This window comes from Amblyomma americanum, chromosome 1, assembly GCF_052857255.1.
Source record: "Amblyomma americanum isolate KBUSLIRL-KWMA chromosome 1, ASM5285725v1, whole genome shotgun sequence".
Classification (NCBI taxonomy): domain Eukaryota; kingdom Metazoa; phylum Arthropoda; class Arachnida; order Ixodida; family Ixodidae; genus Amblyomma; species Amblyomma americanum.
In genome coordinates this window covers 127,792,768-127,924,733 of record NC_135497.1, presented here as the reverse complement: position 1 = coordinate 127,924,733, position 131,966 = coordinate 127,792,768, and the positions used below count along the sequence as shown (strand labels likewise).

The window sequence follows — 131,966 nt, the reverse complement described above, 5'->3', positions numbered from 1 at the left end:
ACATATTTGAACTTGCTTCACTTCTTCCAGAGCAATAATAATGCATTTAGCTTTAAGTATGTTACTGCTTACAACACAACCTTGCAAAATTGACGGCTTTCACAAAACAGTTTTCTCGGTGGCAGATGGTCCAGTCTAGTGTCCATAAATATTGGCTTGCAACTCGGCTATGCACCTGTGCGTAGCGCGTGAGTTTGTGTTGAAGTGGTATAGAAAAATAGACTGCTAGAGGACATCACAACTCAGACTGTTTTTGTGGCGAGAGACTAGAGGCCATGCTGTGTTGCTGTTTTAGCAGCGTTGTGCACGGATGCTTCCCTGCTGTGGTGGTCACTGAGCAAGGCAACCAGACTGGGAACACATGCAAAAACTGGTTTAGCCTTCATACTGACATAGCTGCTTATTAGCCACAGAACGATGTACAGAAAAGAACCCTTATGGAGGACTAGAAGTAAACTTCTGAAGGTAGTACATTTTATTCCCACTGGCAGCTCTAGCAAGTGGCAAGCAACAAAAAAAATGTTCCCTTTAACACGTTGTACAAAGGTTTGTGGCATGCACACTAAGCTGTCATCAAGACTTTCTTTTTTTGCTTACCTTGTTCTGCATACTCGAGGATTTTCTCCTGCAGCCTCATCAGTGGTTCCGAAACTGTGCCATAATGTGTCTCCCGCCAGGCCTCGTACATATAATAAACAGTCCTTTTCGTTGGGTTTAGTGCACCACTGGCAAGTTTCAGCAGGCTTCTAGTGTCGCCTTCAACACACAAAGACCCTTCGTGCAGGCGTATCGCATCAGCCGGAGGAAGTCCATCAGCGAAGTACTGATGAAAAAGTTTTGTTTCCTCACTGCATTGCAGAAGGCGGAGAGCGGCTGCACTCTCCGTTGCATGGTTGTGCTGGGTGTGCAACTTGATCGATGCACACAGCGGAGGGTTTCTTTGGAGATACGCATCATTCTTTTGGGTGTTGTAGTTGACTTTTTTTATCTTTATATCGATCATTGCATTGCAGCTTGTTGTGCGTTTGGTGTTTTTTTTTTGTTGAGGCAGTGGAGGTGGCACCTCCAAACTTTGTGACACACCATTTGTGACACACCCCGAACTGCCTTGTCAGAGCCGACGACCTTTTCTCGCTGAAGAAATTCCTTTTGCTGTCAGCGGAGACGGCAAAGCCTATGCGTGGAAGCTTCTATGGGGCATCAATGGAATGCACATGCAGCGAGCTGCGTACGCGGAACCACGTACGCGCCCGGCACGCTCCAGGAGGTGCTGGGTCCACAGTGTTCAGGCCGGTGAGCCCTGGGCTCCGTCCACTTGTACATACGGTGCCATTGCACTGCTATTAGTTCAAATTGGGCAATAGCTGGTTTAGTAAAGCTCTGCCCAATTATCGAATGGGTTAAAACCCGCTGCAAACAAAGACTTAGGAGGAGCGCGCCTAGTCTCAGTCTCGACCGCTTTTAAACCGCGTTTTCGTTAAACTGCATTATTCTCACTGCCTTGTATTTCAATCGCGTCTTAAATAAATAAGTTTTGTCTTGAGAAGTTGGAATTGCTGCCCCAACCGGCAACGTGCCGCCAGACGAGCGGACGAAGGCCTGAAGGCTCTTCGTACTGCTAACCGCCGAGTATATTCGATCACCGGCCAGCGTGCCGCCATCATTCACCGCTCGCGACGTGCAACCGATCGACCAGCCCAATCCGGCCATCCCATCGAAGAAGGATTCAGAAAGTTTAACTGGTGCCGTGACCACGATTGATTGGAACTTCTCAACTCATCCCATACGTGAAAGGCGTGACATGGCCGCTTGATGCAAAGCGCGATTTTCTTTGCTTCAAGCGGTCGTCTAACCCGCGCAGGAGGCTTCTACTCGAGTCGTGGCGCATCCAACAGACATGGAAGAATGTGAATCGCTCCCTGGAGACACTTCCCTCTTCCTAAATCCATGGTTTGCGGCCACTTACCCGAGGTCTTCCACACAAGCGCAAAGACGGGTTCGATCCCGGCCGCGGCGGTCGAATTTCGATGGAGGCGAAATTCTAGAGGCCCGTGTGCTGTGCGATGTCAGTGCACGTTAAAGAACCCCAGGTGGTCGAAATTATTCCGGAGCCCTCCAATGCGGCGTCCCTCATAGCCGGAGTCGCTTTGGGACGCTAAACCCCCGTAAACCATAACCTTTTCAGGCTCATTTCTGCATAAAAAGAAAAATTTCGTCTTCATTGTGTATGTGTAGGAATCCAGTGGTTGGCTTATTGCAACCCAACACGCATAGGTCATTTATGCTAAATTTCTGTTATGGTTGGAGAGAGAGAGAGAGAGAGAAAGACAGAAAGGCAGTGAGGTTTACTAGGCAGCGCCCAGTATGCTACCCTACACGTGGGAAGGGGAACGGAGGGAGAGGGGGATGGTTGGAAATTCTCATCTGTCAGGTGGGCTCTACCTGAGGGATCAGGGGATCTCATTAACACATAAATGTAGATATTATGGGCAATGAGCCTGCAGCCTTCACGAGTGCATCGAAAACGTGCTACAAGGCACGTAATGCTTTCGGAAATGGAAGCACACGAACGTGAAAATATGAAACGTTATTTTCATTGACATTAAAAACAGCGATACCTGGCAGTCAGCTTTGGCAGGGGCTACCGGGCGGCGCGTTTCAACAAAAATTGCCGGAAAATTTTTCTCGTTTTACACCGTAACTATCAAGGCAGTCGTTCGTTAACAGTTGGGAAGTGCTTTAGAGAAAAAAATTACAAAGTATGCTGCGTCATTTCGACGCTATCGCTTTTAAAACGTCACAATAAATGTGTGTTGCGAATGCGGGCATGCTCCCGAAAGGCGCTCCAACAGCAGGGTGTTGCACCAAGTTCTCGAGGAGTCCGATGTGCTGCAGCGTGTACTACATTTACTCGTTAATGTTAGCAATCGTTCAAATTAGTCAACACACCCATACGTGAAAAGTTCAGAAACGGCGCGACCGAAAGCGAAACGCACTCGACAGCGTAGAGAACTCTAAAACGCCCCGTATGTTTGTAAGTAAACACTGATTTCTTGCTGTTTTCACGTTTGTTTTGAAAAAAAAATGCCCTAGCAATAGTAAAAGTAGCTTATTTGTCAACAGCAAGTGCCTATAATGCAGACGTGCACACGCGGCACAAGCAAAAGCGGTAGATGACGCGTTATGCGCAGCCGATGTAGGCGGCGGATTGCTGTTGAGAAGTTTTAATTCAGCAGACCATTTTATTAACAGTGAATTTCAGTTTGTGCAATATGTGGTATGCTCTAACAAACGTAAGCGGCGTAATCGTTTTGTTTTGCTTGTGTTTTTGTGTTTAGTGGCGTCACCGGAACTTCCGCTGCTGTATCTTCGGGTCTTTGGAAACACGCATCGCCGCCACTAGAGTGTACTAGAATGTTTTGAGTGGCGCGGCCAGCCGCCGCGGAGAGGGCCGGTGAGCGTGGAAGTTGGCGGTGGCGCTGCAGTCAACCGCACTTGAATGCGTCTTCGCTGTCAGCCTGCCGTTTGCTGCCGCGCACGGAAGTCGCTGCGTAATGCCCGCGTGATGTTCAAATTAATGCATCGATCCTCTTTAGTAAAATTAATTATGTAAATGCTCTATGACCTCACGCACCCCATAAAAAACTCCAAAACAATGCATAGCAGTAAGTGAAATTTACACAGGAGCTCCCTCCCCCGTCTATATCCACGATCTTGTTTAGTTTGCACGACGGTCCGACACGGAATTCCGTAAGAGCCTATAGCGGAATGCAGTGACTGCGATGTTGTTGCGTTAATGATATGGCACACACCCACGACGGGGAATAAGCCAGGGTTGGGCGAGGAGCGTGCCGCGGTTACATGAAACACTTTCGTTGTCGTCGTTTAAAGCACGTAGTTTTTTAGAAGGGCGAGCTAGTGGACTTACTCGCAGCATCAGTGCAAGTAAAGCCTTTGTAAAAAATTTAGAGCCGACGGAGTTCACTTCCGAGCCACACTGCATAGCTCGTAATTAATGCATTTCCAGCGTTCCATATCTCCGGAAGGTAAGATTTTTGTCCCGTTACCTCCAATGGGCTGAACGCCCAAATGTGCTACAGGAGCCCCACTATACACACCCTAGAAGCAAACCCCGTGAGCTCTGAGCTCTTGACAAAGGCTGTACCAAGTAAAAGTGCAGTTCAATTTTATGTATCTAAATCCAACTTTCCAGGAACTTGAAAGAAGCGCCAAAAATGTTTCCGGAACTCTTTGTGCACGGCGACCCAGTCTTACGGCAACAGTAGCCGCACCCCCCACTTAGAAAAAAAATACACGAATATGCATGACACAACTAATTTTATTTACATATACTGTGCCCCACTCAGTCCTCAACAAAATCTTCCATCTCAATTTGCTACACACGGTTAAACTTTATAAATGCTGCTGTGCTTTCCTTCGGGCGAAGTCACAAGACATGTTGAGACCTTTGACAAAAAAAATGTATTCTGGTTACAATATAAAACCCAGTCACATTTGAGGCGAGCTCCTTGAAGTGCTGATCGCATTCAATACGGTTCATGCCCGTCGTGTTCAGAAGAGCAAGCACAATCATGATGCTGTCGTGATGCAGTTCTCCATAGCTAAAACAACCTGTGAAAACGTCCTCAAGCTGACTCATGAACTTGAACAGGCTCAGTGCGGGTTTAGCAAGCCACCAAAATCGCATGCTTTTGTAAATGTGGCAGCATTCAAATTTTTGCCACCGGGAGCTGGTAAAAGAAGCTGATCCATGCACACACGACATTTTGTTTTCAAGATACACCTTCTTTCAACACACCCCGCAATGTAGTAAGTGAGCCTTGGGTCACTCCTCTGATTGTTATAAGAATTTTCTGTCATAGCTTCTGTGTTGTTAAGAGCTCTTTCTGCTTCATCAAGATTACCCGTGTGGATCAGCATATCAAGAAGTTTCTGCTGCTTGTGAGAACCTGCCGCCGGGTCCTTGCATGATAGAAGCGAGCTAACCACGACCTCAGGAACATTTGACACAGCCAGGCTCTTTACCAGATTGTAATAATTGAGGAACTTGAAGTTATTAGGAATTGCTGTGGGCTTGGGTGGGCCAGTTCGAGCATATCCCGTCTTGCACCCTGGCGCGTAGCAGTGATTAAGCCGTCGCTTGGCAGGCATCACAGGCGAAGAGCAGGCCAGCAGAGATTTCAAGGTGAAAAACGTAGCGCAAAGAAGCGAGGACACAGAAAGACGGACAACACACGGCGCTTACACATAAAAGGGCCCGTTGTACTAGAAATATATTTCAGAAGGGTATATGCTTGGGCTTGTTGGTTCATAACTTCAAGGTGAAAAACGTAGCGCAAAGAAGCGAGGACACAGAAAGACGGACAACACACAAGCGCCGTGTGTTGTCCGTCTTTCTGTGTCCTCGCTTCTTTGCGCTACGTTTTTCACCTTGAAGTTATGAACCAACAAGCCCAAGCATATACCCTTCTGCAGCAGAGATTTCTCGATAGCAAGAACTTCCAGAAGAAAGCACGACGACCGTTCCCAGCAAGCAAGGCTCTTCAAGTGCGGGCGACGACAGCGCCGCCGCAACTTTCTACACAAGCGGGGCCGCGGCTAACAATAGAACCGGTCTCCGCTCCTTCCACTCAAAACATTCTAGTACACTCTACCGCCACAGGCCAAACTCGCAAGTACAAGCGTGGTGACGTCGTAGGACAAGAGCCGCCACCTTGGAGAAATTTTCCTTCCTACATGTTGCGGGAATCTCTGAGGCTGACAAAGGAAGATTGCGCGGTTCAATATTGAAGTATATTTTGTTTTAAAACCGATAGTGCACTTTTATCACATAAAGAAGGCAGACAAAAGGCAACCTGAATGTTGGAAGCAAAGAAAACCGATGCTTGGCAGCACCACAGGCGGCTAGGACGCTCCTCGATTTACAAGCGCCGAACAGCAAGAGGAACTCCAGGTGCCGGTTCAAGTGCTAGTTAACCTTTGAAGGAGCCTGTTAAGGCTTGTCAGATGATCGCCACGGTCGATGAAAAACTATGATGGCACGATGGTCGGTAATCGTACAAGGCAGCACTTGTGTCTTCGCACGCTCGCCCGGCGAAACATTCCCGGCTGTGCCGGTCAACTTCAAACTACTTAACGGAAATCGTTTATTAGGGACGGGAGACAAGGTACAAGGCAGTTCAGAAAAATTGCTGATGGCCTAGCTCTGTTAGGCCAGGATATACGTAGCGAAAGCGCGGAGATTTCTGCATAAGAGTGCATTCACTAGATGCGCCTTTATTGATAATTGCTGCTTGAGCCGTTGTGGCGGAGTGGTAGCGTGTCCGCCTCGAAACATCACAGCTGGTTCGATTCCGAGCCTCGGCATAGGATTTTTTTTTTATTCAGTGAGTGGGCGGGGGGTTTCAGTGGCTCCCATAGATGCCGCCACCGAATACGTTGGTTAGCGGTTAAGCGCAGGCTCTGTTAAGGCGCGTTTATGCTCCGGCGTAACAAGCGCGCGCGAGCGCGCTGCACGGCGCCGTCACGTCGGCCAAAGCGCAACCCTACACTGCGCTTGACCGCCGACGCGTTCGGCGGCTTCGCGGCTCCTTCCCCCGGCCTGGTGCTTGCACACTACCCCAGTGCACCAGGTCTCTCCCCCTTCCCCCGCCGGTGCTTGCACACACCCCCCAGTGCACCGCGGTTTTCCCCTCCCAGGTGCGAGCTGGAGCTGCTGCTGCGGCGACGTGATGGCAGAACCAAAAGTTCCTCCTGACGGACCCCAGGCCACGGCTTCCCCCAGACACGACGGCACCCACCTTCCCCCTCCCCTCCCCCCCCCCCCCCTACATCCCCCTAACCCCTACCCCTGGTCCCCACGAGTGGTGCCCTAAGGGCCAACATACGTCGGGACCAGTACCCCCTCCCCAGAATATCCTATAGCACCTACAACAACACTGACCGCACTGGCGGGGATACTTGGAGCATGTCTATATGGAGCATGTCTATTTCGCGCCGAGTGCGCCAGCCGCCGCCGGCCCGGCCAGACTGATTCGGCTCCGCGGCGAGGTGTGCGTTGTGTGGTAATTCAATAACTTCGGCAGTTGGGCGGAACTTTTCTTTTCGAGCTCTCGGCTCATTTGATCCATTCACGGTACACATCTGAAGGTACATGCAAGTGGGCGAGAGAGCCCGATCCAGTGGACCCGTTGGATCTAGCGGAAGCCGTTGAAGCGTCGCGCGTTGGCTTTAGTTTCAAGGCGCCCACTTTAAACGCGATCGCCCTTGAGCACCTATCCGTTTTTTGTGGCAATAAAATAAATAACTTGGCCCTTGCAACCGTGGGCCTCGACGCCGCCTACTGCCCCGTGCAACCGCGCCGTTCGAGGAATCCCAATCCGTTGGCCCCAAAGCCCCGGCCAGCCTCCGATGGGCGCAACGCGCCGACCTTGTCCCGGCGCCTCGCGACTCCCCGTACTGGGATTATGATATTTATTTTGCAACGGCTGCTCAGTGAGGAAGGGGGAAACGACCCGCCGGCGCCTAACCTAGCCGTGCTCCCTCAAAAGCATCGCACGCTCTGTGGGGCTGAGGTCGCTGAAATGCAGGCCGGAGATTTTGCGAGAACTACGTCGTTGGGTTCGGGAACGGGATCCATCGCAACGCTGGCAAGACGCCGGTGCAAACGTAAACAGAGCGACGGTAGCGACCCCCGATAGATGCCTTCAACGTGCGGCGGCGGTAGCTTTCATTTCGGCAGCTGCTAGACCGCACCGCTAGCCGCCAGAAATCACGGAGTCTCTGTTTAAGTCACGTTTCACATCACTCCGTCCTGTGACGTCATAAGAGTTCTCCGTGTCGTCATAAGAGTTCTCGAGTTTGAATCGGAGCGGTGGGAAAAACTTTTGCAACTACGAATCCAAATTTCTTTGAAATAAATGCATCTTTCGCTGCCGGACAAGCGGCAACAAAGCCATGAAATGCCGATCTATCAGATTTTGCTAACGAAAAAAATTTCATAGGGTTCTCCTCAGTGTCCCTTTAAGAATGTGTTTGATTTTGTCCGCGTCGCTCATGGATGGATTCAGACGCTTGCATAATTCAACGACATCCTCGATATATAGCTTGTGAAATTCCCGCCGCTCTGCTGGGCCCGACTGCGCAACCGTTGTTCGGCACGAAGTTTTCGGACAGCGGGGCGGCCGAAGACATCGGTAAGGTTGGTTTTGAGGGCCGCCCAGGTAGAAAAATCGGCTTCGTGGTTGCCAAACCACAAGTTGGCGACGTCGGTCAGATAAAAGATGACGTTTGTCAGCTTGACGCTGTCGTCCCATTTATTATAGGCGCTTACGTGTTCATAGGAGGCGAGCCAGTCTTCGACGTCGGTGTCGTCCGTGCCGCTGAAGATCGCAGGGTCGCACTGACGCACGGGACCGGAACAGACGACGGCGGCGGGAACAGTGGAGCCAGGCTGGGGCTGGGTGTCAGTCATCGTGGTAGAGGCTGGCAAGGGGTGTAGATCTTCAGGTCCGTAGATCCGTAAGGTCTGTAGCTCCAGGGTGGGAACAAGCAGCACCTCCACCAAATGTAAAGACGCAAATCAGATGCACAAGAAATGTGGACATGCAAAATCTTTGTCGACACAGCGTAGCTCCAAGCCAAGAGTTCGAGAGCGTCCGCTTTGTCTTCTTCGCCAACTGAACTGCGTAAGCTTCGTCTTCTTCAGCTTTCTCTCCTTCAGCGGCACTGGCCGCTGGAGCAGCAAACCCCAATTGTATGTCTTACATAATATACAAGTGCAATCAGTCAGTGGTAAAAGCATGCACGACAAATAAAATAGAAGAATATCCCTATACAGTAACTAAAATTCATCAACAAAGGCCTTCGGAAAGTCAACAGCAGATATCACACTCTCAGGGAGAGCATTCCAGTCAGTAACCATCCTTGAAAAAAAAAGAAAACTTAGAACCGTTAGTTTTCGAAAAATATAGCGCTAAACTATAATCATGGTGATGAGGAGTTCCACGCATTTCTGAAAATTGTACATAGCAACGTTACTTTATAAGTGCCTCCAGCAGTCACGGGTACACCAGCCGCGACGGCTCCTCATGTGTATATATTCTGACGCATGGATGTGATGCAGCTGGCGATGAGTTTCATCATCAGCCTGACTACGCCCACTGCAGGGCAAAGGGCTCTGCCACGTTTCTCTAATTACCTGTCCTTTGCCAGCTGCTGCACCCACTGTATGCCCAAAAACTGCTTAATCTAATCCACTCACCTAAATTTCTGTCGCCCCTGCTACGCTTGCCTTCTCTTAGAATCCACTCCATTCCTCTTAAGGGCCAGAGCAGTTGTCTTGCTTTCACATCACATGCCCTGCCCAAGCCCATTTCTTCCTCTTGATTTCGACTAGGATGTCATTAACCCGCGTTTGTTCCCTCACCCACTCTGCCCGCTTCCGGACTCTTAAAAATACACCTATCATTTTTTCTTCCATAGCTCAATGCGTTGTCCTTCACTTAAGCTACCCTTTTCGTTAGCCTCCACGTTTCTGCCCCATGGGTGAATTGGTAAGATACATCTGTTGTATACTTTTCTCTTGAGGGATCAGTGTTGTAGGCGTTACTGAAAAAAAAAGTAACTAAATACGTTACTCGTTACGATAAACAAAGGAACGCGTTACCGCCCTACATTTGCTACACAAAAAAAGGTAATGTGTTACCATTACAGAAAAAAAGTACCGTACATTAATTGCTGTTACTCCATGGCTATAAATTTTAATCAGTGCATCTTCACTGCAAAAATTCACGATAAAAATTTTATAAAGCTCATATTCCGCATAAAACTTCTAACCCAAACAATGATTTTAGCTTAAATCCTGATTTAAGAAGAATAATTAGCACAAATGTGCAGGACCTTAGCAATGTTATATTGGCCTAAAGTAGCCTGTAGAGCTAAATGTGATGGCTTCTAACTCTGGTACATGGTGAAGCCACTTTCTGAATGTGACATTAAACACAATATGACACTTCATCATCAATTTTCACTTCGCAAAAGAAGCATATCACTGAACTCTCAACAAATTTACAATTCTGAAAAATGAGATTCTCAAAAATGCTTGACATGCTTCTTCTCTTTAGAGAATTGTGTGTGAGTAGTTTGGGACGGGAAGGTTGGCAAAGGCAAGTGTGTGAATGCGTGTCCGTGCACGTGTTTCGTGCTTTATGGCCCTTCTGTTTCTTTTAGTTTGGTGCGTCGTCAAGAGCAGGTGTTTCCTGGCATGCATGCGAGCCCTCAACGAGGGTCTTCGAGAGCACCTGTACATTTTGTTTATTTGCAACATCACTTTAGGTGCTCTGCATTTCTTTTTAAAAGGGGTGAAGAGGGGAGACAACTGGAATAAAAAGTAACTAGTAACACGACACCAAACGTTGCCGAAAAATGTTAACGCAAGTATGTCACCCATTACAGTTCGAAAATGGTAACGAGTACGTTACTAAGTTACAGGAAAAAGTAACGCTTTACCAATAATTCCGTTACTTGTAACACATTACTTCCAACACTGTGAGCAATAGTGTTGGTAAACTGCCATTCATGATCTGAGAGAACCTGCCATATGCGCTCCACCCTATTCTTATTCTCGTTTTCTTCTCATGATCCAGGTTCGCTGTCACTACCTGCCATAACTAGATATATTCCTTTACTGCTTCCAGCCACCCACTGCCAATTGTGAACTGTTGTTCCCTTGCTAGACTGTTGAACATTACTTTGGTTTTCTGCATGTTAACTCTTAGACCCAGCGTTCTACTCTGCCAGGTTAACCCATTCATCATGATTTGCAGCTCACCCCCTGAGTGACTCACCAAGGCAATGTCATCAGCCAATCACAGATTATTTAGGTATTCTCTATTTACTCTTATCCCCAACTTTTCCCAATTCAGGGCTCGAAATACCTCCTGTAAACAGGAGGTCAATAGCAATGGCGAGATTGTATCTCCTTGCCTGACGGTCTTCCTTATTGGAATTTTATTGCTGACTTTATAGAGTACTATTGTAGCTGTGCAGTTGCTATATATATCTCCCTGTATTTTCACATAAGGCTCTTTTACACCCTGATTCCGCGATGCCTGCATGACTGCCGAGGTTTCCACCGAGTCAAATGCTTTTTCGTAATTAATAAAGCATATATAAAGTGGTTGGTTATAATTATGCATTTCTCTATCATCTGATTGATAGTGTGAATATGATCTATTGAGGAATATCCTTTATGAAAGCCTGCCTGATCATTTGGTAGATTGAAGTCTAAGGTCGCCCTGACTCTATTAGCGATCGATTACCTTAGTAAATACCTTGTATGTAACGAACAGTGACCTGATTGGCCTGTAATTTTTTAAGTCCTTGGCATCTCCTTTCTTATGAATTAAGATAACGTTAGCATTCTTCCAAGTTTCTCGTACGGTCGAGGTCATAAAGCATTGTGTATACAGGGTGGCTAATTTTTCTACTCCCCTCCATCCTTCAACAGATCTGTTATTAACTGATCCTCACCAGCTGCTTTTCCCTTTTGGATTGAACACTTTCTTTACTTCCTCTCTTGTTACCTACAAGATGGTGCATTGCTGTTCGCTACTGTCTCTCTCATTAACGTTCTGATTACATTGGCTACTGTATATATTTGCGTAGAACTCTTAAGCTACGTTAACTATCTTATCCATATTGCTAATGACATTGCCCTCGATCCTTGTCTCTTAATGCATACATCTGGTTTTTACCTATGCCAATTTTTCTGTTCGCCCCTTTTAGGCTGACTCTGTACATCAGAGCATGCTTGATTCTCTCCATATTAAACTTCCTTAGGTCGGCTACCTTGCGCTTATTTATGAATTTCAATAGCTCTGTCAGTTCTATGTTGTCTCTATGGCTAGACGCTCTCATGCTTTGGCGTTTCGTAATCAGATCTTTCGTCTCTTGAGATAGCCTGCTGGTTTACTTGAATACAATGAACTCCGCTTGCCATCATTGTGGGCATGCTTTCAGTGTATATGTGGCATTTGGCTGAACCCCGATGTAGCAGAGTCGGATCTGCACTGGTTCGGCCGCATTTCGATATCAGCATCAGCCTGACAATGCCCACTGTACAGGACAAAAGCCTCTCCCATATCTCTCCAATTAACCCTGCCTTATGCTAGCTGTGGCCACCGTGTCTAAAAACGTTGACCCTATCCCTGCAAACTTCTTGACCTCATCCGCCCACCTAACTTTCTGCCGCCCCCTGCTATGCGTCCCTTCCTTTGGAATCCACTCCATTACCCTTAAAGACCATCTTGCTTTCGCACTACATGGCATGCCCCTTCTTTGATTCGACTAGGATGTCAATAAACCCGTGTTTGATCCCTGATGCTCTGCCCTTTTCCTGTCTCTCAATGTCACACTTGTCATTTTTCTTTCTATAGCTCGCTACGCTGCCCTCAAGTCGAACCTTTTTTGTTAGCCTCCATATGTTTTTGCCCCATAGGCGAGTACCGGTTTCAGTGTTGAAACGCAAAAGGGTCTATGAGCAAGGAACCCACAACTGGTCGAAATTAACATGAAGCACTCCTCTACGGCATCCCTCAAGACATCTTGCATGCAACCTCGGTACGTTGAACTCTCTATAACCACCTAAACCGTATAGTCGTCACAACTTGAGCAGCTGTGGCGACGACTGGGTGCTGTTCAGATATCCAGCTTACATTTTTTTCTAGATAAGCTGAAGAAAAGGTATCACCATACTGGCATAATGTTTTTTTTCTCAGCGTTGTAAAAATGAGCACTGAAGTTTTCAGATTCAAGAATGCGGTTTGATAGAGTGCCCAGTCTGCATACTCCACTCTTCTAACCTAGCACTTTTGCCTTTGTCGAACACGGCAGTTATGCTTAGCAAGTTTATTACTATTCCTCCGCTTTGTTGCCGTGTTTCCTCGTCAAAGCATCGGCCTGACTGGCGCAGTTTCGCCTCGATTTGGCTTTTGCATGAGACTTTTTCAGAGAAGGAGAGCAGCCCTTGCTACCCATGCGTTTTTGCTGGCGGCAACATTGGCCCCACCGCAGCCTTGCGGGGAAGATTTGGGCTAGGCCAAGTCAATGCAGATCCACCACTTAATTTGGTTCGCCTCTATACTTACGATCCAAGTGGACGGAGGCAAAGTCACTGCAGGAGGCAGGGAGCCAGGAATATGGGGGGAGGGCACAGATATCCAAACTTTCCTTCTTGAATCTAGTGGGGAAGGGAGGCCGTAGCCTCCCACTTGGATATGTGGATGCTGAGGATAGTGCTGTGGGCATTGTTAAGATGTGTCTTACTCAGAGCAGCACCATAAACATGCACAATGTGGTTTCTTGTTTCAGGGAAGAGGGCTCTATTCTCACAAGCACCCCAACCCATCTTGAATATGTGCCTTCCGCTGTGAAGCAAGCACAAATGATCCAATGACGCGAAAACGAAACAATGCCGTGCACACGCGATGGCGTGCGAGCAGCGCAGTGTGAGATGTAGTTGCGTGGGTCATCTCCAAAGCTTTTGTTTTTTTGAGATCCGCTTTTTTCCTCTTCCGTGCAGCTTAAAAGACACAATTTGTAGACTCCAATACAGGAGGATTGTGTAAGACCCAAGAGGCCACCGCTGCCAAAATAGTGCAGAAGTGTACGCGTACCGCAACTCGCCCCCTCCTCGTTGCTGCCTCCCTTCTGCCAACAAATGCGGATACGCCATCGCGGCCGTTCAGGATGAGGTTCCGCGCATTTAGTGCTATCACGAGGGCCACAAAACCTTGGAAAGTCCCAGCGAAGCATGTCGTGCTTAGCTTAGTCAGTATAGTTTATAGGTGTTTAACGTCCCAAAGCAGCTCAGGTTATGAGGTATGCCATAGTGAAGGGAAATGTAAAAAAGTGGTAGGGTTTTAACGCAGTTAAACCGAGTAGATGTGCGAAAGCATGTGTTTAGTCTGACTGGCTCATTGTTTTGCTTTGCTGGGTCGTTGGCACGTCTGGCGACGATATTACTCGGGTTAAGGTCTGATCGAGGTTAAGCTGATCTGATCTGAAAGCAGGTGTGAACATAAAAGTCGCATCGAATGACACAAGTTATAAGCATAAAGCTTAAAAATATTAACTGCTTTCAGCACAAGCAGAACTGAGCTTAACTACAGACAGGCTTAATGCTCAAGACACCGTAACTAAAGGCAATTGGAAAAAGTAGAAATGGCTCGATATCACTTCAACTTGAACGATCATGCACAAGATGCTGAAACATGATCTTGAATGCAAAATGAATAAAACCACACACAGCCCACATCTCATAGCAGCATACTTTGCATAATGTATTCATCGAAATTTTTTTCAAGAAAAAGAGGAAAAGAATGACGCACACCTTAGTGCAGACAAAATAAAAAAGGATTCAAGTAAGCGATGCTCCCATGGGCATTTGGTGCACTCAGAATTCTTTAATGAGGCACAACTTGAAACCATGAAAAGATAAATCGGGGCTACTATGAGTCATAGAGACTCAAGCTTGAGCTGACCGATCCGTGCTCCTTTGGGGACGATGCACCTGCCGGCATTCCAGTTCAACTTCAGTCCCCTTTCTTCTCCAGCTTTGGTTTTTTGGACGATGCCGGAACTGCAGATCCCTGCAAGAAATCATTAAGCCGATGTAAAACAGCAGCACTGAGGCTAACCTAACAACAATATGAAAGTAGCATGTATACATTTAAATCCAACACTTAAAGTGTACCTGAAATAGCTTACACTAAGGTTAAGAAAAGTGAAAGCCAGGTGAAAATCTTAGCTAGTCAAACTGGTTTAAGGACTTCAGTGGCAGCGCAGGTAGAAATAAGAGACAGCATAGGACACAAGAGTAAAGAGCGCTGACTATGCGCCACTCTTCATCAATCTGTATCAATCTTGGCTTAAGGAACAAATTCCCAGTAGATTCCAAATGGAACAAGTCGAAAACCAGCCAGATATCAACTGGTTTTGTTGGAATTAAGTCGCAACTATTTCTTTAAACCAGTTTGACGACTTAAGATTCCTGCAGGAGACGGGTAATTCAACATCCATCAGTACTGATAGATACTGAATTGCCCATCATCCTCCTGCAAAAAATTTAGATCTAGCTTATGTAGCACCACAGATATCAGCAATTAAAAATGAACCCCTTCCTTTTCTTTTCCACTCGTACACCAGAGCGAGCCAGAAAAAAAAATTTACAGGCCGGTACTACACTCCACCATCTTGGCTCAGTTTACTTTTATTTTTGGCTGCTCACTCCCCTGCCCCTGCACTATAGACTGAATCTTCTTCAGCTGGTCATGCCCCCACCTCCATCATTTACAAATATCCTTCGGATTTTTGGCGAGCAAATTACAGTCTCCTCATAACTGATGTCATGCGGGCCACATGCCATTGCATTGCAAGATTTTGACGACTTGTATGCGGCATGAATGCTCAATAGAATTTATTCTAAATACTGTAAAATTCCGAGCAAGTGCCCCCACCCCCGCAAGTCTCGAAATTACTGGCAAAGTAGGGGGCGGTGCTACCCCGTAACAAGGCCGAAATTCAAGATTGTGGCGACATTTTCCTGCCAGAAAAAAAAGGTGCACTGCACATGGATTTAAAACATCCTGCCACTCTTTCCCACTTTAAGAACTCTAAGAGCGCATCGTCCACGTATTCACTAAACACCCGAGCGCCGTTACTGAACTTTCTTCGAAGTTTTGCTTTCTCGTAGGTTTGCTGTAGCACTGCGGGCCTCCGGTCTGCATGGAGAGCTCTCAGTAAAGCTCTGAGCTCCCCCCTACTCGCGTGCCCCCTCCCGCAAACAGCGGCAGGAGTCACTCGCCGCTTGACAACACAGCTGTGACAGCCAAAGGCTCCTGGCTTTGTTAAGTGCCCCAAGACAGCATGCGAGGCGCACACAACGAGCACGTGGTGCCGCTTGGTCTTAGGCCGCATTCCCATGGTGGCAGATCCCCATATTGCCCGTCTGCGGAAATATGTGAACTGCCTCACATTCCGCGATGGGCCCCCTTTTTTTGGCATTCTCGATGGCACCGAAGCGTCGCGGGTCTCCGCCGTCTGACATTCCTGCGGCGAGCCAGTGGATTAGTTGTCCCACCAATTAGCTGAAAAAAAACTTTTAATCCTTCGAGAGGTGACGCGTGGGTGCAGCAGGGAAGGGGAAAGCATCAAGCAATAAGGGTGAGAACTCCACCTGGGTTTTCAGAATGTTTTCGATATGTGTTTCTTTTTCTTTTTAGTCAAGCCCCGGGCTCGAAGTTGGGCCCAACCTTCCGGGGCTGTGGCTACTACCTACATTGGTTATCGGAGCTTAGGGCAGGCCTCAAAATGTGACCACCCTAACTTCTTTGTTAGCAAGAGCTTTAAAACTGCATGTAAAATCACTGAAGAGCAGTCTTGTCTAGTTGAGCTAGAGGCTCCGTGCAGTGGCACGTAATTCTACAGACCTAGACTCTTAACCTCGGGTTGATGAGTAAGGTCTTGTCGAGCTTTTCTGTGTGGTATTTTTTCTTTTAAGTCACAGTTTGACTGTCTGTGTGATTCAACTTGTCACACAGTTTGCTCTTGTACATCCTGTAAATATATTTTCTCTTTGTCTCCATCATCTGGCATCAATCATCGTCTGCTCCTTCAACACCGTCGAATTCACGTTTGGAGAGGTCCTGTGCCCCTCCGAAGAAACGCAAAGAACCATTTTGAATTTACTGTGCATGTTCCTTTTATGATACAAGGTATTTATGATAAAAGGTTCCTTTTATGATACAAGGTAGTAATCTGCTTGAAACCAGGAGGGCGGCTTTATAGTAGGCTTAATTTTCAGGTACAGAAAAGTCATACTGGAAAACATTTGAAACTGACTACCAAATATAATGCTGTAAGAAATTTATAACTAGTGGCAGGAATGTCATTCCAAGAGAACAGGGCTGTACTAAAACAGCAGCTGTAAGCACAGTTCATTCAAAACTTGAGTAAAAAGCTCAGTTCAATAACCCCATGCTCAATATGGAAATACTAAAGAGAAAACACTGGATTATTTTTGATCACCTTCTCAAGTGCAGCTGCATAGCTTCATGCTTAGCCTTTTAAAACTTGTAAAAGGTATGCAAGTCACTAATCCCAAAAAAATATATATTGTAAGACTGGCCTTCGGCTTTCGAATATTCAGAGGATGGCACTTAACGAATAAAACGACGAGAAGTGCCGAACGCTCCGTCCCTCGTGCGTGCTCTAGACTGACCACTGCCTCTGGTCTGCACCTGGACTGCACTGCTGGTTGTTCTCAATGCTGTGCTTTGCAAGACGTTCTTTATTACAAGTGGTGGAGGTGCCAACGATCCCCTCACCCTGAAGCTTCGCACCCGCACATTGCCTACAGCCTCTGCAATGCCTGAGGCTGTCATCCAAACCGCTTCACCGCTTACGTCGACTGTCTTCTGTTCCGGCGCCACGCGGCAGCGTGACCCAGCCATCTTCAGCGGCACAGATGACACGGATGTGGAGGATTGCTTGGCCTCCTATGAACATGCAACCACATACAATAAGTGGGACAATAGCGTCAAGCTCACCAATGTTATCTTTTATTTGAGCGGCGTAGGCAATCTCTGGTTTCGAAACTATGAGGCTGACATCTCAAGCTGGGCAGCTTTAAAACCTAGTCCGACAGAAGTCTTTGGCTGCCCCGCAGTGCGAAAGCTTCATGTCGAGCGACGCTTGCGAAGTCGGGCCCAGCAAACCAGTGAAAATTTCACCAGTTATAGAAAATGTCGTCGACCTCTGCAAGCGTGTCAACCGTTCTATGAGCGAGGCTGACAAGATCAGACATATTATGAAAGACATTGAGGATGATGCCTTCCAGATGCTCATCGCTAAAGATCCCCAGACTGTCTCCGGTGTCATCGGCTACTGCCAAATCTTTGATGAGCTGCGCAAACAGTGCCTTTCTACCCGGCATGCAGGCTTTCAGGAGGCCACTTTCCAGCTTGGCTTTCCCAGGGAGCGGTTCTCTGGACCAACAGTCGCTGCTCCAGAAAATTCCGGCAGTTTGTACGTGAGGAAGTCGCACGCCAGCTATCTTTGTCTACCTGACCGCCTACACATGCGCCGTCGCTCACTCCCAACCTACAGCATGTTATTGAGGAGTAGATGGCTGAAGTCCTGCCAACTCCTCCTCAGCCACCCCTGATCGTGGCTCCTCTGACGTACGCCAATGCCGTGGTGCAGTCACAGCCTTCACCTGCTGCCCCTGTCTACAGGCCACCTACCCAGCAGTTAGAACCTCAGCGACCTGAAACCCCACCTTACCGTCCAGTTGCCCGCCCCGAATCGCAGCCGCAGCCACTCAACCCCTGGCGTACACAAGACAACCACTCTATTTGCCATGCCTGTAGCATCGCTGGTCCCGTGGCTCGTTTGTGTCGCAGTCGTGACCACCGTCCCTACGATTGTAGGCATGAACCGACGTATGACCTTCCGTCGTCCTCGCCTGCGTCACACGAGCCGCCTCCGGTCTCTTTCTCCTAGTTACCATCGCCGCTCCCACCGCTCGCCGTCTCCTGGCCGCCATTCCCGTTCTCCAATGCTCCGCCGCCTACCCGCCTTCCACGCGGAAAACTAATGGCCGCAGGTCTGAAGGCAAGAACTGCATCACCAGCGACTCACTCAAGACCTGTTTCTGTGCCTGCCAATATTATTACTGTGTTCGTTGAGGGAGTTGCCGTCGAAGCACTTGTTGACACTGGCACAGCCGCTTCCGTTCTCAGTCACACCCTCTGTCACAGACTCAAAAAAGTGACGACGCCCCTCCCTGCCGTTTCTCTCTGCACCGCCAGTGCTCAGGACATTCGACCATAAGCCGCCTGCACCGTCCGCCTGCTCATCGAGAACGTTCCCTACACAATCGAGTTCATCGTCCTCGTCCTCTCCTCTCACAACATTATCTTTGGTTGGGACTTCCTCTCCTCACATTATTGACTGCGCCCGTCCTCAGCATGACTTGTTGCCCTACCGTGACGCTCCCTTGGACGTACCCGGTGCTGCTGCAGCTACTGTGGTCATCTCAGAGGACACAGGCATTCCACCTTTCTTTTCAGTGCTGGTGGCTCTTTCTTGTGATGTTCTCTCAGATGCAACTGTCACTTGTACCCACTCTTTACAATGCGCTGACCAAAAGTCTGTTTTGCTGCCTCATGCCGTGCTGACAATTGTTCATGGCCCCAGCACTATTTATGTGGCCAACCCATACTCCTGCCCTACCACTTAACTCCGTGGCCAATCATTTGGTAGTGTTGCCTTTCTCGATCCCGCCTCAGCATACCCCCTCGTACCCCGGCAAGCCTTCACGTCAGCGCCATTACGCCTGTTCCCATCACCAATCAGTCTTCTGTCGATATTTTTCAGCGTTCCGTCGACGCTGCCACGACGCCTATTGAACAAGACCAACTTGTCGCCATTCTGCACCGTTTTCAAGCTTCGTTTGACTACCAGCAACTTTCTTTGGGCCGCATTACCATACCACTGTATTGACACTGGAACCCATGACCCTTTGTGCCAGCGTCCGTACCGCGTGTCAGCCACTGAGCGCCGCCTCATTGACGAGCACGTGACCGACATGTTTAAGCGCCACGTGATACAGCCGTCGCACAGCCCTTGGGACTCGATCGCCAGTGGTCCTGGTCAAGAAAAAAAACTTCCATCCGGTTCTGCGTGGACTACCATCGTCTGAACAAGATTACACGCAAGGACGTTTCCCCTCTGCCATGCAGCGACGATGTCCTCAACTGCCTGCAGGGCGCTGAGTTCTTTTCTTCATTGGACTTGCGCTCCGGTTACTGGCAGGTGCCGATGGCAGAGGACGATCGCCCAAAAACTGCACTTATCACACCCGATGGGCTCTATGAATTTAATGTCGTGCCCTTTGGCCTCTGCAATGCACCCGCCACATTCGAGCGCATGATGGACAACATATACTCCGAGGGCTCAAATGGCACACATGCCTTTGTTACCATAGATGACGTTGTGATCTTTTCCCCGAAGTTTTCGTCTCACCTCCAGTGCCTTGAGACTGTTCTTTGCTGCCTAGCCAATCCTAGCCTCCAACTCAATTTGAAAAAGTGCCCTTCGGAGCTCGGCAGCTAACTATTCTCGGACATGTGTGGAAGGATGGCGTTCTCCCGGACCCGGCCAAGTTGCGAGCTGTGGCCGAGTTTCCGAAGCCCACTTCTGTAAAAGACATCTGCAGCTTCGTCGGCCTCTGCTCCTACTTCCGCCGCTTTGTCCTCAATTTCGCCACTATCATCGACCCCCTGACCAAGCTCCTTTCCAGCCACGACCTTTTCGGCCTGGTCACCAGCTTGTGATGAAGCGTTTATGACACTCTTTCGCCTCCTGACCACTCCACCAATTCTGCGTCACTTTGACCCTCGTTCTCCGAGGGAACTCCACACCGATGCCAGCAGCGTCGGCCTCGGTGCAGTACTCGCTCAGCGCAAGCAAGGCTTTGACAAATACATTGGCGCTTACGCTAGCTGGACACTCAGAAAAGCTGAAGGAGTGTTAAGCCATCCTTTGGGCGATCATCAAATTTCGCCCTACCTGTACGGGCACCTTTTTGACATTGTCACTTGCCTCTTAGATCTCTTATTTGGCCAATCGCCTCGGCCTCTTTCCCATGCTCTCCGTCGTCAGTCCCACCATTTCGCCATCTGAGACGAGCTCCTTTACCGCCGCAACTACTTCCCAGGCGGTCGCAAGTGGCTTCTCGTCATTCTGACACATCTGCGCTCCTTCATTTGCTTGTTCTTCCTACCACGATGACCCCCAGTGTGCCTATGCCGAATTTCTGAAGGTCTTCACCCATCTATGACAGTGGTACTACTGGCGTGGGATGGCCCGTTATGTCCGCCAGTTCGTTTAGTCCTGCACCGCATACCAGTGACGAAAACATCCACCTCGTGGACCCGCCGCTTCTATGCAGCCGCTGCCTTGCCCAGTGCAGCCCTTCGAGCATGCTGGCATCGATCTCTACGGCCCTCTTCCCAGCACATCAACTGGGAACCGCTGGATCATCGTTGCCATCGACCACCTTACACGCTACGCTGAAACGTCACCTTTACCATCCGCTACAGCCCATGACATTGCATCCTTCATTCTCCATCACATCATTCTTTGCCATGATGCGCCCAAAGAGCTGCTCAGTGATAGAGGTCCGGCCTTCCTCTCTGAAGTTGTAGATGCTCTGCTGCAGAAATGCAACATCGTTCCCCGCACCAGCTCTGCCTACCATCCCCAGACAAATGGCATGGTTGAGCATTTTGACCACACCCTTGGCAACATGCTGGCCATGTATGTTGCTTCCGACTACTGTCACATACGCTTATAACTCCGCTGCTCAAGCCACCAGCGGATTCTCTCCATAATTTCTCCTGTATGGTCGTGAGCCTTCTTGCCCAATGGATACCATTCTACCTTACTGCCCTGATGCTTCCGAATTTACAACTCCTTCTCAAGCCGCAACTTATGTCGAAGGTTGTTGACAGCTTGACCGGTCCTTCACTTCTCACACCCAGCAGCAGAAAAGCACCCATGATCCCCCTCCACTTACTCCTGCTTACCTTCCTGACTCTTTGGTCTGGCTCTGGGTACCCTCCTCAGGTCCCGGCCTTTCCTCCAAACTTGTTAGCAAGTACCAGGGACCCTACCGTATTCTTCAACAGACATCCCCTGTCAATTACCTCACTGGACCCCTTACGCCATCCCCTGATCGTCGCCGAGGCCACGCCATTGTCCACACGACCCGCCTAAAACCATAATACAACCCCGCCATCGTCACATCCCCCTAGGCCACCAGGATGGCTCCCTTTCGCCCAGGGGGAATTGTAAGGCTGGCCTTCGGCTTTCGAATCTTCAGAGGCTGGCGCTTAACGAAGAAGACAACTTAAGAAGCGTCGAACGCTCAGAAGCTCGAGCGCCAAATGCTCCGTCCCTCGTGCGTGCTCTGGACTGACCGCTGCCTCTGGTCGGTGCCTGGACTGTACTGCTGGTTGTTCTCGACGCTGTGCTTTGCAAGACGTTCCTTATTACAATATATATACATGCCGTTTCACACACTTTTTTGGTCGACTGGTTTCAGATTAACCTTTATATGTCTCCTAATGCTAAATAAACACTGGAGGGCAGAGATATATCTCAAACTTCTTACGGCTAAAGACCCTCTATTGGCCCCACCGCGGTGGCTCAGTGGTTACGGCACTCGGCTCTGATGACCCAAAAGACACGGGTTCGATCCTGGCTGTAGTGGCCGAATTTTGATGGAGGTGAAATTCTAGAGGCCCGTGTACTGTGCAATGACAGTGCACATTAAAAAATTCCAGGTGGTCGAAATTTCCAGAGCCCTTCACTGTGGCATCCCTCATAGTCTGAGTCGCTTTGGGACGTTAAACCCCAATAAACCAAAGACCCTCTATTTTTTTCATAGTGTGGCATGCACCTTAAATATATTTATATTTCTTAAAGGTACTTAGAACTGAATTTTGAGCCCCCAATTTTTATCAGTGCAATGGAAAACTTATTGCCTAATGGTACTCCCACAGCAGTTTTGTTAAAAACAGTGTAGAAGAATTTTATAAAAAAATTTTCAATCAGAACATGTGCCCACTTTATTTATTTATTGGTACTATCAGCCCAACTAGGGCCTGGGTAGGAGTGGTTATATACAACAGGATGCAAGAATGAAAGGAAAAAACTGTGCAAAACAGTGCAAACAGCAACTATCATCAACAAGCCCGATGGTGATTCAATGTTGGCAGAAGTGATGGTCCAAAAGAGTATAAACCTACACCAGAAACAGCAATTACAGAGATTAGCACGAGTAGCATCCGTTTGAGCTTCTACACCCAAAGCTGTTACGGCACAGTGATCTATGCCTCGTCGACAAAAACTTTAGTAAACTGTGGTTATGGTTTTTCCGAGAAATGCAAGGCACTATGATGCCACCTAGTGACAAAAGCTAAAAGCAGCTCATCGGCAATGCAAGAAGGGCATTGATTTTCATCAAAGGGTGCACTAGAAAGGATGTAAACAAGAGTAGAATATGACGAACACTACTAAAAGGAAGAGAAACTGCACTTAACAGCAAATAAGCAAAATTTTATCGAAACGTTTATCGAAATCACAATACACCGATAATGGCAAGGTTTCGCTGCAAGATGACTTTTCAGGTGTTTTATGCAATTTTCAGTGCCAAATTATATTTATAATGTTTCTTCAATACTGCAGCGCTAAACTGTTGCAGTCATCATTTTTTATCCTAATTTCGCAACATGTTTCGGTCGGCTGTCGGTCTCTTAATAATGCAACACACAAGGCATGTTCAGAAAGCATTCAACCAGTTCCCTGAAACCTGCTGCTTCTCTTCCACCTCCCTAAGGTGCTTGCGAGAGGGACACCCTATGCATGCGCTGGTCAGCTCTCTTGTTTTGAGTCACTAAGCCAACTAACAGCGATGCCACTAAATGACAGAATGATTTGATCAGTACATTTGCAGCAGCACTGCTGCAGCTGCCCTTGTACAGGCATTAAGGGAATGTCATCTGATACACTCATGGCATAATTCTTGAAAGCTTTATGAATAAAATGAACAGCTTTCAGGGATGAATGTCCAAGATGGAAGCAGCACATGATGAAAGTGTGCTGATCAAGTCGATATGCGATGCTGCTATTGCTCAGTATGCAATTTAAAAGCCTCTGTCAGTAAAGTAATTATGGCTTGCGCATGCACAGTGGGGTCCCCCAAACTGATGGCTGAATTCAGCATTGTTGGGCCACCAACATAGCATGAAAAACATGACAGAGCATGACAAGAAATACATTTGTAATAGTAAACATGTGCTTAGACATCTCACCAAGAAATACTAAATTTATCAATGACAATGTGTTTAGTTATCATGCGCTCATTCACTCTACATCTTTTTGAAGAAGTTTTCAATTTATCCATCATGCGCTCATTCAGTCCACATTTTTTTGAAGAAGTTTTCACTTTGAATAAATGACACATGACGAAGTTATGTTTGCCAGTTGAAATGTAATTTGCTTCTATGTTTCACCGCATTGCATACTAAGTATAAAACAATGTAGCTATGTGTGTCATGCCTCCCCTTTGCTGGAAAAACTTGACCAGTTAAAAGTGCCCAAAAAAAGCCGCACAGCTGCACCACAAGGTTTTCGCTAGACTCTGTTTAAAACTTGAACAAAGTAATAACATAAAAATTCAGATTTTTTTGCAAAGCAAACATTATTAATAAAAAAATGACCTCTTACATTACTTTTTAAGTTGCCAGATAAAGTAACAATCTAGAGTACATCTATAGTTTACTTAAGTTAGATCAAGAAAAAAAAACTTGTGGCATTCTGCAGAGATCAGAAGCTTCACGTCACTTCACAGGCTAAGAAATAAGAAAATACAATAGTTTTCAACTGTTAAAAGGAGCCACTTACACTGCCAGGATGCTTTTCCTTGCGTGGTGAAGCCTTTACTGGCGTTTTCTGCAAGAAAGCTTACTTGTCAGATCAGTGATAGTTTGTCTAGTGATATATGCACAAAATATGCCTTTATGTCACGAAAAGAAATAAGTTGCAACCGGAAGCATGCTCTCCCAGTTGCTCTAAAAGTGAGGGTGCAAGAGAAACGAATGGGCAGTAATGCGGCAACATGATGAGGACCTCGAAATCCTGCTCACAGATTGCTTTGAGTTTAGCACCTTGCCAGACTTCCCTGTGGCATGGCATGTAAACAATTGTAGTAACAATAACTGACATGATAACTTTGTCCTCAGGCCAGCCCCTTCCACGTAAAAAATTGAGTTTGTATTCTTAATAAGCTTTCAATGTAAGGAAGCAGTATTAAATGCTCTCATGTGTCAAAGACGAGGAAATGTTGAGTTCCAAAGAAATATTTTATTGTGGCTAAATAACGCCTTCGTCGCCAAGCCAAAGCGGATATTCGCGAATGTAGCCCGTGCAAAGAAACTGACGCCCGATGTTTGTTGAGCAGTTCTGAGAGTTGTGGGCGGAGCGGTTTCGAGCGCTATCATGAAGGTTAAGCGTCCCAAAGGCGAGCAAAGATCACGCAAAAATTATTTGCCCTCTATTAAACAGCGATTCGTTTACCGCTAATCACATGTTTGGCCGCCGACCACTGTCAACCTGTCGGACGGTAGGATCCTAACAATTAATCTTTGCATATACTACACAAAAACAAATATGCCATTAGGCTGCTATATTTCTTGAACAAAGTAACTATCACCCTCTGTCTAGAATGTTGTGTTGCTCCATGGGGAAAACAGCCAGCTGAGAGGATGAAAAGAGAGAATGAAATGAATAAAGAACTTACCACCAGCAGTGCTTCCTTGTCAGTGTTGACTGCTTTCAGCTGCACAAAAATGACAGAGCTTCAAGTAATGAAGAAAGCTGGACGAGTTGGTGATTCATGCTATAACCTTGGCACAAAAGTACAGGATGAAGTCATATGGAGTGGTTCATCCATTGTGCTTCTTCTATGTCTCGTTCTTTTTGCTGCTGCCAAGTTTATATCATGATAGTGCTCCATTAGGCTACACAGAGGCTGCATTTTTCCTCAAGTGATGAGAACAGCCTTCAAAGGTAAGGCTCCCATGACGTTTACATTAAGATACTGAGTTTTTGCCAGCAGGAGAACTATTGGAACCAACAAGGAAGAACTGACGCCACTAGCTGTTTTTGAGAATTACAGTCAAATCCCTGACACAGCAATAAAGCAGCAGTGCACATTTAAGTAAGCAGGTGATAGAATTTTTTTTTCAACCATGTCATGCAATAAGAATATTCAACACATTAAAGCAATCATGTTCAATTACACATAACATTGAACAAGTCATGCAAGAGCATTTGAAGACAATTAGCTGTCAAAAATAGCACACCTCTTCAGCAAGCCTTTTCAACTGGTCTTCCAAGGCATGGCAAATCTCACTGGCTTTAGTCAACTCGCCCCGACATTCCTGCACAATGGCAAGGCAGAAGGCAAGAACATCACTATAGGCAGAGCAGATGTTTATGGTGTCACTGTGGCTCTCAGCCACTCCTTTCCTTCGCTAACCACACGGTGGATAATTTTTTTTTTGTTATGGATATAAGCGTGCACTAGGCAAAGGAAATAGTAAGGTCTGAAACTATTCACTGACCTTGTACATACTGCTGAGGGCCGCATTATCACAGCAGATGCGATGTATCGAGGATTTCAGCAAATTCACCTCGTGCTCAGAGCTTTCCAGCTGTAAATTAAAGCACAAATACTGCTGAGAAAAAGCCTGTATAGCCAGATTTGCAAAAAACATTCCCTTCTGTGTGCAAGGCTTTAAATTGTGGAAATGCACTATAGACAACTGAGAGACTGAAATGGAGAAAAAAAACTTTGCTACTATGCAAACGTTCTTGCAATTAGGTGCCTATCTTACTTTTGAGGCAATCGTGTTCACAGAACGATTGCTGGCTACACCGCTTCCAAGGTGATAAGGATAAAGTTAATTCAGGCAAACTTGGCACCCACCTCTGCTTACTGATAAAAGCACAAGTTTAAACCACCCCTCATTGACGAACTGTGGGCAGACAATCATCACAAAATTTGCAAATCATAGTGGTTGAATAAGTCAACAGAGCAGTTTTGCAGGCAATAAGAGAGATTTTTCAGCCCTTGGGTCATTAACCCTACATGTATTTCAGGCCTTTGCTTCTGAGGCAATATTAAAAGCACCAGGGCAAAAGCATCCAGTAAATCAAATGCACTCTCACAAAAGCTTGGCATCCAAGAGTGACTTACCTTCAACAGAAGCTCATCATAATTGCCGGATGTCTGCACCTCACAATCAGCCTGCAAGTGAATACACTTTCTATGCTTGGAATGCTCGCTAAAACTGGCAGCTATATCATATCTCAAAATGCTAGTGCAAAGCTAACAGTCACGTCAGTGAACCAGAGATGTTAGCATTCAAACGCAGTGTCTCTATCCATAGTGTCTGAGAAACACAGTGTGTAGATAGCATGAATACATGTACAGATTTGGTCATAAGCCCCTATATACCCAGAATGCAACAGAGCATCCATGCCTATACTGCTTGAATGTGTTTAATCAGCATATTTGAAAGGCAAGCACTGCTGCTGCATATCATCATCAGCCTGACTATGCCTACTGCAGGACAAAGGCCACTTCCATGCCTCTCTAATTAACCCTGACCTTTGCCAGCTGTGGCCCCCTTATACCTGCAAACTTATTAATCTCATCTGCCCACTTAACCTTCTGCTGTCCCCCGCTATGTTTGGGTTCTCTTGGAATCTATTCCGTTACTCTTAAGGATCAGCAGTTATGTTTCCTTCGCATTACATGCCCTGCCCAAGTGCATTTCCTCCTCTTAATTCAATTCGACTAGGATTTTACTGACAAGTGAAAGGAACACCAATGGGAGCATCTATCTCTGTCGTCATGGCCAATTTAACAATGGAACACGTTGAACAACGAGCCCTCAACTCATTCCACCCGAAACCAAAGATTTTCCTCGGGTATGTCGACGACTGCTTCGCCGTCATCAAAAAATCTGAGACTCAAAATTTCCTTCGTCATTTAAACTCCGTAGAACCTGACATTCAGTTCACGCAAGAGGTGGAACAAGAAAACTCTCTGCCGTTTTTGGACGTCCTCGTGTCCCGAAATGACAAAACCCTTCAATTCTCCGTATACCGCAAACCAACCCACTCAGGCCGGTATCTGCACTTCTCTTCGAACCACCTGACAGTCCATAAAGCATCAGTGGTGAAGACACTGTTCAGAAGAGTTTAGACACACTGCAGCACAGAACTTTACAGAAAAAAAGAACAACGCACTATATTCAAAGAACTCCTCATGAATGGCTACCCAAAAGACTTTAATCATAAAACCATCTGACATCAAAAACACAACATTCTTCAAGAAATCAATGCACAAAGACCAACGCCACCACCAAAATACGTTACTTTGCCTTATGTCGGAGGTGTCAGCGAAACCATCACCCGAATCCTGAAAAAATTGGGTCGCCAGGTTGCGCACAAGCCCACAAACACGGTTGCGCTTTGCCTACTTGTTCCCAAAGACCGGCCGCCGAGAGAAAGAGCCCAAGGCATCGTCTACCAAATTCCATGCGCCGACTGCGACGCAAGCTACATCGGCGAAACCGAAAATTTCAAAGAAAGAATTCGGCAACATAAGAACGACGCCCGCAAATTCGCAAGAGAGCGCAATCCAGTAGCTGAACATTCCGAGGACTCCGACCATAGAATCAACTTTGAAGAAACCCGCATCCTCGGAACCGAAACAAATTACCACAAAAGGCTCCTTCTGGAATCATGGCATATCCAAACCACCCCGAACAATATCAACCGCACAAAAGAAAACCAGCCCCCAGTATATGCCCAGAGACTTCGCTCTTAAACGCAACGAAAAAAAGTCGCCATTTAGCACCTCCCTGCAGTGCGCCAGCGTGACTAACAGCCTACACCTCCCCCCCCCCCCCCCCCCCCCCCCCCCGCACCTTTCGCGTCACAGCTGTCGTTCTTTTCACCCCCTGTCGTTTGCCCTCCCCTTCATACATAAAAGACGCTAGCTGCTGCCTTCAGTCACCCCTGATGAAGGAGCCGAGTCGGCTTCGAAACGTTGGGTTAAATTTAAAATTTTTGTTGGAGATGTGCAGTTTATTATAAACGATGTCGTTTACCCACATTTGTTCCCTCATCCACCCTACCCTCTTCCTCTCTCTTAATGTTACCCTTATCAATTTCCTTTCATTAGCGCGCTGCACTGTCCTTGACTTAAGCTGAACCCTTTTCGTTAGCCACCTTTCTGCCCCATAGGTGACTACCAGTAAGATACAGGTGTTGTACACTTTTCTCTCTAGGAATATTGGTAAATTTTCATTCATGATCTGAGGGATCCTGCCGCATATGCGCCATCCCATTTTTATTCCCTAAGTAGACGTATTCCCTTACCACTTCCAGCCCTTTGCTACCAGATCACTACAACTTATTGCACATGTTCCAGTGCTCAGACACTCCACACAGCATTCAGTTTCTACAGCATTGCACGGAGTTGGAGAGATGGAGTACGGTGCATGCAATCTCAGGGTAGTACGTGTCCAAGTCTGCCAACCTACCTAAACAAGTGGCACAGAACATCTGTGGTCTTGACCTTTATTGTTGTGTAACGCTAGCAACAAGCAAGAGAGAGCCTTACCTTGGGCACCAGGCAGCCATCGGTCTGCACTGCATCAGTGACCTGAAAATATAACCCAAGTGTGTGATTGCAGTTTAGCACACTGACAAAATGAGCCCACAGCAAAAGCTTTGTGAATTCAAGCTAAAGAAATGCAATTTAATATTCGATAACAAACATAATTTAATTTTCTTTGTTGAGTGTACCATTTTTATCCTGCGATTATTTCTCTGTTTTTGTGACAACAGGGTATGCACTGTTCACCACTGGCATGTGTTTCAAAATCAACTTCAGTGGCAATGGAAACACGTGTTTCTATTGCGACAACTAGCAAGCCGGGCAGGTATCTGCCCTCTTTGCAACCTTCTTTCTCACGACTTGTTTGTTATACTTCCTTAGCTTGAACTTGAGTAGCCAAATTTCCCATGCATCTACAGCCTCATGAAAAAAATCTCCACGCCAGAAAGTAAATTAAAACTTTAACTTAAAATTAAAAGCACAAAATTTGTGCAAGAGGCAGTCCTGCCATGCCAGCTATTTCAAGACTGAATTAACCCAGAAACAGCCAAAGGTGTACCAAGGTTGTTTTAAATTAATGATGGAAAGACGGTCTAATGAATATAATTGTTTTTAATGAAATTGTGCAAAAAAGCGAAAGGAGCCCCACAACTAAAAAAGAAGTTACCTTTACTTTGATTGAAACAGCGGCCCTTCCATCAACTATCAAAGCTCCCTTGAGTGCTGAGCGTGCATTTGAAAGTAAAAAGAAAACTTGTTGGACGCTTGAGCTTCCCGTAGTTGCGTTATTGGGTCGCCGCCGCATATCAGCAATCGTAGTCAGCAGCCATGTGTGGGGCGCCAGTTTGCTGCTTACCGATAGCAGCCATCGGCCGCCGCCCGCGCGCGCGGGGAGGGGATGCCAGATTGGCGCATTGACATAGCAGCTGCTCAAGGCCAGCACCAAGAGCGATGCGATGGAGCCATACAGCAAAAATGCAACCACGCTGTAGCATGCCTGATATCTCGTTTGTCTCGCATTTACTTATCGTGTGATGTTTTCGTTTCAATTGTAAGTTGACCCCAATGCTTCGGATTTTCAAAATTTAAAAATAGGTCGACTTACAATCGTGTAAATATGGTATATCTTGCCATAAAGAACCAGAAAAGCAAAAATAACAAAAATAATTTGTCTGCACATCAAGAGTAGCATTTGAATCCACCTGTGTGCAAACACACATAAAAAGAAAATCTGTACCTCAGCGAATGTTGCCCTTTTCATGACCAAACATTTCCAGCTGAAGACCAAGATGTCCTTGGCATTCAGACTTCTTTATTATTACAAATTTGCAATTATTTTTCCTCTCAATGTTTTTCAGTTTTTATTTGATTTCAAGAACGCAGAGTTATACATCCTGCACAGGACCACAAAGATCTCACTTCGAAGAACCACCACTGCAGAAGGCATGCACAGATAAAAATGCAACATACCATGCTCTCCCGCCGGTTCTGTTCTTGCTCAAGCTGTTTGGAAAGGCTGAATACAATTTCTTTCAAGTTTTGATTGACCTCCCTGCAATGTGATGAAGATGTTTATATTTAATGCTGCAATCTTTCCTTGAGGGTTTAGAAATAGTTGCATAGCATCAATCAGACTTCTCTTTAGTTTTAACAAATGAGCTGGCAAGAAGACCAGCCTGCAGCGTATTCAACATGTGTTGCAGTTCGTATCACGCAGACAATGAAATGATTACAATGTCTATTTCACTCATTTGGGATTCCCTGTGATGACACCCATCATGGCTTTTGCTATGAGCAGGCTACTGTAAGCATAGACTACTTTTATTCAGATAGTGCAGTACACTGCTGGCACACATTACTGAGGTCATAACCAATGTGCAGACATAGCCTCAGTGTCACCTTTAGCAGTTGTGTACAGGCAACAAAACTGACTTATGCTTGCTATACAAAAAAATGACGGATGATTTAGTTTGGCTAGGCCAAATGCCAATTAGGTGTGCTAGCACTTCAGTCTCAAGCTGAGGCTCGGTTTCCAAGCTCAAGCAGGCTTCAAAGATTGGCAAAATCGGCAAGTGGGGTTTTTAGTGCTAGTGCACTGAGCTCCACTTTAAGGGTGTATGCAGAATTGGTCATTCTCTACTTTAGATTCATAGATAACTGGGAGTGGCGCAACGGTAAAGTGATGTGCCACTGCCCTTTTTTACTAGAACTAAAGAATATTACGGCAGGAAACAATGTATCATTTTTTCCCACATATTTCTCGGTTATTGTCCTAATTGGTACACTTTTTAAGCGGTCCCATGAAAAACGTAACTGTAGGGTTCTACTGTAGGCCTTTTTTTTCTGTTAAAGAGGGAATGTAACTGAGCAGTCATTTTATGTAGAAGATGATTTCACAAAGTAGAAGAAAAGACACCATGCTGCCAGTGGACAATGACCTAAACCAGTCATGTCCCGACAGCAGAACTTTGTCTATTCTTTTATCTTTTACATGCCACTCTCACTTGGGATTTCTCTATGTGCCAATGACATTTACTTCAGTGCTCTGGAAATACGACGCACACCACGTGCTCATGTGCAACTATGGAAGGTAATCAACCTGTCAGAGGCATTTCACAGCAAATAAAGCTTTGTGATGCCTTCCAATATGCATGCTGCAATCACATTCACCAATCGCAATCTTTTGTATTACGTACTGAAACAGCCTCATACCACAAGCGAAAACCCGCAAATGCCAAATTACAGCAGAAAAATCATCTGTCATGGTCACTACATGCTCGTGATTTATTCAGCAAACACTTATTTTTATGTTTTTACCATCTAAGCAGCCTCCAGTGGCATATGTCAATACTCCATTGACTCTTTCATGCAACTGTGTGCAATGCTCTACAAGAAAAGTCTGCAGCAGTCTCCGCTATCTGCAGGGCTTCTCATAGGGTCCTATCACATGGAAAATATCTCAGTGCTCATTGACTCACTGCCTCAATTTGAATAAGCTGGTGCCACATAATGGGTTTGAAAATGATCCTTACAATCATAAGGACCACATACTATGAGAGCAGACTTGCATTGACCCCGTGTAAAAACAGAAATCACAATAACTTAAAAAAAGATTACTGCTTCCCATGATACTCTTTGAAGGCCACACTGCTTTCATAAATTCATTTTTAATCCTTAAGTTGAAATGGCAACTCCACAGTGTCAGATGTTAAACGAGTGGTGCCATTTTTGTTGTGTACCAGAGCCATGTATGTGTTTTTCACAAGTCTTTGCCTCTTAGTACATTTTGCAGCGACCAAGAACCAAAATTGCCCCATTAGAGTTGCAGTAGCATCTATTGACAGGGCTCAGATGGTCACTCATTTGCGGCAGTTTCACTGGAAAAAAAATGGCTATGGTTTAGCTCTGGTTAAATTTGGAGTGATGCGATGGCTACAGCTGGCCAGGTGGAACTCGTTAAGTCGAATTGCAAAGTGTTTTTCGCCGCTCCGTTTCACTGGGCGTTCCTTCTTCATCTTTGTCCGTGGACCTGGAATCACTCCCCACGGCCCCCTAACTCGGCTTCGCTGGCACGCCTGCAGCTGCTCCGCAGCACATGACCAGCCACGGTGCCGCCACAGAGCTCAAGGGTGCCACGCTGATGGCTTGAAATGCTAGTGTAAGGTAGCTATCGCTAAAAAACAATGAGAATACCTAAGCTCTGCGTTAAGGGTTTGACGTGATAGCTCAAGGGGTTTACGCTCATAAATGCCAAATTAGTCATTCTCTACTTTATATTCATAAATGCCTGGAAGTCTTCATACCACTCCTGGCACAGTGGTGTAGTGGTTAAGTGATGCGGAACTGCTCTGTGAAGCAGGTGCTGCTACTGGTGGGTCTTGCGCGTCCTAGACTGCTCTTCCTGAGCAGCCAGTCATTAACGACCACCTGCTATGGTGGGCAGTTTGCTCACAACCCGGTGGGTAGGTAGTGATGGTGCTGCAATATCACATTACCTAGGTGGCCTGTTTGCATCCTAGTTAGCTTCCCTGGGGATTTTTTGTTCACGATCAAAAACACCATCGTTGCCGACGCCGGATTTTCTGCAACACGAGCGCCTTAACACTATCACATTAAAAAGCGTACTACGAATCCTTTTCAAGAAAAGTGCACAGCACTACCTATCATCACCGTATCATTGTGATTTGTGAGTTGTGCATACGCAGAAGATATTTTCTGCCTGCTAACTTTTACCCGCTAAATTCAGATCTAATATCACACTGTATCACATGCTTTCTGTGATCAGCATGCGTATGATAGTGTGCATCACTTCATGTTTCACCACTTCCTTTGGAGTAGCCTGCAAACTATGTTATCAGACAAGCATACTGGGCTACCATTAGAGAGTGCCTCCTCCCTCTTTTCTACTAATGGCCAGGGGCTGTTCTAACAAAACTTGCACAGAAAAATGTTTTCAGCAGTAAAGAATGCCACATAATATCACAGCAACCGAAATAAATGTATAAACATGCAATCCTGTTCAGTTTCAGTGTCTGCAAACTTCGTAGAGCAAACAGATTTATTTGCAAAGAAGTCAAGTGATCTACAAAAGGGCTGAGTAAACAAACAAGATGTACAAAACAACTTCTGCCACACACCTGAACCTCTCTGACTCATCCACTGCTGCTACTTTTTCCTGGACAAGACTGGCAAGCTCCTCTCTCTTTTCCTGATAGTTTTTCAAGAAAAGACAAGGAAGCATTTAGTGCTGTGCACAATCACAATCAACAATTTTGAGCATCAGTGAAATAAACAAAAACATTCAACTTCACAAAAACGAAGTAGTTCAGAGTGAACGAACTCCTCAATATAGCAACGGCAATCTAAGCACTCACAAGGCTGCAAGACAGGTCTCTGGAAAACATGGCAAGTGAAGCATGCACAAAAGTGATAACTGGTTTCATAAACAAAGCCTAAAGAGTTAACCTTTTATACTTCAAGGGCTAACACAAAGTGTGCTACCGTAAGCTAGCCACAACCATGCTAAGGTGCAAACAAAACACCCTGTAGAGACATGAAAACAATACCCCGCCACTGTACATATATGTGAATGGTAAACACTGAGAAGTATGCCCTGCAAGATTATTCTTCAAGGTAACTGAAAGCATTACTGTTATGAAAGCCACTTTTGGTGATTTCGAGGCTAAAAAAAAGTAATGGTTAAAGTATCTTGCAATCCAACATCGACATTGGTTTCCCATGTGCAGCTGTCAATTATGCTCACACATTTTATACACTTGAGTGATGCAACAAGTGACAACCCAGGTGCAAAAGATTTGATTCTCCACTCAGCAGTGAAAACTGAAAATGCAAAGGTGGTCACAGTAAAATAATTGTAGCCTGACAGAAGGCTCAGTGCACATACACTAAAACCTCAATATCTCAGTCACAAAACCAAAGAAAAATTGAAATAAACAGAGCCTTGAGGTCAACAAAGCACAAAACTTTCAAATGTACTGACCATGTATTTTATAACTGTAAGCCTGGATCTATCTATATCTAGCAGTGCCAATTCCCTTCTGAAGAATAAGCACTTGACCATTTACTAGAAGAGTCTGGCGAGCGGCACAGCAGTGCAAGAAACCCAGCCGACAAAGACCAGTGTGCTAGCTTGAACCTGTTATCGTGCTCATAATGTGGATCAAGGCAGTAAGGGCCACCACCATCTCTGCCATGTCTCAAATGATACTGCTGCTCATGGGAAAAAAGATTCAGAGAATCACCCACATGTACCCGCTTCCTGCCTGCCCTACCGTCATTGTCCTAGGAAGCAGACTCTGTACATGCCTCGTGTGAAGTCAAAATTGCACAAAATCATGCAGGGAAACAGAGCGGCAGTAATGGGCGCACACTCCAGCCCACTAGTAGTGCAGACCAACCTGTTCGTCAGTAGCATGACCTGTAGGCTGCAACAACCACCGGCCAACAGCCCTCCTTTCCTTTACCAAGTTCTCACAAATCATATTCCAAGATATCCAAACTTTGTCATGAAAAGCTTCCAAGATACTAATATATACAGTACCTAATACTCTCCACTGCATGACATGGAAAAACTTGTTCAACTTCGATCACAGATATAATTAAAGATATGCGAGTTGGAGTTAGTGGAGATTTACTGTAATTGCACTGATAAGACGAAACAGGAACAACCACAGAAATAGCAGCCAACTGCTTTGCAAGACAGTCTTCAGAAGAAATGGTCGAAACGCGCTGTTTACTTTCTTACCAAGCAAAATGCTGAGAAAAGTATACACCACAAACTTGCTGAATTTTTAATCTATATGAAGCATGAATTCCGCCCACTGATGCTCACAATAACACACCCACCCACTCCCCCAGTAAGGCTACACATTGAGCCAATCATTTAAAATCAGGGCTGAGATACTGATCAATTAAATGCACAAATCAGCAAGACTTCATCACGATCAAACTTATTAACCAATTGTTCTACAGGAATGATGTCAGCCAAAGTGGCAAACAGAAAGTGCACTGTTTGCTGACCAAGTCAGAATGTTGGTTGATGTTTGGAGGTAATATCTTGTCAAACAATGGATGGCCAAAATGCACAAAGTGTGCCTTATCAAAGTTATGCAAGTACATGCTTGAAGTGAATTTATGCATTCAAGTAGTCAACCCTTCACTGCAAAAGGATATGCCAGGCACAGTTACAATCTCTTTCCTAGCAACGATTTTATGTTTAGAAAATGCAACGAATGCAGGCTTGCACTTCTAGCAAAGACAGACAAGAAGGTGGCTGCTGTAAGCATGCAGTTCCAGAGAAGATTCAGAACGCTTGATATGCCAGCAAGCAAGCCAAAAAAAAAAACTTTCTGCTACAGAAGTGTGTGCGATCTGTGCCCACACAACAATATGCTCGGTTATTAAGGTATCAAAGGTTATTAAATTATTTGAGTTAAAACTGCGCCCACTCCTGCTTGATAGGCACAGATAGCAAGCCAAGCCTGCAGGTTCTATGCCTCATTGTTACACAACTGCATGCCATCAAATGCATGCAAGCAATTCAGACAGCCTCTAGAATACCTGCAGCTTTCCTTCCAGTTGGGCAATCTGTGTGTCCTTTTTGAGAAGCAGCAGGGCAGCCTCCTCTCGTTCTTCAGCCTCCATCTGGGCTGCAGCCAGGGACTCCCTGGTGGCGTGAGCACAGTGCGATGTACTCAAAAATCATTCACACCGCTAGCAGAACTACAGCATTCAGTCACAGAGCAGTGAGTTGCAGTAACCGCTTCAGGTTCCCCGTGAAGTTATGCCTTCCACTAATTAACATGCGAGCACACCATAGTGAGTACCTGTGGTTATGGCTAAGGATAATCAAAGTTGGGCAGACTGAGATATATTTGCAAAAGGTCCTACAGCCAAGCTATGCGAGATCCAAACACAACAAAAAGCTTCAACTGTGCCACTCTCAGTTATGTGCAGCTAAGTGCACATTGCAATTAAGGGACTATTCTGGTAACTGTGGAAAAAAAGATCACAAATAAAATCTCAAAATCTCACTTGAGGGACTCGGCTTCAGCCTGCACTCGTGCTAGGTCACCAGCACTATCTGCAGCAAGCTGCTCAAAGTTGGTGATACCACTGCAGAGGCCTTCAATTTCAGCCTGCACGGAACAAACCAGAGACAATCAGTGGAATCCATACATCATATGAACGTCCCGCCTCTAAGAAGCGGTGTGGTGACATTGGCTCCGGTTTGCTGTGCGATATCAAAGCACATAAAAGAATTCTATGTGACTAATAATAATAATAATAATTGGTTTTTTGGGGAAAAGAAATGGCACAGTATCTGTCTCATATATCGTTCCATACCTGAACCGCGCTGTAAGGAAAGGAATAACGGAGGCAATGAAAGAAGAAAGGAAGAAGAGGTGCCGTAGTGGAGGGCTCCGGAATAATTTCGACCACCTGGGGATCTTTAACGTGCACTGACATCGCACAGCACACGGGTGCCTTAGCGTTTTTCCTCCATAAAAACGCAGCCACCGCGGTCGGGTTCGAACCCGGGAACTCCGGATTAGTAGTCGAGCGCCCTAACCACTGAGCCACGCGCGTGACTGGAAATAATTTTCTGTTCATGCACTACGGCATCCCTCACAGCTCACATGCAGCTTCGGGACACTGAAACTTCACTTATAAAACACAACCGTCAATCCTAAGCTCTCATGCCCAAAGGAAGCATGGAAAACAGCCTACCATCTGCTCCCTGATGACAGAGTCCATTCTTGCGCACTCCGCAGAGAGTCTCTGAACTTCTTCTTTCTTCCTGGCCAATTCGTCACTCATGTCAGAGGTCACTCTCTCGGAGTGGCTCCAGTGATCATAGAATAAGGCTGTTTGGGAACAAAAATGCCCCACCTCTCATTGAGAATAGATGTTTCTGCACAAAAATGCTCCAGACTTAAAATCAACAAGCCCCCTGCACAATAACAGCATCTCCCTACTTTTGGAGAAATTCTATTTGAATAACAAAGAAAATACTATTCTGCATAGAGCTCTAGTCTACATCACCTTGATGTCATCTTCCTGAGAGAAGATTGGTGTATTTTTTACTTCTTTCCTTATGTAGCTGCTTTGTTTTCCAACTATTTACAACTTGCATTCTGATTTGTCACACAGCAAAGGCAAAGATATTAGTACAATGAGGCCCACCATGCACATTCGGAGGTTGCAGACATCCATTATTTGTCACTCTACTTGACACAAAAAAAGGCTATTAGAATACATTTGTCTAAACAATAATGCTTAGAGCGCCGTTGGGAGGAATGACCCGAACCAGTTGGCTGCAGACTCAAGAACAAGTTTTTTTTAATCCCTTGTCATTGCCCAAGTGCCATCTCGAAGCTCGAGCATTCTAGCATGTGGCTCGTGTCACTTGGTCATTTTCAGTCACTCCAATCGTCCAGAGAGGAAGCTGCTAGAACCTAACCCAGGTGAAAATCTTCAACTGGAAATTCAACTGGGAGTCACTGACAGCAGTCGGAAACCAACTGGTCCAACCAACTGATGTCCAACCAGTTAGACATCAACTGGTCCCAGTTGGAAGCCAACTGGTTCCACTTTCAAACCCAGTTGGGGACCAAGTGAGAGGCAAATGGTCAAGTTCGCCATGAACTCAGAAACATCAATTCCCAGTCGAGAGCCAAACAGTAGGAACTGGGGACCAACTGGGAAGTAAGTGGTTCCATTTGTGGGTCAAGTGGGGAGCAAAAATTCCCAACTGAGGGCCAACTGGGCAGAATTGGTCGTGGGTAAAAACCAAATGGGAAGCTTTTTACTGCTTGGAGGGACGCTGAGAAGGAAATAAATGCTGCTGCGGCTCCGCACATCGTACGGTCATTAGGCACAGAAGTAAATGTACTGTGAAATTAGATGAAAGCTGGCTTATTGGCGAGCATCATTCCGATCGCACTGTGTGCACTGCATGAAAAAATGCCCGTAGACACTCTCCTTGCGAATAGCACCACTTCCCTCGTAACTCTGCACTGTTAGCATGGGTCAACACGCACATGCTGGGAATGTATCGTGTGAGTGCGTTATAGCTAATTTTTTCTTTGTTTTTATTAAGCCCATTCTCTTTGTGTCTTCAACCCGTTGTGACAGAGACGTTTCGGACAGTCTAACGTTATATTTATTGATTTATAATTGCCCAACCACCCAAACGAGCCTCCATTTCGGAGACCGTGACTACCGTGACCAACCGTAACTCCAGCCTGGGTGCGGGTGTCATTCTCTATACCCCCATCGTTGAAGTTCGCAGCGTATTTTATCAATAATAGCACAAACAATGCGCAAACAATTACAGCTATGAGAAAAATAACATGTTAGAGTTTTAAATTATTAAGTTATTCTTCATGCTAGAGAAAACAGAGTACTAAGCATAAAAGGTTGCCGATACAAAACAAGTGCCAGTTTCACGCACACCGCCCTTCCTAGGGTAGCCATAGCAGCAATGGTCGTGCAGATTGAATGCGCAATTTCTCATCGTGTTCCGCATTGTGGTTGAAGAACCTCAACATAGAATTAATTTTTCGCATACTATTGTTGGTGAGATTGTTCAACAGATCTTTCCATGATGGGGCTGAAGGAAGACAGTTTGCTTGCTTTTACAATTTAGCCAAGTGGAACCGTCAATACGAATTAGGACTACAAGTCGTTTTCAGTGGTGGGAATCCTGCCCTTTGAAGGTGCATACTCAGTTTGCTCATTTCAGTGTATTTTATGCTATTTTTGCATACGTACTGAAAAAATTCCAACGCATTTAGCGGCACGTTATATTTTTGCGCTCACTCGTTTGGCTGTCTTGCCAAATTCGCTGTGCATTGAAACAAAGGCTGGTGATGTATGCAACTGACCTCTACTATACGAGAAGTGGGCATGCATTCGAATCGTGTGCCCAAGTGCATGTGGAAGCAAACTCCGCTCAGCACAACTGCGTTTTAATGCTGCAGAGAGCACCCCTTGATGCCTCATAGACTTGCCTCGGTAAAGACAGCGTAAATTACTGGGCTTGTTTGCAGTTGCTGTGTGCTATTCTCTTGTTTGTCACCTATAAAAATGAGCTATAATGTTTTGTACTGCAGCAACCCTGACCTTTTAGACTCGGCAGAAGAGTATTAATGCCACCGCAGCTGTCTAAAACATGAACGTACCCAGCGAGAAGATTCAAGATTTAGTGAAGGCACAAAGGGCAATAAACATTGGCGCACTCAAAATCATCCTCAGTGTTTCGGGCTTCCATGACGGCCATGTATACTCGCTTACTCAAATGTATTTGAGCTAGCTAGTGCAAGGACGTCCAGACGCTCCCGTAGAGATGTCTGTGACTGGGTCGCAGTAGGCCCCCGTTGCACCTGGGATTGCAACAGGTCTCAGATGCATCTGGGATTGCAACTGGTTCCAGATGCAACTGGTCCCAGATGCAACTGGTCGCAGTTGCAACTGGAAATTTGTTCCTTAAACCAGATGGACTGGGACCAGTTGGAAACCAGTTAGAAACCCATTACAAATTTTCACCTCGGATTAAAGTGAGTCATCTTTGGGGGGCCAAGACAAAGAAGAAAGTTCCGGAAAGTGTTACAACTACCAATAGTAACACAGCCTCGACTTTCGGCATCAGTTTAGCTAATCTGATGCGGCTGACTTAAATTTTCCATTATGGAATACGAGAACCTGTTGACAGGTGCATTTAAAAATGCCATCCACCAAGAAGTGGTGATGTTTCCAAAAGCTGGCAGCGCTGAGAGCCAAACTGCAAAAAAATATCACAACGGGCTATTCTCAGCTGCCATACACAGCACACCGTCACAGTTACCTCCATGTACAAAATAACAGGTTATTAGGTATGCATTTCCGACAACTCTAACAGCAGTCCAAATAGCACTAAATATAAAGTGTAGCACAAGTGTTTTCAAAAGTGCAGGCATCTTCCTGCAGCGAAGAAAGTCAGTGCACCTAGCCTAGAAATTGAAAATTGGTTTTTGGGGAAAGGAAATGGTGCAGTATCTGTCTCATATATTAGCAAACCCTGAAAGGAGGGACTAAGAGAAGAAACGAAGAAAGAGGTGCCATAGTGGAGGGCTCCGACCACCTGGGGATCTTTAACGTGCACTACACATTGCACAGCACACAGGGCGCCTTAGTGTTTTGCCTTCATCGAAACGCAGCCGCCGCAGTTGGGTTCGAACCCAGGTACTCCAGATCAGTAACCGAGCGCCCTAACCACTGAACCACCGTGGCGGGTGGTACCTCGCTTAAAATTAATACTTAGCACCTGCTTATACAGAGAGAAAATTTAGTGCAATGACTAATGCATGGTTTCTAAAGTGAATGAAACCATACAAAACCACTCTGCCATAGTGCAAAAAATTTACCCAAAAAAAGATAGAACCAAATAAGGTGATGCACGGAACAAACTTGAAAGTTTTCCTGCTTATAAAAGTGCAGCCCCAAGACTGAGAGATCTCCAGCACAAAATGCACATCATATGCACATCATTCTGAGCACAACTAGACACTAACACTGAGATGTGCCAGTTATCCAAGAACGTTGCAACACCGTCTTTGCCTGCAACATGCACAAAAAGAAAACAGAAATGTGGAACTCACAGATCTGTGTGCGCAGCCTCACCGCTTCCCTCTCAACACTGCAGCCAAGAGGAAGGTGAGCAAGCAATGCAGTCAAATACATACGCAATCTCTATTCACACATGTGAGCTGGAAATCAGGCTGAAATGACCACTTACGTCTGCAAAGTGGCCTCAAAAGGACCTTCAGCAATTGTGCTTTCCTGTATCACTTGCTTCAAGGTACCCATGGCACTGGTCAGTTGATGATGTACTTCCCGAGTTATGTTTTTGGCAACATCTTTATAAATCGTGAGGTGATCTTCAAGACTTTCTTTTGCTTGCTATAGAAATAGAAGTGGATGCCATGCTCAAAGCAGCTATCTCCATGAGAAACAATGCTAGCTAGTGTGGGAATTTGTGTATGGAAACAACACGCAGTTGGACTGCAACATTTCTGAGCAGGCAAAAAAGAAGAAAAAAAATGTAACACATGCTGTTGGGAAATGGCATTAATAAACTGACCTGAAGCTCATTGTAGTCCTTCTGTTTTTCTGCAAGGACTCTGTTTTCAGCCATTAGGGCATCTGGAAACAGTGCAAAATGGTCACCATTATTTGTCAACGTATTATGGTGCAAATGCAGGACTATATTACACAGTAGTAAAGGTAATGCAGCTACACTGCAAAAGGAAATGGCATGGCAGCACATTGCAGCTCCATTGCAAAGGTATTAAAGACTATACACTCCAATAGCAATTCCAGTCTATGCACAAGTCAAAATAACTTCATGGCATTAAACACCACGCGAATATTTATGAAAAATCTGTATTTAGTGTGCATGCACTTATATCTGTATGCTTCCCAAGAGCACCCTTGTTTCAGAGTGCACTGTTCTTAGTACAGTTTGCATGAGTTAATATATTTATGTGAATATGGATATCATACAATTTAAAACATATTGACAGAAACAGAGAAATCAAAACTTCGACATTAGATGTTAAAACAAAATGAGGATAAATTTTTAAGTATACCTCTCTCTCCAGTCAGAGCTTCTATAGTGGTCTTTGCCGCTCTTTCTCTGCAAAACAGAAGCAAGACTGTCAGATGCGTCGATAAATTTGTTGGGAAAAGATGAAAGCTGTAATTAAAATAGATCTTCAACATAGCTACAGCCAGCCACCAGAATATATCCTAAGCTTCATATGAAAAGATAATCTCCACACCCTTATCACACACCGCCCCCAGGCAACAGTGGCCTGCCCTATCCAATCGAATCCTGCTTTTCAAGCCATTCGCAATTTCACAAGCTTGTTCGCCATGCACCACTTGTTGACTTGTTTTGGCATTGCCAGGTTGGCAATGCATTCGTAAAAGTGGCGAAGAAAATTGAAGTCATACAATGGCATCGGGAATACGGAAGGAACGTGCCCCAAATGGCTCGAGACTTCGAGCACGACCGGAAATGGATATGAGACTGGGACAAAAATTTCAAGAACTTGCTACGGGAAACCAAAACTTCAAAGAAAGTTGAGTAAAGAAGCGTTGCTGTTTAGTGAATACGTGGAAGATGCGCTCCTTGACCGGGGAAGAAAGGCAGGACGTTTTAAGTACATGTGCACTGTGCTTTTTTTTTTCCTGGCAGGAAAATGTCGCCACCATCTTGAATTTCGGCGCCATTCCGGGATAGCGACCCCTCACCACTTTGCCAGTAATTTTGACTTGCGGTGGTGGGGGCGCTTGCTCGGAATTTTACGGTAGGTATTCAGAAATTTGCATGCATGGGAACAAACATCATCTGAAATTCTTTGCAGAGGCACTTGTCATAAGAGTGCAAAAAGAAAAAGGCTAAAAAGAAGTTGCCCCTTCAAACAGCAGAGCAATGCACCCAACATATGTGCTTCCTACTTTCAGTGGTGCTGGCCTGTTGTTCTCAGGTGATCTTTATTTCTTTTCCTGCCCATTCTACTCTGTCAGTAGTGCCTGAGCTAGTGCCTTTATCCTAATTTGGTAAAACCCTCTCTCATTTATATGTTACGGCCATTAAAAGTAAACATAATGTAGGTTTCTATCACAACCTTATAAGAATTAACTTTTGTTGTATTAGTAGACTCGGCCCACGTCCACATCCCGGCTGAAGGGATACAGGAGACAACTGCTAAGACAGATAAACAAATATACTTTGGGTGTACATCTTGGCCACACTAAATGCTGAACACCCATGCTGAAAAACTTCCAAGTGCCTTAAATAATGCCTGTCCTCACAATGAGCTTAAACATACCATCAGCAAGCAAAATATAACTCAGACATATTGGTAGTACAACACTTCGTTTTCCCTAATGGCAGCCACACACAGAAAATCAAGAAATGTTGAAGATTATTGGTAACAATCTTTATCCTGCAGTGGAGTCCTCACTGAAGGTGAAAACAACAACATATCAGGGGTGAAATGACAAGCTTGTGGCTGCACTGAACCCTGCCCAGCTTTTACCTGTCATTCAAGGAGGTGCGCTCATCTCTGAGCTGCTGCACGGCACTGCCTAAGGCCTCAATAAGTTTCAGGGCCGACCTATCGTCCAAGTCAGACAGGTCGCACAGCTTGCTGGCCAGCATTCGCAGTTGTGCAATGAGCTGGTCCTTCTCCTCCTGGGGTCAGGCGTGACAAAAACAAAAGGTATTTCATTTGCAACCACATCTGAGCGAACAACAGTATAGAGATTACTCATGCATATGATGTCAGTAGCACGGAGAACCTATATGCAGGTAACTATGACTGCAAAACATGGCATTCAAACACATAGCCAGTCACAGCTCATATCATCACATGGCAGCCTCAAGAGTGTCACAATGTTTGGAATAATCTGATCAGGAGGCCCACCTCGCTGTAGGCTACAAGCATATTACAGCACTGCTGCGCAAAAGCAGAAAACCTGCTCCTGCTGCTCAAATACTGGCTTCTATGTTGGAGCTTCTAGAGGGAACACTCTACTCCATGCAAAATTTGATCTCAGAGTCAGTGTCTCCAGATGACCTTGAAATAACCTTGTGATGCCTACCACAGGAAAAGTGTGTAAACTGCATAAAGTGCACCATGTCTACAGGGTTCACCATGACCACTCTGGTCCATTACGGTGACATGGTCTTTGATCTTGACCTCTATCCACCCCCAAAAATTGACCCACCCAACCCCGAAATTTGACCTTGGCAAATTTGAACCAAAATCGATGCCTAGCTATAACTTACCGCACATAACACTATGGTGACCTCCAAATTTGGCCTGGGCCACCTCAAAAATTCGGTCCACCAACCCCCAAAATTTGACCTTCGCATATTCGGACGAAAATCAATGTCTAGTCATAACTAACCACGCCAAACACAATGGCGACCTCCAAATTTGTCCTGGGCCACCACCAAAATTTTACCTTGGCCGATTTGGATGAAAATTGATGTCCAAATATAACTGAGCAAGCCTGGCACGATGAGGACCTCCAAATTTGGGCCACGTCAATGCAAAAATTTGACCTTGGAAATTTGGAAATCCTTTCGCACTGCAGTACATTTAACCAAGTTGAAACCTTGACAATTTTTTTATTCAATACTTGCTAGCGGTGTGCCTGCAAGTACACAGAGTTGCCACGTGCCAACTTCCAGCTGCCTGCCAAACCTGAGAACGAATACAGTCTCTATAGGTTTAATTACTCAGCTAGAATCATGATGAACAAACCTTTTCAGTTCTATGCTGGAGTACCAGACTTTCGTTGTCCGCAAGCACATTTGAATGCTCTTCAACAAGGCGCTGCATATTCAGGTGGCACTGAGCTGTACAAGTGAGAGAGTATGAACAGCAGTTAGTCACTTTATTGAGCAACAACATGAGTGAGGCTGCCGTTATGTGCAGTGTCCAGATAGCGAGGAATGCCGGCACTTCAAGCTGCCGCATACCCACAATACACTGTACCACACAGTTCTCAACCTTATCAGCACCCAGGGCTCAGCAAGACAAGCAAAATTCAATGCAGCCATGAGACAGATGTGCTGAACCTGGTTCCTCAAGAACACGTTTTTGGGGTCTGGAGTTTGGGTAGTGCATGTCATTCAGAGGGCGATGAAACATCGCCCAAAGTGCAATATCAACAGGTAATTATAGGTGGTCATGCTATTACTTACGTCAGTAGAGAGCTATTGTACATTAAGAGCAATAGGCAGATATGGCAATGTCTAGTCGTGCATATTTAGGCAGGCAAGTTAATGTCTACTTCTGTCAGTGGTACTCAGCCTAAAACCAATGAAAGGACTCTTAAAGCTCTCATAGTAGGGACCAGAAAATTAATTGTGTGAGTGAAATCAAGCATCACCATTGTCAGCCATTAGTTCAACAATCCGCTGCTGAGGGTCATTGAGGCGGCCTCCCAGAACTTGGTTCGAAGCCTCTGCATTCTCGCAAACCTGCAACTGCATGTAGAAACTGGTCATTGCATTCAGTTCCCAATCTTCATGCAATGAGTATACAGCGCACAAAAAAACATCTTGTAATCTTGATGAAACAAAAATATGATTCCTAAGTACAAATAACTTTTATAGTCCACAGAATACCCTCCTAGTTTTCTGAACATGACAAGTAGCCATAGTAACCCTATTTTTGCCTAAACCTCAATGCACAGAAGCAAAAGTAAACAACTAATTTCATTTGGTATGTTAAGTCTAGTGCCAAAATTGCAACAAAAAAATTGGTGAAAGTAAATTTAAATAGTGCATGGTTTTAATCAATTAGCCCAGCACCAACTAGGTTCACCATTATTCGCCAAGAAGCAATGCGGTTTTGTGTCCTACAGGTTGCATGCTCGCCTCGCAATCTGAAGTTCCTGGGTTCAATTCCACACACCTTTGGAAGAAATCTTTTACTTTGCTGACGACGTTATAAAGGGGGTAGAGTTACTGTATAAGTTCCTAGAGTTGCGCATTAGTGTTCCCTGTGCTGCTCGGACCTCTATCGGCTAAACCCGATTACATGATTGAAAAGCATGCATGGATTGTGGAGAAGCCAGCTGCTGCATGTCGTTTAGCACTAGACGGTTGCTAACAGTCCATTCGTACACCTACTGTTCTCGTGCTTTGCGGTGTTTAAACTTATCCGAGTGCACATGTTTAAATCGATGATTTTTTATCAATAACAAGCAATTTTATCGCAAGTGTATGCAGATTGTTAAAAAGAAAACGTTTAGATTTGTGGTGCTACAACAAACAGTGCCACTCATCCACCACATGGCAAGTATTTTGTTAATAACTCATTGAGATATGCCTAATTAGTGCAGCTGATGCATTACTAACAAGTTGTTTCATTCAATGCAACAGTAATCTGCCTAGAATAGAGCAAGTTCGGCAGCCAGAATTAAGCGGATTGAGCCTGCACTCACTCTTACCACTATGTACATCAAGTTCACCTCCTGTATGCAGGAGTTGCGGCTTTTCCTCATAATATGGTTACTTTGGATAGCAATACGATAGACCTACGTGCAACTCTAGGTACTATACAGCAACTCTAATTGGTGATTTTCTGGACCACTTTTCCTGGACACTGACGTCGTTTCATTGCTAATGGGTCAAATAAGGCTCTTGCCTTAAAACTGCATACTCTTCACACTGCTTGTGAATGATTGTGCCGGCGACAGCCTGGCTAATACTTTTTGAAATCTTTATCAAAGTGCTCTTACTGTGTACTGTGAATGTGCCTGTCAGATATAACACTCAATGAGACCATATTCTGCAAGAATAATACCAATAATTTGTGCCAAATTTTAGTGCAAATACAGCCAGCAGCTCAACAACTGAGGTATCATTTAAGCATATCTATCTTTGTTAGTGATGAGAAAACTGATGCACAAAACAGCAAAGTTCTTACCTTAAATATGAGCTTCAATGTCAATGTGATTAACTTGTCATGTATCTTTCTTATGGAATCCAACAAATCCGAGTAACAAGGTCTTTGCTGACTCGAAGTCATGACTGCACCTGCATAAGAAAAGAATGCCATGTGCATACAAAAATCTATAAACAGTGGTTTCCTACATAAACTGTGACTTTAGCTGAACAATCAATGGTCAGCTAACAGCCATAATTGTGGGCAGTAGCAGTCAGCTAACTGGAATAAGTGCAAAAAAAGGACAGGATAAAGAACTCAAATCAGTGTCACAGTGACGTAATTAAGCAAAAAAAGCACCAATATTCAATAGTACAGCTTCTGTGCCAGTAGACTTGTATGTAAATTAGATGACTTAAGTGAGCCGAAAATATCTGCAAGATAGTTTAAACTGTCCTGAAGCTACAGCTTCAAACCTTAGAGCTCAACTCACTAACAACGCCTAATCCTTCCGTCTCACCAGGTTGCCCCTCAGCAGCATTGGCGGATCCGACAGTTGCAACCTGTGTTGTTGGCATCCGTTTATGGTGGTCTTGGCCCTCACTCATTGTCTTTCCTGTGCAGAGGGCTAGTTGTCTTCTACGAAAAAGAAAAAAATACAAGCATTCAAAAAACCAAAAGGGGAACAAATTAAGTTCCAAAAAGCATGGTGTACCACCTAAATGCTAAGAAAAATTTGCGTCTGCTAAGGATGGTAAAAAAAGCAAGGAGACATCAGATGGTAGAAGCAGCACAACGAAAGCATGTCATACATAATAAAAGCATCATTTTAGAAGAATTAAAGAGGCAGACTTAATTGTCCATATATCTAACGTATTATAACCTTGAATCCAAGTGAGCGATGACCACTGACTACTTGTCGTGCCATGCAGCTACAAGAAAACGAACCATAACAAGATAAACAAAAGAGTGCAGACAAATGCACCTGCATCAGCCCATTCAGTGTTAGGTGAGCTGAAGGCTGAGGCTTTGTTGCCCATTGTTGTATCGTTCATATGGTTCACTTCTGCATGAGTGCCTTAATTCCAATACCAAATTTTTATCATTTTTAGCTATCAATGCTTAGTTAAACACATCGGGCTTCACAAGTGCCAATTTTACTCCGAGGGAGTACATGCAGGCAGCACTATCAAGCATGTTATTTATCTTGGCATCAGTACGGATTTTCGCGGCTGCACAGTACAATTCCGTAGATTTTGGTCATCTCTTCACCACTGCAGGTAACGCAGTCCAAGACAAAATGCCACATATTCCAGCTACCGAATCCAACAGTCACTATCGAAAGCCAGCTCTTTCCTGAGGTCTTTCCAAAAGCCCAACTGGGAAGAATGCAGTGAATTAACTCCAGTGCTTGGTGCAATGAAGCTGAAAAGCTGCACATTTTTAAACTTCTCAGACAGTATATCACAGCAGAAGCACAGAAACTCGCACAGAAACTAAACTATTCAGCAGCAACACTTCTTTCAGTGCATTTTTTCAAGTAAATTTAATTCTGCAGCTAAGCCAGCTACAAGACCACATGCTATAGCTCCTTCTCTGTGCAAATCTGCATGCTCATCAGAGTTGTAATATGTATCGTTAAACAAGCTTATTACAAATTCTTATATGCATCTGTAATCTCTATAGAGAACTGAAATGAAATTTGCTTAATGACCATGCATATGTAAACAAGTTAATTACATGGTGATGTTAAAGTTCCACTGCAAAAATGGAGGAGCAATTAGACAGTGCAGTACTTTGGAACTAAGCCAGGAATTCGACTATTAAATGTCTATTAATTGGAACGGTTGCAAGAAGCACAAAATTCAGACATAATTGTTAGGCACATGGCTCATTCTGCGGTAGCCGAAAAACCGAGAGCCAAAGCTGCAGATCCCCACAGCAGCGAAAAAGCGACAAGGCTGCGCGAAATGGTGTCAGTATATATGCGCCCCCTCTTTACGTCCAAGCAGCAGAACATATATACATTGTTGGCCGCGGGCGAATCATAATTACGGCGATTCGATTATGGACCTACGTACGTAATTATTTACATGGCGCATTGCACAGCTGCAGTTTTTTAGATTGGCTACTAAAGACTCAAGATGGCGGCGAATAACTACCCCACCACACGGTCAGTCGAGGGTGCCACAGCGACAAAAATGGCGACTACATGGCGAGTAGGCCTAGCGGGGCCAGACACTCACAATTTGCATGATAAAATACGACACACTCTCGACAGCTGCTATTTTTTATGACAGCTAGTGAATAAAAATTTAACATTTTCCTTGCTTTCACCGCCTGCACCTTTTTTATTGACATCGGGATGCCCAAAGAACCGCGTTGCAATGCTAAACGCGCCCCAGCTGCGCGAAAGCTGCTTCTTATGGGTCGCCAATGCAAAACTATTACAATTCTGATCACATCAGGAAAGTACATCATCCAAAATTGGTATACTGAGAAAGCAAGACTGTCGTATGCCATCTCTGCGTCAAATTCCTGCGCAAATAAGCGAGCGGTTTAACCATGCTTCTCAAGTGAGAAGCATTTTACGGTGCGCGTGAAGCGTTTTATACGTATGTATGTACATGGAGCATCCACTTCTCATTACAGCATAAAAAAGCAATCTTAACATATTGCTGGGGGAAAAAAGCTCGATCAATAATAAATACGGCGCACTAGCAATGTAGTACGCTGGCTCTCCAATGCATGCACTCGACCAAAAAAAAAATGCTTTTCAGTCACGAGCTGTTGCGGACTATATATACACGACTATCGCATATATATTCTGCACCTTTGTCGTCTACACTGAGAGCGAAATGACAAAGGTTACAAAGTTTACGAACTACTAACAGACCGAAACTGCACACACGGTTCTACACGTCGTTTGCAGCTAGAATTATACTACATGAATACTCACGCGATACCTAGGACTTGCCGTCGTTAATGCGGCGAGGATGTCGCGACTTGCGACGCTCTGCGAAGTCCGGCGATGTTTTCACCTGGTTTTCACTCTTGTTCAATGCGCTGACGCCACAAAAGCAGCCAATGAAATATGCAGCGAACCAATTAATGCTGTCCACTGGGCATACCAGACGGCTTGGAGACAATGGCCGTTATAATTTGAAAATTAAAAGTTATAAGTTCAGCTACGGACATGTAGTTAGACAAAGTGACAACATAAAAAAAATATTTTTTTTCGCAAGTCACAAAAGATACTTGTTTCTTTCTAATTGTTACTGGCAAAATTTGAAAACCCGGAATTGCTACGGCCAGCTGTGGCCGGTGCGCTCAGATGCAGATCTAAACTCTGTCCATTTCCTTTTCACTCACAATCATCTTATTTGATAAGCCGGTTGAGATTCACTTGGATTAGACATTCCCTGTTTGGACCTGCACCAAACCCTGGCCAATCCCCCACCGTGGGTATGTGCCATCATCTTTTCAGGCAACAACACTGCTGCCGCCACTGTTGTCTCGCGAAGTGGAGCAGCGATGGTTCGTAGCAACAGGACTTGTCGGGCTAGTTGGTTGATCAAAATGCAAAAAAGACGAACTGCGCAACAAGAACACGGACGAAAGGGAGGCAGACACACACTAACGCACACTGCGTTAGTGTGTGTTAACGCACACTGCGTTAGTGTGTGTGTCTGCCTCCCTTTTGTCCGTGTTCTTGTTGCGCAGTTCGTCTTTTTTGCATTATGGTTCGTAGGACGCGACTAACTTCTGCGGAACATAGGCACACCAGCCCCCTTAGATAAATCTGCGATCCAGATGTGCGCGGTGGGATTTATTTTCAGCGTCCTAAGTTTATTCACTTTCGGCCAAAGTTCGCCGCTCTCGTGCTTTTGTTGCTTTCGTGTTCGGTCGATCGTCGGTCCTCGAAGTGTTTAGCAAGTAATTTCCGAAGGTAGTTGTTCAGCGCGTTTATTGCCTTTTGGTGTGACGGGACTGTCCAGATTGCACTTCGTGGCGTAAGCTTCGTTTTGTTATTTGTTGTTTATATTAATGATATTTTTCCCTGCATGACGCCATATCATGGGTTGGTTACGCAGATGATACTGCTGTTTTTCAGAGGGGAAAATATTGATGATTTAATTTACTCTGCTAACCATGCACTGTCATTTGTTAGCGACTGGTCGCAAAGAAATCATTTACGGTTGAACGCTGAAAAGACACAGGCTATTCTTTTCCGCTCTAAGAACAAATGTTAACCCCGAAGGTAAGATACTTTTAGACGGTGTGGAAGTAAGTATTGTTAACGAAATTAAGACCCTTGGCGTAACATTTTCTGATACCCTTACGTGAAATAAACATGTTGAAGTACTCTGCAACAAACATAACAAGGTTTTCGGGATACTAAACAGACACCGCCACTTCCTACCAACCGCAGACGCACTATTTCTGTCTACACTAAACTACTGCCATCTAATCTGGTCAACTACATCTAAGGAAACATAGGGAAACTTAAAATCGGTCAGAAACATGCCTTGCGTGCAGTTGCTAATATTCCGTCATGCGCGTACTTCTGATTACTTTCATCACTTTAAACTTCTTCCTATAGAATCCATCTATCTTTTTCGTCTCACGTCTGCATATCGCTCGTCCGTTTTGGCGTGTAATCACAGCTTCCTGGACTTAATAAATCTTCGACCCCACAATACTCGTCGAAATGACTCATGGGTTGTGCCTTTCTGTCGTACAGATTATGGTCGCCAGTCCATTTCTTATCACGCAGCTGTTCTTTTAAATAACCTTGCGGCCATCGATGTCTGCCCGGAAAAGATGTCCAAACGAGCAGTTTATGCACATTTTCTTGCAGCCAACGCCTGATAAATTTTGTATGCTTGTGTGTGTACATTTTGGTGCTCTTGATGTTTGTTACTTGTTGCTTATTTTATTGTATCCTGTGTTTTTGACTGCCATGAAGTGTTCTGTACTGCTGCAGATTCTTTTTATGAATGGTGTTGAAAGGTTCTTTTATAAGCATTGTGTTTAAGCTGAAGTGTATTTAACGAAATTTGTTTCTAACTAACTTTTTGAAGCTAAATGTGTTTTTTTTCAAACTGCTGCCGAATTGTACATGAGGGGGCCGGGCTTCGTCAAGCCGCAATCATGCGGCTTTTACCCGCCACCCCCTCTTTCTCCTTGAGAGAGAAAATAAAGATTTGATTTGATTTAACATGACGGCTATCATGCCTGATTTGAGGCTGGAAGCTGCGTTCACTGTGGAGACTGAACCACAGCTGGTGTCTCCAGTAGAAGCAGAGATCTTCATATATGGGTGGCAAGTTAAATTTCGGGTAGGCATATGAAGTCTCTGTTGCACTGCTGCTTACACTAAAATAACTAAAATTAACAAACTGCTGCGGCAACAGCCATACTGCGTACTGACCGGGGAGGTCGTAGTTGTTATGCTCATACAGTGCCAAATGCCCACTTATGGGATCGGCCAAAAATTGGGATGTACAGAGTTTTTCAGATAAATTTTTTGCATGGATGAAAATAAAACGATTGCTGGGGAAGCGAGAAGTGAACAAAAAAAAAGAAACACGGAAATAGAACGGGAAATGCATAACGCACGCAGGAGTTGGGCATCGGGGAGGTCTCTTATAGAGGCAGCATTACCAAGTTACGTGCTCGTGAAAGCCTCAAGCAAGTGGATAATTTTTTTTTATGTAGGCGCTACCTCTCGCTTCCCCTTGGCGCCGTCACTGGTTGGCTTTGCTGCCTGTTCATAGTTCTCCGCCTCTGCAGCGGTATGAGGCCACCGCATCTTGCAAAGCTCGTACCCTTTTTTTTTGCAGCGCAGCGGTTAAAGGCCCATTCCTTGGGTTGAACGAAGGGACAGCGGGAGTGACGATGTCAAAGCAGTTCGCATGCTCTTCGGGGTAGATCGTGTGAGGCAATTCCTTCTACACAATGAACGATGCAGCCGGTACAAGTGTTTCGTTTGGCGGGGCTGCTGGACGCGTCACTTGCACAGAGACACATACAGCACCTCCGGCGCAAGGATCCAGCGGTGTGCGCTGCCCGAACAGAGGCTCAGCGCTGCCAGCGCCAGGATCGCGTGGAGTCTGCCGCTGAAAAACCGTGGTGGCAGTGCCGAGAGGACCCAGGAGAGCCCACCTCAGTAGAAGCTTGGCCTAGCTGCTGAGAGGACCGAGGGCAGCCCGCCGCAGAAGCAGAAGCTCAGCACCACCGCCGAGAAGAGCCGGCCATTCGCGCGGCCGAGGCCGAAATGCAGAGACATTAAGGTTCGTAAAAAAGTGTGTGTGCAATGGAAGACTTTCCAGCAGCAGCTGAGAGACAACAGTGTGTGTTCAGAGTGTGGTGGCTGTGGTCTCAAACCACATGGAATCGCTACCGAACAGACAAGTAGGGCACATTTCCCAACTCGTACCTGTCCAGAGCAACGATTACAATTGTGTCTCAAAGCCAGCCCACGTCTCACCTGAAAACACTGTGTGGGAGATTCGTAACTCTGTGAATCCCATTCATGCAGCTCCAATGCCATGTACTGGCCGGCTTATGTCTGCGGTATTCACGGAATTCTTTATCACATTATATGAAGTTGGTGAACTGTGTGCTGCAAAGTATGACAGTGGCTTGCTAGTGATGGCTCTGTAGCATTCACCAAAGTTGTCGTGGATTTTCTGCACGTCACATTAACAACACACATGTTAGTAGTGGGGGACTCAGTGTAGACAAAAAGTCAAAAAAGAACTTCGTGCTAGTCATGTACAAAATCATTCCATTCCTGTGCCTTGTAACTCTTCTCACTGCTGTGACACTCTCCCAAAAGACATGCAAATGTCAGAATCAGACCTTGGTCCAACACCTCAAACACATCTCCAGTCACTTCTCGGATCCCAAGGCTTCCATCATGACTGCCAAAGACGGGGAGAGAAGTACTTGTAGAAGAGCGAGTATGTCTGGGAGAGAAAAAAGAGTGGTCTTTAAGTGTATCTACGTACATGCCTTTCTCAAATTCTTTACCTCAGACTATTGCGATATGAAAGTACCTCAACAGCTGTGCCAAAAATTTGCATTATTAAGTATCCTAATTGTCCAGTAAGTTTTTTTTTTTTTTGACAGTGTGTTCTGCTGGCAGCCAGGAGAACTTCCAGGCTGAAATTCTGACAGAACTCACTTCTGATTGGCTTCAGTCATCCACGCAGTATTTTCCTATGGAAGCAGGAACCAATTTTGGTCTGACAAATTATATCTGTAGGTTGCAGTTTTTAATAGGATGTATACATATAAGGGGACCAAGTTGTCAGGTGCCTCTTAGCCAGGTGCCGTGCCTGCATATTTTGACTTGAATCCCTTCATATGCTTGTGCTTCCATATCTGCATGCTGTTCAAATGGTTTTACATGACATTCTACCAGGTGTTCGGTTTTCTTATACGCAGTTGTGTTTTGAGAAAAACAATGAGAATATCGAAAACTAGTATTTGCACTGACTCCCTAAGCGTACTCGCATCAGTTTGCTCAGGAAATGCAGTCACACCATTACTTGGAGATATCGTACGCAATACAACCGCAATGCAAGGACATAAATTTATGCTCGATTCTGAGTCTTGTCAAAATCTGTAGCAGTGAGAGGGTGGATTCAAATGCCACACAGCTATCAAAGGGAACATTAAGAACGGAAATATGCTCTAGTATAAAGACTGCATGAAGTTTGTGCAGTGTGAACTGAGAGGTAAGTGGTAGGTTGCATGGAATAATAAACTGCACCTGGGTTAAGCCCATTTTTAGAGAACATAAATCATGCACACACCAAGATTTTTTCAACACAATGAAATTTTTGCATTGGGCACTCACTTTACGCACAGGTTTAGTCGCATAAAACAAAGGAAACGCATATGGAAACAGCAGAGAAGTGGTCAGGATAAATCGTTTTATTGTCGTGCATAAAGCTCTTGAGAAACTAAAGAAGCACCATGTCTCACAATTTTGGGACATTCCTTTCTACCATACCTTGCTCCTGCACAAAAATGCGCTCAATGACTGTTCTCGTGTTTGTTCTTGTGAGAAGCAAAGCTGCTGAACAAGGATTAACCTTTCATAGAATTATTTCTTTTTTATAAAAGCAGACATATTTAACCTTGTCTGCAAATGATAGTGTTAGTTGCTTATGTGCCATAAAACCCAACACAACACACAGTAGGGCCTTGCAGGGACTGCGGCCATCGTGGACTACCTGAGTGCAGTGGATGCATAATGGATAACAATGAATCCCGGCTTTTCTTTGTCCTGAATAAGTGATAGCACTAGAGTACACCTCAAATTGCAATTTTAATTTTCTGCATCACCTAGCTGGAACTGGACATGCCAGAGTTTCTCATCTATCTGGAACAGGACTAAGCCTGGTGTCAACATATGACAGAATGGTGGGGTACTGTTTCGTGTTCCCATCTTTTCATATGCTATCCTGGCAAGTTTTTTGAGGCTGCTTTTTGTCTGTTCTGTGATGAGTGCAGGCCACTTCATAGCTGTGACAACTTGTGCTCAAGCAAATCATAACTACGTGGGTTAACTGGACAGACATGGGAGAGGCCTTTGCCCAGCAGTGGGTGCAGTCAGGTTGATGATGATGATGAGTCATAGCATTCTTACAACCATGCTATCACACCCATTCTATGCCTAGGTACTTCTGGTGTCCCTCCTGCAGCTCCTATGAAGGTTTTGACCCCCGGAGTGTGCTCCTGCTCTACGGAGTGTGCCAGTACCTTTCTCGGCAAGCTTCGACTGGGATGTTGATGATAGTCTGGTGTTCCTGTTTCATCACTTCCCTGCATTTCCACACTGGCACCCAGGTCTGGCTGCAGCAGTGAATCTAATCTGGCAACAAGGACTCACTGGGGGCATATTATCTGAGGGGCAGATACTTAAGCGGCCTCTGCAAGACGTCCGGGGCACAACATTTTGGTCACGTGATTGCACCTGCTCTATGCCCAGGTTAGTTTTCTACAACGTGCTAAATGTTACCATAGTTCTAATAATAATAAATGTGTAATAGTGCCATGCACTCCAGTGACTTGTTCATGGGAAAGTATCTTGCCCAGTTGACTTCTGCTGTTACTGCCTTGTCAAAGGTTTTGTTGATGCTATCCAGAGCACTACCAGCTTTATAAGGAGTGACCTGCTAATGAGTAGCTGCACCAGTGCCCTGGATTAATTTTTTTTTTGCTGTTGTGCTTTAGTTCACTTAACTGCCAGTGCCGCCACTAGCTCTGGAACTTACTCCCACGCTGCTGTCGTGCATTCTGTTAATATCCCTTGGTGGCCGTGTTTACCAGTGTTTTATCAATTGTAGTTGGCTGTGGGTGCATGCTTAGCATGTTTTAATGCTATGTGCTGTGGTGACCATGTTCTGAACTTGTGATATTACTAGCAATTTTGTCAGCTACATAGTGAAAAAATCGCGTGCATTTTTATACTGCTGTGTTACTCTTTGCAAATGAAGCACCCGCACGATGATTCGAATTTCTTTTGATGAGTTTCATACAACTGTTGTGCGGAACTGTTTGCTCAGCAGGATCTGTTGGCAAACAGAAAGTAAACTATTTACCGAATATAAATAGTTATGAGGTGCGAGAGAAAAATGTGCCGAAAACGGCAGCACTTGATTCAGGTTGATAAGTACTTCCTTAGTTGCTGCCCGCAGTTTTTCTGTGAGCTCAAAACACTTTACAGAACTAGTAAAAAACGTCATCTATTCCGGGTGGCTACAGTAAAGTTGGGAGCCTTGATTTCAAGGAAGATGACATTACGGCCAAATCCAACAGATTTTCCTGATATTTGCCGAGATTTTCCAGACAATCATTTCCAGATTTTTCTGATTTCAACAGGATGGCAAGAAACTTGCAAAGGTCTGTAGACAGATATCGCTCTTGAACAAAGTGGCAAATGTCCCTCAGAGGAGACCCTCCAACCAGTGGTGGCTGCCTATTGCCGTGACATTGCTGTCAGCTGCCTTGACCTAGCTGGCAACTTATCGCAGGTGGCTAGCAGGTAGAAAGCTACTGACAGCAACTTTATGACAGTGGGTAGCTGCCAATGAATGGAGGATCTCCTTTGACAGACGTTTGCTGCTTCTTTCTTGAGATTTCTTGAGAACAAAAAAAATTGTGGTACATAAATAACATATAAACAGCAACAATAAGAAAATAGTCAAATCAAGGTATCAACAGCTACAATGGAAACAGTTTGGTTTGTGGGGGTTTAACGTCTCAATATGACTCAGGCTATGAGGGGTGCCAGAGTGAAAGGCTCCGGAAATTTTGACCACCTGGGGTTCTTTAACGAGCACTGACATCGCACAGTATACGGGAGTATAGATTTTCACCTCCGTCAAAATTCAACCACCGTGGCCAGGATCGAACCCGTGTCTTTCGGGTCAGCAGCCAAGCGCCATAACCACTGAGCCACTGCAGCGGCTACAATGAAAACAAACATACCTATAAGAACAGCTTCACACACTTCAAATTTTCCACAAGCACTGGAAATATCAGCAGTGTGCTTTGGTAATGCATTCCACTCACAGTATTCAGAAAAAAAATTGCATTTAAAAGTATTGTTTACTGTTACATATTCTCAGATAATTTTCCTGGTATCAAAATGTGAGTTTGTACTCAAGGCATGAAGGGCAATTAGGTTGTGACTGTTAATCCTATCATTTGTTACTCATTGGGAACAAGTTCATTTTCACCTGTTAAACAAATCTAACTGCTTATCTTTCTAGATTGTCAAAACTTTCTTTGAGTAAACTATAGAGTTTTAAAAGGTTCGATGTAGACGTTAATATGGTCATGCCAACTCAATGTCTGTAATAGTGACCCTGAGATATTTAAGAGCCTTCTGTTCCCTAATTACAATGTAATCTACAGAATCAAAATGTTGCAAAATGTTTGTTCTTGCACATACAGAGACACTAAGTACTTATCAGCATATTGGAACGTGTTCCATTTCTTGCACTTCTACACCTTTTTCGCAGTCATCTGTGAAAAACTTTATCTTAATATCAGTATCTGATATTTTCAATATCAATAACATAAATAAGGAATAAAGTTGACCCCTAAATTGAACTTTGTGTTACTCCCGATGTACCCTGCAATCTCTATGAGCAGTACTCGTCAAATTGAACATCCCGATAGCGGTTTTCTTGGCAGGCCATCCTAAAGTAGATTATTTTACTGTTTATTCAAATGGCGTGATGTTTCTGTAATAATTTAATATGAGGCACTCTGTCAAAACCTTGGCATAGTCCAATAAAATGTTTTTTTTTTGTTATTGTTGGCGAGAAGTCATGACGTGGTATGCAGCTGTGTTTCAGTTGACAAACCCTGCCGAAAGCCATTGTGGGCCTCTGATAACAGTTTGCTTTCTTCCAGTAATATGGTGAAGTTCCGGCAGATTATCTGGTCTTAATGCTTTGCAGCTTATTGATGTCAAGGAAATCGGGCGGTAGTTGGAAACACATGAGTGATCAGTTGAGCTGAATATAACGCATGATGCAAGCAGTCCTCTAGAGTGATGGAAGAGAACATTGTGTAAGCGAAGTGCTATAAATGACAATCAAGTAGTGCCATTCTGTATAACGTCAGGAATGTTTTCGTAAGGCCACCGGCTTATTTGGTGTCAAGGGGAAGCAGCAAATTAAAAATACCTACCTGGCACATGACTTCTGGCGTAGAAAAAGGAAACCCTACCATGTCAGTAACGAAGCAATTATATTTTCCTGGGTATGCACATTGGAGATATTTTTAAATTCACAAGCAACTTCTTTAACATCTGCAACTGTTCAGCTGTCAGCTATTAACAGAATACTGTTAGATTTGTTTCTGTTTATGTACCTCCAAAATTTACCTGCTGCTCCTTTGAGTTGTGTAGGCATGCAGAAAAAGAAAACTCCAGTAACACTTCAGTAGCAGCCCAAGAAAACTTTATTGATGCATTTAAACAAGCACTAGTACTACGTGTTTAGAATAATGAAGGGCATGATACAATATACATTAATTACACAAAGAAGGGGAGCATCTGTGGAGTGATCACGTGGCCACTGCCGGACACCAGATTGTGCTCGGTATGTTTGCGGCAGAGCGCCACAAGTTACTCCCCCTGAGGGCCGCCCATCGCCGCTGGGACCGGGGTCCGATCTTTTCGCACTTCTGTTCGCCTCCTGCTTGTCGACGCTTAATTCCCATGTGATGCTTGAAGTAAATCGTCACTCGGTGCATCTAATGTCGTCGGGCACCGGCACGTGCACCCCTGCCGCCGCAGTATCGTCATAGATAAAAGAAACCGAAACCAGTTTCTCTTCCAGCCGCTTGTGCGCTACAGTCAATCAGGCTGCTGGGTTCTATGGGGGTGTCTACTCCACCGTGGTCTACTCTAACGTTTTAGCAGTTCTTTTCTCTATGCTGTCGTGTTGAGCCACGACACAGCAAATGTCACATCACGCGCAGCTGGCCCTGCCCCTGTCAGCGATATCCCCAGCCTACGAGACACCGACGTCTCGTTCACCTCGAGGCCGCTGCCAGCTAGGTACGTCCAGCTGGCCATTGTTGGATGTGGGGCTCTCGACGGAACCACGGGTCATGGAATGACGCCTGCTCCGAACTCCGCCACCACCAGGACAGGCCGGACTGCCGACGAGTTAAACGAGTTGGGGGATGGGAGGAAGATTACGAGAGGGTTTATTTACATTGTAAATATGCAAATCAGATGCACAAGAATTGTGGACAGGCAAAATCTTTGTCGACACAGTATAGCTCCAAGCCAAGAGTTCGAGAGCGTCAGCTTCGTCTTCTTCACAAACTGAACTGCGTAAGCTTCGTCTTCTTCAGCTTTCTCTCCTTCGGCGGCACTGACCACTGGAGCAGCAAACCCCAATTGTATGTCTTACAATACCCCCGGGGTGAAAAGGCGCCATACTGGCGGCCTAAGGGCACAAGATGATAGCAGGGTTGTAGTAGGGTTTCAGGCGGTCGAAGTGGACGATTTCGCGGCCGTGGCGTCGATGATCAGGCGAAGGCGTGAGGGGCTCAACGAGGTAGTTAACTGGAGATGTCTGCTGAACTACGCGATAGGGGCCGTGGTATTTGCTTAGCAGTTTTGGCGAGAGGCCCGGGCTCGAGGAGGGCACCAAAAGCCAAACTAAGGAGTCAGGAAGGTAAGCCGGTCGGGTGAGGTCTGATCGGTTGCGACGATGGGAGGAGTGAGGGCATTGATGTCATACGCGGGAGGTTCATCCGGAACAGGTGAAGCATCGTTGAGATCGATGACATCAACCGTGCCAAGCGATTCTCCCAGAAATAAAGTGGTCGGGATAGGCAACGGGTTCGCAAAGTACAGGGCGCTACGACGACTAGAAATTGAGCACAGCATGTGGGAGAATGACAGATTTGCAGTGCGCACAAAGGGGTGAGGGTGAAAAAAGGACAGTAGCGTCAGAGAGTGCAGCACAAGTAAGGGGCACAAGAACAGAAGAGAAAGCCGGCACGTCAGTGTCGTCAGTGGCGAGAATATGCGCGGCAGTAGCAGGGGAGGCTTCCACAAGAGTATCACACAGCGGCGACAAATGAATTTGAGCACATGCACAGTCGATGATTGCGTGATGCGCGGACAGAAAGTCCCAACCGAGGATGTCGTGAGAGGAGCGGGCAAGAACGAAGAACTCAATGGTGTAGGTGAGGCCTTGGATGATGAGGCAAGCGGTGCACGCTGCGAGAGGTCGAATGGGGTCAGCGCTGGCGGTTCGAAGGGAAATTTCAGAAAGCGGCGTCATCACTTTTTTAGTTTGCGGCACAAGTTGCGGCTAATGATGGACACGGCAGCACCAGTGTCAATTAGCGCATGAACAGGAACACCTTCAACCAGCACTTCAAGAATGTTCACAGGAGCTGCAATAGGGCTTGAGACGGTCGGTGACTGTGCAGTTCTTGCCTCCGGAACTGCGGCGCCTAGTTTTCTGCTTGGAGGGGTGGCGACCGGTGGCGCATAGGAGAGACCGAACGGCGGCGAGGAGACAGTGACCGGGGGGTTCGATGGTAGGAGTCGGAGCGATAGGTAGAGGGATGCTCGGGCAGATGAGAAGAGTCAGGTGCGGAGGGCACGGGAACGTCGTACGTCGGCGCTTGCCCGTAGTCGTGAGGACGGGATCCGCGGGTGCGGCACCAACGGGCCACATGACCAGCGAGGCTGCAAGTATAGCAAATCGGGCGGCTATCTTGCGTGCGCCACGGATTCAGAGGGTGTGGAGCGGTGCGAGGCAAAGGCTGGTGAGGGTGAGGCATTGTAGGAGCGAGCGGCGGGTCAGGAAAGACGGTGCAAGGTGGCGCATAGGCAGGAACAACCGGCTGAGGTCGTGGCCGGACGACAGCTTCAGCATAGCTCAGCGGTGCAGTGACTACAGGAGGTGGATTAGCAGGCGTCAGGACCTCTGCAACCTGCTCCTGGATGACATGCTGAATGGAAGGCGACAGCGTTGGCGTTGGAGCGGGTGGGCAGGTAACCAGCGATAGCTGGCTGGCAACCTCCTCCCACACAAACTGCTGGATCTGCTGAAGAACGGTCGACTGATCGTGAGCAGGACCGCCGACAGCCAAGCTCGAAAGGGTGTCGTCCGGGCAAATGGTACGGCGGGCGACAAGACGCTGTTTCCGGAGCTCGTCTTAGTTCTGACACAAAGAAACGACGTCGGAGATGGTTTGAGGATTTTTGGACACTAACATCTGAAATGCGTCATCCTCAATCCCTTTAAGAATGTGTTTTTGTCCGCGTCGCTCATGGATGGATTCAGATGCTTGCATAAATCAACGACATCCTCGATATAGCTTGTGAAATTCTCACTGCTCTGCTGGGCCCGACTGCGCAACCGTTGTTCGGCACGAAGCTTTTGGACAGCGGGGCGGCCGAAGACGTCGGTAAGGCTGGTTTTGAGGGCCGCCCAGGTAGAAAAATGGCTTCGTGGTTGCAAAACCACAAGTTGGCGACATCGGTCAGATAAAAGATGATGTTTGTCAGCTTGACGCTGTCGCCCCACTTGTTATAGGCGCTTACGCGTTCATAGGAGGCAAGCCAGTCTTCGACGTCAGTGTCGTACGTGCCGCTGTAATCGCAGGGTCGCGCTGACGCAGGGGACCGGAACAGACGACGGCGGCGGGAACAGTGGAGCCAGGCTGGGGCTGGGTGTCAGTCATCGTGGTAGAGGCTGGTAAGGGGTGTAGATCTTCAGGTTCGTAGATACGCAAGGTCTGTAGCTCCAGGGTGGGAACAGGCAGCACCTCCACCAAATGTAAAGACGCAAATTAGATGCACAAGAAATGTGGACAGGCAAAATCTTTGTCGACACAGCATAGCTCCAAGCCAAGAGTTCGAGAGCGTCAGCTTCGTCTTCTTCGCAAACTGAACTGCGTAAGCTTCGTCTTCTTCAGCTTTCTCTCCTTCGGCGGCACTGGCCGCTGGAGCAGCAAACCCCAATTGTATGTCTTACAACATATTTACAAGAGGAATGATCACAATGGCGGATGCAAAAAAAGGCTTAAGGAGCATCGAGGATGATCTCTAAATGGAGCATCCAGAAGGAGCATGATGGAGCATAATTCACTGTACTCACTGTCCAGTTTTCATACAGTTCTCCGTCCCTAGATTCCCCAGGTTGAGGGCGTCTCCGCCAGGGTGGGAGTGGCCTAAAACTTGCATTATTGGGCACAAACACGCACCACCGCACATAGGAACACGCCCTCGTCACGTGTCGAGTCAGGGAGAGAGGAGGATGCCCTCAGGTACACGCCAACCGCTGAGGGTGAAAGTTTTCTGGCCAGTCGAAAGTTCCCACTCTGGGCTGACACCTGTTCTTTAGATGTCAGCTGACAGGCTAGACAAGATTGCACGGTAGAGTCCAGTAGCCGAAAGGGCCGCTTCGTTCTTGGCCATGCCTGCAAAGGCTGGCGGACGATGCCCGCTAATCCACCACCGTTTTCCCACGCCGACTGTCTTCTACCGGGAACCAGGCTGGATTAATTCCCTCAGCTTAGTCACGGGCATTTGGGATTACCTGCCGTTAGATCACTGCGGCGGCCTCTCCGCTTCGCCCGGACTCCACCCGGGCGACTCTCGTTGGTGTACTCGGGTCAGGAACGTGGGTGCGATTCTTATCGCATGGTTCAGAACCCTCCCGAAGAAGCTTAGTGCTGGTTTCCAGCAGGTGAGCCATGCGACGACGACGCTAATACAGACGGGCGGCCGCTGAATGTAACACCTTGGAGGCAGCTGGCCTAGCACAAAGCCAAGAAGTTGGAAAGTTTCTGTTTCGTTTGATATTTTCGCGACTTTTTACTGCTGGTGTTTAGAATTAGTCAGCTGTTGCTACTTCGCACTCCACTCATATTCATTGTTCGGTGTGATGCACTTCATCGCTCTTTTTGTTTTCAGGAGATATATGCAATATTCGGAGTCCGAAACATGCGCTACCTCTGCAGGACATAGAAAGCTGCTCACTTGGGTGACTTTGTTTCAGTTTATCGTTTGTTTTTTACTGTTCTTATATATAGTTATTAGAAGCATCTATGCCGCTCTAAAATACGTGTTTTATGTTCCTCCATAAAGTTTGGTCTATAAAGATACATTTAAATATATTGAACACAACAGGGCATGCTAATGCTTAATCTGTCTAGCAGTGTTAGTGTAAAATAAGTCTAGTAGAAGAGACCCTTCTCGGCATCTTACCTTTCCGGCTTTAAATTGATGCAATGGAAATTGTAATTCTTTGGCGCAAGGTACGAGCAGAAAACGTGTGCTTGCATTATGATCAGCTCTCTTTGCTATTTGCTACGTGAGAGACATTTGACTGCAGTGCTTTTAGCGGTCTCCACTAGTCGCCTGTGACTCGAATCGTTTTGCTCTCTCGCACGCAAAATCAAATACGAAACGTCACCGAAAGTTAAAAGTGGTGACCAATGAAATCAAAGGCGCATAGCAAGCGTTGATCAGTTTGAAGCCTGTGCACGAACCGAACAAGATGGACGAGGCGGAGGTCATCTATGTGTCTGACGAATCCAGAGACGCGGATGGCGACCGTGAAAAGCGTATTGAGCGTTTCTGGCCATGTCCGAGCTGGAGGTTATCTACATGTCCGACGAATCCAGGGACGTGGACGGCGACCATGAAGTGCGCATTGAGCGTTTCCCACCATACATGTCCGTTACCATGGATTTGCGCTGGCTGTTTCCACTTTGGAGTGATTACCCACGGATTGCTCTATAACTTATGTTGCAGCACGATGTAAGTGCGTGCGTATTCTTGCCTGGCGCACCGTTGTATGCGAACAAAGGCCCAGCTATCCCACTCATAGTACGACATGTCCTATGATGTACTATGAGCGGGATGTTCAAGACCATTGGGCTGTTGAATTTTTGTTCGTTACAGCTTGACGCCACGGCGCAAAGATTTCATTATATCGTTTCTCTCCACCCAAGTCATCGCTAGTTTAATCTTTCCTAGCTTCTGCTTTGCTTTCCTTCTTGTCAGCTTGAGCTGCCGCGGCCCTCGACCTTCGACGCTGTGGCTAGTTTCAAACGAACTGGGCATATGTGGCCGCTACTGCAAATCCATGTTTTCCTCCGCCCAGCTAGCACAGCGGCTAGGCTGCTAACTATTGTCTTCGGGAATTTAGGGAGTGAACTCCTCGCCGCTGCCTTCGCCAGTGGTGTTTGTGTTTATCCGTTGAGCGTCCTGACCCACCTATTCTGTATTATACTCTCCCGGGCTGATATAACATAATTCTAAAACTGATTCCATTCCATTTTTTAATTTCTCGGCCGTGATTACTGGCCCGAGCGGCACCACGCCACCGCTATCGCTACGCTTGAGCCACTAATGAATAACGTATTCCCATGCGCTACAAATTTTGTGGCATGACTTTGCAAGATATTTTAGTTATTCATATCAAAAGTTTGCAGACTTGTGCAAGGAAAGTGTTTTTGGCAAGATTCGAAAAATGAATGAACTTAAGAAATCGGCAAAAACAACTGCAGAAACTCCGCGGTAAGCGTAAATTCCTTGTAAAAATTTTCATGTCCCTTCTTGCAATTTATTTCCAGTTATTCGTGACCATATTTTGCAGAAACTGTTGTTTGCGCAATTAAGCACCTACCTCCTCGTGATCAAGAATTTTTCGTACTTTGAGGTATCTTTTTCTGGGCAAAAATAATTGCAGATTCATTATTCCCAATCACTATTCAATGGACACACAAATATTCATGACCACATGATGATGATGATGATAAAATATTTGGTCAATGGTGTTCACCAGTCACCCATTGTGTTATCTGAAATAATTCAGAAATAATCTGAAATAATTGCACAGTTGTACTCTGAGGAGGATGCTTTTAACGCTGATGAAATAGCATGTTTTATCAGCTCCTGCGGGACAAAAACATGCACTTCGAAAGTAAAAAAGTGCAAGGGCGGGAAGAAGTCTCATCTCTGAGTGTCCGTGCTCTTTTGCTGCAATGCACTATGAACAAAAATACTGAAACCCCTAATCATTGGCAAATACGCCAAACCTCGCTGCCTGAAAAATGTCGTTTCACTGCCGTGTGACTACAAAGCGGACAAACGGGCATGGGTGACACAGGAGTCGTGCAAATGGTTGCTCAAGGTCGATGACGAGATGAGGAGGGAATGTAGAGAAATTCTCCTCATCATGGATAACTGCTTTGCGCACATCGTAAATGTGTGTCTTGAATTCCTTCCACCCGACAACACATCGTTTCTCCAACCCCTGGATCAGGGGATTATAAGGTGTGTAAATAAAGAGTCTCGGAAGCGCCTAGTGCAGCGATTGCTCATAAACCTTCGGCTCAGACTCCCGACAGCCATAAATGTCCACCAGGCTGCAGAAATGATAGCTAGGGCATGGTGGAACGTAAAGGTTTCTACCATCAACAACTGCTGGAGGAAAACAGGCCTTGTGAAATTGCTGCTTCACACAGAAGACTGCGATGACGCTGATAGCATGGATGATGATAGTGCAAAAGAGTTGTGGACTGAAGTCACTGTGAAACTCTCTGTAGACTCTTCTGTAACTTTTTTCCTTGTGCTTTTGTCCTTGTTGCAGCATTTTCGAGTCGAACAATGCTGCCCTGACCTCAGCAGAGCTGACTGTAGAAGACATCATGAGCAGTGTTCGCAAGAATGAAGAGTGTGGCGAAGAAAATGAACTGGGCGATGATGCCGACTCACCACCCGCAGACCAAGGAGACAAACCTGTCTCTAGTGCGGAGGTTCATGCATCCATAGGCAAACTTGTAATGTGCCCGATTCTGTGCACAAAAAAGTTTAAGACATTGAAGAGCTTGTATTGGAGTGCCTGTGTCGTACTCGCCGGAAGAAAATCAGATTTCTTCAAATTAAGGAGCTCTATACCTTCATTTGCATTTCTGTTTGAATAGTACATAACTTGTTGTGTGCCCTTCCTGAAGCTACAGTATTTTCATTGTCCAGTAATATTACTACCTATTTTCGCGAGCCTTTAGTTATAACGATATTTCAAAATAACAAACGATTATTTGTGACCCCGCGAAGTTCGTTGTATCGAGATTTCACTGTAGGCATACATGGGTTAAAGCAACTGCTCATGACAGATAAAAATTGTACTTAGGATGATTCCAGTAAACCCAGCTTGCTCGCTTTAAGGGATCTTGAATTTAAGCTCAAATGTTTCGAGGTTCATTGGCAGAACCAAGCAGAGCAAAGAGATGAACGTGGAGTTGCAGTATGAGGAGCAAATTCTGCCATCTGTCGTTACAGCCGCTGAGGTCTGTTGCCCTGTGGTTGTGGTGCTCAGTTGCTAACCTGAAAGATGCGGATTCAATCTAGGCTGCTGCGGTCGCATTTCGATGGAGGCGAAATGTTAGAGACCAGTGTACTATGCAATGTCAATGCATGATTAAGAATGCCAGGCGGATGGAATTATCAGGAGCCCATCACTGCGACGTCCCTAAAAGCCTGAGTTGATTTGGGGCATTAAGCCCCATAAAACTATTAACTCATAAACCACCTGCCAGTGCATGCGTAAACATTTTCACCCAGTAGAAACACTTGACAACAAAACACGTTGGCCTGGCTGCTGCCAATAAATTCATTCACAAGCAAAGTGAGAAGTCCTTCTAGTTTTGATTCCTGCATACTAGCACTGTTCATTTTATTTTCCAAGTGGAGGCGGCATTTGCACTGGGAGCAGTGTAAAGACAGATTCCTTTCCCTCTCTCTGATGTTTTATGTGTCGGCGTGTCTGATCGAATTTTTCAGGGTCCCTCAACAAAACTGGGAAAGCGGAAGGGGAACTTACCTGATGACGTTCCTGTGGAACTACGAAGATCAAGATCCCAAGAAGGAGAAGACGCAGGCGCTTTAATAGGCACATCTGAGACCCGGAAGCGCAAGCCTGAGGTTCTCTTCACAGACATAGACTGCACAGTTGAAGAAGAGGTACAGTTTATAAGTCATTTTTATTTATTTTTTTAAAATTTATTATCGATACCTCAAGGGCCCTTGAGGGGTTTACATGAGGGGTGGGCTAACAACCTGGTGTTAATAGAACATAGTTTCGAGTTTAATAGAACATAGTTTGTTAGTTTAGGCAGTTTATATATAGTATAGGGTCTTGATATTGTTATGGATGATTAAAATTTTGCAATGATTCGAATTTTAAAAATGTGCCGTGCAGAAGTGAATTAACAGTGTTACAGTTCAGAACGATACAATTTCTCAAGCCGCGACGGACGATACAAACACTCAAACCACTGAGCACCTGCCATCAGATGTCAAGGGATTATGGTGCCATTCTAAATGGACTGCTTGGCAATATCGAGGAGAGGAAAGAGGTCCAAACGAGCTTTATGGACATATTCAGCCGAAAGTAACCCAGCCAAAAAACTCCCGACTGCCAAGCAGTGCTTGCAGTTTTCTTGGACTGCAGGCTTCGCCGCACTGCTCAAGTGGCTCATGGCGGCGAGGCAAACGTTCGCGCCTTTACATTGCACTAAGGTCTTGCACACATTGAGTAAGGAGGCCTTTTCTTTTAAGGTTAATCTGGAGAAAATCTGAAATCAACAACGTACCAAAGAGGAAGCGTGCCAACATGGCGAAAGAGCTGAGTACCATGGTCAGTGCTCTGCACCATTATCTGTCAGCAGGGCATAGCCATGAGAAATGCGTGGTTTTGGGCAGCGTCTTACATTTTACTCCGCAACGTTGCGGGAAAAATGTTCTAAATGAACATCATATAATCGTGCCAAATAAGTAACATTATATCTTTTTCATTTTCATATTCGATTTGTCTTGTTTTGAATCATACGAATTCTGGGTGATACGACTATTTCGCATTTTCTCATGCCATTTATATCGTTGAGATTCTACACCTGAAGGAGTCTTGCTAATGCTGTGTGCTTACCCCATGTTGTGGTTCATGTTGGTTCGTTGTTGCGGTGACAAGTGGCATATCTAGTTTTAAGCATTCATATCGCATCTGTGTTCATTGTCCCCTATAGTGTGTTTGTCATTCTCACCAAAGCCTTGCTTGCATGTTCAGTGCAGTGAATCTGTCGAACCATTCAGTCACTGATGTTGTTATTGATGGCTATGGGATCATAAGTAATTCATGGGCATCAACTGAGTCACATGTTGCTTTTATCTTGATGTGTATAGACAAAAAGTCAGGCTCCAATCGGTACGAGTAACCAAAAATACCCATGCACATTCATTGTGCTATCTGCGGTGTATATAAGCCGCTACCTTTGCCACCCATTTTCATTGTGAACAAGAGACCTATGGCCTTGGAACATTGATTCCACTTTATTTTATTTTGTTCGGCACGTGTCCGTTCATCACTGTTATGCTTCCGCCCCATATATGTTTCCCTCACACTCAAATATATTGGCGTTATTACTGTTTTCTTTCTGCTAGCTACTCTTGTTGCCATCTACATTTCAACCACACTGCATTCTGCTAGCATTTTTTCTTCGTACTTTGCAATGGCTGGTTACAAGCAGCAGGTCCAGTAGCCAGAAGGGTCATGTTCCGCATTACTCTAGAGATATATCCGCACAAAAGCCTTCCATTTGTTTAGCAGATTTCACCTGGCCATTGCATGAGTGCAAAAATGTGGTGCAGGTTCCCGCGTCAGGACAGTCATGAGTTTGGTTCTTGGTATAACTTATTTTCAGGTCGAATCCTGTCTTTTGAAGCTAAATCTGTGAAATTTTGACTGCTCTTCATGACACGAACTTCTCAAAGTATTGTGTCTTTACGGTCAAGTTAGTGAAACAATAACCAAAATGCTGTGCAGCCAGTCTATGCAGCCATAAATTCTTGGGATTCGGTGATTTGAATCCGGTTCCCCAGTGTAGCGGCCACTAGTTACAAGTTGCTGAAGGAACTACCACTTTGAACAATGAGGAAAAACTTTCCTTGAAGAAAGCAAGGAAGCGAGGTTCATGGCATCAGTCGTCACCCTTTATGGGGGATGGGCACTAATGTTATCCATCCAGCCCAGTTGCATAGCCACTTAGTAACATGGTATGCTTTTAAGGTCTCGTTGTGTCATGTTAGCCTTGTCTGAGGTTACTTAAGCTGTGCACACACCAAACTTTATCGCGATCAAGTGCAAACGTTCAGGTGAGTTGGTCAGGCATGCTTCAGCGACTGATGGTGCAGCAGAAAACAGCAGGTGTGAGACTACGCACATTGGCAGTCCACATGTGTCCTCTTCATAACGGTGTCATTTGTCACTGTGGCATCTTTCATCGAAGTAACGTATTGCTTTTTGAATGTGAATTTTATATGAATATTATACTTGACAAGCTGCAGTTAGCCCAGCAGCGCAGAACATTCTAAGCGCAGTCTGGAAAGGACAAGGCAAGCATTGTCTCCCTCTTCAATTGTCCTGTTCACATGTTTTCTTCATTTTTAGATAATTTACTGATCGCACCACTTCCGCGTTCAGTTGCATCTAGTTATTGCCAAAATATCGACTCAAGCAATTCACTATGGCTTGTTGTTTGCAGGCTTGTTGCAGCCTGCTTGACCTTTCTTTCTGTCTCCTTTGTTTCTTCAGCAGGTCGTAAGAGAGCTGGGTGGCACCGTCGCAGCTATGGCGTCGGATTGCACGCACCTCATCACCGACTAGGTGGGTGAAACTATACGACATTTGTCAGTCTTTCCTTGCCATACTCTCTACACAGCTGGAAGGCAGACACAGATGTGTGCTGGGGTTTTGTTTTGACCTGCGTAAGCTTGCAGCTGTCAGAGCAGCCTGCCAAGTTGTCTGTGGCCCTTGTATTTTATCCTGAAATTGTGGTCTTCCTCTTACTTTGTTTCTTGATTCCAATTATCACCTTTGTGCACTGTTGCTGCAATGGGTGGTAGCCATGTCAGTCTGCTGCTGAACGCAATGTCACCAACTCTCTTACTTCCCCCACACCCATGCTAGCCTACCTAAGCATTCTGTAATTTTTTAATGCAGTTGGATTTTATTTATTGATTAACGTTTTAATTCTTCTTGACCCTTTAATCTTACACGTCTTGTTACCTAGCGAAGGACAGGCAAGTACATGGAAACACTCGCTCTTTGCTACAACAATGCATTGGAGTGGAAGTGGTGTGTGTGTGTGTGGGGGTAGGTGGGTGGGTGAATGGGTGTGTGTGCACACGTGCGTGCGCACACACCGCAAACTGTTTAGGCAGCTGTTTTTCTAGCAGTGATCTTCTGTTCCTGAAATTTCTCTTTTTCAGAAAATTTTGGGTATAAAATTTTTTCCTTTTTCTTTTTTTTTTCTTCAAATTACTGGACTTTCCAAACAGCTACAGGGGAAAGTGGGTGCTAGAAATAGGGATTTTTAGGCCACCTACTTGAGAGAATTTTCAGCTAAAGCGTGGAACATTACTGTGTAGTATGAACCTTCGTGTTGCACAGCCCACTGGGTGTGACTCACTGCATTATTTTACATGCCTTACTGTGCCTCTTCTGGTGCATGACATTTTCTTTGTCGCCATTTTTTTCTTCATGCTGGTGCTGCAGTTTCGAAGGACTGTGAAATTGTTGTGCTGCATCGGCAAAGGAACACCAATCGTCGACGTGTCGTGGATTAAGAAGTGCCGCGAATTGAAGTCCTTTGTCGGTCAGTCGCAGATTTTTTTTTACAGCCATTATTTTCATTTCTACCTCCTTTCTCTCTGTTGAGTTTGCATAGCAAGGATTTGCACTGACTGTACTAACATAATAGCACTGCAAAAGAGTGTCATGTTTACACAGGTATTCTGCTGTGGGATGTTCATCAGTTTTTGGTAATGCAATGCTTGCTAAGTGTAATGTATAGGATGTCAGTGTAGCTTGAAGTGAAATTGGCACTTGCCAGATTACTCCACTCCAGCTACCCCAGTGTATACTTTTAGCTTGCACCCTTTTAGCATTTGCTCTTTCTTAAATAAACAGTTGAGGCTTTTTAAAGCAAACACAGTTGTCACACAGGATGCATCCATAGTATCCAGCTGTGCTGTGCTTTGCAAAGCATAAGCTGCCATCCCAGCTGAGATATAGCGTCTGTTTTGCTGATTCATTCTTCAGCGGCTGAATCAGCACTGGAGCCTTGTTCTCAAAACAACTTTCCTGATTCAGAGTACAGATAAGTACTCCATTGGGGTGCATAGCATTTTGTGCAGATCAGCATGTTATTGCTGGTGCTTCTTTTATTATCGTTATTGTTATTATTTACTGCCATCTGCTTGCTGCATTAACTTGCATGCTCAATTTCTTCGTTAAACACCAGAGTTGAGATGGGAATGTTCTCGTTGGTATTCTTAGCAGGCTGCAATAATTCACTCTCACTGTGCCTTGGGCATATTCCTTTAAAACTACTGGGTTCTTGTTCTAAATTGACAAGTAGACCTCTCCCTCTTTGATTGGCGCACATGTGAAAAGCTTGGTAGGTAAAGCCTACGGCAGTTCAAAACCTGGCGCAACAGGCGACGACTGAGAGAAAAAGGCTGCAGTAAAAATTGCATTGTGGCACATGCAAAGCACTTTCGGCTTGCTGCGTGTTGCATTGCCAAGGTCGATCCAGAGCTGTCTTGGAGAAAACTCTAACGGCTACACTGCTGGTGGCATGAAATCGCTCAGAACATGCCCGATACCTTCAGAGGCTTAAAACAGCAAATCTCCTCGGCAACAACGAAGACGAAAGTTAGACTGACACGTGTCGATAGTCCTGGCTGGGCAGAGCAGTGATTTCTGTCTGAACTGAAATTGGGTGGATGGACGTCAAGTTAAAGAAAATTGTCACTGGTGCCTACAAAGTGAAGGGTCAATGCTGCAAAATTGCAAAAACACAGCTGTTGCTGAGCAGCATTGCCATAAAACAGGAACGCCAGCTTGTATGCTATATGATAGCTGTGATTTGCCTGCGTTGACAGATTTCTTTAGAGGGGTAAAAATTCTCCTTCATATGGCTGAGGAAAAAAACTGTGTCCAGCACTGGATATGGTTACTTCTCCATAAACATTCTGGATCGCACATATTGGGCCATTTTGCACCATTCTTAAAATTACACAATTTGAATAGATGATGCTCAAACTATGGCGGACATTGCGTCACGGCGAAGCTCCGTCACGTGAATTTGGATTTCCGGGTCGGTTCTGCGGTTTCGTTTATATAGGCATTGCTTGCAGACGTGCGGTTTTGACCTTTCTTTCCTTAATACTAACGCTCACATCGCTGAAAAAGGGTGTTGTGCGCTGCCTCAAACTGCAGAAACTTCACTGCAACGGAATGCAACATGTTCCAAGTAGTGAATGGCGAAAACAGTGCGTTGTTACGATCCGCTGGCAGACTGCCTGCTACAAGCTCTACGGGCAACCCTCGGTTTTGCTTCGAGCATTTTGTTGGTGGTAAACGTTTCAGAGCATTCTGGAAGTTCGGAAATTTGGTTAAGTAGGCTGTTTTCTCTCCTTGAGGAGCACACCAATTTCTGTCTTCGGCCACAGCTGGTCTCGCATGATGGCGGCAGAACCGCGCGGTCGTAGGTGTGGAGATATGTGCTATTCGGCCTCCGTCACTACAGCTTGACAAGTTGTTAAAGGACAGATCGATTTATTCCTCAGAAATTTGTGCTGCATGCAAGTTGCTGGAATTCAGAGCTATCATTTCAGACCTTTGCGATCACAACTGTCAGCTGTGGAAACGGCAACACCAGCCGTGGTCCCATTGTCTGACATTACTGGTCGCAGTTTATGTTTATGAGCACTTTTAGGATTTATTAATTGTTATATGAGAATGTATTTGCTAACTTCATGCCCAAAGTGAAACACATGTTTTCACCAGCAGACCAGTCGACATGTGCACGCAACAGGTGTGGAAAATTTATAAGCAAGCTGTTACGTTAAAGCTCCGCGTTTGCGTAGACCCGCATGTTGCAGTTGTTTCTTCATTCCTGTGTGCGGAGAGGGAGGGTGACAGACAAGGTTATCGCATTACAAAGTGATAAGAATTATTCGCCACCATTCTTTTCATACTCTAAGGCACTGATTTGTGAGGTGCTTCACTTCAGGATAACCGAACTTTTAAAAAATATAGCAGCCAACATAGTCTAGCTGTTAATCCCCTATCACCTTTCATTGTGCAGCACATAGGAGAATTGACATCTGAGACAAATGTTATAATACTGAACTGTCGCTGCGTAGCAAAGCATCATTTGAAAACTGTCTAGGTGCTGAACATGCATGTGAAGTAGATAAATGTCTGCGTCTCTAGCTTACGTGTGATGCATTGCATGCTTGCATGTGGGAATATTGCACTGAATGGGTGAGTTATTGAGAGTGACGTTGGTGATTTCATGAAGTGCAGAATGCTGCAAGGACGGCAAAGGCTGGTCTGGTGGTCGGCTGTGTCAATTATCGGTAAGCATAAATGCTATAAAGCATAATATGCATAATAAAGCATAATATAAATCATAATATGCTATAAAACAGCTAGTTTTAAAATGCCAAGGAACACAGTGTGTTCACAGACATTCCAGATTTTTTTTGGTATCACCAGTGTCATAGGGATGGTTTACCAAAGTCAGTTGACATACAAGCTATGCCGCAGTTCTCATGCTAAAACTAAAATTGGTTGGGAATACCTTTTGTTCAACATTGCAGAAGACTTGCTCAATGCAACTTGTAGAAAATGCTGAAAACAACTTGGATCAAGCTTCTGTGTGTGCGGGAAAAGCCGAAGCATGATTTTTTTACGCTCTACCTTGCTATTTAATATAATTTACTATTTGTCACTCAGATCTCCTGCATTAAACTCATTTATTACATGCTGTGCCATATAAAATGTGCCTGCAAGAGTTTTTGCAAGACAAAGATTATATCAGATGTTATTACCCACAGAACAAGAAAAGTTTCCAATTAACAGCCTATGAACTTTCTCTTTTTGCAGTTCTACAGTAAAGCTGCCTATGTGAAGAGTTCGTTCTGCTTTTGGCTGCGGTGTGCTTTCTGTTTTGTCTTTGTGCCTGACTTGGTATATGTTGTGGTGCCTGTAGTGAAGCCATGCAGCATGCTTTGATGCTTTCCTTTGGCTTGAGGTTTTCATTAAAAAAACAACACAAGGCAAGCTAATCTTCTGCCTAGCTGCTTGTGTTATTCCTTGCCTACCTTACCTTGAACACATTGCATACAATGCATAAGTTTAATATTTCCACATTTCTTTACATATGCATCAACAGCTGAGGTGGCTGCCATTGAGGACATCTACATGTCCGTACATTGGCTGGCGGTTCTTCTTCGACTAGGCTCTGAGCACTAAGTTCACAACAGCAAAATGGCTATAGGCTCTCCTCTGCCTTGATGGGAAGCCACATTGATTTACTTCCTGAAGCTAGTGAAAATTAGAGATGCTATAGAACAAAGCATTTATTTTAGTACTTCTTTTTCATCTACAAAATGCAGCAACCAGTATTGGGAAATCAAGCACAGGAATTTTAAACATTTAGAGCTGCAAGTTATATGTAAATGGCATGTAATGTCCCACGCCACCATGCAGGCTGTGAAATGCATTGCAGTGCATATTTATGCCTGGTTAATTTTGTGTGTGAGTGAGGTTCTTGTGCACATACCAAAGCCTCAGCTAACGGGTGCACCTCTCTCGGTGCTGGAATAGCTGCTATGTATGTCGCTTGCCTATCGATGCCCTTGACGCACATTAGTAGAGGTTTTCAGCCACAAGGTCTCAGCGCATGCTCGGTGCAATTCGCACTGGCAGAAAGAACACAGTATTGCTGAAAATGCAACACATTTGTCATGCAGTTGCATTTTTGCATTAAAGACGAACTGGAATTCAATTAGTTGAGACAGTTGTTATGCATGCCAGCTAGTGCAGTAATTATGTACTCTATAAGCCATGGCAAATATTGGACAAAAGCAGTTGAGCTGACAAGAACTTCAATCGACAGCAAAACAGATTGTGCACCTTTGCTAACGTTGTGAAGCATTGTTAAGTACAAACTTTTGGGAGGAGCTCAACATGCCGCATGTGCCAATTTTATCGCAGCAAATAAAACGCTGTCTACCTTGCTTGCAGGCAACGACTGCTCCGGTGCTACCGCGTGGCAAGAAACCTTCCGATGCAGTGCACGTGAAAGCTTTGTAAAGGCTATAAAATCACAAAATATTGCAAATTGTATGGTGTTACGTCTAGAAGCGATACATGGGCAATGAGGGACGCCGTAGTGCAAGGCTCCAGATTAGTTTAGATCGGTTCTATCTCTGAGCACACCACGGGCACCTTTCGCGCTTCACTTCCGGAACGCGGCTGTTGCGTCCCGGATTTTACCTGGGTCCTCCAATTCGGTACCCAACTGCCCTAACCACTAGGCCACTGCAGCTGGCGTAGGAAAAGCACCGCAAGTACTCCGAGGATTTGCATGGTGCAAGCTCTTTGCCGTCGTAGCTACTCTGATACAATGTGCGCAGCAGTGCGCTCGTAGTACGTAATGCTAGGCTACTGTTGCTGGTAGTCCATGTATTCAGCGCCTGGTAGCGTGAAACTTCTCGGAAATATGTACCCTAACATATATTAGAGATCAGTGTAGCAGCCGCATGATAATAGTAACAACAGGAGGACTTTTTAGCGAGTGAATGAAGTGTCTTATATTTCTGCGCAAACAGACGGCGCACGCTGAAACGTTTGCACTTGCACCGTTTTTTCGCCATTAATTCAAATACGGAACATATAGCGCGGACATAATAATGCATATACAGCATCGTGACCTTTTTTATGGCTTCATTCACATATATTAACGCTTGAAGAGCCGAGTACAAGCTTGTCAGTTCTGCATTTCAAGCTAAGCGCTGTACACACGCATCTCGCCAAACGACCCTGAAGTCGGAGTACCCAGCATGCCTTGCGGCCCGTTCAGATCGGGTACTACCTTTAGGCGTGGTATAGAAAGGCAGATAAGGAAGCTAAGGAAAGGATTCAGCTTAAGTTCCTGACAGTGCAGCGAGCTATGGAAAGAAAAGTGATAGTTGCAACATTAAGAGATGGGAAGAGGGCAAAGTGGTTCAGAGATTGAACACTGGTTAAAAACATCCTAGTCGATATCAAGAGGAAGAAATGGGCCCAGGCAAGGCATGTAATGTGAAGGCAAGATAACTGCTGGTCTTTAAAGGACCACAGAAAGGGGTGTTTGAGCTTGGCTTCAAAATGCTTGCAATATGTAGAGTACAGGCCACCAAGCATCCATGCCGCATACGAGACCCCAGAAGCAAGCATGGAATTTACGATACATTTTTAAAAATTCCTGCTTTCACACCTCGCCACGACGCGCGGTGTGGGCTTTCACGCGAAAACCTGGCAGACGACGTCACGTCGTGCAGATGAGGTTAGCGGCCTGGGGTTATCATTGGTTCACAGCGCCAAATTCTTTCAGACGTCACGCCCTACCGTGGCCGCGGCCACTCAGCGTGCACTGCAACCGGCGGAGATAGTGAGGGTATCGAGTGAGTGGGGCCGACGAAGGAGCACCGCTGCTTTGGCGTGCGAGAGGAGAGGGAAAGGCGCGATGAAGCGGAAGTTCAAATTTTGTCTGCATATAACTCAGCTTCCACAAAACGCATTAAAATAGTTCTTGCTCGGGGATAATTATGGACCGTCGTCTTTTAACATCCCAGACGTATCGCACCTTTATTGAGACCCCCTTGCTGGGTTCCTTTAAGGTTAACAGACTGGATTCCAAGGGAAGGGAAGCGTAGCAGGGGGTGACAGAAAGTTACGTAGGCAGATGAGATTAAGAAGTTTGGGGGGATATGGTTGCCGCAGCTGGTAAAGAATATTGCTAATTAGAGAGACATGGGAGAGGCATTTGCCATGCAGTGGGTGTAGTCGGGCTGATGATGATAATGAAAGATTAGACAAACGCTGATGACAAGTTGAAGTTGACCTGTATCAATAGGTTACTGTGTTCCAGTGATGCAAGAGGCTACTTTCACTGAGAACAGAGCTTGTATGAGCTAGAAAATCAAATCCAAGTATCGTTGCTGCCAGCCGTTTTTTTACATTGCACCACCAATCACTCAAAACAACGATCACACATTCCCTTTCATTATTCATAACTCATTATTCATAAGTTTCAATCAACTGACAGAAACAGAATATTCTATTTTTATATGCGATTATTTTGACAATGAGTGTATCTTTTGCGGCATTTTTTATTACTGAGAACCAAAATTGGATGGAGTTATTCTGCGTGTCCTTCTATGACTATCTGTTTTGTGGCCATACAGCTATGCATGGCTGACTTGAATATGGCGGCCTGTCTTCTGCATTGCTCTTGCTGCCAGTCTTAAAACATGCCACGCATCACCTCACTGCATGTTTATTGGACAGGTATTTGTCACAGCCAAAAGGTGGACTCTAGATGAATCTAACTCGCTAAATTTAAACCACCCGTTTATTCCAACTGGCACTTAGTTCCTGCCAACATCAAGTAATATTTAAAACTGCCATCATTATTTTGAACACATCATCTTTTTTATGTTTGAATCACGGAGAGTTCACTGTGTGTAGAAAATGAAAATCCGCAGGTATTCATTAGTACATAGAATTTGCTTTCTTTGTTTAATGACTATCTTGAAGTTTTCCAGCATAGTTTGCCAGCTTGGCAGTTGTTTTGGTGCTGTCACTATTCCTTTTTTTTTTCCTCCTCTGTAACTAGGCATTTGCACAAAGTATAACTCCCATTTGGTCTGCACAGGCTAAGCACAGGCTACAACAGCACTGCCTTCTGGGAACTGCTTTGCTTATGCGGGAGTGCTTCTGGACTAAGAATGCTCCTAAGCAGTCTTTCATGTGCTTATCATTTCATTGTTGGTACTTGCAAGCCTGTTCAGGAGCACCAAGCATCTGCAGCATACTGTTTGCAACCACTTGGTTATCAAAAAAGCAAGAAAAGGTGTTTTCAGGGGAAATTAAAATGGTAGCGGACGATTTAGCATGGTTAGGCTAGCACTTTGGTTTTCACTTCTGTTTCGGTTCAAGTCTCCATTTTGAAGGTCCTTTACTTTGAATTAATAAATTGCAGGAAGTCCTCGTACTACTCCTGGCACAGTGGTGCAGCAGTTAAGTGATGCACTACTGCCCTGGGATAGCAGGTGCTGCCACTGGTGGTGCTTGTGATACCCAAATTGATCTCTCATAACCAGCCATTAATTGAACTGCCACAGTGGGCAGGTTTTGATGGCGTCGCAAGGTCACGTGATCTAGAGGTGTCACATGGGTTTGTTCAAGGACAAGCAAGTTTCAGACTAAGATCACCGAAATTGCAGAGTGTGGGTTTAAGTGTTAATGCACTTTGCATAGTTGGCCATACTGCCTGCCCACTATGGCAGGTGAGCCACCTGCCAGAGGCTTCAGACAGACAACGGCAAAATATTTGAGTGCGGGCCCAAGTTCTAACGCACTACAGTATTGTAGCACTAAGTAGGCTAGTAGGCATACTGACATTATGCGAGTGGCAGCAAATCTTCATAGATGATTTCACCTTTGGACAAAAGATGGGTAGCCACTGACCAAGCAAGCATGCTGATATGCATTGGTTTGTATTGAGCAGTTTTGCCCATAGCAGTTTTGCGTGTTCCTATTTATTTTTTTCTTAGTCCTTACGTTTTGCATTGCACAGTATTGTGGATCATGTTGTGTTTCTCAAGTCTTCCATGTCCATGTAGGGTCTCAATATGAGCTGTTTTTTTCTTTCTTTCTTAAAACTAGTACCTGGACGTCATGCCAAAAAGACCCACAACATCTGGTAACACTGTAATCGTGTCGTGTAAAGACGACGCTAAAGCCTGTGCACATGCAAAGAACAACGGAGTGCCGATAGTCTCTGCAGAGTTCGTGCTGTCGGGACTGCTGCAGTACAAGGTCGATATCGACACCCACCGCTTGGATTAATACAGACATGAGGGCATGAACAAAGAAGGCGCAGTGAACTACTGTTTAATCATACATCACAGGCTGTGAAGTATGGAGCCTCATTTTTTATTACTGCATACTTTAAAAAGCATTTTGCATCGATATTTCTTGCACATGTGTACAGACAAGCATATGTGTGCATTTATATTGTTTTAATGGCAAGCCGGTCATGCTTGTAATGTCATAGGTGTGGATTGTGAAGTGGTCCCACCTGTCTTTTTTCTTGTTTCTTTTTCCTGAGGAAGGTTTTTATCCCTGGACTTGATTTTACCTGCTTTTCATCCAATAAACTTTCTTTTGAAAAAAATTTAAATTTTGTGATACTTTCGTTTGCCAAAGACATGGTTCTAGGTTCTTTTAGCAGCTGCCCAAAATTGACAAGAACCAATTTCATTGAAAGCTTTTCATGCCAGCATTGCACAGAGGTTGACTGTACTAGTTGCAGTTCTTAGCAGATGTTATCAGCAATCATGCTCGCAGGAGGAGGTTCCCGAGCGAGGGAGAGAGTGTGTGTGGGGGGGGGGTGGGGTTAGTAGGTATATAACCACCTCATGCCTAACTAGGTGTAAACTAACTTAGCCTTTTGTCTTGAACATCCAGTTTCCTCATTTGGTGTGATTTTTCAGAGTTGAGTGTCAGATTTAGAAACCAGCAGAACATGCCGGGCAACCAGAGGAGGAAAGCAGAATGGTTGTTCATGCACTGCAAGCCATGGTTCCTAGGTTTCCATTATGAAAGCTTCGATAACTTGCACTGGCCTGCATTTTTTGTTAAATTGAAAGCATGCTGCCTTGAGGGCTCAAACATGCTCAGCAAGGGCTCATAATTGTTGGCTGGCAGCTGAGGAGGCTTGATGCTGGGTTGTAATCGGCCATCAGGCTTGGCCTCGTGCACTTGCAAGTGGTATTGGAGCATAGGTTGTGCGATGCATAATAGTGGAATTTCATTAGCTGAAACTTGCTTAACTCAAGCTGCCAGTTGAACTGTTCTTTGGGTCCCTTCAACATTGAGCTCATTTAAAGCACCAAGTTTAGATCTGAATTTCCAGGGATTCAGGCAAATTCTCTGTTCTCCTTTAGTGAATTCTTAAGCCTGTTGTAGCTTGACCTGATATGTGGCAACGTTAGACAGGAAGTAAAATTATGGAGGGCACATATGACTACTTATGTGCTTCAAATTTACAAGCATTGGCTCATTGGAAGCTCTGTTGAGATGTTCATTAGATTCCTTCCTTTTTTAATGACACACATACTCTATAGCATGCAGTCGTAAGGAAACTCGTACACTAGCTTAAACTTTATTCACCAAGAAGCAATGCAGAATCTGAAGGCCCTTGGTTCAATTCCCTGCACCTCTTGAAGAAAGTTTATTTTTCTTTGCCGTAGACGTCGCTATTTTATGGTCTACTGCTGATGTGCAAGAGCATGGTGATGTCACTGAGGGATTTCAGACTACTGCTGCTGGTCAATGCCGCCGGGTTTTGTTGCTGATGAGCCACATAATGCTTCTACATTAATACGTGCCAGCACAGTACTACAATGCACTGGGGTGGTTGACTTTGTCATGCCTCTGCACCCTGCTGAAGGACTGCTGCACATTTTTGATGAAGAAAGAATCGTGTGCTCCATATCTGCAGGCTTGCACATTTACTCCACCACTACAGCATGCACTTGAACGGCTCCACAGGAAATACTAGCTAGCATGTAATTAAGCCAGGAGACCTTCTATTCTTTTGCCTTTACATGAAAACAGTGCCATTTCCATGACAGTTTATCAAGCGAGCTTTGTGGAGTGCCTAAGTGGAGGATTTACCTTTAGTGCCACCAGATGCTCGCAATGAGGTGTGTTGTGCATGATAAAACTAGCAGCAATATATTCCGGCTTGAAAACAGGACGTTGCTGTTACATACATGCATAGGTGGAATGAAAGGGATATTATGCCTGGCATGTTGTCGGAGAAATTTATCTGTCCCCTTTTCTCAGGTTTTGTTTATCTATCCTGCACCATTTTAGCATACCCTGCTACTTAAGCTGGTATGTTTTGATCATTCTGGATAATGCAATTTGCAGCGAGACATGAGCACTGTAAAAAAATTGGTGACGCTGAGTTTCTTTAAACGGCATTCAGAGAACTATCCAGGCTTGCTGTCTGCCAATTCCCAAAAAGCCAACAATTGCGTACGTCTTTGTTTGATTTGCCATGACTGTCATCATCCGGAGGAGGTGCGGTGCACAACCTAAAACCAGCTGCTGTCATCTATCTCGAAGCCAGCTGCTTGATCGAAAATACAGCCTTTGGATCTCGAGGTGCAACGGATAAGATCGAGTGTTGTTATAAAAGCTACAAGACCACGGTGAACAATATAACAGCTGGCAGAGCAATCAAAGTTTGCCACTTCTGCAGACGCCAGTCTAAGCTAGTACTGTTAGTGGTCGGCATTCTTCAATAGCCAACCAAACTCGCTGATGGGTCGGTAAGTTTTTTACAGTGAGAGCCGTAAGAGGCTAAAGGCACCGCCTCAGGAGCGTGTGTCTGTATGGGAGTAAGCTGCCATCTGGTGCACTGCAGTGCTCATTAAGCAGGAAAATTAAGGCAATAAATAAAACTATGTGGAGACAAACGGATTAAGACCTACGTCCGCCAACGTGGAAAGAAACGACATTTTCCTTCTGTGAAATTGATCGAGAGAGGGCTCGCTGATGCGGTAGAAGTAATTTGTACGGTTTCAATTATTTCTTTGCTACTAAGGTGGCCACAATTCGTGATCACTGAGCAGCTCTCAAAGACTGGCAGGCAGCTACGCAGTCCCTGCAGTGACACCATTAAGGCGTCTACCACGGTACTTTTCAATAACTCTTTCCATCGCTTGAGAACCAGTACAAAGTGGAAACGGGGCAGTCTTCTGCATATATGTATCATGTGAACATAGCAGCTGTTATTTTATTAGTGAATATGTCCCATCTGAGAATGTATGTCCAGGCCCGAAATGAATGCTCTATTAAAAGCGGAAGTTCGTTGCATTGTTAACTGCATGAAAATTAGCATTTTATAATTCTAAAACTGCTTTATTTGGCTTGTGGTTACGTTATAACGTTTAACTTCAATTTGAAAAACGCCCGTTTGCTATGCGATGTCGGTGCACATTAAAGATCCACAGGTGGCCAAAATTATTCCAAAGCCCTCCACTACAGCACCTCTCTTCCTTTCTTTTTTCACTCCCTCCTTTATCCCTTCCCTTATGGCACGGTTCAGGTGTCCAATGATATATGAGACAGATACTGTGCCATTTCCTTTCCCCAAAAACCAATTATTATGATTATTATTAAAAAAAGTCATTTCTAAGATTAGGCAGGAGAGACAAGGAACTCAATTATAAGATCTGCATTAATTAGTAGTGAAAAGCAAAGCTTTGGGAAGCGAGTATTAAAAGAACCAGTAACAGTATGGGTTGGCCATTGTAATTAATGGTGCAATTGCGACTTATTTAATTGAACTTGAATAAAGAATAAGCACTGACATCATGGGTAGAAAATCGTGCACTATAAGGTGATTTGCATAAATGACCTTCGTTAAATAGTGGGCGTCGTACGCCCATACAGCTGATGCTACATCCACCCGTTCCATCAGCCATGAAATGTCCAACAGTGGAAGGGTAGCTGTAAAATCTCCTAGTAGCATTGTGAAATCTAAGGTTCGACGAAATCTCGTCTGGTCGGGTGAATACATCTGGAGTCTTTGTTTATCCAGACAACAGATCAGACGCTCAACCGTAACATCGGCAATCTACCGCCCTTGTACGCTAGATGCCTGCGACGATTAGCACAACGTACTTAAGCTTTGTGTGCGAAATTTTTCCATCAGTGAACAAGACTACCGTGTGGAAGTCGAAACGTCCTTCCATCTTGACAACACCTTTTGGTCGGCGCTTCGTTATTTTCGCCAATCCTAGTAGCATTACAAGAACACCTTGAGTGCATGATATTTTAATAGCATTATAAAATTTTCATGAATAAAACCATATTCAGAACGGTAGTGAATTATTGCACAGGGAAAAATCAAGGATCCGGTGTCCTGTGTTGTGAAACTCAATGAGTGAGCGAAACAGTAAAAGGCACTTGCGGACTCATTATTCAAGCGCTATACTATTCACCTGGAAGATATTCCACTTTATTAAACAGCGTGCGCTAACAGGACGTACACAGGAAACTTGGAGACAGAGGAAAGAACCGCAACTTCCAACTTTAATGACAGGAAAGGATGCCAGACGCTCCTTTATATCTGCTGGGGTGAGATGTGCGAAATGAATGACAGAGGCAAACAACTTCAAACAGTGGAAAACAAAAAAACAAAAAGCCGTGGCGTAACAAAGCTCACCATGCAGACCGAAAAGCTGAATGTAACAACAGGTGACCAAAGAGTGATAACGGTTGATATGAAGTGCAAGAACATGAGCAGATAACGGTTGATATGAAGTGCAAAAACATGGGCAGAGAAAACGTAAGGAACAACACGAGGCATATGTAAAAGAAGAAACTTAAAAAGGCACATAAAGCGGCGTGTAAAAGGCACATAAAAAACAGTAAAAACGGAACAACATAGGGGAATGCAGAGTAAGAGAATACTGCTAAAAAAACATAAGAAAAGAACCTAGACAAAACCATCTAAAAAGGATAGCTCCTTTCTAGAAAGAAGAATAGAAGGCGTGCTAACGCATTTGTCTTTTCTTTGGTCAATGTCTTTTCTTTGGACATTCATTTCGCACACCCTCACCCTAGCAGATATAAAAGAGCGTCTGGCATCCTTTCCTGTCATTAAAGTTGGGAAGTTGCGCTTCTTTCCTCTGTCTCCAAGTTTCCTGTGTACTATGTCCTGTTAGCGCACGCTGTTTAATAGAGATGTACTACCAACTAGCCCGTCAGAAAGTTCTACTACAGTATATTCCACTTGACTTTCTTCGAAAGAAAATAACTAAACAGAACCCCGGAAGAATCGAGATTGGCAGTTGCCTTTTTCAAATAGCTTGCCGCCAAATGTTGTAGGTTATGGATTTACCATTCCAAGGGCTACGCAGGATGCGTGTTTCCAAAGACCCGAAGATGCAGCAGTGGAAGTTCCGGTGACGCCACTAAACACAAAAACACAAGCAAAACAAAACGATTACGCCGCTTACGTTTATTCGAGCATACCACATATTGCACAAACTAAAATGCACTGTTAATAAAATGGTCTGCTGCATTAAAACTTCTCAACAGCAATCCGCCGCCTATATCGGCTGCGCATAACGCGCCATCTACCGCTTTTGCTTGTGCCGCGTTATAGTATATTCTAGGCACTATAGCCGCGTGTGCACGTCTGCATTATTGGCACTTTCTGTTGACAAATAAGCTACTTTTACTATTGCTAGGGCACTTTTTTTTTTTCAGAACAAAGGTGAAAACAGCAAGAAACCAGTGTTTACTTACAAACATATGGGGCGTTTTAGAGTTATCTACGCTGTCGAGTGCGTTTCGCTTTCGGCCGCGCCGTTTCTGAACTTTTCACGTATGGGTGTGTTGACTAATTTGAACGGTTGCTAACATTAACGAAAAAATGTAGTGCACGCTGCAGCACATCGGACTCGTTGAGAACTTGGTGCAACACCCTGCTGTTGGAGCGCCTGTCGGGAGCATGCCCGCATTCGCAACACACATTTATTGTGACGTTTTAAAAGCGATAGCGTCGAAATGAAGCAGCATACTTTGTAATTTTTTTCTCTAAAGTACTTGCCAACTGTTAACGAACGGCTGCCTGGATAGTTACGGTGTAAAGCGAGAAAAACTTTCCGGCAATTTTTGTTTAAATGCGCCGCCTGGTAGCCCCTGCCAAAGCTGACTGCCAGGTATCGCTGTTTTTAATGTCAATGAAAATAACGTTTCATATTTTCACGTTCATGTGCTTCCATTTCCGAAAGCATTACGTACCTTGTAGCACGTTTTCGATGCACTCGTGAAGGCTGCAGGCTCATTGCCCATAATATCTACATTTATGTGTTAATGAGATCCCCTGATCCCTCAGGTAGAGCCCACCTGACAGATGAGAATTTCCAACCATCCCCCTCTCCCTCCGTTCCCCTTCCCACGTGTAGGGTAGCATACTGGGCGCTGCCTAGTAAACCTCACTGCCTTTCTGTCTTTTCTCCAACCATAACTGAAATTTAGCGTAAATGACCTATGCGTTTTGGGTTGCAATAAGCCAACCACTGGATTCCTAGACATACACAATGAAGACGAAATTTTTCTTTTTATGCAGAAATGAGCCTGAAAAGGTTATGGTTTACGGGGGTTTAGCGTCCCAAAGCGACTCCGACTATGAGGGACGTCACAGTGGAGGGCTCCGGAATAATTTCGACCACCTGGGGTTCTTTAACGTGCACTGACATCGCACAGCACACGGGCCTCTAGAATTTCGCCTCCATCGAAATTCGACCGCCGCGGCCGGGATCGAACCCGTCTTTGCGCTTGTGTGGAAGACCTCGGGTCAGTGGCCAAAACCATGGATTTAGGAAGAGGGAAGTGTCCCCAGGGAGCGATTCACATTCTTCCGTGTCTGTTGGATGCGCCACGACTCGAGTAGAAGCCTCCTGCGCGGGTTAGACGACCGCTTGATGCAAAGAAAATCGCGCTTTGCATCAAGCGGCCATGTCACGCCTTTCACGTATGGGATGAGTGGAGAAGTTCCAATCAATCCTGGTCACGGCACCAGTTAAACTTTCCGAATCCTTCTTTGATGGGATGGCCGGATTGGGCTGGTCGATCGGTTGCACGTCGCGAGCGGTGAATGATGGTGGCACGCTGGCCGGTGATCGAATATACACGGCGGTTAGCAGTACGAAGAGCCTTCAGGCCTTCGTCCGCTCGTCTGGCGGCACATTGCCGGTTGGGGCAGCAATTCCAACTTCTCAAGACAAAACTTATTTATTTAAGACGGGATTGAAATACAAGGCAGTGAGAATAATGCAGTTTAACGAAAAAGCGGTTTAAAAGCGGTCGAGACTGAGACTCTGCGCGCTCCTCCTAAGCCTTTGTTTGCAGCGGGTTTTAACCCATTCGATAATTGGGCAGAGCTTTACTAAACCAGCTATCACCCAATTTGAACTAATAGCAGTGCAATGGCACCGTATGTACAAGTGGACGGAGCCCAGGGCTCACCGGCCTGAACACTGTGGACCCCGCACCTCCTGGAGCATGCCGGGCGCGTGGTTCCACGTACGCAGCTCGCTGCATGTGCATTCCATTGAGGGCCCAAAGAAGCTTCCACGCATAGGCTTTGCCGTCTCCGCTTACAGCAAAAGGAATTTCTTCATCGAGAAAAGGTCGTCGGCTCTGACAAGGCAGTTCGGGGTGTGTCACAAATGGTGTGTCACAAAGTTTGGAGGTGCCACCTCCACTGCCTCAACAAAAAAAAAACACCAAACGCACAACAAACTGCAATGCAATGATCGATATAAAGATAAAAAAAGCCAACTACAACACCCAAAAGAATGATGCGTATCTCCAAAGAAACCCTCCGCTGTGTGCATCGATCAAGTTGCACACCCAGCACAACCATGCAACGGAGAGTGCAGCCGCTCTCCGCCTTCTGCAATGCAGTGAGGAAACAAAACTTTTTCATCAGTACTTCGCTGATGGACTTCCTCCGGCTGATGCGATACGCCTGCACGAAGGGTCTTTGTGTGTTGAAGGCGACACTGGAAGCCTGCTGAAACTTGCCAGTGGTGCACTAAACCCAACGAAAAGGACTGTTCATTATATGTACGAGGCCTGGCGGGAGACACATTATGGCACAGTTTCGGAACCACTGATGAGGCTGCAGGAGAAAATGCCCGAGTATGCAGAACAAGGTAAGCAAAAAAAGAAAGTCCTGATGACAGCTAAGTGTGCATGACACAAAACTTTGTACAACGTGTTAAAGGGAACATTTTTTTTGTTTCTTGCCACTTGCTAGAGCTGCCAGTGGGAATAAAATGTACTACCTTCAGAAGTCTACTTCTAGTCCTCCATAAGGGTTCCTTTCTGTACATCGTTCTGTGGCTAATAAGCAGCTATGTCAGTATGAAGGCTAAACCAGTTTTTGCATGTGTTCCCAGTCTGGTTGCCTTGCTCAGTGACCACCACAGCAGGGAAGCATCCGTGCACAACGCTGCTAAAACAGCAACACAGCATGGCCTCTAGTCTCTCGCCACAAAAACAGTCTGAGTTGTGATGTCCTCTAGCAGTCTATTTTTCTATGCCACTTCAACACAAACTCACGCGCTACGCACAGGTGCATAGCCGAGTTGCAAACCAATATTTATGGACACTAGACTGGACCATCTGCCACTGAGAAAACTGTTTTGTGAAAGCCATCAATTTTGCAAGGTTGTGTTGTAAGCAGTAACATACTTAAAGCTAAATGCATTATTATTGCTCTGGAAGAAGTGAAGCAAGTTCAAATATGTGTCTGATTAGCCTGTTCAATGTACTGATGAGGGTGGACAATTAACAGAAACAATGCACTAAGCATGATCGCTATCTAGTATTGAGACACAGAGGTACTCGCTTAGCAATGCCAAGAACCTATTACCCAATAAGGAAAAAGTCTGTCAGCTTTAACTTTGTTTACACAAAGATACCAAAAATGTTGCCTACCCCACTGCACCTTTAGCTTTCTTTGTAATGCCAAAAATTTATTGAGGCCTAATGCCAGCAGATAGCTTTCCTTAACACAAGTTAGTGACAAATATTTGTTCTGCTTACTAAGAAAGCAATATGCCCTAACCCTTTTCAGCCAAAATATTGTGCCTAGACAAAACTACAATGTAGCACACCCACCAAGCAGGCAGTGAGCGTAAACATCTGCACACGGAGGTACTAACATGTGATATGTATTGAAAGAATTGCACCCCTTTGTGTAACACAGGTCTATGAAGGACTTTATGCTCCGAGTGAAAAAAAATTCCCACCAAATCCCATTTTTAGAGAAATCATCAAAACACAGAACAGCATACAACGAAGATAAAGGACTTGCAATAAGTGGATCATAAGGCCAGGACTTATAAAGGACTACTCAATAGAATAAGAAAAAAAAAGAGCTTGGTGAAGTTCTGAGGTCTGACTAGCAGTAATACTTCAAGGACTGTTAAAGTGAGTGCTACTCCTGAGGTTTATCAAACATTTCAAGTTGACAGTAGCATCACATCTTTAGAGTCCACTCTACACAACAAAAAAAACCATTTTTCAAGTTATTTAGTGAACCCATTTTAAAAAAAGCAAGAACAGCAAGCCGAACCTGAAATTCAGCCTGTGGTTAGGGGCGTGCTTCGCGTGATGCTGAAATGCAATCACAGCATCGTTGAAAAATATGCATATTCGTCTTGCATGGCTGAAGCAGCGACTGAAAACAATGAGTCCTTTCATAAAATGTTACGATGACCTAAAACAGCATGAAAATTTTGTTAGTGAAGCAGCTAGAAAGTATAAACGCACGGGGAATGTTTGTGATGCCGAAAATGCAGTCTTGCTTAAAGCAATCACCTCAACAGACGGCACGGAAATGACAAGCTTCAAAACTTATTTGCGCCGGAATGGGATATTGCATAGCCATCAAATTCAGAGAAAAACATACAGTATAAGTATGTTTTTGCTGAAAAAATTATGAGCTAACACTGCAATATATTTGCCCTATTTTAATGAAAACTTGCAATGGCAGTGATGACATTGTGTTGCGAGTTTGTTTAGTTATATTTTGCACATTTAGCTGTTTCATTTCCCTGGTGAGGTGAAAGTGGACTGCCAGTAGCAATACATAAAGTTACATTATGCAGCCACATCATACTTTGTTCTTTGTTACATGGAACAAGAAATCTCGCCTGAAATCACTAAAATGTAGCTGTGAAAATGGGCAGTGATGGCGATACCCTTCTTCCATTTTAATGTCCTTCCTACCATATAAAAATTCCTTTCAGTGAAAATGTGCTCTTCCTCCATATAAGATTAGTAATCGATGTAGGAATCAATTTGTTCTCAGTGCCTCATAAGATAATCTGTGTTGCCACACAAACTATGCTTTCATGTTATGCCATACTGAAACATGAAAACCTTTTTATGCAGGAGTTGATGTGAAGGTGCAATCAGGGGGAGGGGCAGGCAGCTGGGCAGTGCTCCTGGTAACTCCAATCATGAGGCGTGCCCAGCAGCTGGAATCATCCTCCGAAGTCATCTTCGTTGATTCCACGGCGTCATGTGACTCAACAAGGTGCAGCGTGAGTGAGTGAGTGAAAACTTTTATTGATCCATTCAAGAGATTCGCGGATTCGAAAGCTCCGTCGTCTTCGTTCTTGGCGCTGGCGATCGGAGTCTTCTCTTCAGCATGGGTGGGCCCCTATTCCAGGGCTCCACTGAGCCGTGCTGCATCGCCCGCGTGCCTCACTAAGGCCCGTTGGGCCTTGAGCTCGCTGCTGGTGAGACGGCTCTCCCATTGCTCCGCACTCAGGTGTTAGTGTTTGTGGAATGCTTTGTTGCGTTCGCACTCCCAAGTAATGTGATAAAGTGTGGGTGTGGCTCCGCACCACGGGCAGGTGGCCCTGTATTGTGATGGAAACATTTTGTTGAGTATGTGTAGGTTGGAGAAGGTGTTTGTCTGTAGTCTACGCCAGATGGTGGCCTCCTTTGTCAGAGCTTTGTGTGGTGGTGGATATTTGATTCTGATCCCCCTGTGTAAGTTTAAAAGTTCTGCGTATCCCCCCTCGCAGGCTAGCAGATGGAACTGCGGGGCGTTAGACTGTCCTGCTCGGACTGCTTCGCCTCGAGCTAGGCTGTCTGCCCTTTCGTTTCCCTCTACCCCCGCGTGGCCTGGGATCCAAATCAGATTGTGTCTGGGTTTGTTTAACTCGGTAGGGGCTACCCCGCTGAGCATCCTGAGGGTCGTTTTGCTAATGCTGCCCTTCGTGTAGTTTTTGCACGTTTGGTTCCAATCTGTTAGAACATTTAGGGGGCGGCCGGTCCTATAGCCTTCTGCTGCCGCCAGGGCGACGGCAATTTCCTCGGCCTCCGCTGCGCCAGCGACTTTCGCAGTGGCGCTGGTCACTAGGTTTCCTTCGCTGTCTACTACTACCATTGCGGCTGCATGTTCTGCTCCACATGGATAGACGGCAGCGTCTGTGTAGACAGTGTTGTCTTTTGGGGCTATGCCAAAGAACATGGACCCTAATCTCCACGCAAACCGACGCAAGGCTAGGGCAGAATACGTAGAATGAACGCTAGCCCCAAAAGGAGCAGCGTGACAATTATGCTGACAGCAACATCAGCTGGTGCCATACCCATAGCAGTCATTGTGCACAGCAGTCAGACTACTGAGGGCTACTCAGCAGGCTTCGAGCTGCTGAAGCACAACTACCCCTTTTCCTTTGGAGGCTGTGAGGTGGGCACATGTAAATTGTAAATTATACTGCATGTTGTTTGAAGAAATGCCAGGTAATGCTAGAATACATGAGTTAGGCAACATTAATTCAGAATATGGATTTGCGCCGGCCTGTACTTTTTGAAAGAGACAGAGCCACTGCTTCACAATACCAGCATTGGCCACAGGCCATGCCTGCAACTTCTAAGCTTGAACAGTTTGCTGCAAGAGGCGGTGTGGCAATCTGCGAATTTTAAAATATATGACTTTGCACTTCGATAAAAAAAAAAGCTGAGTTAATGCAAGCCTATCCCAATGCTTCCTAAATTCCTGCTTGCCCAGCCTGTCATGTCAGCCTGTCATGCCCAGCCTGTCATATATAAGACTTCAACCACAAATGAACAAGCTATAGAATTGAAGTGGTTAGGTTAAGCTTTCTTTGGTGTAGCCTGCCTGACACGCTGAACTATGCTGTGTAAATGTCACCTCTACATTGAAATATCAAGCAATGTTTGGCAAGGATAGAAATTATAGTTGCATGGTGTTAGGATCCTTTAAGTAATGCTATCAAAGCCGAAGTGAAAAATACCCTCATAGCAACACAGGGTAATGTAGCAAGGTCAGCTGGACTGACATACAATGCAGCTAAACTACTGCCTCCCAAGGTTCGTTCTAATCATGATACCCTGCACCCGTAAATGTCTGTCATGGGAATAACTCAGCTGTTCCATAGCTGTCAATATGTGGCCTTTTCTTGTTGCAGGCACCAGAGACTTTTATGACTCATAACAGTGCTGCTGAGAAAGCAGCAATTCTTGAACATTGGCCAGAAGCCAGGCAGCTGCTATGCCACTTTTATGTAGCGTAGGCTGAGTGGCGGTGGCTGACGCTTGCCAAGCATGGTGTCAGCCCAAGTGAAAGGAAGTCACTGATGGCCATTTTTCAAAAGGTATGGAATTTATTCATTATCAGTGATATAAAAATCTGAAGGCATGCAGAAACAGCAATGAGCGACCGATTCAGAAGAAAGAGTTTTGATGTTTTATGGGTGTTTAATCACCCAAAGCGACTCAGGCTATGAGAGACGCCGTAGTGAAGGTCTCCGGATAATGTCGGCCCCATGGGGCTCTACATGCACTGACATCGCACAACACACAGGCCTCTAGCATCTCGCTTCCATCAAAATGAGACCGCAGTGGTTGGGATTGAACCCGCGTCTTTTGGGTCAGCAGCCAAGCGCCATAAGCACTGAGCCACTGCGGTGGAAAGGCCAGGTATTGTGCTGTTGATACTATGTCACAAGACAATGTCTCACAAGTCATAGATTGTATGCGTCCTGTGCAGGCCTATGGTATTTGGTTGAAGAATGGGTGCTACTATAGCATGTCTGGTACATGATGATGCAGCCAAAGCACTGACCACTTGTGCTTCAGTTTGTAGGCACCATACAGACATCATTGTAAAAAATACAGCCTAGCATAGGAGAGTTTTCACCTCTCAATTCATCATCACAAAGATTGTGGGACTACTTATGCAGCACAGCAGGGGCAGCACAGGTGTCAGCGGCAAGCAGGCATAACAAGGAACCATATGCGACTGTGGAATGAGACAATAATGTTCAGATAAAGAGCTGTACGCAACCTCGTGATCATGGACAAGGTTAAACAGTTGAGCCGACTTATAATAAACTTGACGGTCACACGGATTAGGTTCGTTGTATCTAAAGTTTGTAGTCACTGGACTTGCCCTATTACAGCCGAAAAATAGTCAGGGAAAAGTGGCAGATATTTGTTCAGAAGGTCGGCTGTGTGTGCCTGTTTCTTCAAAGCGGACCCTATCAAACTGCTTTCCAAGCTCTCTAGAATGGTCATGTGCTCCTGGCCAAGACCTTATCGTTTCAGGGACATAATAATACCGTCGTGAATGAGGTGCTCATGGCAACCGGTGAAAGTCGCTATCCTCGCCTTCAATCCTCAACAAAGTTGTCAGGGTGCAAAGCTACTGCAGCACAAGTGCACTCATAACGTACAGTATGCATGACCCTTCTGTAAAGCTCTCAAGTAATGCATAGAGTTTCAAATAAAGCTATACCTTGCCGTGACTATTAGGCTCTTGAACAACCTTTCCACAGGAATAGTCGAATAGGCCTATAAACCAGGTGGGAAATAGCCCTTTGCGAAAAAACAATGGCTACTACATGATTTCAGATTTCAGTGATTGGTGCATACTGTTCGAGCGCTCTAAACATGGGTGACACAGGAAATCTGCTGTTTACGAGTTTCTTGGACACGGCAGTCGCACAGAGGGCAGAGACCAGATTGGACAGGTGACGCATCACGTGAACAGGTGGGCCTGCAAGGCATACCTCGTGACTGGCTTTCAAGCTTTTCAAATTCCTGCCATTGGCTGAGCACCAGCCGTGTGCAGCAGTTCACTTCCAACGCTGCACCTGTCTAGTGCTTACCGTGCTTCTGCTTCCACTTTAGACGCTTTACCTGGCTGGCGCACACGCAAGCGCCACCTGACCTTGTAGCCTGTTTGAGCAAACCTGGCCAGCAGTTAAAGCTTCAAATCCACTTTAATTTATTTATTTCAGGGGAGGGGGTAGCTACATTTTCTTTACGGGGATCACAGTAGCTAGGAGACTGTGGGAGTGAACTTACAGCGCTTCCTCATTAGTTGTAACAGAGTGATATAGCCAAGGTTGTTCGCTTTATGTGAGATGCAATGTCATAGCCCTGATACATTTTTCTGATGGTAGCTCCACCTCTTTTTTAACAAAAGCAGCAAATTTGGAAAAGGGAGCCTTGAAATCATTCTGTAGGCCGATTAAGGGGACGTCTCCAGGTGCTGCAAGATGGTACAGTAGCAGATGGAATTGACTCCTTTGTCGTTCTGGTGTCCGCTTTTCGTGCACAATGCCATGGATGCCAAGGATAGTCCTGAACATGCACCCGACTTTACACTTGTCTCACCATTCATCACAAGTGCAGGCTCTTCCCTGGGAGGATGGTTGCTTTCTTTCAGAGTCATAATTGTAACACCAGGTAGCCGCAACAGTGACCTGGAACAAAATGTTTGCACATTTACGACAATCCTATGTAGCTCCATGCAGGTGTCAATGCACTCCTCGTTCCGAAGAGTGGTCAGGATCTCAACCACAAATACGGCAATAAAATGATGCACAACAACAGTTAAATCTGCTGCCGTGTCTGTAACCAATTCAAGAAGTTTAATTTTGGTAGCAGCATTTCATACAGGCCTTGCAAACCTGCGTGAATGCTTGCTTAATCACTGCCAAGGCCTTCATGAAACTTTTCCCAATGTGTACCCAAAATTAACGCACCTGCTCATTCTTCCAGGGATCTGTAGACCGAATTGACAAACTCAGCATATGTATAAATCGTTGTAGCAACTTTGTTCTAGCTCATAATTAAGTGGGGATTTTTACAATGCCGTTGAAGCTATACTAGTGTTTCCACCTGCTGCTGCACTTCAATACAGCAGACGCTCTTTAGATGGCAGCACCAGTGCTAAAAATTTTGGACACTGACTAATTCAAAGCTAAGCTCTCAGACTACATGTAAATGTTTGGAATGTACTTCATATAACGTGGTTCCGAATTGAAATATTTAGTTTTTTTATATAATGCACTAGTGTTTAAATGCTTCTGCTTGGAGCTATTCTTTTTTTTTTGCTGGAAACCTTGCAGATCATGGACGCTGATAGCAAGGACACATTGGAGGCCGCCAAGCAAGACCTTTACTCCCAACAGCACAAGGGCCTCATCACCCACGTCGTCACTCTACTGGAGAGAGAAGAAGAATGGGTGCTTCTCTTCCGACTGTCAGCGAAGACACGAGGCCACAACACAAATAATTATTCAGAGGCCTCGATTAGGGTCCTGAAAGACATAATCTTGCACAGGACAAGAGCGTTTAATGTTGTGACCCTAGCTGAATTCCTCTCTGTTGTGTGGGAGAAATATTTTTTCCACAGAATACTAGACCATGCACACTCACGTATGACTGGGCACATGCTCCTCTATGAGAGGCTTTTAAAGAAGCTGCCAAAAGACACCGAAAAAAACATTAGGTGCACTGGAGATAGGCATTATGTCGTCCCAAGTGGCAGCAGTCCAGATAGCAAGCTTTACACTGTGTACTCTGACATCGGCCTGTGCACCTGCCGCTCTGGTCAGCAGGGCGCATTTTGTAAACACCAGGCACTCGTGCACAAAGTGTTTGGTGGGATCTTCCCAATTGCAAATATAGAGGAGAGCAGAGGAGCCGCCCCACGATCAGACAATGCGCTCCCCCATATGCATGACGCCTCATCCTCCTCTCAGTCCTCTCTTAGTCACAGTAGCAGCGCAAAAAACACACACAAAAGAAGAACTAGACACCGAGAGACACGCACAGACGCTGCGTGTCTAGTTCTTCTTTTGTGTGTTTTTTTGCGCTGCTACTGTGCCTAAGACAAGTAACCAACACGCCCAAGAGCTCGTTTTACTGAATCATGCCTCTCTATTGCCCACAGCAGCAACAGCCTGCACATGCCGACTGGCATGCTGCCTCTTAGCAACCATGATTCTGAAGCGTAAAGTAGGCTTATGAATAATATGTTAGTTCTGCCACTTTTTTCACAATACGTCTGGGATACATGGTGCTTCTCCTCACTTTTCCTTCTTACATTTTAGCCACATGTGCATCAAAGAACTTGGCTCATTTTCAATGGGAGGAAGTTTAAGGAAGCCTGCCGTGCTGTACCTTTTACGAGCATCAGGTTCATAGAGCTCAGTTTTCTCTTCGCATAGAACAGATTGAGACAAGCAGCCCATCGGTAGGCCAACAGCAGCATTTAAGCAAAGAATTTTTTTTGTGTGTGTTTGCTTTAGGAACTGGCGGAGGACCCTTTCGAAGCCCTCATAGAAGCCTTTCAACACCTGAAGGCTGAAGTTGGAAATGACCCGACATGCATGAAGCATACAGCCAGACTGGCAAAAAAATTGAAAAGCCTTCCAAGCAAGCAAAGTTTTGTCACGGCAATGATAAACATGTCAGCTGCAGTCTGCAGGGTTTCAAGGTGCCGAGGCAAGATAAGTGTGCAGCCAACAAGCATCTCAAGGAGACGACCTGGCCTGAACAAAGGTTCAAAACGTGTCCCCCCAGGCAGGCCATCAAAGAAGGCCAAGCGCAGTCACTCGCTGTGCTGCAGTGTGGAGGACAACGTCCCAGCTGCAATGTGACTGTGGACTGCTGCATCAGTGTGAGTGTGCCTGCGAGTGCAAATGGCAGAATCATGCAGTGCCAACAAAGGGTCACTCACCTTGAAACAATCATTCACAGTGTGGGCAAACCAGCTAGCCCAGACTGCCCACTGATGTAATAAATAGGGGTAGGGGACAGGCGCGGGTTGATATGTCACCCTAATCGGTTTGCAAGCTACTGCGAGTAGTGATTTTTTAAAATGATTTCTAAATTGTAGGGTCCACGCAGAGCTTTCAAATTTGAGTCGAATACCCACAAAGACCACCTCTGCAGATCTGCTGCACTAGAATATGACCATTGAAATCATTTCAGGGTCCCTTTAAGCACCACCCAGCTGGTCTCCCAAAAAGATAAGTTGTTGGCTCATCCCCCCCCCCCCCCCACCCCCTTGAGAAAACTGCATATGCAATATGCAAAATACATGAAAGCTAACACGACAAGTCACAAGAAAAGCAAACATGCCTTGCGCAATTGGAGAGTAGCCCTCCCATCAAGTAGCACGTAACTGCGCCTCATGTACGGCAAGTCGCTGGCTTACATCTATGCTTTAGGGCAATAAGCCATCAATTACGCCTGTGCAGAAGTTCAATGACTATAGACACAAAATCCTGGTTGCATGTTTTCTTCTTTGTAATAATACATAAGACAATAATATACATGAATCGCCATGTGGTATTTGCGTACAACTGCTGAATAATTTACAATCCTATTTCTGCTTTCACACTATTTCATTTTCAGCTTCAACAGGTGATCAATGACTGTGATGTCAACGTTCAGTATTCGGTCGTTGCACCTTCTACAGGAGGTGCAGCGGCAGTATGGCATGGCGGACGAGGCAGTGATAGTGCTGCTGCTAAAGAGTACATCTGAACAGGGAATACCTTTTGTGAGAAATTTAGCGGATAGATAAGCAGCAGTAAATCACTATCAGAGGTAATAAACTACTTAAAGGTCAGTTGGTCAACATTATAGGCTTGAGCTAAATTGCCGTAGAGATGTGTATCAAATCGCTTTTCTTTTATTTTTTTCGGCGTGTTCACAAGGAGCACAGAATTTTATTTAGAGCATGCTGGCGTTATACCAGGCACAGCAACTGCTAGTCTATCAGCAGCATATGTTGGTCAAGCAAGTGGTAATAGAGGAGGCAATATACCTTATTGTTCCGAACGGCTGCTGAAGAATATTTCAAGTTTCATGGGGCAGAATATTAACAATCATAATATTGCTTTTTTGACTAGTACCAGATATGTATGGCACCTTATGATCGAGTGACCCCATGCCAGTTCTCAAAACCACCTTATGATCGAGTGACCCCATGCCAGTTCTCAAAACCACATTAGTAGGTTATGCAGGCATTTTGCTCATTCCTTGTAAGGAATGAAAATGTAAATGTAAAATTATTGCCATTCACTTCACATTTTTGTAATTGCGATGGGAACAAAGAGACGGGTTTTTGTTTGAGATGAGAATGGACTGCAAGTGTAAAACATCCGTACCAAACAACTGCGACACGATAAGGTTGCCGTGAAACGCATGAAACTGAAGGAATAAGCTTCTTTTTTTTTCTGGCAATGTCGGTCACAAGAAATTACCACTGTTTCTTCCACAGGTGCATACTTTTAAAGCAGTACACTGCCTTTGTGTAGTTGCGGTTGCCTAAAATTGATTCCCTGTGAATTGGAGTTGCTATGAAGGATGTAATGAACAAAATTGTCGACAGGAAAGCACTGAGAGGCAGCAGGCCTTCAAGAGCCGTGTTCGTATGCACCGTGGAGGGCGATCACCTGCTGCCTTTTGAAGCCAAATCTACGAAAAGAAAACTGACTTATTTTTTTTAGCACATTCACAGTAGCAAGCAACGGCGCCATTCCGCACGCTTGTGCCGTGTCGCTGTATCATTGTGAACAAAGCTCCTGTATGGGAGCCGAACATCTCAAGCTCTTAATTCATTTAAGGCCAGTGCTTGCATTCTTTCGTTTCCATGCCATCCGCGACCAAACGATTGCCACAGCTAGTGCTTCAACATCTTATTTCTGACGTGCAAGTTATGACTGTCACACTTAGTTGGCACCCATTGTTGAAGAGACACCGTATATTTAAGTTGTAAGAGACGCTTCCCAGTTCGCAGGAAATTTAATACTTTAGATTTCCACACGCTAATGTTTTGGGTTTTCTGGTAGCTTACCTTTTCGCTGGTTGGGTTATTGCCGCAGCGTTGCCACCGGACGAGTGCACCCAAGTTGGTCATGAACTGCGGTTTGAGGTTTATGAAAGCTGTCGCGGCGTTCCGGCGATGACACTCACATATCGTTCGAAGCGAAGAACTACGCTTCGTTCTGGCCATCTCTTGCGGTGATGGTATTCTTTGAACAGCGCTGTGTGGGGCACATCGAGCCTACGTAGCTCGACTCGCTGATTCCAGTTGCCGAGGGTCAAAGCGTGGTATGCGTAAGCGTTTCATTAACTTACATATTGAATACCTTTGAAAAAATAAACACGGAATCGAATTAATTTAGACAACTTCACGCAGCACCGATTTTTTGTATGCCAAGCAGTAGCCCATCTGACTTCGTGGCAATCACGATGCTGCTGCCCTGCCAATTTCGAGATCGACAAAAGACTGGCACAGCATTTTTGTAAAGTATTTTATTTTTATTTTATACTCATTTCACAAAATGAGGCCCTACTTTGCGTGCATTTTTTTGCAAATTGGTTGTTTCAAAACTGCCTGTTATTATTCCGCTAAATTTGGCAGAACTTGTTTTGTTGGTTGCCCTGTTGGTGCTGTTGGCTAGGAAGATGGCCGCGTCCAGGGCGGAAAACGCGTTTGCTGCAGATTGCTTGCCTGCATCTTTACAGCTTTTCAGCAGTGATTTTTAGCAGTTGTGGAGTAGTTTACCTTTGTAATATGACGAGGCGTTCCCTCTTAATGTGTGAAATCAACCTCCGAAAATGCATTCGTTCTGCAGGCAATTCATCGCATGGATTTTGTGCATCTCGGAAGGCCTTGTGATTTCAGCGGCACACTCCGCCGCTGCTGGTCTCTCATTGCTTTATTTTTTTCTTACTCCAGTAGCAAACCTGTTGTGTGCTCCACTTCTGGTATTTTGTGCCTTCTCATTATCCCTCATTGGGTATCCACCGCAAGGCACTACCGTCATGTGGTGAAAAGCTGTGACGCCAAATAAGATGAAATTTGATGGACCGTTGTCGAGGTGGAACAAATTTTGGCCTTGCTAGATTGCCAGGACGTGCTCAAGTGCCTAGCATGTGCATTGTAGTGAGATATTTGTGCCGACTTCAAACTGCCGAAGAACCGCAAGATGCTTTGGTTACCTTGTACAGAAGAACGTGCTCTTTGGCCTAGTCGCATTTTTGCTGTGCTGTGGGCACACAGTATGCAATGTAAGCCTGTTCTGGTTGTTTATACCCAATTTATAATCCTGAATGCTACTTGACATTTTTGCCTTTCAGTAAACAAGTCAAAATGAGGCCTATTGCATATGCCCCTTCCTATTGTTGTTTTTCTAACACTGGCACACTACGCGTTCGACCAAATAAACGTTAGTGTACCAGCCTTACTTCAAGCAAGTTAACACGCACTGGATTCTCTTGAAGTGCTCATTCCTCGAGAACATTACTGACATTCCGTAGCGAAACTACAAAATGTACTGATAGCAAAAACTTTTCTTGTTAAAGGGCATATGGGGTACTCATACAAGCTGTCATCTAAAAAGCTGTAGCTATCCCATCTTTCAGTACAAGCACAAGTTATAGTAAACGCACAAAACAGTGCAATATTTGAGCAATGCGAGCTCAAAATAAAAAAAGTTTGGCTCATAACAGCATGAACAGCTGGTGACAAATGCCATAACAGGAGGACTGACATCTCCAGATGTGAGTTGCAGGTAGTGTAGGGTCTGCTAAGGAGTGTGTTCAGAGTTCACTTAAGAGCTAAGAAGTTACATTATATTTTCAATTCCTTATAGGCAACCTGTGATGAAGTCTGCTGCGTCGATTGCGGTGCTGCAACACAGCCTAGCAAGAGAGCATGCATTTTATAGTTGCAACCATGGTGCTTTTCCATGCCACCTGCCTGCTTTTATAGGCATAAGCATGTGTGCCCTGTCGAAGCCACATGTGTGTCATCTAAGTGGGGTACAATGGGGGCACCTAGGCAAGGGATGTTATCAGCCAAACGTACACTTTCATAATCATTCCTAATGTGGTGTTGCATTTGTCACTGCCAAAGCAGCTGACAGCAGCAGTTTTTAGACGCACATTTGAACAATATATTTATTTTTTTCACAGGAGGCATTATCTTACAGGGAAGGCGTGAAAACTCGTCTGCCACCCAGAAAAATTGTTTGAAAACAAACGCACATTGGTGACATGGGCGTGACCAAATTCTACAAGGTGCCAACTGCACCTGTGAAGTGAAAAGAACCACCGTGCGTTGCTTGTGCCTGTCGATAACGTGAACTGCACTAGCACAGCAGAAGCTGGAGGTTTGTTTTCAACCTGTGAAGCTCAAGGAGGTGAGATGCGAATGTGCAGAGCAGCCATGTGAAACAGGCAGATTGCAGTGCTGCCTGGGCACTGCAGGCTGCCTATGAACACAACATTGACAAATGTTTAATCCTGAATGCACCCGTTTCATGTGTTTGTCAATGCACCTTGCAACTCTCAAGTCAGTTCAGAAAGAACTATTGAAGTCGCTTAACTTTCTGTTTTCATAAAGCAGCTAAAAGTTTAAGAATATTTATGGTATAGGTATTTGAAAGGATTCCTGAGCAATATTAATTAAAAGTAGGATTCGATTTTTATGCACCAAAGCAGCATCACGTAGAGTGCTTCACAGTTTCAAGCTATGTGCTCAGCACTGTAATACACTACTTCGTAGTGGTGCGAGTAGCTTCGTTATACAGTCATTGCTATATGGACATCAAGTTAAGTACTCTCCTTTTACTACTTTTGCTCTTCTATGTTCACCTTCTCAGGCATGAGTTCCTTGCCATGTTCATTTCATTCATCTCATTGAATGAAACTTCAACAAATGTGAATGGGCCTCTGTGGTAATGCAGCAGCAAAGCCATTCTGCTGGACAAACCAGGTTACAGGTTTAATTTACAGTACATCTTCCTGGGCTTACAAACTAAACATTTTGACAGATTTGCCTGTCTGGGAGGCAGTCAACGAAAAAAAGTCGCCATTGACCGCCTCCCCACAGTGCGACGTGACTAACATCCTTAACCGCCCTCCCTCCTCCCCCACGCCTTTCACATCACAGCTTTCGTTCCTTTGACCCCTCCTCCCCTCCATACTTAAAAGATGCTAGCTACTGCTGGCAGTCGCCCCTGATGAAGGAGCCGAGCCGGCTTCGAAACGGGTTAAAATAAAGTTTTTGGTTGGAGATGTGCAGTTTATTAGCCTTCCCGGGCTAGTTGGTGGAGCATTGCCTAACAAAAGGCAAAAACAGCAATGAATTTAACACACCCCACAGAAAGACGGACAGGACGGGCGTTGACTCCAACTGTGTTTATTGAAGGCCACATGTAGCATATGTATAGCCCGAAGAAGGTGAACTCATGCACGTTTCCCATAAGGCAAAAAAAAAATCAAAAACACCACACAGACTGAATCTACTCATTACTGAGTATTTTTAAACAATCTATGTTCACTTGCTCGCAGGGAGATAGAAGTGCTACTTACGCACTTGCCACCTCTCTCTTTGATAAAGAAGGCTTCAGCCAGTTCGTGAGCTAATCTATCTTTACTTCCAGCTAGTATTGATCTCCCCAAATTGTGGTTCAGTTTTTCCCATTTTTATCAATGCAAGAGCGGCAATGGACAGGTAGTTTTTCGAAAGAATATGATGTGTTCCCTAACGACCTTTTGTGTTCCCCAGCACGCTCGTTTACGCAGCGTCCAGTCTGGCCGACGTACACCTTGCCACATGTAAGGGGGATCTCGTAGACTACTCCTGTGGCAAACCTTATGTAGGGCTTCGAGTGTTTTTTTCCACAGCTGAATGTTTTAGCACCGCTGCTAAGCTTGAGGCACATCGTGACCAATTTGCAGGGGGCGGAGAAGACCATAGGAACTCCGTACTTGTTGCCAACTCATTTTAGATTGTGGGACACCTTGTGAATATATGGTATCACCACTGGTTTGGCTTTGCCGAAATCTTCTTTCCGGCATTGCCTCTTTGCCCTACTCTTAAGTTTCTGCAGCAGTGCCTCGGTCACGGCAGCCAAGACGTGGTTAGGGAACCCTGCTTTACGCAGTCTATTTACCTCACCCTGGAAGCTTGCCCACATCATGTGAGAGCACGACTTGAGGAGTGCTGACTCCATGGAAAGGGTAGCAATAGCCCTCTTAACAATTTTTGACTGGGCCGAATCAAACAGAAAAAAGTCCTTCTTGGCCCTAGGAAGGTAGCGGCAGTGTTTTCTGGCGCTACCCTCTTGATATCCCTGCTGTTTTTCTGCAAATCTTCCAATCTTCTTCCCTATTTCCTTTATTATCTTCTTCACTATTTCCTTTATTTCCGCTGGCCACAGCTCAGCCAGAACTTAACATAGTAGATAGCAATTGCTGCTGCAGTCATACATATTTTGCTTCTGCTTTGTTTTTTAATAAAAACCACAGCAACGACAAGAGAAGACCTTATTTTCTTTAGACTCCATTTTAGCGTGTTACACGAGGGACTGGTATTGACAAGATACAAGACGTTGCAGCAGTCACCAAGTTTGTTGGGCAGAATATGGCAGCAGTATCGTACGGCTATGGTAGTGGTATGGATTTTTCTTGCAGACTCAGTACGAAAATGCCAGTCTGCAGATAATTTTAAAGCACATCGAACAACTCTAGGTGAAAACATTGAGAGCAGCATAATCTACATTTACTCACTAAACATGCTGAAAGTAGTTCACGCCAAAAAATGCAGTACAGTTGTTATTAGAAGATATCATGCATAATACAGCAACAGCCCCAACACTCGACATGCAATAAAATTGTGCTGGGTCCGGAGCCATGTCAGCATATGCAGTAACAAAAGAGTTGACGGGAGTGCTTCATGAGCATACGAGAAACTAGAAAAAGTCAATATTCCACATACATTGCTTGAAGCTGGTGGATAGTAAGCTAGAAAAGAAATAGTAGACCACCTCATATAATGCTATCAACAATAAGCTACACCTGGTAAAGCAGATTCTCAGTGAATCAAAGTTATGTCGGCACTAAAGAATGCTTTATTAAACTTGTCTTACACCACCTTCACATCAGGCATATGCACGTTACGCATAACTTCAGGCCACCATGGTGGCGCAGTGGCTATGGTGCTCGGTTGCTGACCCTAAAGACACAGGTTCCATACTGGCCGCATAGGTCACATTTCGATGGAAGTGAAATGCTAGAAGTCCTTGCATAGTGCGACGTTAGTGTATGTTAAAGAACCCCAGGTGCTTGAAATATCCGGAGTCCTTCACTACGCCGGCCCTCATACCCTGAGTCACTGTGGGACTTTAAACCACAAACCACATAACTTCATGCTTATGAAACAAGGAAAGCCTGTTTGTGAATGAAGTTGCAAAATGGTCATGGTAAAACATATTCATGCAGAAAGCTCAAGGAACTAAGAATGCCTCATTGCCTGCTTTGCACTGGTATGTTTCACCCCATAATTTCAATATATGCCTGTATTGTCCACATACATTCATAATGTATGTCTGTTAAGACATTTTTAATTTAAGAAACACATACTCAGTGTGTGTATTGTATATGCGAAGTGATGTGTGTACGTGAATAAGCAGCTCTTGTCAGAGCTGCCTGTCGATGAGAGGAGTCCGGGCTGAAAGCAGTTCGCTTTTGAACTGCAAGCTGAATATTTGGGAAGTTTTTCTTGCAGCTTTTTTAGTACACTAACAATGGTGCTGCAGCATTTCTGTTGCCACACATTACAGATGTTAGTATGCAGTACTCTTTGTTGGGTTTAAAAGATTGCTAGAAAGTCGCCACAACCTTGTGGTATCCTCCTAAACAGGGAGTCTGTTCTCATGTGTGTGTGCAGGCTTCAGGTGGTGAGGACAGTGCTTTCACTTCACTCCTGTGTGCAGGGCATCAGCACTTTAAACTGGGCAATTGTACTCGTGCTTGGTGCCTTTCTTGACTGCACAAAGAGAATGAGGCTAAGCAAAGGAAAGTCATTCTTTTTGATGCATTTGTTCATCTTCTTGCCTCAACTTGCACTTAGTGTTGGGTCAGCTCGCCACCTTGTTCGAATCAGCAAGGTGACATTGCTTTCACGGCACTGCAACCTGCCAGAGAGAAGCAAAAGAAAAAAAATATAGACCTCAAGGTCGGTATGAAGTCTACGAAAATGTGAAATCTGCTAGCTTCGCTCGGCAGCTGCGTTCGATCTCGCCGGGCTGTAAATGCACCGCATGCGAGCAAGCGCCGCAGGACCGCATGACAACAATCGAGACGGAGCCCCAGAAGATCTAACTTACAGCAGTCTCCTTTAAGCTCACCGTTGACACAGCCTGTCCCAGCCAAGCACAGCGCCGGGACAGTAGCGGCAGTGGAGCAAGAAGACCATTTACGATATTTGCGGGCATATGTTTGGGACGGGGACGGAAAAATATGGTCGTAAGAGAAGACAGGGTCAGCCTGCGTATCCCCAAAAATAAACGCACTGCACACCAATGAGTACGACAGGATCGCGCGACAGCTATCGAGACGGATGCCCCGCCGCGGTGGCTCAGTGGTTAGGGCGCTCGACTACTGATCCGGAGTTCCCGGGTTCGAACCCGACCGCGGCGGCTGCGTTTTTATGGAGGAAAAACGCTAAGGCGCCCGTGTGCTGTGCGATGTCAGTGCACGTTAAAGATCCCCAGGTGGTCGAAATTATTCCGGAGCTCTCCACTACGGCACCTCTCTCTTCCTTTCTCCTTTCACTCCCTCCTTTATCCCTTCCCTTACGGCGCGGTTCAGGTGTCCAAAGATATATGAGACAAATACTGCGCCATTTCCTTTCCCCAAAAAACCAATTATTATTATCGAGACGGAGTTTCGGCATAGCTCACCTTCAGTTTTCTTTTTTTTTTTCAACCTGTACAGTGCTCGTGCTGGTTTTGGAACTGTGCATTAGCGCGATACTCAGTCCTATGCCCATTTCTTCCCGATAAAACTATCGAAACCAGCCAGCCCGCCAGCTGCCCCGTCGGCCGACGTGGAGATGGCGCGACAAACGCAAGCGATGTAAAAAGTGGATTGCTGTTGAGAAGTTTTAATGCAGCAGGCCATTTTATTAACAGTGAATCTCTGTTTGTGTAATATGTGGTATGCTCGAACAAACGTAAGTGGCGTAATCGTTTTGTTTTGCTTGTTTTTTTTTGTGTTAATGACGTCACCGGAACTTCCGCTGCTGCACCTTCGGGTCTTTGGCACGGTGTCGGACTGTTTCATGAGCGTGCATATTGGGAAAGTGCTTCGCACCGTTTTGCAACACTGGTTACAAGTCTTGCAAAGAAAAGTACTCGCTTTTCAAGCCGCCAAACGATGAAGCAAGACTTGAAGCATGGAGACGGGCTATACCTCGTAAAGACCGCATACTCCAAAGGACGGACCGTGTTTGTGAAAAGCATTTCGCTTCTCATTTTATCCTGAAGACATGGTCTGCGGAAATCGACAGTCATGTGTTGATGTCTGGAACAAGAAGAGCGGGCCTTTCAAAAGACGCTGTGCCATCATTTTTCGAAGGCGCTCCAAGCTACCTCTCGAAAAAGATCAAAAGCCCTCGAAAGCATGTGAAACGGCTAGCGCTTCCTGTGGCTGCTTCTGTGAGTGACCGGAACAGTGACAGCAGCAGCGCGCTGATGTCAGCTAGCAACATAGATGTTTTTCCAGCGGACAGTATGGAAACATCTTCTGACGACAACGCTTGTGTTGCAAAATCCAGTGAGAATGACTCATCTCACTCATCGTTCGAGCAGCTTTTCAGTGGAGTATCTTGCATTAGCCTACCACAGCCTTCATGGGCAGCGCATCTCATCAATGTAGCAGGAGTGAGGGACGTCGTGTTTATTGACGCCGCGGTAGCGCATAGGACCAGCGACGGATCGTCGGTACTGTTTAACAGGAAGGCGGTGCACATTAAAAGCGACATGACCGTGCAAGTCTACATATTCGACAAGTTGATCGACCCTACTGCAGTGGGCATAAGTCCCGTCGCCACGTCACCCCTTGAAGTTCAAACCATGCTGAAAGTTGTTGACAACACGGATGTCTGTGGGGGAGGACCTAGTTTGAAGGACTTCCCTGATGTGTCCCCTGAATGTGCTTTTGTGGACTCTCAAAAAAACTGGAGACACAACAAATGCCTTTTGGTGACATCTCGGGGTGCCATCTGTCGTCTGTGTTCTGGCCTTGCTGACACCCTAAGGATACATGCTGATCGCCGAGCTGCCCGAGCCAAGCAGCAAATACCTTTCAAGCGTTTCAGGTTGTTGGTGGGGCCTGTCCAGCAACAGAAGCTTTCTGCTTTGCGACGTGCAAGGTCAGCCCTTCAGCGTTCAAGAGCACGACTGGCAAAGCGCAACAAGCTTCTACTGGGGCAGTTGCAGGCGGCGATGAAGCAGCTAACAGATTTGCACGAACAAGATATCAAGGAGAAACTGAAGGGACTTGATATACCGCCAGCACAGCTGCTTTTGTTAGAAGAATGTATAGCAGCGGCTAAGTGCGCATCAAAATCAAGCAGACGGTACACGGACGACTGGATCCTGTTGTGCCTCTTGCTGCATATACGGAGCCCGGCCACCTACTCTTTTTTACGGAACAACGACATATTGCCTTTGCCGTGCGTCACCACCATGAGAAAATATATTAGCATGGTTGGCCAGAAGTGCGGTTTTGATGAGAACTTCTTCAAAGCCCTCAAGATAAAGGTTGCCGCAAAGACCGCTTTCCAGCGGAGGGGAATCCTTATCTTGGACGAAATTCAAGTAAGAAAAAAAGTGGCCGTCAACTCGCAGACAATGACGTACACCGGTCTTGTTGATCATGGAGAAAAAAATAATCAAAGCAATGAAATCGCAGGTCATGGCCTCGTCTTTGCTTTTGCACCGTTTGGTGAAACATACTTACAGCCAGTAGCCGTATTTGCGTCGAAAGGACCAACTAAGGGGACGCTGCTTTCTCAACTCCTGATCCAATGTATCCTAGAAAACGCCGGCTTGTTCGTCGACGGAGTAGTGTGTGACGGTGCTTCCACCAACCGGGCGATGTGGAAGCAGCTCGGTATCACTGGTTCTCTGGGTCACGTTCGTAATTCTTTTGAGCACCCAATGGACCGTTCTAGAAATGTGTACCTACCGTCTGATACACCTCATCTTTTCAAGTGCACCAGAAACAGGCTACTAGACAAGAAGGTTCTCAAAAGAGACGGGAAGCTGATAAGGTGGTCCTGCTATGATGCCTTGTTCGTTGCAGACAGCAAGAACAAAACAGAGCTCAAAGTATGTCCCAAAATAACATACAGCCACATAAACCCTTCCAGGATGCTCAGGATGAGGGTAAAGCTTGCTACGCAGATATTCAGCAACTCTGTGGCTAAAGGAATTCTTTTTTATGCAAAGAGAGGTGCGCCTCGTCTAACCAATGTGGAGCCGACGGTCGAATTCACGCTTTTTTTAAATGACTTGTTTGACGCTTTAAACCGGCGCTTTCCGGCAGAAGGTTTAAAACTGGAGTGCAAGGATTTTGGTGTCCTGGAATCTGCATCCGAGTGGCTGGACTCGTGGGAGCAACAGGTCGTGAGCGGTGAAATCCACAAGTACCTCTTTCTCAGGCAAGCTGGTGGGCAGAATGAGCACCCGACGTTTCCCACCTTCCTACAGCTGTACCGCATGCTCAGCTTATATTCTTTGGTAAAACCGCCGAAGTTTGGGAATTGTACGGTGCTTGATAAAAGGCAAGCAGCTGTTGTGACTTTGGCTGACATCAGAGCCGCGCAACATGCGGGAAAGTTGCATGAACTGAAGCAAAGACTTGACGGGCTCATCGATGATGAAAACTGGGAGTGCGACGATGTCTTCGATTTCGACGACCCTGACACAGATGCAACTGTAGTTGACTGTATTGTCTACTACGTTACAGGGTTTGTGTCAAGAAAACTTCGCAATGTTACAACCTGCTCCGTTTGCAAGGGTGCTCTTGAAGGACATAAAGGTCTCGCAAATGTGCCCGAAGCCGATCTCGTGAACTGCAAAACCACGGGCTGGCTCACGCATCCAAATATGCACCTCTTTGACTTGTTCAAATACACTGAGGAAAGGTTCGCTAAGTACGCAGATGACAGGGATGCATACGACACAACTACTAATGCCGTGCTAGAGAATTTCCACTTCACGTTTCCTTGTGGTACGCACAAAGAAGAAATGCTTGCCAAGTTGCTACATTACTACATATGCCTACGCATGCGTCAGTACTGCAGGCAACTGAAGAACAAGCATGAAAAGAAGAGCCAAGACTTGCGCAAAATGTCTAAGCTTGTGTAAGCAGGACCGCTTCAACGAACTGAACATGCCTTTTCTTGCTTATTCGCGTTTCATTCGCTTCTTTTATCGAGCATGTTATTTGTATTGACGTTTTGTATTACATGCTTTCTTGCCTGAAAATTCTAAAATTCAGTAAATAAATGACGTGAAAAAAAAGTGTTTTGATGCGATGCTATGCTACATATGCGGGGAATAGCAAAGAAATAATGCCGGTGGCTTTTTAGCTAGCGACGCCAAATAAGGTTGATTAAAATACTACATGCGTAATGAAAAAAAAACGCTGTTAGCTTGTATCATTACGCGATTGCGACAGCAAGCACGGCCGCAACAGTAGCTGTTCCATAACCCTATAACATCCTGTCAATACGAACGAATTGCTCAGGCCTCGGCTTTTGTTGTTAAGGAAAGGTAATGATTTATATCCAGCCTCCCGCAAAACTGAACCAAATCGTTCCTCGGCCAGATTTCTTTCTTACTGCGCGCGGTTTATAATCAGGGCGTCGGACTCTGTCGGCACCCCACAACTAAGTAAGAACAGGGTTAAACGAGCAGACCTCATATTAAGCACAAACAGCTCGAAGTTCTTTGAAAGCACTGTGTTAAAACGGAAAATGCCGATGCCCTCAGCAAAGTGCTTCTTGCACCATGAGCGGGGCGCAGTTTTCGCATTGACGGGGCGTGCGGGAGGCCGGGCCAAAGGGGCGCAGTTGCTCGCGCCATCTGTAGGCGCTCTCTAGAAGCAGAGCCTTTCCGCCGTGCGCCCCGCGCCGCCGCCCTCTCACCTAAGCTACTTCTTACACCGTGGTCTTTGGAAACACGCGCCCAGGATATCCTATGGGGGTGGCGTACAGGGGTAGTCAAAAAATTCCAGGCCGCTCCGAACGGCCGCGGGGCGGCTCCTCTCCGCTATCGGGGCGCTGTTATCGCACGCTTGTCTCGCCGCGCTACAGTGCTCTAGAATATGGGTAGTGGGTTCAGGGAGCGGCCAGCGGTGAGGCGACTTGTGTCGACGATACCAGATGGCGCCACTAGAGCATGGGCTGTATGAAATGCGGCGCGCCGCTCCGTGGATGCGCGCTGTGCATAGAATCGTCGGAGAAATAAGCAAGGCTCTGTCTTTTAAAACAGGTCCTACAAATAGGTGAAGCTGTACACTGATATTGTCGGCGAATCAAGAAAATTAGATGTAGTAGTAGCCAACAGCCGATAGCGTGGTGGTGCGGACGAGCGGCCCCGTTAATGCTTCGCAACGCTGATCGTGCTCTTTTGCAGGTACGGCTGCCATATTTCAACGTTAGTGCATACTAGTATTATCGCCGCCCATAGGAAAGGCTGAGTACAGGGAGAGGAGCAAACATTCTATCGATCATCGGGGTTATCCAGCGGCCAACTCGAAGCTGTCGGCAAACGTGGCCGAGTGTACTCCAGCTTGAACCATCGGAAGTGTTTTAGTAGACGGGCGGGGCAACAAGAAATTGGAATAAAAAAAAACGCTTCACTTAGAGACCGTTGTGTGTACAGCGTACTATATGTGAATGCGATAATTTTAAGTGTGGTATGCATGCCTCTGTTTTGTAAAAAGGAAAGGAACGCCGACCAAAGGTTGTTGTTAAAAAAGAAGACGCTCTGGCTTCCCTATGGAAGCCTTGATAACTCTGATCAAGGCTTCCGTAGGGAAGCCGAAACGTCTTTTTTTCTAACAACCTTTGGTCGGCGTTCCTTTCCTTTTTACATGAATCTTCTACGTGACCGGACGAGTTTTCGTCGACCTTTAGATTTCATGCCCCTGTTTTAATTGTTGCTTTGATGCATGCATTTTTTTCATCAAAACGAAGGGTCAATTGCCGCCGATGTATAAACGCTGATGAATGCGACAAGATAAAATAATTTTTATAAAACAAAGCACTCCTTTATTGCAGCGCTCCAACTATGTATGCACAGTGTGAGACATATTCTTGAATTTCTCAAAGGAATGCCGTGTTTTCTTGTTTGCGCGACTATGAGCACTTGCCCATCTTAGCATGAAGCCTCTTTTTCCTGCGAGCTTCTCGCGACTCATTGATTGATTTAACATAAAAATGCAGCCTTGTCAAAACATAAAACTTGAGAATGCTGACTGTGAGCGCTTCTGAGTGCTGGCTGCACCCTACACCACATGAAATCTGAGATTTTCCCAGCACCATAACATCTACTATGCTGTTACTGCACAGCTTTTCCTGACTAAAAAAAGTTGTGAAAAGGTTTTCCAGCCTTCTCACCATCAAAAAAAGCACACGAGACGGGTAGAGCAACCCTCCTTTGTCGCAAATTGCAGTAAACTCACTGTCCTGGCTTTGAAGGAACATCCAGCTTAGAAAAATCGTCCGGCACAGATGCTTCGTCAACTTCACAAGGGTCTTGGTCGTTCGCCAACACGCTACTCTCAGTGTCAATGCCCGGACACCTCGATTCCATGTTAACGTCGGAAGCATTACTTTGTGGTCTTTTCGCTTCATTAGGATATGTACTTGTGCTTTTCCTCTTTCTAGGTGGTCTCTGTAGCGGTGTTTTCTTTGACAGATAGCTCGGCGCGTTCGGCAGCAAAGTTGGCACCGCATCGGGTAAAAGTTCCGGCTTTCCACGCGGGATGCGGACTTCTTTGCCGTCAATGATGTGTATAAAGTCCCTCACAGTGCATGATGGCTCGAAATGTAGCTCACACACACAGCAGGTTTCGTCCAAAACTTTATCTTTTCGATGAAGGTTGCGTTCCCACTGCTTCCGTCGGTTCTCATCCTTTGGCACAGCGAAGAGCGACGGCTGATCGCCTCTCGTCCACTGGTATTCCGTTTTGCAGCCGGGAGCAAAACAATGCCGTTGACGCCGACGATTCGGCATGACCGTAGTCTTAACGCCGCGAACTCACAAAGAGGAAAAATGCACCGCACAAAAAGCAACAAACAGCTGCAGGCAGCTTGGCGGGACTGCTAGCCGCGCGCGCGGGCGCGCCGAGCCTACAGCCCACGCTACAACAGCGCCACCGCTTACATCCGGGACCTGTAGACACTCGCCGCCTCACCGCATCGCATGGAGCGCGCCGGCTCCTGAACCCACTACCCATATTCTAGAGCACTGTAGCAACACCCTCTCAATGCTAAGGCCTCTCCACCGGCCGCGTGACGTCACGCCAAGGGACCGTGCAGGCCCCGCGCTCCGCGATTTCAGCGCGCCGCGCCCGTCTGCACTATTCGGGTACTGCCGTACGTAGCTGCCTTATAAGTGATTCCTTCATTTTCATTTTTGTCGTTGCTGCAGAAAAGAAATTCGCTAGTTTGTGCGCGCCTTAGGCTATCATTTTATCTGCTTTATATATTTTTTTTATTGCAGAACACCTTATTGTCAAGAAAGTTCGAGCTGCTAATACAGTTTTTTATAATAAACAATTTAGCATACGGCCGCCAATTTCGCATTATTGGTCATTATAATAAAAAATTGATTAGTTAATTTCAATTAATCATCTAATTATTAGGTTCTATCACGTACATGATGTCTGCCGTGCGGTAAAATCCATCCGCACAGACCGCACATGCGTATATCTAGTTGTTAAAGTAGAAGTTCGTGAACATTGAAAAAAAAAACACCGTCTACTGCGCATTGTGTTAGTTTTATTCTGTATTGTGTTTTGCTTAAAGCTTTCACACACAGCAATAATGACACTCACAATAATGTTGCGCTGTTGAGTATTTGTACAGCTAATCTGACCCTTACAATACAAAACGACGAGACACCAGCAATGAAGTGTGCGCAAAGCATTTTTATTGCTTGGGAATAAAACTTACTTCTTCTTAAGCGTTGCTGCTTTCCGGGCTGCGGCCTTCTGCTGCGCATTGTCTTGTATGGCATCATTTCTTAGTTTGCAAAAGTTGTTTAGAACAACGTTGGTTGCAACGCGTACTACCAAGCGCAGGAGAGTTTGTGCAGTGTGGCCATTTTCACATGTCTCAATGTCGTGTTCGTCCAGGAGGGAAATCGTCTGTGAAATCACGACACCACGTTGATTTCTACAGGAGAGAAAATCTTCCGCGGTTGCTCCAAAAGACAACTTCTCTGCAACTAGTTTAGTCATCAGTACCATGTGAACTGTGCATGGCTGGGGAAACTTCAGCCCTCCTCTCGACAGGTTAGCTATCATGGCAGTATTTTCCGCTTCGATCTCTCGATTTTCAATCACCAATGTGCTGAAGCAAGCAGAACATGAAAGCTTCTTTAAAGCAGCATGAGCAGCGTATCCTGCAATGTAGACAATAGCATCCATGTCAGAGTGGGCGTGTGTAATATCGTCGTCGCTGACAGCCACAGAAAAGTTGCATGGGACAAGATCCTCACTTACGTCTTCAAACTCTGTTTCCTCGCGTGGAAATGTCAAAAGTTTTTGAAGACGAAGCTTCTTCTCACATTCGTAGAGCTGACGCACGGAAATGTGGTACTGTGATCCTGCCAGCTGGCGGTAACGGCCGAACCGGTCTTCTAGCGCATCCGTCTGAAATTTGCCCAGCAGTACGTACTTGAAGTGAAGTTCTTCTAAGCAGTAGCGCGAGAGTTCTACCAGAGAATAGCATGTCAGTCGCAAAGCACTGTGAGTCTCTTTCGTCAGCGAGCCACTGGTGATGTTTATTCTTGCCCAAGCGTCCAACCAGTCCACAACGCCGCTCAGGAAAGCTAACTGTGTGTCATCAACAGACCTTACAGGGTCTTGCATGCTGTCCCTTAGCCTCTGGCCTTTGCAAGGGGTCTTAACATTGACTATTTGCCACCATGTGAGGATAACGTCAATGAAAAGAGCAGTCGACTCAGCTTGAGGAATCTTGAACGCGGAACCATGTGTCCTGAGGGCATTTGAAACAAACTGATTAATGACGTCGAGAGCGAGCTTTACATTTTGCCGCTCCATTGAGGTTGGATTCACGGCTTTTGCGTTCAGTCTGTAAGCAGCCTTCACAAGCGACGTCTTCTCTGAAGAATAAAGCTGCCGCACAGCTGCGAAAGAAGCAGCTTTCATACGAGGAGGCCCTTCGGGCATTGCTCCACTCAAGTCCATTTCAGGGAAATAGAGGCATGTTCCAGGGTTTTTCTGGTTAATCCAATTGTTCCTAATGCACTTCAAGAGATGCACAGGATCGACCACGTAGAAAAGAGGGCGAGCGTTATCGGCTGGATGGGGATAGACAATGCTCACCTGAGGACTTGTAGCAAATAACGACATCATCTTGCGGTTCAGAGCATTGTTGTCCGTTATCACAGCGATAATTTTGAGCCCCATTTTCTCAACATTAATGATTATGTTCTTAGCATGCTCGTGCAAAATTTCTGCGCTCAGTTTGCTCACAGGTAATATGTGAATGACGTCCTTGTTTGCAGAAAGGAGTGATTGTACCATGAACACATGGGCTGTTGTTGCTGGTTCCGTTGAATGAACCGACGATCCTACTATTGTGCCCCCTTTGTAGTCGAAGTATGGTTTTATGTGGATCTCATCGATCATCAGGGTCACTGTCTTCTCGTGGTCTTTCATTGATTTGACTCGTTCTCGGATGTAGGAGAGACAGTGCGGTTGATTTTGCTCCACAAGAGGGTCAGCTTTGTAATTTGAGCAAACACGGCGCAGTGTGGAAGGATGGGGCAGAATGATTCTTGATGCAGCTCTTGTGAAGTGATATGCGTGAGGAGAAATTGAATTCAAAATACTGGCGAATACCAGCAGCTCTGCGCTATACACATGCTGTTTCGCGAGGAGAAGCTCTATCTGCTCAACCAGAAATTTCAGCAAAGAAGACTGTTCTTTCGTCGTATCACTGTCCTCAATGAGGTCTGCAAGCAGTGAACCGACAAACTGCAATACTTTAGTATGTTTCGACTCTTTCGTCACCTCAGGTATATTATGCAAGCCTATCTCGAGTTCTTCTAGCAGCAAGGACAGGCTGGAGGTGTCGCATACTTGAGCTGGCAGAATCCTGCCTGAAGGAAGCGACAGAAGCTTCACTCCATTCAAGAAAACAGAAAGTGACAGATCAGGGAGAACTACCAAGGCGCATTTCACATTAGGTGAAGGATCATTCTCGATGAGAAGGAACCTAACGCACTGCTCATCGACAGAAACGGTCCAGAATTTCGCGTTGCAGATTCCAGGCAACTTAGATTTGAACTCCTCGTAAGATGAAACTTTGTTTCTTTTCTGTTCAAGCTCATTAGACTGAAGTGACTTCCTCATAGCCTCCTGCAAAGCAGCGTTTTCCCTTCTTGCTTTTTTCGTCTCTGGCGATTCACTCCGTCCAGGCGTTGAGGACAAGTATTTTGGGCAGTTTGGAAAAACAGAAGGCGCAGCATCAATCTTCAACTGTAGCCTGTCACGCTTCACCTCTATTATTTTCCCTGTCAGTTCATCTTGGTGTGACAACGTCGTAATGAAGTCGCCTGCGTGGAAGTGCAGTTCACACACCTGCACGAGAAAATGAAGCAAGGCCATTCGCCATGACTCTCCATTGCCTAAAACACTAAGTAAAAAGAGTCTGAATAGTGAACAGCTTTTACATATTTACACAGCTTTTACACAAGCCTTATGCACATCCACAGAACTAAATGCTTCCTGGACAATTCATACATAAGTGTAAGAAGTGATATCATTGCCTACAAAGACAGCATGCCTTTCCGGGAGCGACAGCTCACAACTAAGATAATTACCAGCGCCTATTAAGCAATATTTCAGAGTCTTACCCTCGAATGCTCTGTAGGTGTGAAATCCTTCCGTGGAATGGCTCGCAACCAGGCTTTTCTTCGTACTTCGTCTCTTGGGAAGCAATAAACACGTACTTTGGGACCATTCTGGTAGTTCCCGCGGCACCCGGGAACACAGCACCGGCCCATGTTTCACGAAGTTGCACTCGCTACACGGCAGGCAATCAGTTTCCCATTCGTGCGCTAGCACAGGTACGCACGCCACACAAGAAACGGCCACACGAAACAGACACAGCCGTGCGAGGAGCGAACGGAAATGCACCCAACGCCAGGCTGAAAGACTCAAGCAGCAGCTAGACGCTCACTGCAAGACTGCGTTCGTGTCTGTGCTTGCCCGGGCAAGCGCGAGCACATCGAGGGAGACAACCGAGCGGAGCGGAGCCGCGCTTGGTGAGCAGCCTGACCGGACACTTGGCGTGACGTAGCGCGTGTGGAAAGGAGGGCCTGGAGAGGCCTGAAGAAAGTATTTAGAGGGTGTTGACTGTAGCCGCGCTTGTGTTTCCAGGGTATGCGCAGAGAGGGAGTGATGCCCTCTCTCTCGCTCTCCTCGACAACGAAGCAGTGAAAAAAATAGTGCGGCGTAGGCCTGCAGCGTTCGCACTTCGCTCTCCGTATTCGGCTGTGGTGCATCGCGTCGCGGTGCAGACGACCATTAGCATAAAGTGACACACTATGCTGGCGGCCGTATTTAGTATGACTTCGTGTGCTTCTTCCTACTTTTCGGTTTCCTGGCGTACGATATAGTGCATTTACCTTCACCTACGCCAGGAAACCGAAACGTAGGAAGAAGCACACGAAGTCATACTAAATACGGCCGCCAGCATAGTGTGTCACTTTATGCTAATGGTCGTCTGCTCCGCGACGCGATGCACCACAGCAGAATACGGAGAGCGAACGCTGCAGGCGTACGCCGCACTATTTTTTTCACTGCATCGTTATCGAGGAGAGCGAGAGAGAGGGGGCATCACCCCCTCTCTGCGCATACCCTGGAAAAACAAGCGCGGCGAGACAAACGTGTGATAACAGCGCCCCGATAGCGGAGAGGAGCCGCTCCGCGGCCGTTCGGAGCGGCCTGGGATTTTTTGACTAACCCTGTACGTAGTACTTACGTCGAAGGGGGAGTTAATTTTCGACCAGTGTTCCTCTTTAAGACAAAATAAAAACAAATTGCGGCATTCGGACAGCGATATATTAGTTTCACTTAACGCAATGCAAAGATTAAGCTGCTTACGTGCTTGTGAGCGTACAAAATCAATTACTCCAGTGACAGAAAAGAGCGCTCGGCAAATTTCCGAGGTAGCGGGCGCCATCCCTTGCCTCCCGTTGCCGCCGTCACTGATATACACAGGCACTGATTTCCCTTTGAAAGGTTAAAAATAATTATCCATTCGCTTTCGCATCTCCATTGGTTGCCAAGCGGTGATGCTTTTAAAAAAATGGGATACTTATGTGATAACGTCATAAAAAACAGCGCGACTGTCCTGACGGCCCCTCGTAGCCGCGCAACGCGCGTACTAACGACGCGCTGTTCTTGCTCCCGCCTGTAGTGCGTGAGCATGCTTCGGCGGTTGACGTGAACTGCATTCTCGACCGCGTTTTCGAGTACGGGTCGTATCGGGACAGAAGCACCTCCTCTGGCCGAATGCATTTCTTTGTTCTAAGATTGGCAAAAAGGCCGGCGCTCGCTGACATTTCAAAGGTCTGAAGTCAGAAAGCACGGGCGAAGTTATGTGCGCGTGTTCATGCGCCAGAATGTATTTGTAATGTACCAATCGCTGTCCTGAAGTCGGCATTAATGAAAAAACACGAGCGTCGCCGTGATGTGGAGACGTGGAGCAGCTCTGCACTACTACGCATCTGCCTCGAATGGTACGCAATTCTATGTCTTCATGCATGCTGGTTTGCATTTTTAAAAGAATATTTTATGGAATAGTGGCCTCAGCTTGCCGATTCTAAGTGCCTAAGTGCCAAGGTCTGCAGTGCGATAGGTCGCTCTTTCCCTGTATCACAGGAAGTAAGCAGCACTGAGCACAGTTCGCCGAGAATCATTCTGCGCACCTCAGCTGTTTGTGTTTTGACGATACGAATGTTGCCGAGTACTGCCGCGTGCTGCTTAAGACCTCTAGTATGTGTGTTCTGTCAAAGTTAAAGCCGTTCAACGCTATTTCGTCAAATTCCTCGTCCTACGGTTTATTCGCGCGTTGTAATTTTTGCAGCTGTGCGTAGGGACTGTACCTTGACGGCTGAGATAAACATTCAGGTTTGTCTGCTGCACAGGCAGCGAGCGCTGGTCGTTTTGCTCATCAGGACGCTTCGAAGTTTGTTGACGCTGCCATCTGTTTTGGTTTTTAATTGTTTTTAGAACGGCACCAGGATAAAGGCATCCTGTGCTGTTCAAGCTAGGTATCTTTAGCTTACTTTTTAAAGTTTTCAAAAGCTTCATTATTTGTCCAGAGTGACCTGATTTCTGAATTTTGGCGGTCTGTAATCGTGATGGTATTAAATGGATGTCTGCAGGGGAAAACTACATCCACATGGGATCCCACAGCCACAGCTTTCACCTTGTTTCCACTGGGATATATCCATGAGCAGCATAAAAGCAAAGGTGCGTTTTATTTCCTGCGGCTAGCTTCTTTTATGTTGTATGTTTGGTTCTCTTTTGAGCCATTTTCCCTTTTCTTCATCAAGCTGCTTCATGGGACAGGGTACATAGCTTAACCATGCCCTCATTTATTTCTACAACCTTGCTAGTTTGTCGTCAGCATAGTGTTATTGCAAACCAATTTGAGTGCCCTTGAACGTAGTTTTCTAAAACCCTACATTAAACGAATGAAGTGCCAAATGTATGGATGGGTTTGTTTTGTATGATGTGAATGGGATTAGGACAAAAATACGGAGCTTCTCCCTGCGTCTTTATTTATATGTCACAAAGTTGGGAATTTCTAAACATTGTCATTATCGGTTGTCGATAGTGGAAAATGGTTTGTTACATAAAGTGGTGCAAAATAGAATCCTATGCTAAATAAAACAAAATCGCAACTCACTGGGTGCTCATTTTATGACCTACTTTTGTAACTAAATATATTTGGACAGATGTAAGGGCCTCAGTATGACAAATATAATGCAGGTACACTCATTTACATAAGCCAGTCAGAAAGGCATAATGAAGAAGCATGAATGATTAGACAATGAAGGGTGATAAGTATAGTTGTTCAGCTGAAAGCAGAGGTGCAGTTTGCACATGTCAGCCTATGTATGACCAGATTGCTTTTGGGAGGTGGTTTTAAGGAGCTCTCACGTTCATTCAGACGGTCATTTAGGCATCCCCTGTTAGGCTGATACAGCACGTTCGACGGGTGCTCGGCTGCTCATTTCCGTGCACCACATTTTTGGGGCACTTGTACATAAGAGAATTCTTGGTTCTTTTCCCATTCTGCAGATGGCGGCCCTTCAAGGTGGACACTTTTGCAGATACGTTGCAATTTGTTTGCAGCAGAGAGTACTACTCGCATATCGGGACTAGATGCTATTCTTTTCAAGTTGTGATACATGTATGATAATTTGTGTCTCACAACTTGAAAAGAATAGGAGCTACGGTCAGTGTATGAGTAGTATACCCTGTTGCAAACCAACTGCAACATCTCTGCAAGAGTGTCAACCATAAAGGGTTGCCACCTGCAGAATCTGAAAAGAACCAAGAATTCTCTTATATACAAGTGCCCCAAAAATGGGGTGTACAAAATCGAGCTATCCTATGCGCTATGCTATATCGACCAAATAGGAAGATGCTTAAAGACAACCTGAGGGAACACGAGCGCTCTTTAAAATCAACTCCCAAAAGCGTTCTGGTTATACATTGGCTGTCGTGCGAAAACTGCACTCCTGCTTTCAGCTGAACGACCATACTGTACATGCGTAAGGACCAGTGCACAGGGGGGGAGATTGTTGTTGATGCATTTTATCCATTGGGAGCGAGACAAGTGCATCAGCAAACCTTCTGTTGCGCTCACATGAAAACAACTAGGCTACCTCGGCAGCTTAGATGGCAGAGTAGTGGTTTTTCTACATGTTTGAACATTTTTTGTTTTTATTTCCCAGTGTTTTTGCCCTTCGCAGTCAATCTTTGATGCAATGTCACATGTTTTGCTAGCAGGCAAACTGTCTAAAAAAAAAGTTGGTAGTGCTCGTTTTTCACCTGTTTATTGCGTGACAGCAATAAAGATCATCAGTCGTGAGTCGGTGCCATGCCTGCCTACTTCCATCCTGTTGCAGCTGTGCTGTGCCTTTACCTGATAAACATGAAGGTAACCTTTTACATTGTGAAGTCGTTTTGCCAACTGCATTCTAGAGCAAGATTGGGGTCAGTGGTATAAATAAATGGCCTCAAAAAAAATTGAAAGAGGACTCTCATTGATGCGTCAAATACTCAGAAAAGAAAACAGTTTCTTGGTTTGCATTTCTTTCTCCAGAACACTGTTATGTATTGAAGGTGCCTTATGAAATGAGAAGCCTCATGGTTTCTATATTGGGCATTTCAGGTTCACTGAGAACAGTATTTCCAAACATGCTTTGGAGCCTTTGCGTTAAAAATGCAAGCATGAAATTACTATTAAAGTGCAAGCTTTTTCTATCTCATATATAGGCTGAAAACTGTTAGTTTTCTAGCTTCAGCTGGGTCAACAATGCCTCGTGCCCATGGGATAGCAGAGGATGAGGACACAGTGATCCTGTGGGCGAGTCAGCCATCTTATTCATTGTTCTTCGCTGTGCTTCCCATCTTGTGCCAGTGCAACTGCCGCAAGCCTTCGTTACAATATGAAGACACTTTGGCAGTGCCAGGGTATATTAGAATCAAGACCGCATTTATGGAAAGGGGTTGTACTGCCACTGTTTTTCTCTTTTTCTACTGACTCACTGAGCCTGCTACACTATGGCATACTAGTTATTTTTTATTCCAATATACGAGCAGTGTTTGTTGGCTTGTAAATGAAAAAGAAACGCAGCAGTAAGGGTGTTGTAATGCATGTAAAAATGCTTTTTATTGCATTTACAGGGTTGTTTTTAGCTGTAAATTGCTTTCATTAAACTCATCAGTAGCCACAGTGGCTCTACCAGCATGAATGCCTGTGGGACCACTGCTGTTCTTTGGAAGATCCACGCTTGTTGTTGCTAGATGCTAGATTGCAAATAATAGGTGTGCTAGTAGCATCTGTGTTTTCCAATAATTGTTATACTAGTTGAAGCCTTCTTTATTCATAATTCTTTATTCACTTGGGAGCCCTGCTTCTTGTGTCTGGCTGTAATTGGAATAATTCCCCGTCTTCACTCACCAGTTACTGTCGAACACCACTCAAGAATGAAGTGCAAAGACGCCCGAATGAGGCATTGGCAACAGCCCTGGCAACCAGCCAACAGTGCAAACATATTACAGTGACATCAATCAACAACTTTGTACTCATTAGCTTAGTAATGTAGTTGGCTACCATGTACAATGTCAGTGTACAAACTGCACTGTCATGAGAGAAGGTTATGCTTGACCTCTGCCTTCTAGGCATGCAGCTGGAAGTCCCTGGGTGCATATTTATCCGCAAGCATGGCTTCATTATACTGCTGTGGAGTTTGTTTTCTCTTGTCAGCTTCTTGTGGTGCCACAGGGGTTCTAATTTTATTGGTCATGTATTCAAGGTGGTGGAAATCGTATCACTTTATATAATGATGGCCTTTTCTTTCTATTTGTTTTTATATAATTTAGAGAAGTGGCTGTTCATGGTTTTTAACTATGTATAATGTTTTTTTGCTCGCTTGTATAATGAGTATGCTAGTAGTGATTTTGTTCTGCAACCAGCTGCAAAACAGGTACTTAGCTTGGGAATCGGCTGAAGTTCATCAACTTGTGAACAAGAAAAATTTTCTTGGGCTCAGACTCAAGTAAAAACAAATGTACAACTTTTTTTGCACAGGCAAGATCTTGCATGCTTTGAATGAATGACCATTCAAATTACAATACGCATCTTTCTGGAACCGAACAATCAAATTTTGCAGGCTTACCAAACTGTTAGAAAGATGCTTACGTCTGTGTATTAGCAGCATGAAGTCTCCTTTGCTGCTTATGCCTACAGAGGACAAAATGCTCAAGATTCATTAAGATATTGCAAGGAGTATATTTGATAGACTGGCAGGAACAATGACACCATCCAAATGAATAGGGGAGTGGGAGTGCTCAGTGACATGGTTATATATCAGCACAATGTAAAAATTCAGTTTAATGCTCTATTTGCAACTTGCTGTACAATCAGCGCTTAAGCAGCTTTGACCAATAGTTCAGAGAACTGTTGCTTAAAGATATCCTTTCTGCTCGTGATAAAGCAGTAGAGTGAAGAATTTAAAAACTGCTCTGGAATGTATTTAGTAAAGTAGTATTCTGGGCAAGTTGATGAAACATGGAAGAAACAATGCCGAGATGATCGGACCAGTCAGGTGCTAAAAAGGGAATGTTTATTGCAAACATCCTTCTCAGAAAATGACTGCACATGTCCAGAAGCTGCAATAACAGTAGGAATGTGATAGAACTGGTACTTGCATATTGCACGGCACATATCCTATTAAAAAACATAACCTGCAAAGTGGTCCATAAAGGAAAGCCCAAAGTAACAGGATACTTACCTTGAGAGCAGTCAGCACGAAACAATATACGTTACCAGTTGGAAGTGTTCTTTTAATGTGAGAGCGTTAAATGAATGACGAGCGAAGCAGTTTATCTTAAATGCCAGCTCAGAGGGCTTTTTGAATATTTTGAGGTGGTAGTCGCGTCACATTCCTTCGTCCTCTCGTTCTGGTACAAAAAGCAGTTGTTTGAAATTTCAAGTAGAAGTATTTCAAAAGATCGCAACCCAGGAAACCTAAACTGTGTTTCGACCAAACGGTGACGCCACAACAGACTTTCCTATAACATCACCGATATTGTCACAAAGCCTATTGCGTGCACATTGATTGGCTAAGCTGGTGACTGTAAGTGAGAGCTTTGGTCATTATTTGTCTGAAATGACGAGTAGCCAGCTCTAAAGTTTCGGTGTTCAGCAAACAGATTGAATATCGACGGTCGTGCGGCCATTGGCACCATACACGGGTGATTGTCCCCTGCCTGACATTGTCGTAAAGTGGGAAATTTTAAAGTTCATTTGTGCTGCAACAAAATTGCGCCCCACTGTGAAACTTGGCACGAAGTACCAGAAAACTGTGGAGAACGCATTGCAAATGTTTTAGTATAACCAGACGAGGTGTTCGAGCTATGGTTCGCATGTGTCAGTGCACTGCAAAGCATATTGTCACTGTCTGCAGTTCAGAAACATTGGAGTCCTTAGGGGCAACTCTTAGCATTTTTTGAGAGCCATGTATTGTGGTGAAACATTTGCTCTAAGTTTTCTTCATCCTGATGATTTCTTCAAGGTTTAGCAGCCGTGCGAAAATTCATTCCTTTGCATATCCATTTTAAAGTTTGCCGTTTCCGTGGTCTCAGTTCCGGTGATTTCTGTGGGCAGCGATACATGTGTGACATCGCAAACATTAACTGCATGTTATTACCCACTCCCTGCATGAATAACCAATTTTTAGACTTCTGTTAGGTTTTCTAAGCCATTTTATGAAGGGGGTCATTGCCATTTGCTATTTCAGCCATTCAGTACACATAGGATTTTTTCTGAATAATGTCCATGACATTCATTGCTGTATCAACTGTAGCATCGTCGCCACTGCTGAATCGACTTTTTTTTGCTGCTTTAAATGTTCCACTTGGTATTTTGAAAAATGGTTTCATGTGCCAGAGATGGGAGTCCAAGGAATGGGATGCGCTCATTAAGTCACAATGTTGGAAAACTACCTGAAGTTGCCCTTTGAAGAAATGGAGACCCCAAGTTTTAGTTGGCTTTTCTCTCTTTAGAATGATGTGCAGCACATTAGAAAGCTTAGACAGTCATTGGATTGCTCCTACAAGTGGTAAATAATTTATAATTGAATTTCTTTCTCATGCTATTTCGGTTTCAACAAACGAACAATGGCTATGACGTACAAGGCTGGTTCAGGCCACGTGAGGGATACAAAAAATAGTGTGGTCACTGTTTTCATCATATTAATTGACATGAACTCTTATGCAAGCCCGTTAAGAGTTAGGATGGCAAAAAATGAACTTTCAAGTAGAGATTACATCGCTGTTTTTGCATGCCTCACATGACCTGAAAGTGTCTTTTACATCAAAGCTGCATTTTTCTTTTTGAGACCTAAACCAAAAACGCACACAAAAACTTAATCATAAATTGTTCAGTTGCTATAGGTGAATTCCACGTTGTGAATTGCATCACAGCAAAGAAAAAAAACTTGTTACACCAAAGTAAAAAATCTGTACAAAAATTTGATGTGTCTACTCTTGATAAAGACGCAAGGAATAATTTTCAGGAAAATTTTGGACTGCACTCTGATGCATAAGCTGGGAAGTCTCACATATGTATGCTTTGCATCTGCTGCCATTTAGAGAGCTCCTGCTGCATAACATGGGGGACTATTTGTTGGTTTGCACTGTATTTTCTTTTGTTTCAAGTAGGGTTCTCTTAGCATAAGGGCCACGACACTGCTGCTATGCATCCGTACTCACGAACGCCGCTTGTACAGGTGCTGCTGTTGCTTATTCTGGGCCAGCTACCGGGTCGGCCCTATTGCCTGGATGGGCCCAAAATGAACGCCTGGGAGAGCAGCGCTACAACCTAGTTCACAGAGCCGTTTCATACCTACTGCCTTCCTACGGATTTTCCGAATTACCTTTCACCGCTAACTCTGGAAGCCACTTCACAGTTCGTCGAGCAACATGGGGCCACGTCGCATATCCGGCTGCTTTAAAAGGGCGTCATTCCTGCTGACACCGTGGGCCACGACACTGCTGCTATGCATCCCTACTCACGAATGCCTCTTGTACAGGCTAGTTATCTTCAAACTAAGTTTTATCGCGACAATAATGTTTGCTTCTTTGGAGTGTCGTGGCCACCTGGTGTAGTGGATTATGTGAAGTATGTGCGTGCTGCTGCGTTGTACATTTGGCGCGTTTTGGTTCTTAGAGGTGACGTGGAGGTAAACCCAGGCCTATGACTGAAGCGCAAGGAGACAAGCTTGACGCTCTAGCTTTTGTCATTCAGAGTCTTGAGGCGAGCCACACAAGCCTTCTTGAATCGATAAATCAAGTATTGGACATCCACATACCCCTTAAGAACGACATGGAACAGTTAACTAAAAGAGGTAATCAATTGGAATGCTAAATTGAACCACCAGTCAACTTGTGTCAAATGCTGATATCTCTAAAAAAACTCAGGGCAATGTTGATGATCTGGAAAATTGTTCAATGCGGTCGAGCGTGTCGTTTTTTGGCATCGATGATTCTTATGCATCTGGGCCTTGGGAAGACTCGGGAGCGGTATATAACACCCTAGACGGTATAAGACGCCTAGAGCGTCTTTGTACTGACAGAAACGTCTCATTATTGCCAAATTTTATAATGAGAAACAAGTCAAATCCGTCATTAGTCTTGGCTACAGACTAAAGTTTAAACTCCAATTTTAGCATATCACGTGACTACTCTGAAGCTGTTTGGGATAACTGCCGTAAACTGTGGCAGTTTTATAAGACGATAAAGGAAGAGGGGGGCCACATTCGTCTGTATTTTAATAAATTTCATGTAAACGACGATGTTTATCTCTGGGACACTATTGGTAATCGGGTTGTGCGTCTAACTGAGCCTTCTACAGATTGACAACATTCAAGTCATCCTGGTGCTTCCGATCGTGCACTGCCAATTTTGCCGGGACCGAAGTTTTTAGATAACATTTGCTTCCTATTTAATAACATGAGAAGCGTTGCAGCGAAAAGTGATGCCCTCTCCTCACTTATCGACTCCCCTCTAACCTCGTTAATAGCATTAACAGAAACGCGGCTGACCAATTATATTTAAGACGATGACATCCTTTAATGCGAATCATGTTTTAAATTCTTTTGGTGCAACAGAAAGAACAGAAGAGGAGGTGGTGTGCTTATTGGCGATTAAGCAAGACCCGATATCTGTACCAATTGCTGCTTCTACTTTTCTCAAATTTGTATTCATCTCCTTGAAATGTACTGCTACAAACAGTATTGCTGGTGTGTTGCTTTGCTGATAAATTTTGTCACTTACTGACCGATGTGTGTACGCATTCTCCAAATTCTGTCCTAATTATCCCTGGTGACTTAATTTCCCAGGTATCAATTGGAAACTATTTGTTTCTCCAAGTGATAAGGATGTGTGCACTCTTTTACAGACCTGTCTAGATTTTCACCTAATTCAGCTCTTTACCATGCCCACGCGATCCTCAGGTACCACTGCAAACATTCTCGACTTGATTCTAACCAATAATCCTGATGTTTGTTCTAAAATATTTCACTTTAATGGTCTTTCTGAGCATGACATCATTACTGGCTGCATAAATTGCGGAATTATCGAAAGAAAAGCTACCATCAAGCTGATCAAGTGTTTAGGAGAGCTAATTTTGAGCAAATTAATCCAGAATTAACCTCTTTTTCTGGTCTGTTCTTGGCTGAATCTTCATTCCGTTCCACTGAACAGAACTGAACACTGTTTAAAACTACCCTAATTAACCTCATTATAAAATACATACCGGTTATCACAATGAAGTGCAGCAAAAGTGCGCCCTGGTTCAATGAGTGGCTGCGAAAAGCTAATAAGAAAAAGACGTTTATGTAGGCAGACGGTTGCTAACAACCTAGTAAACACATGGGAAAAATATAGAAAGCAATAAAAATTACAAACAAAAATGCTTAAAGCTATCCGTCACTAGTTTTATAGTGACGTTTTGCCCGCCATGCTATCTAATAACCCCCGATAATTTTGGAGCGTAATTAACCCTCACTCACGTCCTGATTCTTTCTTGACAAGTTCTAATGGTGACCAGCTGGACGATGCCCATTCTGCTCAGCTTTTTAACAACGCTTTCTCATTTATTTTCACTCAATAAGTCATCACCACCTCTCCAGTTCTCAACTCCTTTCATGATTATTCTATGCCCCCAATAGTCATTAGTGAAGACGATATTCTTTATTTGCTAACTAATTTCAAAATTACCACAAGCGCGGATCCGCTGGGCTTTAACAACAAAATACTAAAGAAAACATATCTCAGAGTATTTTACAAGTCTTGTCTGCACTTTTTTCCCAGTCTTTATCATCTGCTTCCATCCCTCACGACTGGCGTGCAGCCTAAGCAATACAATAAAAGCTCGTTAATTGGAACTCTGGTAATTCAAACTGACGCCCGGGTCCCGGCACTGCCCTTTGTATTTCAATGGGGGAAAACTCCTGATAATTCGAACGAGTTGGCATCCGCTACGGTTCATTGGAACTAGAAGCCACTTGTTGACACTACTCCTCTTTGATACAAGTTGACCCATAGCGAGTAAAGCACACTTAAAATTTACCAGAGATGTAAAACAATGGAAAAGAAAAAAAGCCAAGTGCACGAGGCTCACGGAGCCCTCGTTCCGGTGCATGCCGTAGCATGTTTTCGCTGCTGGAGCGCTCGCCCATGCCACTGATGCTTCGGCGCAAGCCGTTCCACGTTTTTCGTTGTGGCGCAGTGGTGTAAACAAAGTAACAAAGTAGTGTGGCAGTTCGGGCGATGACGGCTTTTGTTTGCGCCATGAGCACAAGCTAGGTGGACAGCAACGTGGGGACGTTGGAGCCTTGAGTGGTGCCAATATAATTGAGGCTGCATGCTCCCGGCAGACGTTGCAGGGCTCACGTGTGGTGAGAACAGCCGACAGTGATCACCGCCAAGTGCACATGAGGTGGCGTCGGTGATCGATGTTGCAGCACTCCACTTCTCTGTCAGTGAGAACTTTGACTTGGCTCAGGAGCTTTGGGCAAGCTGCAGATGATGCTGATGGAGTCTCGGCAGAAGAAAAGCAAGCAAATGTGCTTTGCCGGTTACCTTTAATTTTGACAACACTTCCCCATAAATAAACATGTTTTGGAGCATAAATCGCGTCATATATTTCAGCACTAAAGCTCACTGCTCACGCGCATGCGTTCCAGTACTTGTTTCTGGCACATAACTGGGCGATCAATTTATTTCATTTGCCACTAGGACCGGATGAATTTAATTATCAAAATATGCCCAGCACAAATGTGTAGTAGCTCCTAGCTAGCCATAACGAGTCTAGGCGTGACTGCTTCGGGTTCTGCCCGCTCGGCGGGGTGCTATAACTGCTCATTCTAGGGCCCATTCGATAATTCGAACTTCGCTTAATTCGAACAATTTTCCAGTCCCCTTCGAGTTTGAATTAACGAGCTTTTGCTGTACCTATTTTAAATCTGGCATCCGCTCTGACCCTTTAAACTATAGATTAATTTCATTGACTTGCTGCTTGTCCAAGCTCCTTGAACACGTCATACACACTCAGATCATTCAGTATCTTGAAGATCATAACATCATATTTAAATATCAGCACGGTTTTCGCAAGGGATTTTCTTGCAACACTCAGCTCGTCGGATTTACTAACTAATTATTTGCTTCTTTAGATGCCGGAATTCAAGTCGATGCTCTGTTTCTGGATTTTTCCGAGGCATTCGGTCGGGTTCCCCATCATAGACTAATTCTCAAGCTATCGTATCTTAATATTCACCCTCGGGTACTAGCATTGATTAAAGACTTCCTTTCCTCTTGCGTTCAGTTCACTTCTGTTAACGGTTCTAACTCTACAATGGCTCTTGTCGCATCTGGTGTACCCCAAGGGAGTGTGCTTGGTCCTCTGCTCTTTCTAATATTTATTAAGGCTTACCAAATTGCACTTCTTCCCAGATTAGACTGTTTGCTGACGACTGCGTTGTGTACCAAACCATTACAAATGACTCTGACCGACACTGTTTACAAACTGACCTTGATTCTATTGACACTTGGTGCCAGTTGTGGCTCATGATCCTGAATCCCTCTAAGACAAAGCTTGTCTCCTTTACTAGAAATGCTTATCGCATCCCAACGACATACTCTCTTGATGACATAACAGTTGAGACAACTTCCACTTCCCAGTATCTAGGAGTTTGCCTTCAGTCAGACTTAACCTTGAACTATCATATTAACTTAATTCTAGCCGCTGCTAACTGTTTTCTAGGCCTCTTAAAATGTAACCTTCGACATGCTCTGGAACACGTGCGTAAACTTGCTTATATTACATAAATTCGACTTAAAACTGAGTACGCTTCAGCCATATGGGAGCCAGATCAAGCCTACATCAAAGATAACATCGAATCCCTGCAAAACCGTGCTGCTCGATTCATTTATTCTGACTACTCACATTCTACAAGGGGCCGTTGTGGTGGCTTAGTGGTTACGGCACTCGGCTGCTGGCCCGAAGGACGCGGGTTTGATTCCGGCCGCGGCGGTCGAATTTCGGTGGAGACGAAATTCTAGAGGCCCGTGTACTGTGCGATGTCAGTGCACGTTGAAGAACCACAGGTGGTCGAAACTTCCGGAGCCCTTCACTACGGCGTCCCTCATAGCCTCAGTCGCTTTGGGACGTTAAATCCCAATAAACCAAACCATCATATTCTACAAGCGTCACGGCGTTTAAAAATCGTGCTAGATTTGACATCCTTTTCCGTTGTGGCAAACTCGCTCGCCTAACTCTTTTTCTACAAAATTTGCCATAATCCGTTGCCTCACGATGATTTCTTTCCCTCACCCTCAGCAGTGTTTCTACGCTGTGACACCATGAACATCAAATGCATCACATGTCACACTTCATCTTTTGGCAGGTCGTTCATACCCAAAACCATTATTGATTGGATCCGGCTGCCTTCCAGAATCGCAACTGAAATGAATACAACATCTTTTGATGAACTTTCAAAAAATGAAAGCGATCTGTAGTTTTCTTTTAGTTCTGTTCTGGTCACCGTAATGTGTTTGATTTTTTTTTCATTTTGCGTATTGTTCTTTTTTTCATTATGTTAATTTTGTGTCTTGTTGTTCTGCCACATTTGGTACTTGCTGACTATCAGTTATTGCACTTTTCTTTGTTTTGATTTTGTTCAGTTCCTCAGTTAAATGTTCCTTCTTGTATCTTCATGTTCGAATTTTTACCACCTCCTATGTACCCTAGTACCCTTATAACGAGGACCTTTAGGGGTTTCTTGGAATAAATGAATAATTTCAAATGTGCCTGAGATAAATTATTTTTTTATTGCCTCTCGCACATTGATCTTCTAGACAATTAGTCTTGAGATCTTGTTCATGTCATTTTTCTGGCATTACAGAAGCTTCTTACAGTCCAGCAAATATTTTCACCTTTGTGGGTGCTGCTATATGCCTGGTGATAAGTTGGCCTTGTATTTTGTTGCCGTGCTATACTGAATGAAGTCATTCCACGCAAACTGATCCAGACGTTGCACTCGACCGGCTTTAATTTCTTAAAGAAAACCATGGCTCATTTTGTTACCGTGACAAAGAGTTTCCCGGCTTGTTTTTGGCAGAAAAAAAAATGTTTCATTCGTGGCTGCCATCTTTAGTTTACAAGCGGTAGCAAAGCCTAGCCATACAATACTTGTAAAGAATAAACATTTTTACGCATGGCTGAAACTGTATTGTAGAAATAAAAGACGTGCTTTCATATCCAATAAATTGAACTGCTCTTTTGTATTTTTGTTCTAAATATAAAACTGAAAGAAGGTACAAAAATATGGAAATTTGAAATTTTTATGTGCTCATAGTAGTCATTTCAACTATTCTTCCTGAGGTGTCCAAAAGGCAAAGAAGCTGATAAAATGTTTCAGAGATGAAAAAAGCATAAGGCATGTCAGCAAAAAAATTCTATTTTTGAGGCATATTCAGCCAACAGTTGCACGGTGAGGTGGTCCTCATTTAGTTTGTAATGGCAATGGCATTTATTTCTATAAGTTTAATTGGAACAATTTTTGTTTTAGACGAGAAAATAATTTTGCAATTTGAGTACCCAGCATTTCTCGTTGCACTGTGCTCCAGGTGGATGCTGCTCAGATTTTTGTTCTGAAAGGTTCACTGGCATGTTCATTCACATTGTCACTTTAAACTCAAGCATGACTAAAGTTCAGCATGCACCATTGAGAGAGAGATAAAGGCTTTATATGGTGAAACTTGCGCATTCCGTTTAATGGTAGCGCTCTTGTACACTGCCTAGTGAGTTCACCTTCATCTTCTTGAATCATTTGTTGGAGCACCCAGATGGCTACAACATGCTTGATAGTTTTCTCCACCCATGTAAACAGCTCATAGAGGGTAAGTATTAGAGCTTTGTGCTGCCTCTGAATGCTTTCTGTTGCTGCCAAAAGCCTCATGGTTCCTCCAATGTTGTCACAATCACTCTTCCCATGTGACGTGGTGAAAAAGTCCATTCCACTGAAAAATTGAAATCATTTTCATCGTAGCAGAGAAATTCACTTTCGCTTGCTGTGAATTTGTGCTTTGTCTTACATGGGGCTGTCTTTGAAGCACCTTTACTGGGCACGTTGCATACTAAGTTTAGCTACTTCCTGCGAAAACAAATGAAGCCATTGCAATAAACTTCTGCGAGCTGCAAAAGAAGGTCAAGCGCCAAACATTGAAGAATGAAGCCGAAAAACTTGTGTGAAGCCAACAACTTGACCAAACTAGTGCTAGCTATGAAGGATGAGGGCCTATGCCTGATTGCCTTCTTTTTGGCAAAAACACACAAGGATAACTGGCCTTTAAGTGTAATTGTCTCTGAACAAGGATTGTGGCAGCAACCCTTAGGGCAGTATCTGCAATAATTAATTGCTCTTGCTCACCGTGGAAGAACCTTTCCTGGTAAAGAAGCCAGAAATGTCCGCCTTCTTCTCAAACAGCTGTCCGGAAGGAGTGTCTTCTCCACTGTAATCAAGGATTTACATTATACGCTACCACATATCGCCTTGTTTGAGATGGTAAGAGACGGCACTGATTTCATGGGAGCAGTACGATTCCATAATTAATGCAGATAGA

The 131,966-nt window shown here is 45.1% G+C and overlaps 3 protein-coding genes and 1 long non-coding RNA gene across 23 annotated transcripts; 2 read left to right on the top strand and 2 right to left on the bottom strand.

The window, feature by feature from the left end:
- Positions 1–14,340: 14,340 nt before the first annotated feature.
- Positions 14,341–67,837, bottom strand: LOC144113647 (uncharacterized). Of its 5 annotated transcripts, none has more exons than XM_077646839.1 (23): positions 50,282–50,455; positions 47,843–47,961; positions 47,365–47,474; positions 45,821–45,917; positions 45,190–45,284; positions 43,957–44,111; positions 42,499–42,545; positions 41,991–42,052; positions 41,646–41,809; positions 41,509–41,546; positions 37,598–37,734; positions 36,902–37,005; positions 36,428–36,533; positions 33,985–34,055; positions 30,818–30,899; positions 29,351–29,392; positions 26,912–26,962; positions 26,277–26,366; positions 26,016–26,093; positions 25,451–25,489; positions 24,556–24,603; positions 17,487–17,579; positions 14,341–14,672 (listed from the first exon to the last, which is right to left on the bottom strand). In XM_077646839.1, the coding sequence occupies exons 2-23, from the start codon at positions 47,928–47,930 to the stop codon at positions 14,616–14,618; spliced, it is 1,854 nt and encodes a 617-aa protein (XP_077502965.1). In that variant the 5' UTR covers positions 47,931–47,961; positions 50,282–50,455; the 3' UTR covers positions 14,341–14,615. The 5 variants fall into 5 exon arrangements, with proteins under 5 accessions (XP_077502965.1, XP_077502962.1, XP_077502961.1 ...); XM_077646836.1 differs by lacking the exon at positions 50,282–50,455 and adding an exon at positions 67,728–67,837 and having other exon boundaries at positions 14,446–14,672; positions 17,409–17,579; XM_077646835.1 differs by having other exon boundaries at positions 14,446–14,672; positions 17,409–17,579; positions 50,282–50,457.
- On the top strand, positions 51,010–124,868 carry LOC144113648 (uncharacterized). Of its 16 annotated transcripts, none has more exons than XM_077646843.1 (10): positions 51,010–51,144; positions 53,169–53,618; positions 56,019–56,329; positions 66,495–66,660; positions 67,688–67,867; positions 70,494–70,565; positions 71,457–71,556; positions 74,277–74,329; positions 118,427–118,514; positions 124,571–124,868. In XM_077646843.1, the coding sequence occupies exons 3-6, from the start codon at positions 56,322–56,324 to the stop codon at positions 70,563–70,565; spliced, it is 426 nt and encodes a 141-aa protein (XP_077502969.1). In that variant the 5' UTR covers positions 51,010–51,144; positions 53,169–53,618; positions 56,019–56,321; the 3' UTR covers positions 71,457–71,556; positions 74,277–74,329; positions 118,427–118,514; positions 124,571–124,868. The 16 variants fall into 16 exon arrangements, with proteins under 16 accessions (XP_077502969.1, XP_077502971.1, XP_077502983.1 ...); XM_077646845.1 differs by having other exon boundaries at positions 51,010–51,335; positions 53,348–53,618; XM_077646857.1 differs by having other exon boundaries at positions 51,010–51,335; positions 70,497–70,565.
- On the bottom strand, positions 93,868–105,052 carry LOC144113651 (uncharacterized). The gene is made up of 2 exons (XR_013310848.1): positions 98,764–105,052; positions 93,868–94,372 (listed from the first exon to the last, which is right to left on the bottom strand). It is a non-coding gene; the product is annotated as an uncharacterized LOC144113651 (long non-coding RNA).
- Positions 105,284–109,294, top strand: LOC144113650 (uncharacterized). Its single transcript, XM_077646853.1, has 2 exons — positions 105,284–105,287; positions 106,050–109,294. The coding sequence occupies exons 1-2, from the start codon at positions 105,284–105,286 to the stop codon at positions 109,136–109,138; spliced, it is 3,093 nt and encodes a 1,030-aa protein (XP_077502979.1). The 3' UTR covers positions 109,139–109,294.
- Positions 124,869–131,966: the final 7,098 nt, after the last annotated feature.

Coding starts and splice junctions, on each gene's coding strand:
- LOC144113647 (XM_077646836.1), bottom strand. CDS start 47,930: ATGAGTGAGGGCCAAGACCACCATAAACGGATGCCAACAACACAGGTT. Junction 36,534..36,901: donor GCTGAAGCCGAGTCCCTCAA/GTGAGATTTTGA, acceptor TCACGCCACCAG/GGAGTCCCTGGCTGCAGCCC. Junction 26,094..26,276: donor CCCTCAGCAGTATGTACAAG/GTCAGTGAATAG, acceptor GCCATTGTGCAG/GAATGTCGGGGCGAGTTGAC.
- LOC144113648 (XM_077646843.1), top strand. Junction 66,661..67,687: donor AACCTGTCTCTAGTGCGGAG/GTTCATGCATCC, acceptor CGAATTTTTCAG/GGTCCCTCAACAAAACTGGG. Junction 67,868..70,493: donor ACTGCACAGTTGAAGAAGAG/GTACAGTTTATA, acceptor TTGTTTCTTCAG/CAGGTCGTAAGAGAGCTGGG.